Below are 144,179 nucleotides of genomic sequence, written 5' to 3'. Positions count from 1 at the left end.
TATTACATCATTTTATCTGCATTTTCGAAGTAGTTTTATCGTATGAAAAACTTTTTAAGTCGTTCAGAGAGCACATATACGGACCGAAATTTGGCTCAGGCTCGGGTGAGATTCAATTTCTCCTGTGAACATCTTTGAGTGGGCTTATGAGCGTTCTTTCAGCAGGGAGGAGCAAGAGAAAACGTCGCTAGTAATATGTGCATTTGTGCTGGTGGAAGATCAGCTCAAACACAAGTAAGACTCCGAGGGAAACCCGCGAACTGATCAGAACTGTAGGGCTGCAGCTCACAACTGAAGTAGTTAGCACGTGTGTCTTCAGTGTAACGGAGTGATTCTCTAATAATCCCTTCACAGTGCATTCAGTTACTTTTTGCCCTTCAGTGTTCTTATAGAAGTTGGAGTTTTCTTTTTTTTCAAAAAGAAAAGAAATTTCTCCGCATTAAGCGTGAGAGACAAGTTCGAAATCAAGATGCTTGGTAGGCCTATGGCTCAGCTCGAATTAAAATAAGCGCTTAGAAATCGAAGTAAGACATGTTGAACTTCTTTTAATGTAAACATATCTATAAAAACATGATAGAATTACCCATTGCATTTTTTAAAAATGATCTGTTTCGCTTCCCGTGCTTGCTGCTTCCTAAGGGTAAAAGATACAAGCTGGACATGTTCTGGTGCGTGTCAGATCTAAGTCATCTGAAACGGAATGTTAAGAGACACGAGGAATCTATTGGACTTACGAGTGCCTATTTAGATTTATCTCCCCTTGGAAAAAAGCCAGAAATAAGGCAACAGTCTAGCTCAGCTTTTAGACAGGCAATAGAAAATGACAGCGTGTGGTAAAATCGCTGTGTTCTCTCCAGAATAACTGACTGTTTTAAATTTTGGGAACTTACCTTATGTGAATTTGAAGAAAAAGCAGAATGTAACAATTCTGCAGTATTAAGAGGGCTTATAACTTTCATTTCAGCTTTTGGTGCAGTTGAAAAAAAAAGAAGGGCACATGAACGTGCTACAGTGTTTAAGGGTACATCGAAGATACACACAATTGTTTGCTAAGTTTATGCTGTATGTGTGTCATGAGGAGTTTAATACAGAAATAGCTAAGACAGATTTTGTGTCTGTGATAGCAGACGAATCGTTTTATATATCTTTTAAATTTAGTTGATTCTAATATTTCAATACCCATTAAACTGGAGAGCCGGCTGAAAAATTTTGGATATTTTTAGATCTATTTGGTAATGATGGTCCTCCTTAACGGTTTCCATTAAGAATTTCCTCGGCGTTGTTGTCCAAGAACAGAAAGAAAGTGTAACGTCTCAAAGTTATGACGATACTTGAGTCATTCGCGGCCAACTTGCGGGGTTACAAACAACTGTAAGAGAAGAGTATTATTTCGTGTATTATGTGCATTTTTATGAACACCAATTGAACTTAATTACTGTCCAAGATATAAGAAAAAATAAACAAGTAAACTGTTTTTCATTTCTGTAAACGTAGCAATATTCATTTCTTGTTCACCCCGAAGAGAGGTTGTTCAAGATGCAGCTGTGAAAAATAAATTTCTGAAAGAAATCTTTGTGTTGTTGTGTAGTCCTACCCATTTGTAAATAAAGCTAAGTTCAAAACAGAACTAGAAATCACATATTCCGGAGATGCTTTCGAAGAAACGAAAATTGTAAGAGCCCTAGTTTGGCTGTCTGCGCTTTCCATGTTACAGATTAGTAAATGATCCACAGACTTTCAGATTTCAACGAGAGAGTCATAGATTAGAGACGAAAAAAGGAAAGGAATGTGGACGTCTAAGAAATATATCTCTATAGGATATTCAACAGCATGAAAATCGTCAGGCTCGTTGTAAGGTAATTTTATAGATACGGAAATATTTTAAGTAATTTAGAAAATAAAATTATTGGGAATGGCAAATTGTGTAAAGCAGTAAAAGCATGAAGCTCTAGTCATTATAGACACCAGTTGCCACTGAGCACTTCCTTCTCTTGACGTGAATTCTCATGTGGACCAAGTGTCGCTTCCACTTCTGCCTACTGATCCGCTGACAACGGTAGCTCGCCTCGTGTGGTCGCTTTTGAATGACGGGCTAGCTTGCACTGAAGACGAATTGAGGCAGAGCAACACGTTTTAATAAAAATTATCGAAAAGGAAAGTTTCTTTTTCTGATGAAAAAGTTCCAAAGTTCTATAGTGTCTCGTGTCACGCGCACTCATTACCCACCCCTAATTAGAAGCTAACTCCAGCTTTCGCCTATTGCCACGCAGACGGCGGTTCAAACATGTTTGCCGGGTTGCGTGTGCGTGAGGCGCAGCGCGTGAATCTGCCAGCCCGAGGCTTACTGCGTCTCCTCTCGGGCGCGGGACCGCCTTGTTTTATGACGCTTATCGGAAACCAATTCATCGGCGGCCGTTGCTGCCCCATCAGCCTCGCCATCCGTCAAGCGATCGCGCAGCCTGCCAAGATACCGATCTGCCACCTGAGCGAGATTGTCAGTTCTCTGCGCAACGGACGCCACACACAAAAAAGAGAAACGTGATAAATAAACAAAAGAATGAGGTACAAATTAAAACGGAAAAAAATACTCTCTATAAACCGGGAATTTATTCCACTTGCCGAGCTCGCGTTATTGGATATCAGGCAACCGGAGGGTGTATATTATTTCTGTCCGCAAACGCTCGTTGTAATTGATGCTGCTTTCTGTTTTCTCCATTACCACAACGCAAACATTTGGGCGGAGGGGAGGGGAGGCGTAAAAAGACTATTGGCTCGCGGGGTTCTCTTCAGCATAAACGGAAATCTATTTCACAGGATTAACACCGCGTACTGATGAAAGCGGAAAATTAAAGGGTCGTGTGATGCGGAACGTCAGATTAGTCTTTTCGCTGTCCATTAGATAAAGTCGGTAAATACCGGTTCATCTATATTTTTCGCTGTGTGTAGAAATTCGTGTGAAGAGATCATAATGCAATGCTGTCGGTGCTAAAATTTTGTTCGTAAGTTACGAGGGCTGTTCGGAAACTAAGATTGGATCGATCTCGAAATGGAAAATAATTTATTCGCAAAATAATGAGCATTTATTCGCAACAGTTAGCTACACCTTTCAGCTACCTCTCTAAATAGTCGCTGCTCGGACTTAGATATTTTTCGTAGTGTTGCACAAACTTTCCAGTATCCTTGTCACAGAAAGCAGCCGCCTGTGCTTTGAAAGACACGATACAACATAATACAAAAATCGATCGCATTACATGATTTACTACAGCTCAGTTTTTTCGCCATTTCCGTGACGCATGCAGATGGATAAAACGAACGAGTGATCATCCGTGCTGCACTACTTTGTATATATTTAATATCTTAATCCAGTTTGATATGGGAACTACATACTTGAGCACCGTTTTAAGAGGTGCCGCACAGGTGTAATGTAAGCGACTTCCATTGTTGATGGATTGCGTTATCTCAGTGAATTGCCGATGAACCACAGTATGCTATCAGCTTTACCTGCTATTCAGCCTATGTGGCCATTCCATTTCATACTGCCACTAACTACTACACACAGGTATTTGCATGATTTCATTGCTTCCAATTATTAATTGTTGGCATCGTAGTCACAGGATACTACGTTTTAGCCTTTGTGATTCGCAGAGTTTTTCATTTCAGGCCATCTAAAGGAAGTTTCCAATTTCTTCACCACTTTGAAATTTTATTACGATCTGACTATATATTTCTGCAAGGTTCTTAAGATACTTTTCCCAGTAGGCCTACTTCATTAGAGACTTCCGTATCATTAACCAGAGACGGAGGTTTTACTGATTTATACTTTGTAAACTTATAAGGTCGACTTTGTCTAAGGAATTTTATCTATGTTTGATAAACTTCCTAGGACAGTAAAATATGTTTCGGTCAACAACGCAATAAATGTAAGAAAATATAAAAATGCCACAGATTTATTTTGTAATGATGCCAGCCGTGTGCATCCTGCTGTTGTGGCTAGCAGTATACTGTATTTTAATTTTTTTCGAGAGAGTTTAACGAGACATAAAACGAGGAAGAAGGCGTGACTGAGGAATTTTCAGTAATGTAGAACACAACAAACAGAGCGCATCCGCTGACCACTACCCACGTCCTTCCAACTGAGGGAGGGGAAGCTAGCCATTGTCTTGCGTAAGGTGTCAGTCGGGGGAGTTGCAACCCCTCTTGTCACTTTGGAAATGCAGTGCTACAAGTCCGTTGCGCAGAATGAGTAACAAACACTTGCTCGAACCTAGGGGTATAGTATTCTTAACACCATATCCAGGAAAGGAAGAATCAGAGTAAACAGACGTCGAAAAACTATTTGTTTGCGCTTTATTACGGAAAGAATATTTAACGAAGTTCACGAGTCACAAACTCGTATCAGTTGTTCGCAGTGTCCTTAACTACAGGCGAAATCATAGACTGCCACAGCCTATCGAACAGCCCTGACTGTGTCGAATGATTTTTCAGTTTTTCGAGACATGATGATCGGGTCTATACTAAGAATATCTGCTGTACAAAGATGATTCTTTATGTGGTCACATAGACATTATCCAGTGGACTGATGTCGGGGGAATGTATAGGTCGCGGAACTAGTCCTTAGCCCCGCATTCATCTGTTATTGGGGGTCTCGAACAACAAGATTGTAGTGTGCTGGAAATATGTCATGTGTACACCACATGCTTCCTCTTATTTGCGGGAGTACATCTTTAATCTGAAAGACTGTTCAGAATAAATTCGTGGTTGACAGCTTCGGTAACTACTAGAAACTACCGATATGTCATACATTTGCCTACAAGCCTTCTGTTGGTGCTGGTGTCTAGCCTCAATTGTAGCGCGAAGACTTTTATTCGCCTAGTAAATTTTGTAATTCACTCTCTTCGAAATGCTGTCTGCTTTGTAAACATGACAAAAGATAGAAACACGGATTGACAGTTTATAAAAAAAAATTATCAGCATACTTCCTATTCCGTGACAGTCAAACGAAAGATGCTGCACGCTTGTTGGTAACAGGATTGAATGTAGGCGTACTGCCCATGAAATATCTTCCGTGTGGTGTCATTATTTTATGGTGATGTATCGTATGTTGAAATGTGACTCTTCCTCGGCAACTAACAAAATTCCTTCTTCATGGCCAGTGGTACAAGAGGATACAGGGCTACGGGATCCACCGTTTTTGGTGCTCGACAAGGCATTGATAAACGTAGGGAAAGGTTGAAAAAAATTAGTCTGCATATGTTCTCTGATACAGCAGCGCTTGATCGTGACCATTACGACCATTATTATACTGCCTACACACCAACTGGATATCCTGAGAGTGTTGAATGGCACACGTATTAGTTAACTCACCATTATTGCAGACATGAAATCTTCAAGACAGACTAAACTAAAATGTAAATAATGTCAACGGGTCTTCATTTCGACGTATTTCCGCCAAGTGTGTGATGAGTGCATAAAAACTCTGACTTATACCGATAAAGTCTTTCGTTTAGGCCTAACAAATAATGCATTGTAATCTGACATGTCTGGCCGCTGGTTGCGTGTGTTTGTGACGTGCTGCAGTTCGACAGTGGAGTGTGCAAACTGCCTACCACACGTACCAACACTGAAACGTTATACAAGGTAGTGCACACCTTGTATAATATTGAACGATCAGATTGCTAGTTACAGCAATTGAAATTCTCTGTGATCTCAACGCTGTATTAAACATAAATGAGACTTCTGCTCATTAATCATTTGTAATGCAAATGGAGGACATTTCCTACAGCATATGTAAAATGTTCCAGGAAGGGGCGCCTGTCTCTACAGCGAAAGGCCACCACAGTGGGTTCACAGTTCAGTTTGGAAAAGAAATCGGGCATATTTATACTGTAATTAAATTTGCTTAACCTGGACTGTTGCAGGATAAAAAAGAGTAAACGCCTGAGATTTTAATCTATTAATTATTTTCTCAAATTACTATCACAATTCAACAATGTGCAATTAATTGTTTGTACTAACAGCGAATATCTATTCGTGTATTTATCTCAAATGATTGCTTACTTGACACACAAAGTAAATTATATGACCTCAAAATGAATTTTACAAATTTAATTCCACAACACATACACGTTGTTCTTTGCAAAAGTACAATGCATGATTGCTTGAGTGAAGCTCATTAGGGAAAGACTGTACTGTTAGTGACTGGTAAATACCTCAAACAATCTGGATGATTGTCACGGAACCACAATTGGCTTTTCAAGTATGTGCGGCTCGAAAATGCAAGTCAAAACTCATCGAGTATCCAAATAAGAGATATCTCTCAATAAGCAACACATATTATAGAATAGACTTTGAAGAGGCGTTAACGCTAAAAAGACCGCTTGCTCAATGAACTGTGCAAAACTGCACCATGGTGCAACCAGGCATCTCTCTCTCTCTCTCTCTCTCTCTCTCTCTCTCTCTAGATATGACGTCCCGGTCACATGTCTCCACGTCATCGCTTGTATTCTCTGCATTCCTCTTCACTCCAAAAAAACCGGTTGCTTGAAGCGGAGGATTCACAGCTCCCACCGTAGTCACGAGCTAGAACTTTTCTGAGTGTACCAAAATGCATGGTAAGTCTGTTAAAACTTCTCCACCACTGCTTACTGTACATCCATTAACTGACGAGAGGTTGGTACACTGTATATTTTGCGTGCTCACTCACTGATTCGGACATTCACGCCACAGTGCCTATGTTATTGACCCTTATGACTGACCCACAACATCCGAAATATAAGACTGTGAAATTTTTCCATGCTGGAGATGGAAAAGTTGGTGTTCTGTGTCACAAATTGTTGATTAAGAGAGCTCTTCGTCGAAAGAAATTTAACGTAAATATTCACTGATAAGGATTTGTGACTATTATCGGTCTTATACTTGAACGGGTTCCTTTTTTTTTTAATTTTATAATGGATCCGACCAAGCAAGTATTTTTGATGCACCCTGTAGTCTGACGCCTAGAGAATCCGAATGGGATATGTCTTGTCAGTACCTACAACTTGACTACAGAAGGTGTAACTAAATTAGCTTTCCCAAGTACCTGTAACATGACAGTGAAGCAATATTTTCAACAAAACGAGCTCTGCTTTCTTACATAGCACCTCATTTGAGTATAACAATACGTGCTCTTCAAACAACTAATTCATAAGCAACGCAGGTAGTTTGCAGAAATTATATTACTTTGCATTCTACGATTTAAAGATGCACATTATCACATACGCCGTAACCCAGAGATCTTTACATTGTTAAGTATGAATGTGAAAATGTTGCATTGATTTGTTGTCAAAATGTGTCGAACATTCCACCCAAAACCGTTTTAATACAAATTACTCCCAAATAAAATCTAAGGCGGTAATTTATGAAGGAAAACAGCAGTTGCTGATTACACAAAAATACTGCGATGGGGAACTGGATTACCACAACAGTGGTGATACATCTCACAGCCAACTTGACAAGAATTTGTCGAAGAAAGCAACGAAGGAGATTGGCACGACACAAAAAGCGGCATTTTTCAGACTTCGTTTGGTCAGTGTTACATAAGCGAATTTAATGACATGGAGAAACGAATCCCTCATAAACGAAAAATCTTCGAATGCCCACTTGACACATTTCAAAAAATCAGTATAGCTAAGGAATCTGGGAACATACGTTACTGCCCCGTCCTACATGACGCTTTCATAGGGAACAGAAGAGACGTTTAGACTAATTGCACTCTACACATGGGGTTCAAGCACTTATATTTCGTTCACGCCATACACGAAAGGAACGGAAATAAATCGTTCTCTAATGTAAATATTTCAAAGTGGTCCCAGAGTGTGGATGTCTATGTACAAATGCGCACTCGAAAATCGGAAGCCCGGTGTTGCTCTTTCGGAGTATACTGAAAGAGTAAAATGTTACGTTATACAGTCTCCGAAATGCTCCTCTTCTGCACACAATACACAGTGCTGTAAAATATGTTTATACCTTTCCGTATTTAGCGTTTCCTCAAGTTCAATGAGGAAAATCTAACCACGAATGACACTCCCATACAGTAACGCCAGTTCTCCCATACTCCACTGTTGGAGCTATAAATGATGGCAGGTACCATTCACCAGGATTTTGCCAGACCCAAACCCTTCCATTACGTTGCCACAGGTTACAGCGAGATTGATCACTCCAAATCAGTCGATTCCAGTCATCCAGCGTCCAATGGCGTTGCTCTTTGCACCACTTCAAGCGTCGCTTAGCACTGCCTACACAAACTGTGATTTTCCTGGCGGTGGCGGCCAGTATTTCATTTGCTAGAAGCTCGCCTTGATGTAGCTTAATACACGCGAAGTAGCATATAGTACAAAAGTGGAGTGAGGTACAAGCGACAGATGGTCAGGTATGTATAATTCCCGTGGGACAGCCCGCTAACTGTACTGAATTTGCTTCTGATTGGTCGGCACATTCGGGTGCTAGGCGCCAAAACGCCTAACTTCTCTTATTAATTGTCTATATACGGTTCATTGTATTTAATCCAGTTTTCTGTATGACAAACTCTCAGGGTTACCGTACGGGTCTACCGTTTTTGTTTATTAAATTTCACTAGTTTTGAGAAACACGAGAGTAACGATATTGCAACCGAAGTGCTTCGGACACCTTCGGGTTGCTTTGGCGCGCCCGGAAGACGAAGCACTTCGGCTGCACTAGTCGGACTGCTTCGGGAATTCTGAAGGTCCGGTCACGAAACTGTGTTTCGGGTGTTCTTCAGCCGGACGTGTATCTCTATTTCGGACGGACATGCAGTACTCTGTATCGGAAGTTGTCAGAGAAGTTGCCGTACTATTAAAAAAGCTATGTCGAGTATTGTAGAAGACGGTGTAACAGTGTAAAAAGTGGTATTTTAGAACATAAACAAACAGGATACATTAACTACAGGTGTCGCCTACCATCATTGTCAGTACTACAGATCTTGCCCTCTGTAGATACAGAGACTAACTTGGGCAGGTGGCATTCCACAAAAAAAGGCACCAACACAGGTTCAAGTTCGAGATGACAGCATAGCAGCCTCTGGCGAAGAAAATCCCACGACCGACGAGCTGTCTTTTGCGCTGGGGACACAACTTTAGAAGACTACAGTTTGGTGTAAAGAACGGTTATCGACTCTTATTCAATCTCTACAGATCTCTCCAGCTACCAGATCTGACTTCCAACACGACAACATGTAATGTTATAAAATGTGTGGCTGTGAGAAGCTGCTCGACCGTTGTACACCATTTCTCTTAACTCGCTACTCCCACTCATTGTTCTAGCTGGACTGCTGGTAGGACTTCGGACTTTCATGCGATTTTACACTACCATTCGCAATAGTCGACACTCCATGGTCGTTAGCTCACGAAGTCCAGCTGAGTGGCTCGATTGAAGAATTTTTAGCAAACAGAACACAGCATGTTGTTCTCAATGGAGAGACGTCTACTGACGTTAAAGTAACCTCTGGCGTGCCACAGGGGAGTGTTATGGGACCATTGCTTTTCACAATATATATAAATTATGTAGTAGATAGTGTCGGAAGTTCCATGCGGCTTTTCGCGGATGATGCTGTAGTATACAGAGAAGTTGCAGCATTAGAAAATTGCAGCGAAATGCAGGAAGATCTGCAGCGGATAGGCACTAGGTGCAGGGAGGGGCAACTGACCCTTAACATACACAAATGTAATGTATTGCGAATACATAAAAAGAAGGATCCTTTATTGTATGACTATATGATAGCGGAACATACACTGGTATCAGTAAAATATCTGGGAGTATGCGTACGGAATGATTTGAGGTGGAATGATCATATAAAATTAATTGTTGGTAAGGCGGGTGCCAGGTTGAGATTCATTGGGAGTGTCCGTAGAAAATGTAGTCCATCAACAAAGAAGGTGGCTTACAAAACACTCGTTCGACCTATACTTGAGTATTGCTCATCAGTGTGGGATCCGTACCAGGTCGGATTGACAGAGGAGATAGAGAATATCCAAAGAAGAGCGGCGCGTTTCGTCACAGGGTTGTCTGGTAAGCGTGATAGCGTTATGGAGACGTTTAGCACACTCAAGTGGCAGACTCTGCAAGAGAGACGCTCTGCATCGCGGTGTAGCTTGCTGTCCAGGTTTCGAGAAGGTGCGTTTCTGGATGAGGTATCGAATATGTTGCTTCCCCCTACTTATACCTCCCGAAGAGATCACGAATGTAAAATTAGAGGGATTCGAGTGCGCACGGAGTCTTTGCGGCAATCGTTCTTCCCGCGACCCATACGCGACTGGAACAGGAAATGGAGATAATGACAGTGGCTCGTAAAGTGCCCTCCGCCACACACCGTTGGGTGGCTTGCGGAGTATAAATGTAGATGTAGAAGTCTCCCGGGTCTGTGAATGTTCATCCGCGTTTCCACTTCACAATCACATCACCAATAGTCGATATGAGCAACTGTAGAAGATGATGATGATGGTGATGATGATGATGATGATGTTTGGTTCGTGGGGCGCTCAACTGCGCGGTTATTAGCACCCGTACAAATTCCCAACCTTTGCTTAGTCCAATCGCGCCACTTTCATTCATGAAACAATGAGGACAACACAAACACCCAGACATCTCGAGGCAGGTGAAAATACACCCCTGGAAATTGAAATAAGAACACCGTGAATTCATTGTTCCAGGAAGGGGAAACTTTATTGACACATTCCTGGGGTCAGATACATCACATGATCACAATGACAGAACCAGAGGCACATAGACACAGGCAACAGAGCATGCACAATGTCGGCACTAGTACAGTGTATATCCACCTTTCGCAGCAATGCAGGCTGCTATTCTCCCATGGAGACGATCGTAGAGATGCTGGATGTAGTCCTGTGGAACGGCTTGCCATGCCATTTCCACCTGGCGCCTCAGTTGGACCAGCGTTCGTGCTGGACGTGCAGACCGCGTGAAACGACGCTTCATCCAGTCCCAAACATGCTCAATGGGGGACAGATCCGGAGATCTTGCTGGCCGGGGCAGTTGACTTACACCTTCTAGAGCACGTTGGGTGGCACGGGATACATGCGGACGTGCATTGTCCTGTTGGAACAGCAAGTTCCCTTGCCGGTCTAGGAATGTTAGAACGATGGGTTCGATGACGGTTTGGATGTACCGTGCACTATTCAGTGTCCCCTCGACGATCACCAGTGGTGTACGGCCAGTGTAGGAGATCGCTCCCCACACCATGATGCCGGGTGTTGGCCCTGTGTGCCTCGGTCGTATGCAGTCCTGATTGTGGCGCTCACCTGCACGGCGCCAAACACGCATACGACCATCATTGGCACCAAGGCAGAAGCGACTCTCATCGCTGAAGACGACACGTCTCCATTCGTCCCTCCATTCACGCCTGTCGCGACACCACTGGAGGCGGCCTGCACGATGTTGGGGCGTGAGCGGAAGACGGCCTAACGGTGTGCGGGACTGTAGCCCAGCTTCATGGAGACGGTTGCGAATGGTCCTCGCCGATACCCCAGGAGCAACAGTGTCCCTAATTTGCTGGGAAGTGGCGGTGCGGTCCCCTACGGCACTGCGTAGGATCCTACGGTCTTGGCGTGCATCCGTGCGTCGCTGCGGTCCGGTCCCAGGTCGACGGGCACGTGCACCTTCCGCCGACCACTGGCGACAACATCGATGTACTGTGGAGACCTCACGCCCCACGTGTTGAGCAATTCGGCGGTACGTCCACCCGGCCTCCCGCATGCCCACTATACGCCCTCGCTCAAAGTCCGTCAACTGCACATACGGTTCACGTCCACGCTGTCGCGGCATGCTACCAGTGTTAAAGACTGCGATGGAGCTCCGTATGCCACGGCAAACTGGCTGACACTGACGGCGGCGGTGCACAAATGCTGCGCAGCTAGCGCCATTCGACGGCCAACACCGCGGTTCCTGGTGTGTCCGCTGTGCTGTGCGTGTGATCATTGCTTGTACAGCCCTCTCGCAGTGTCCGGAGCAAGTATGGTGGGTCTGACACACCGGTGTCAATGTGTTCTTTTTTCCATTTCCAGGAGTGTATGTGACCCCGTTGGTAATCGAACCCGGGACCGTGTGCTCGGGAACTTTAGAAGAGCTGAAATGTCCCTGATGCCTTAGTTACTCAGGGGCATCCAATGACTAGTCGACATTCGAAGTCACTGAGCCGTTCTGCTGTTGCTGTCTATCCACTGACAACACAATTCTCTCCGCCAACTTTTAAACTTGGGTGTCCGCCTATAGAGACATGTAATGGTCAGCTCCGCATTACATAGTGGTATACGAATACATTTTATATAGTGCTTTGCGTGACACAATGGCAAATACTGTCTGTCAAAGGCCTGAGTGCAGCTGTCCGCATACAGTGAGGTCATGAAAGTCATGGAATACCGATACGGACGTATAGAGATAGCGGTAGTATCGTGTACTTTGCATTCAGGAGAACCATGTGAAAATGTTTCCGACGTGATTATCGCTGCACAACGGGAATGAACAGAAACTGTTTCTGGTGTTGCCCAGCAGCAGCCACGAGCCGTGGCGGGACCGGTGCCAGTAGTATCTCTGACATGAGTACGATCGAATTCCTAGTACAGAGGTTTGTCTTGGGGCTTGGACCGGCTCGGGATATAAGCGAGTGCCGACCGCGAGTAAGAAGAACAACGCTTTGAGAACGGAAGGCGGCGGTGCGCGAGTCGGCGATTGGCTGGCGGGCAGAAGCGAAGACGGCGTGCCTGAGGCCGGGCGTCGGTTATCACGTGGCTATACTGGAGGCGGCGGGCGTTGGCCGGGGCTGAGCATTCTCCGGCAACCTCGTAAGCTGTGGATGTGCCCGCTTCCTTGGAAGGACACGCTGTTACGGTGTCGCGAATGATGGTCTGACATCTTCGCAAAATCACCCCAGTATCAAGACACCCAGTTAAGTACTCTAATTACTAAGAGCGCTTAGTTAACTGTGATTGTGGTCGCTCTTGGTATAGTAAGACGTTGCTGGACGAGTGATGTTATGTGTGTTCGATTTCATTTGATGCCTCTTACTAAGCGTGTGTTCTGCTTCCGCTTAATATTGATGTATTTGCAGGATGTTAGTTCATTAGCTATTATTAGCATGATTAGATGGGTAGATCACATAACTAATGAGGAGGTACTGAATAGAATTGGGGAGAAGAGGAGTTTGTGGCACAACTTGACAAGAAGAAGGGACCGGTTGGTTCAGAAGGATGAAGGTTGCGGTAAGTACTGGGAGATGAAGTAGCTTGCACAGGATAGAGTAGCATGGAGAGCTGCATCAAACCAGTCTCAGGACTGAAGACCACAACAACAACGTCGGTTAATCCATGTCAATATGTCCTCTGTGGGCAATGTGAGTTTTTATTTCGAAAGGTCACCGTGTTGAGCTTTGCAGGCCCACTTAAGATGGCCAATATGTGTGTCATTAAGTTTTAGTGAGTGTCGGTTCTCGTGAGCCAGTTCATTTCCCACTCTTAGCGTTTGTTTATTAGGTACTGTATCACTTAAAGTACTTGCTAGTGAAATTACTTGTTGTTTAGCCTTTGTTTTACAGTGTTAATTTACAGGTCAATATTGAATGTTAAAGTTAAGAAAAGTTTTTTGGCCTCCTGTTGTCGGGTGGTGGTCTGTGTTTCAGTGATCTGCGACAGCGGGCAACCGAAGCGCAGAGCTTCCCTTTAGGTTACAAGTTTGGCTTACGGGCCGTGGACTTCGCCTGAGCTCGTGAGTTCCTCTTCGGTAGCGTTTGCTGCGTTCACATTTCGGTGGCCTACTCCATGTGGGGTTGCAAACGGAGCCACGTCTTGGTTGAAAGTTAAGTATTACTTCTCTCAGTCGGCTCCACTGTTCATGGTTAAACTTGGACCTTACAAGCTTGGGCCTTGCTCGTGTTGTTACACATTTATGATGGTAAGAGTTGTAACTTTCTATGGCCTAAAAGCCCATCTTACCAGCCAATGGGCATTTGAATAATTTCGTGGTTCGCTCTACAAGTTTCTCTAGTCCAGTAATTTGCAAGATTCCCCAAGTTACGTTTTAATAAATATGTTCTAAGTATTGGTGTTAAAATTGAGGCTGTGTGCCCATTGTTACTTTACATGTAATTTAAAGTATTGGAATTAAAAGGGTCTTCAATAACGTGTCTTAACTAGAGTTGTTTTGTTAAAGTTATGGTCAAATTGAACCTTAGTGGCGTATGTCAATTTTCATGTGAGATTGTTATTGGTAGTTAACAAACACACTGGAATTGAAATGTTCACTTTATTGGGTCAGACCTTCCACTCCCTTTAGATTTAAAGGTTAAATAAAGCAGGTGTTAAGTAAAAACGTTCCAAGCTGTACAACATTTTTCAAAGGAACACGCCGACATTTGACTTTTTTATTGTTTATTTAAGTACAATCCAAGTTTAGGCCTTTTATGCCATTTTCAAGCATTTGATTTTAGGTCTTTAACATTTATTACTGTACACTTAACATGTTGTCATGTCCGACTCTGCCCAATGTTTTTCTTGATTTATGGCCAACTTTGAGCTTGACAACATGTTAAGTGTCCTGCAATATAAGTTACAAATATAGAATCAAATCCACGAAAATGACAGAAAAGGCCGAAACCAGTGTTGCACTTAAGTAAACTATAAAACAGTCAAATAATGGTGTGTTCCTTTAACAACAAGAAGGAATTAACAGACTTTGAATGCAGAATGGTAGCTGGCACTAGACACGTGGGACATTCCATTTCAGAAATCGTTAGGGAATTCAATATTCAGAGATGCACAGTGCCAAGAGTGTGCTGAGAACACCATATTTCAAGCATTACCTCTCACCATAGAAAACGCAGTGACCGATGGCCTTCACTTATCGACCGAGAGCAGCGGCGTTTGCGTAGAGTTGTCAGTACTAACAGACAAGCAACACTGCGTGTAATAGCCGCAGAACTCAACGTGGGAGTATGACGAACGTATCCGTTCGTGACAGTGCGACGAAATTTGGCGTTAATGGGCCGTGGGCGGAGAAGACAGAAGCTAGTGTCTTTGCTAACAGCACGACATAGCCTGCAGCGCCTCTCCTGGGCCCGTGACCATACCGGTTGGACCCTAGACGACAGGAAAATCGTGGCCTGATCAGACAAGTTCCGATTTCAGTTGGTAAGAGCTGGTGGCAGAGTGCGTATGTGACGCAAATCCCTCGAAGTCATTGACCCAAGTAGTCAACAAGGCATTGTGCAAGCTGGTGGTAGGTCGTGTTATCATGCAGTGGATTGAGTCCTCTCGCCCAGCAGAAACGATCATTGGCTGTAAATGTTTATGGTCGGCTACTTGGGAGACCATTCGCAGCCATTCATGGGCTTCATGTTCCCAAACAACGATTGAATTTCTATGGATGATACAGATGTTGAACAGCAGTCTGGGCAGTTCCAGCGAACGATCTGGCCAACCAGATCGCCCGACATGAATCCCATCGAGTATTTATGGGGCATAAGTGAGAGGTCAGTTCTACATCTACATCTACATCCACACTCCGCAAGCCACCTGACGGTGTGTGGCGGTGGGTGCTTTGAGTACCTCTATCGGTTCTCTTTTCTATTCCAGTCTCGTATTGTTCGTGGAAAGAAAGATTGTCAGTATTCCTCTGTGTGGGCTCTAATCTCTCTCATTTTATCCTCATGGTCTCTTCGCGAGATATACGTAGGTGGGAGCAATATACTGCTTGACTCCTCAGAGAAGACATGTTCTCGAAACTTCAACTAAAGCCCGTACCGAGCTACTGAGTGTCTCTCCTGCAGAGTCTTCCACTGGAGTTTATCTATCATCTCCGTAACGCTTTCGCGATTACTAAATGATCCTGTAATGAAGCGCGCTGCTCTCCGTTGGATCTTCTCTATCTCTTCTATCAACCCTATCTGGTGCGAATCCCACACTGGTGAGCAGTATTCAAGCAGTGGGCGAACAAGTGTACTGTAACCTACTTCCTTTGTTTTCGGATTACGATTGCTTAGGATTCTTCCAATGAATCTCAGTCTGGCATCTGCTTTACCGAAGATTTATTTTATATGGTCATTCCATTTTAAATCACTCCTAATGCCTACTCCCAGATAACTTGTGGAATTAACTGCTTCCAGTTGCTGACCTGCTATATTGTAGCTAAATGATGAAGTATCTTTCTTTCTATGTATTCGCAGCACATTACACTTGTCTACATTGAGATTCAATTGCCATTCCCTGCACCATGCGTCAATTCGTTGCAGCTCCTCCTGCATTTCAGTACAATTTTTCATTGTTACAACCCCTCGATATACTGCAGCATCATCCGCAAAAAGCCTCAGTGAACTTCTGATGCTATCCACAAGGTCATTTATGTATATTGTGGACACCAACGGTCCTACGACACTCCCCTGCGGCACACCTGAAATCACTCTTACTTTGGAAGACTTCTCTCCATTGAGACTGACATGCTGCGGTCTGTTATCTAGGAACTCTTCAATCCATTCAGACAATTAGTCTGATAGTCCATATGCTCTGAAACGTCCCCTTAGAAAAATTATTGAATTACTATGCTGGTAAACCCCTTACGTTATTTGATTTTCAAATAGCTGAACGGAACTGAACGTACTCAGACATTTCTCTCTTTATATATATATCAGTTCATGACATCTGATGGACACACGTCCAGATCATCCACTCTCAAAACTCCGTCATCTCACTCGCCCACATCCACCACTGCTGGCGGCTCACCTCCAAATGCGAAACGCTATGCGCTGTTAACAGCCAAATGCCCAACACTACAATAGCAAATTCCAACAACGCAAACCAGCCACAGACTACACACAGCACAGTCAGTGATTTTCATATAGAGCGCTACATGACGTTACCAACATAAAAATCCAAACAGCCTACTTACAGCTCTTACTTTGTTCATTAAACGACTGTGGGGAACTGTATCAAACGCCTTGCGGAAGTCAAGAAACACGGCACCTGCCTGGGAACCCGTGTCTATGCCCCTCTGAGTCTCGTGGACGAATAGTGCACAAAATCCTAGGAGGTCCCACGCTATATACACCTTGAAATTGTGTCACCTGTTCAAGAATACCAACATAACGACAGGGAGAGCGGTGTGATGACCTGAAGTCCCTCCTATCCGCATCCTCCTCTGAGGACGACACGGCGGTTGGATGGTCCCGGTAGGCCACTCGTGGCCTGAAGACGGAGTGCAGTGTAGATGTGAGAACATGCACTTGATAATTAAAGTCCTGGTGTTGTCCTTATTGACGAACTTCAAAGAGTGGGCCTTCAAAAATTGTCATCGTTTGTAGCTTTTGGATCAGATGACCGCAGGTCAGGCTACTGGCGTATAAGCCCCACTAAAAACGCTGTTATAATTTGAGATACTGCAAGAACGAGACATATTAAATGCCCAGCGACTTCCCATTGCGTATCACGTGCTGTACGTCATGCTCCATCATATTTTTGAGGTAGTCATAGTGGTGTCATCCGGGACCGTATCTCCCATTGTAGCGAACCAGAGCGTGCCTGGCCCAGCCCAGCCCACGTGGTGCCGTGCCGCTGAAGCCACCGCAGCCGGCGTCGCGTGGTAGGGCGACCGGCTGGCTGGCGTGGTGGAGACGGCGCGGCACGGAGCGGTCGAGAGCCCTCCAGTTGCAGCGGTCGATACTGCCAACCTTGAAATATTCAGCAGCAGCAGCCGACGTTGCGTGCCAGCCGTGTGCACCCGCCGCAGCGCCATCTACCGGCCGACGGCCAAACTACGCGCCACCATCGCGACCTATTATAAGCTTTAGAATTTTCTGGGAAAAAATTAACCTCCAGCACCAAATTATTAATGCTTGTATGTTGATGACTTAGGTTTAGCAGCCTTCCTTTTGTTCATTTCAAATCAGCAGCTAAGTAAGCACATCGGGCAGAAATTACTCGCCCACAGGACACATCGTCCTAATACCTACATCTACACCTACATTTATACTCCGCAAGCCACCCAACGGTGTGTGGCGGAGGGCACTTTACGTGCCACTGTCATTACCTCCCGTTCCTTTTCCAGTCGCGTATGGTTCGCGGTAAGAACGACTGCCGGAAAGCCTCCGTGCTCGCTCGAAATCTCTCCAATTTTACATTCGTTATCTCCTCGGGAGGTATAAGTAGGGGGAAGCAATATATTCGACACCTCATCCAGAAACGCACCGCCGGCGGAAGTGGCCGTGCGGTTAAAGGCGCTGCAGTCTGGAACCGCAAGACCGCTACGGTCGCAGGTTCGAATCCTGCCTCGGGCATGGATGTTTGTGATGTCCTTAGGTTAGTTAGGTTTAACTAGTTCTAAGTTCTAGGGGACTAATGACCTCAGCAGTTGAGTCCCATAGTGCTCAGAGCCATTTGAACCAGAAACGCACCCTCTAGAAACCTGGACAGCAAGCTACACCGCGATGCAAAGCGCCTCTCTTGCAGAGTCTGTCACTTGAGTTTGCTAAACATCTCCGTAACGCTATCGCGCTTACCAAATAGCCTTGTGACGAAACGCCGCTCTTCTTTGGATCTTCTCTATCTCCTCTGTCTACCCGACCTGGTACGGATCCCACACTGATGAGCAATACTCAAGTATAGTACCATACGACATCGCCTCCAATCTTGAAAGTGAGATTCAGTTCGGCGAGGCAAAGAGTATCGAGACTTGGGACTCACTCTGAGGATGGACGGAAGATAGGCGGCCGAAATATCTGTTGAAGGCGTAGTATATGCACGGCTGCATGCCCGAAATTAAATGGAGAGTACATCTACATCTACATCTACATGGATACTCTGCAAATCACATTTAAGTGCCTTGCAAAGGGTTCATAGAACCACCTTCACAATTCTCTATTATTCCAATCTCGAATAGCACGCGGAAAGAACGAACACATATATCTTTCCGTACGAGCTCTGGTTTTTCTTTTTCGTGGTGATCGTTTCAACCTATGTAGATCAGTGTCAGCAAAATGTTTTCGCATTTGGACGACAAATTTGGTGATTGGAATTTCGTGAGAAGATTCCGTCGCAAACGAAAAACACCATTCTCTTACTGATATCCAGCCCAAATCCTGTATCATTTCAGCGACACTCTCTCCCATATTTCGCGATAATACAAAATGTTCTTCCCTTCTTTGCACTTTTTCGATGTTCTCTGTCAGTCCTATCTGGTGAGGATCCCACACCGTGTAGCAGCATTCTAAAAGAGGACGGACAGGATTAGTGTAGGCAGTCTCCTTAGCAGATCTGTTACATTTTCTAAGTGTCCTGCCATTAATACGCATTCTTTGGTTAGACTTCCCCACAACATATTCTGTGTGTTCCTTCCAATTTAAGTTGTTCGTAATTGTAATTTCTAGGTATTTAGTTGAATTTACGGCCTTTATTTTTGACGGATTTATCGTGTAACAGAAGTTAAACTGATTCCTTTTAGCACTCATGTAGGTGACCTCACACTTTTCGTTATTTAGGGTCAACTGCGAACTTTCGTGCCATTCAGATACCTTTTCTAAATCGTTTTGCAATTTGTTTTGTTCTTTTGATGATTATTAGTCGATAAACGACTGCGTCATCTACAAACAACCTAAGACGGCTGCTCAGATTGTGTCCCAAATCGTTTATATAGATAAGGAACAGCAAAAGGCCTATAACACTACTTTGGGGAACGCCAGAAATCACTTCTGGTTTACTCGATGACTTTCCTCCAATTACCACGAACTGTGACCTCACTGACAGGAAGTCGCAATCCAGTCACGTAACTGAGACGATATTCCATAAGCACGCAATTCCACTTTAAGCCGCTTGTATGGTACAGTGTGAAAAGCCTTCTGGAAATCCAGAAATACGGAATCGATCTGAAATCCCTTGTCAATAGCAACCAACATTTCATGCGAATAAAGAGCTAGTTGTGTTTCATAAGAATGATGTTTTCTAAACCCATGTTGACTGTGTGTCAATAGACCGTTTTCTTCGAAGTAATTTATAATCTTCGAACACAATATTTGTTCCAGAGTCCTGCTGCTTATCGACGTTAATGATATGGGCCTGTAATGAAGTCGATTACTCCTACTACTTTTCTTGAATTGTGGTGTGTCCTGTGCAACTTTCCATTCTTTGGGTACGCATCTTTCGTCGAGCATATGGTTGTATATGACTGTCAAGTATGGAGCTAATGCATCAGCATACTCTTTTGATTCGTATACAAACTGGACCAGAAGACTTGCATTTATTAAGGGATTTAAGTTGCTTCACTACTCTGAGGATATTTACTTCTACGTTACTCATGTTGGCAACTGTTCTAGATTCGAATTCTGGAATATTTACTTCGTCTTCTTTTGTGAAGGCATTTCGGAAGTCTTTGTTTATTAACTCTGCTTTGGCAGCACTGTCTTCGATAGCATCTCCTTTGCTATCGCGCAGAGAAGGCATTGATTGTTTCTTTCCGCTAACATACTTCACATACCACCAGAATCTCTTTGGATTTTCTGCCAGGTTTCGAGACAAAGTTTCTTTGTAGACACTGTTATAAGCATCTCGCATTGAATTCCGCACTAAATTTCGAGCTTCTGCAAAAAAGCGCCAATCTTGGCGATTTACCTTCTGTTTGAATTTGACATGTTTGTTTCGTTGTTTCTGCAACAGTGTTCTGACCCGTTTTTTGTACCAAGGAGGATCAGCTCCGTCGTTTGTTAATTTATTTGGTATAAATCTCTAAATTGCTGCCGATACTATTTCTTTGAACTCAAGCCACATCCAGTCCACACTTATATTATTAATTTGAAGTGAGTGGAGATTCTCTCAGGAAGGCGTCCAGTGAATTTTTATCTGCTTTTTTCAGTAGGTATATTTTTCACTTATGATGACTGGGTGTTGTGTGATGTCCTTAGGTTAGTCAGGTTTAAGTAGTTCTAAGTTCTAGGGGACTGATGACCATAGATGTTAAGTCCCATAGTGCTCAGAGCCATTTTTTTTTCACTTATTTTTGGAGGATTTGGGGATTACAATATTCAGTCTCGCTACGACAACCCTGTGTTCACTAATCCCTGAATCCGTTTTCATACTCGTTATTAGCTCAGGAGTGTTTGTTGCTAAGAGGTCAAGCGTGTTTTCACAACCTTTTACTATTCGCTTGTGCTCATGAACTAAGTGCTGGAAATAATTTTCAGAGAATGCGTTTAGCACAATTTCGGATGATGTTTTATGTGTGAGCCGGTGGGTTTCTAGCGCCAGGCGAAATCGATTCTTACTTCCATGTTTGATCGTTGCCCCTGTGCCTTGTTCTCTTTTCGTCTTTGAGGCAGGCTATTTATGGTGGCGCGCGTGCGCAAGTCGAGGAGAGTTGGTCCGCGCATGAGCCGAGCCAGTCTGTGACGTGACGTGACGTGACTTGCTTTCGATGTTGTCGTTGCAGGGAGTTGGCGACACCATGTCACGTGTATGCCGTGAGGACCAGTTGAGTTGGAGCAACGAAGAAGCATAGGCTGCTGCCGGAAAGTATTAAAGTTGTATTGATTAACACGGTTGGCCAGTGGCGACCAGGATTTGCTAATACCTCGAGAGCTATGTGGGTGGATGGCTTGTGAATTTCACACGAAGAAGAAAAATTAATCGCCAAGCTTTCGTGTGGGTTCCTCCTTCTATATATAGTGAATATTATTGTGTACTTAAGGACTGTTGACTGTTGCAGTTGCTCGCGCTAGTGGCCAGCAAACATTCACTGCAGTGGTGGCGAGGCGAGTTATGTTCTGGAACAGCCATGAAATTATGTTACTAAAGTGGATGGAAATAGCGCCTCGCATTTCTAAGATTGGATTTGGTGCTTAGTGGCACGCTGAAGGTAGCTGCTTCACTTGAACGTCATTTCTTAATTCAGTTATAGATTTATAATTTTTTGGTTTTACGAATAAGTGGTAGTTGCTGTTTCTAAATAATTTCTTGTGTGTGTGGAAGGTACAAGTGGCCATGATAAATATAGGTCACATTATGTTTTATGGTTGGGTAGAGACCGTGTGTATTTTGGTCCGTGGCCATAGGGACCGTGCTTATTGCATTAGCGACCTATTAAAGTGACATTAGTTTTATACCTACCTTAAGGTTGATTGTCACGTTAGATACTGCACGTTTGATTTATGGGGTGTCAGCCATCCAAACGTATATAGCCTATCCTTTCGGGACACCATTAAGTTCTTCGAAAAAATTTCTGCTGAGCTTATCTCCGGCTTCAGCCAGCTTTCAGTCCCCGTAACGATTTCAGCATCAGTGCTTTCTATTAGGTTGGGGCGCCATCCTCCTGGATAGGTCAGCGTGTGAACTGACACATCTTTTCACGTAGTATCTAGATTTTTTTTTTTTTTTTTTTTTTGTCAGGGGAAGCTAAGCTCCTTAATTTTGTTCATTGGTTAACCTGTGATATGTTTATATTAAGGTATCGCCATTCTCTATATATATTTGTGTAGCTTGTATATACTACAGTATCTGCCGCTCATGTTTTCCTGTTTTCAGAAACGCGTATAGTGGTCCACCCGAGCAAACCTCGCCCCGCGAGCTTGCAGTGTGACGGAAATCTCAGGATTTGAACTCAGTTCCGTCCGGTTCCCGTTAACGCCGCGCGATTTCTCTATTCCATTCAACGAGAGGCTTGCTTTAGGTAGAAGATTTCCCACTGCCCAATGTTCAATCGTGTGTTTGTGAAATTGTAATAGATTAACGTTTGCTCGCGTCCATCACATGTTCATCAAATTGAAGTTTTGCCTAAGGCTTGCATAAAGTCTAGAATCTTCTGGACGTTGAGTGTAGCAGAATGCTAAGTGTAAACAGAACAATTAATAGTACCCTTCAGGTCAGATAACATCAAATTAATTTTACCTTTTCAGTAAGTTTAAAACTGAGTGAGAAAGGCGATAGCCGACATTGTAAACATTTCATCTATTATTTTGGTTGTTGTTACCGGCACGTAAAGGGTCCATTGTCACAAGTGTGACGGATAGTATTATAAATACTAATTGTGGATAGGGCCTTGATATGCAAATGTTGTTAATTGATCATTACTGCCGATGAATTCATGTGTATGTGTAATCAATAAAGAAATGTTGGAACTACAAACTGGTTGTGTTACTGGTATACAAGATTATAGTGTGCAATCGCCACACCAACGCGTACCTTCGGAGTTAAGCATGTATGTTCGCCAACATGTCGAGGGTAAATTAAAGTCACCACCAACTTTAATCATATGAGTCGGATACGTGTTTAAAATCAAACTCAAGTTTCCTTTGAACCTTTCAGCAACTGAATCATCTGAATTGGGAGGTCGGTAAAAGGATCCATTTATTATTTTATTCCGGTTGCGAACAACGACCTCTGCCCATACTGACTCACAGGAAGTATCTACTTCAATTTCGCGACAAGATAAACTACTTCTAACGGCGACAAACACATCACCGCCAACCATATATAGCCTATCCTTTCGGGACACCATTAAGGTCTTCGAAAAATTTCTGCTGAGCTTATCTCCGGCTTCAGCCAGCTTTCAGTCCCCGTAACGATTTGAGCATCAGTGCTTTCTATTAGGTTGGGGTGCCATCCTCCTGGATAGGTGAGCGTGTTAACAACAGCGCAACGTCCTTTAATTTAGTCTTGGTGTACAATATTATTTTGTTTAAATGTTCCTTCGAAGGAGGTACATCGTAACGTAAAAAAGAACTAATTCTATACTGCTCACTCATTTCTTCACACAGACCGCTCTGCACTATGCATTCATTTTCAGCAGATGTCACAACGAAGACTATAATTTTCGTTCCATTTTATGTATCAGAACTTTCCTTCTTGCCAGCCTGAAAAAGTGACTGAGTGCCCCTCCATAATTATATAGATGCTACGCCTCGTATTCCTAATTATTACATTTCAATTGCTGAAATCTTACACTTAACAATATCAGAAGTCACTCTGCACTTCCATTTGGATTTCCCTATGGTTGACCTCCACGAGGTAGCGGGAATATTTTAATTAAGTCGAATGGACGGTGACTTCTACGGGAAATCTAGAATGTGACACAACTAACACACCCACAAATTGTCGACCAGGATGCAGTGTCACGACTCCATCAAATGACTACACTTACTGGCTATCTAAGAGTTTTACTTTTATGAAACTAACATAAATTTTTCGCCTGTGTCTAAAAGATCAAGAGCAGAAAAGAAAACCAGAACATATGATGCTGGACACACAAGAACTGCTGGAGCCACAGTCTAGAGGGCTAAGCCATTATAGAAGAATGGAGACAAGAGTTCCCCCTGATAAGACCTCAATCCTTTTGTTATAATGTTTAGTGTTTTGGGCTTAGAGCTGAAATTACGTGAACCTACAACCGACACACATATCTAAGATCGGCAAACGATCCAACACCATAAAATCCCTTTAATGTAACGCTAAACCTACTGCCTCCAAATCTAAATTTATCATCTCTATTCACTCCACTGGTACAACAGTCCAATAAATCCCTAAGTACTTTCCCACGAATGAAGAAATAATACATGTCGTTACAAACATTCTTAGAGCTACTTCACAGAATCACACTCGCTACCTGCTACCTCTGCAACAAAAATGTCACTGACACATAGTCTGATGGCAATTTCCATTTCATTTTCTCCTACCTAGAAATCCCCTTCCATCCCCCTACTCCTACATGGGGCAGCACCTGCAAACGTAATACATCTGATCCCCACCACAAGAACAGCCAGGTATTGTTCAGTTACCCCGAAGTCAAATCTTCCAGCGTCGGACAACTGGACAATTTCTTGCTCCTACCCATTCCTCCTCATCAGCTTCCCATCAATATCTCAGCTCCACTTTTCTTCCAGAAGTACCATTACAGTTGTTTACCAATAGACTGTCTCCAATAGAACCTCAGCTGATCGAGCACCAACGTCCTCAAGTTACTGACACCTCGATATTCTATCGCCATTGTAGTTATTCGTTCTCACTTCAAGAAACCTGTTTTTGTTATAGAAATCTACATGTTTCAATGTTTCGAAGTTCGTTTTGTTCAAACAGGAGAATAAAAAATAATGGAGGAAAATATGTAATAATAGATGCATAATTTAAGTGCTCAACGATCCAGTTCTCAATATATTTGACCATTGTAACTAACTCATTCCAGTCTGGTCTCACTATCTTCAGTATATTCCATCCTTACGACCCTCTTCTTCTTCCGTGACTACACAGTACCGTATCACTTCCTAGTTCGAGTTGTTCTTGTCTGCCTATCATTGCTCATGATGCTGAGACGAACTCCCGCACGTTCTGTTAACAAGTTTACATATCAGCCATTGTTCAGGTACAGATACATTTAGATTCAGAAAACCATATTTACTAGTGGTTGTAAGACGTGCGACTGTCCACAGCGCGACTGAATATTGCGTGGTGGCATTGTGGGGACGTGACTCAATAAGCAAAGTACGAGGCAAAGACAAAACTTTTGTATGAATTTCATCCATAGTGGATGCTGTCGAACTCCGTGACTGTTCCTTTATGGGGTTGTAGAAAAATATCCGCTACCAGTCACAATAAAAGGTTATTTTGCACGGAGAAATGGATACAACCCAGATGTAATTGATAAACTTACCAACAAAATCAAAAAGAAACAATGCACACTTACTAAATCAGATTCACAAGAAGGAAAAAACACATTCTCCTGCATACCATTTATAGGTAAAATTTCATACCAAATTGCCAACCTCTAACAGAAAACTGGTATTCAAATTTCTTTCAGCACTAACAACAAGCTACAACAGCACATCATCCACAACAGTAAGACAAACAACCAATGCCACCAAAAATCAGATATTTACAAACATTTATGTTACAATTGCCCACAGTTCTACATAGGCCAAACTGTAAGGAGTTTCACTATAAGATACCATGGGCATACGGATTCCTTCCGGCTAAATAATTTTGATAAATCCACCTTTGCAATGCACCTAAAAGACCATGGTCACTCAGCCACAGCCATTACAGAAAACCTACAAATACTACACACTGTGAACAAAGGAAAGAAAATCAATCTGCTTGAAAAGCTTGAAATTTATATACACAGCTCCAACTCACCAGACCATGTTCTGAACGAACAAGTGGAACTTGAACACAAATCCTACCTTCACATATTTCATGAAATATTCAAAAACAGAAAATAATTATCCTCTGAGATAATAACAAAGTAATATTCTATGGAAATTCGATGTAACAGACATACAACAGTCCAAGGGTCATTACCATATTTTGAAATAGTCATATTGTAAACACAAGCTGTAACTGGCATTCTATAATGTGTAATAGCTTTCAAAAATTTCATATGTGGAACATTATTGTACCTCCTAGCTCTAAGTTCTCTGACAACAGGGTGGCTCAAAGTTCTAGCTGTCATTTTTTTTAGTTTCTAATAGCTTTGAGTAATTTCATATATATAACAACATTGTACTTCCTAGATCTAAGTTTTCCATCAAAAATGTGAATCAAAAAAATTTCATAATGTGTGTCAAGAAACGTCGCAGTTTATAGTAGCTTTTTAAATTTCTATATATGCAACATCTTTGCACTTCCTGTGGCTAAGTTCTTTGACTAGAACCTACACGTTTCTGTGTGAGCAACATCTTTACATCTGCTACATCTAAGTTCTTTGACCACAGCCCACATGGGTGTATGTAAACATAGTGTATTTCACGAGTGCACGAGTGTAATATGAAGCTATACTTTAAAACTGATATATGGAAGTGAAAATGACCATAAGTGTGTAACTAAGTGGCAAAACTATCACCACAGCATAACTGTAATAATGGTGCTTCATCTTTTTGTAAATACAGATATATTTTCGTCAAATGCTGCATTACCACTTACAATTGTCCCACTTGTATTTGCGTAGTCACCAGCAAATAATTTTTTTGTATTTATACAGTGATCTCCAACAGTACAAACATGAACATGAATGTATAAACACCTGAAGATGGGCGCAAGCCCGAAACCGGTCGTGTGACGAATAAACAACCTTTTATTGTGACTGGTAGCGGATATTTTTCTACAACCTCAAAACTTTTGTAATTTCTCGCCGTAGGGCTTGGTAACACTGCTATAATTCTACACAATTCTACATAGCGTTAGTAGGTGTTTTGTAGCAGACCTCAAAACATGCAGCTCCATTGTCGATCTGCACCAAGGAGGAAATGAGGGAAGTGATTCGCTTTTTGTTTGCGGCAGGTATTAAACCTGAGGAAATTATTCGTCGAATGCAAGCGCAGTATGGTGACAGCTGTTTATCACGAAGCAAGATCTTTGAATGGATAGAGCGCTTCAAACAGGGAAGAAATCTATGAGACGATGCAAGATAGGGCAGACCATCAGCCTGCCGGAGTGGCCGTGCGGTTCTAGGAACTACAGTCTGGAACCGCGTGACCGCTACGGTCGCAGGTTCTAATCCTGCCTCGGGCATGGATGTGTGTGATGTCCTAAGGTTAGTTAGGTTTAAGTAGTTCTAAGTTCTAGGGGATGATGACCACAGCAGTTAAGTCCCATAGTGATCAGAGCCATTTGAACCATTTTTGAGCAGACCATCGACGTCAACAACTGAGGATAATTTGGAAGTCGTCGTGGGTAAGGTGATGGAAAACAGACGAATCAGCGTAGACGAAATCGCCAATACTTCACACATCAGTCATGGTTCAGCGTATTTCACCTCGCACGACAGGCGAAATTTTCGAAAAGCGTGTGCAGAGTGGGTACCGAAAGAACTGTCAGCGCAGCATAAGGTGGAATGGATGCATATCCCTTGTAATCATTTGGCCCATTATCATCGCGAGGGAGTTGGATTTTTACAGCAAATCGTTACTGTAGACGAAACGTGTGTATATTATCACGAAGCAGAAAATAAGGCGGGAGCATGTCTTGGAAACACCCATCATCGCCAGAAGTTAAGAAATTTAGACGTCAGTCATCAGCTATTAAGTTTGTGCTAATACTGGTCTGGGACATGGAAGGTGTGGCAGCCCTTCATTTCAAGAGACGAAACTGTGAACAGTGAGAACTATTGTGATATATTGCAAACTAAACTGAAACTTGCAATCAGGTCCACACATAGCAGACAACTACGAAAAGGTGTCATCCTGCAGCACGATAACGCTCGACCATATTCTGCCAAACGGAAGGCCGAAACAATGAAAGAGTTCGGACTCGAACTGCTCGAACATCCGCCGTACAGCCCTGACCGGCTCCAAGCGATTTCCATACGCTTGGACCATTGAAGGAAGCGCTCAGGGGAAGAAGACTTGCAACCGATGCAGAAGTCATTGATGTGGTGCGAAACTGGTAACAGGTCCAATGAAAAAGCTTTTTTTTTAAGACAGATTAAAAAACTTGCGAAACGTTGGACGAAGTGGGTTGAAGTGTTTCAGTTTCCTGTCATTAGAGTAAATATTCCTTTTTTGAAAAGTCACTTTACGTTTTGGCTTCCCATCGTCTATAAGCGAACCGAAAGTAAATGGAGAAACATTTAGTGACTATATGGGCCACATAAGAGGAAATGCACTGCCATAAATGAATTTGACAAAGGGAAAATTTGTCGGGCCCGACAACCGCAAATGAGAAGCCCGGAAACTGCCGACAGCTCTATGCCTTTCCCGAGGCCGATGGCACTTTCCAGTATGACGACTGTCCATATCGCAAGGGCGGAATCATGGTATAGTGGTTTACGCAGCACGACTTCGACTTGACGTTGATGTCTTGAACACCAAATTCGCCTGATCTGTATCCGACGGATCACATTTGGGTAGCAATCGAGAGCCCGATCAGCACTCAGAAACTACAGGCCCTCAGTTTACAGGAAATGTGTCACCTAGAACGTAGGTGTTGTGTGGTGTCTAAGCTACTATCGCTGCAAGACATGAATTCCTTGCAACTAGATTCAGTAGAAATATCCCGTAGAAAATTTTACGGTGCAAACAGAAATGGATGAGTTGGGCAAGAGAGACCACTACTGACTAATTCTTAAAACGTTGTCACCCCAGAGGACCTTGGTCAGAAAATAAGGTATACGACCAGAAGAAGAATGATTCTACCAGCCTGTGAACTGTACTTAAAGTCATACATCTCGTAGATTTTAGGATGCCTCAGGAGAGGAGTATTTGCGATGAAGGACAGCAATTGGCAGACATCCAGTAATATTCTGCAGTTGTTTTCGCATTGAAAATTCATCCAGGTGGAAGATAACGAAGGTTTTCCGAGTGTTCTCCATGTCAGCGTAGAGATTATGTTTTAGTACCAGATTCCAAAATGACAGTTTCCAGCTTTTATAGCCCGAACCTCCTGTTCATGGATAATATTTGTATTCAGAAGGCATCCTACGATTATTCTAACTCACAAAATTCCGCAAAGTGATTCAACACCCTTGAACTGTAGGTGAATTACTATAAGAGACTTTGGTGTAGGTTGACCGGTCTGTACTTTTTTTGACATACTGTTTTCTGAAGCAATGATGAGGAGTATGATACAAGTATCAGCTTGCTAAGAAGCCTTGCTTATTTACTGACTAGTCGTCAATTCCTTTATTCACAATTATTTATTGCGCATTTCACGCACCATTAAGAGAAAGGCGATTCTGCGTAAATTGCATTGTTGATGAGCAGTTTCAAAACTTTTATTACGCGTGGGACACTTTCTGTGTTTCAAACGAGAAATTTATTTGTCGTCTGACGTTATGACAATAGGTTGCCTACTTCAACAATGCGGCTCAGCCGAATCTTGACTAACGTAAGTCTCTATGCTGATGGACAAGCGAAAGTTTACTAAGGATGCAGCTTAATACCGTAAAATATATTCTCAGTTGCACCATTGTTAAGGGAAGTGATTGCACAATGATTACAACTATGGTATAATATCTAGGCAAAAAAACTTCAAATCCATCTCAGATCACCCATCGTCTTATTTTCATACTTCATTTCCTGTTTCATTTCAAGTCATTCTTTAACTATCTGAGGAAAACGAACTTCATATCCTTCTCGGGTAAAGCGTTCATTTGTTTCTAGACTGAATCAATTCTTTTATTATCATTATTTTCTTTCTCTCTGCTTGTACATAGTTCTAATATTATACATAAAAAAATTATCGACACGACACCACCTGAAATTAATATTTTTGGTCATAAATTTCTATTAATTGCACATAATTTTAGCTTACGGATCACCGATCTTAATCTGTTGTTAATAACGTTTTTGATACGCCTGACTATAAGAAGAAAAGTTTGATTGAGCGATACAGAATACTGCAGTGTAAATTTATGAGCGAACGCTTGTTGCCGGCCGCGGTGGCCGTGCGGTTCTAGGCGCTCCAGTCCGGAGCCGCGCTGCTGCTGCGGCCGCAGGTTCGAATCCTGCCTCGGGCATGGGTGTGTGTGATGCCCTTAGGTTAGTTAGGTTTAAGTAGTTCTAAGTTCTAGGGGACTGATGACCACAGCAGTTGAGTCCCATAGTGCTCAGAGCCATTTGAACCATTTTTTTGGAACGCTTGTTAACGGTATAAGCATAACGTTCCCATCAGACTTTGACGCAGCATGGCAATTGTGCTGAACATCTAAGCCGAATGAGATGCTCCTGACATGGGATTAGTATGTGGGATGTGAGAGACTATCAACTTGTCTTGTTTGTTGTTGAATGGAGGAAGCTTGTGTAATTTCCTCCAGCGGAGATGACACCTGGAGCAACTTACGCTACTCTGAAGATGCCAATTAAAACTGTGAAACACCACGTACCGAAGAAAATTTCCTGTGAGTAGGAAGGCAATTACTGGATTTGGTAGCGAAGTTAGCTGAGTTGCCCTTTGTGGGTGTTATAAGGCGAAGAGCATTGGGAACTTCGTGTACAATACGTTTTTGTATGCTTTGATAAAATGAACATCTCATGAATATTTACGTCAGTTCTTCTCTGAGGTCATTAAGTAGTTGACCAGGTGGACCATCAGAAACTGAAGCTCAGTGTTTGGTTTTATACAAATAGTCTAGTCAAATACCAGATATACCTTGCAAAAGGTGGGGTAGAAGAGTTTATTTTTTCAACTCGTTCATATGACGGAAAGATTAGAAAACCGAGTTTTGCCAACAAAATTTAGCGTGGGAAAACTTTCTGCAGTCAAAAAACTTGGAAAATTTCGGCCTTTTTTCAGTTTTTTCAAAATATCTCAGTTTTTTGCTCCTATCGCTTTAACGTCTATTTTTTTTATAAAGAGCACAAAATTCTCTACAAATTTGACTCTTGCCATTTTTTTCTACTCCCAATATCTAAGGCGCTACAGCGCCTCAAAAAACATCAATTTTTCAAATTTTGAGCATAGTGGCAAGATACCTTATTTTTGAACACTATTTTTTCAGTTTCTGTTTGTGTAGTATAAACACATTATACATTATGTTATATGTTGGAATTTACCACCTCACTTTCAGGTATTCAATTTCTCTGTATGCAACATGAGGATTGCTGGGCACCCAACTATTGTGATTCTTACATCACTACCTGAAGTTCACTATGGGCCACCTCAGCCCTGGTATTTGTAAAACTGTAAATATAAAAATACATCATTAAGAGACATAAACACACACACACACACACACACACACACACACACACACACACACATGCACACAAAATAAATTGTCTCAGGAAACTGAACTATTATTAGCTGCAATAGGCAACCTAACTAGGTAGGTAATTATTCTTGTGTATAAAAGCCACACAGTTGACATTTAAAATAAGTAGCTTTATTACAATAAAAATGCATTGTCAGTTACTAAAAAATGTTGACAGTTCTGGGTGTGTAATACTTGTAATATCGCACTCTACCGCACTTGAGACAGATATAAGCATCACTTCCAACGTTTTGATGGGCCAACTTCCTCAGTGTCACCAGAAATACCTTGAGTTACGGATTCAGGGTCTGTACATAAAGTTGATCCCAGATCGACCTCTTCTTTAAACAGCGAGTCAGCCTCAGCAAATTTGTTGCTTCCTTCAGCGGTTTCCTCAACATCCTCCTTAACGTCTTTTTCACTGTCTTCATATAAAAATTGACCCCATTACATTTCATGCAAATTGAAGAACATTTCAAACCCGCTTTTCTACAGGAGAACGCTCCGCCACAGTTCAGCTTGCATGAGCATGAAACAATGTGAAGAAGTGCTTCAGGTGCTGTATCTTGGCTCATTATAACGGGTATTGGACCGTGGTCACTGTGATTCCAGCCCCATTTCTCAGGAGGTTTCCAGTTTCCCATCCAACTTTGGACTTGTTGGTAAGTCCGCAACGAATGATGTTGTGCAGCATCTTGTGTAAATGGCAACCGTGCAATATTCAGTTTGCTTTTTGTGGCAGACTTGGCGAATAGCTGGTACCGCAAATGGTCTAGTGTGTGGGAACTGCTGACACTCCACTATACAATGCGATAGTAACCTGTTCGCCTGCTGTTATTATTTCTTCATGGGTAGCATGTGGTTTATTGAACGTGCAAAGCGCTGAGGTTAGGTGTTCATTTTTCGCAACAATATTGCAGCACTTAATTTTTCCTTGACCAAAAAAAGCGGATGTTGTATCACATCTGTGAGTGAACAGAATACAATCTTACAGATTCTGGTATGACAGACTCTACATCACATAAAAAATTATCAGAGGGTTGGTACTGTTTTACATCGTACACTACTGATCTTATATTTATCTAATATGATATTTGCAGCTGCTTTGACGATTTGTAATCTTTCTTGCTGAGGATCTGAATTTCTTTTGGTGTACCAATTTTCACTGAGTAGTTGGTGCCCAACATTCTTGAAACATACGACTGCTGGCTTTGAAGCTGTTTCAGCTATCACCACATCGCCACCATATTTCTGGAAATGGCGAGCCTTGACACTTCGAATATCAGGACGAGGTGATGTGGGTATTTGCTCTAACAGATCGTCCATAGAAAACTGATATTCTTCCGTATTGGTTTCCAGGTAGGCAAATATAGCCTCCATGCCTTCATCTACTTGTTTTGCAGGTCGGGAACCTCGTTTCTGCCCAGTAGCTGAAACACGGTGAAAAAACTTTCTGTCGCAAAATCTGTGGTAACACCCATCTGCAGCAACCAAATCATTTGCATTTTGAATCCGCTCTATCACTTGTTGACCAAATTCATCACCACGTCGTTTAGCCTGTTCTAATACTGTCGGTTGCACTTTCAATTTCATTACTTTGTAAACAAAATTTCGTTTGGCATATGGCAATCTTAACTGCTTGGTTAAAAAGTCATCAGAATTCCCTTTTGGACATAAGAAGCATTTGTCTTTGAAATTGAACTGACCTTTTTCCTGCGACCGACGTAGCACGCCTGTTGGTTCCTGAGGATGTCGAAGGCTAGCTGCTATCATTCTCTCATTAATGTACTTCTTGTAGCATGCTTCATGCACCATCACTTCACTGAGCGTTTTCAAAAAACGGGTGTGAGCAGACTCCCTGCGTTTAGCACTACAATCGATAAGTGTGCTCAGTCCTTTCTTTTTCACATTGCGTCCACTACTCACCACAGTTTTTTCGCAAATAAAACACAAATTCATGTCAGACATACTCATTTTCAGCACCACAACATATAATGAATGGAAGCGACTCCAAACTGTAGGACCTTTATTGTTGTGTGCTAATAGCTGTCAGTGCGCTGTGAACAATCACCAGAGATAATCGCCTTCCGCCCGCCAACGCTATTGTCCGCTAAAGAACAATTTCTACATACTTTTTCTTATAACTGATCATTAACGTAGAAAATGTACGGCACCTGTATGTAATCGTATTACATATTGTAACACAAATAAACTTCACGCAGTCCGACGTGAATGTGTTCGTAGTTACTGAATATGATGCTGTTTGTCCTGGCCCTGCAGCAAAGTGAGATGTTAAATTCCAATGAATAACATGATGAGTAATTTGTTTATACTACACAAATAGAATCTGAAATAACAGTGTTCAAAAATTAGGTAATTTGCCACTTTGCTCTAAATTTGAAAAATTGGTATTTTTTGGCGTGCTGTAGCGCCTCAGATCCTGGGAGTAGAAAAAAATGGTAAGAATCAAGTTTGTCGAGAATTTTGTGCTCTTTAAAAATAAAAATAGACGTCAAAGCGATAGGAGCAAATGAAACTGAGATATTTTGAAGAAACTGAAAAAAGTCCGAAATTTTCGAAGTTTTTTGACTGCAGAGAGTATTCCCAAGAGAAATTTTGTTGGCAAAACATGGTTTTCTAACCATTCCAACAATATGAGCGAGTTAAAAAAATAAAACCTTCTACCCCACCTTTTGCAAGGTACAGGCTTTTTTCTGACAGTTTCACTGGACTAAAAGGCGATATAGTAATAACTTATTTGAATATATTAAAATTTAAAATCGTGACACTACCATATTTTCATGTATTGAATACTTCCGTTAAATACATCTATGTAGATCTAAGTGTTCGTTAGAGAAACGATTCAGCTGTTATTTCATATCAGCCACATGTTGATGTAATCTTCTGTCTGAAGACCGGTTTGATACAACTCCCTCGCTAGTCTATCACGTGTAACACTCTTAATGTCTGGAGATTACTGGAATCTAAGCCGATTTGAATAAGCTTACTATTCCCCAATCTTCAGAACCCTCTTTAATTTTAACCCCTCAAATTTCACTATACATCAACATGACGATCCCTCAGTGACTCGAGATGTGTCCTAATAACCAGTTCCTTGTTTTCATCACGTTGTGTTCTAAATTTCTTTGGCCTCCAATTCGAAGAAGAGGCTGGAGGAGATTATTGTTTAATGTCCCGTTGACAACGAGGTCGTTAGAGACGAAGAATAAGCTCGGATTAGGGAATATGGAGAAGGAAATCGGCCGTGACCTTCCAAATTTTCTGTTGAAAAGCCTTTCTGAAAACCAAACTGACATATTGTCAGTACTACATTTTCAAAAATATGCGCTGCTAATCTTGAATACATTACGTTTCAAGAATTTTGGATCAATTTGTCAGAAGTGAGACTGGTTGGTAGTTGTTAGCGTCAGACCTTTCCCATTTTTTATGCACTGGTTTAACAATAACGTATTTCAGTCTACATGGAAAAGTGAGCTACTACGTATGTGGCAGAGAACCCTATTTATCTGGTGAGAACAAGTTTTTAGTACTCCGATGGAAATGCCATCATGTCCATGTGAGTCTTTACTTTTGACTGAATTTATTATTTTGCTTATTTCAGCAGTAGAGGCGGATTGAATGTCAGTTTTATCAAATTGCAAAGGTATTGTCTCTTCCATATACTGCCTTGCACTTTCTAATGAATAGCTGGATACTATTTTCTCTGCAGCACCTGAAAATTATTATTAAACATGTTTTCTACTTCTGACTTTTTGTTACCAAATTTTCATTGAGATAGGAACCAGTCTTCCTGTGCTCTCGGTTGCCCTGTTTCCCTTTTAATAATATTTCAAATTGTTTTAATTTTATTATCAGATGTGCTAATTTCAGACGTAATGCACATACATCTGGACTTCTTAATAACCTTTCTTAATCCAGTACGGTAGTTTTTATTATTTTAAATTACTCATTCTAGCTATCAGATACATTTACCTTTCCTGTTTACAGGACTTTTTATCCCTATAATAAGCCATGGCGTTTTAGATGGTTTCTTGCAATTAAATTTCATTGTGTTCTTAGGGAAACTGCTCTCAAATATACTCATGAAGGTATCATAAAATACGTTAAATCTGAAATTAGCATCTGGTTCCCTGTACACTTCATCCAAATATAAATGCTGCAAGTTTTTCCTAAAATTTTCAATTGTTAGATCGTTAACTGAATGCACAATTTTAGACTACTGTTTTGCATTACTGTATGGAGCTATGTCAGATACCGTAACTAGCTGTGCATCACGATCAGACAGGACATTCTTAACAGGTAAAGTGTTTGATTGATTAAATTTATCTTGTTTTGTAAAACCATTATCTGTTAAAATGCTCCTTTGCTGTACCACCTGAATAGGAAAGTGAATAACTGACGTCAAATTGAAAGCACCAAGCAATATTCGTGATCAAGCTTTTTATCAGACTCTTTCAGATAATCTACATTGAAATACCCACAAACAATAATTTGCTTCCCTCTGCCTGAGAAATAGCACAACAAAGAATCCAAGTTTTTCGAAAATAGCTGAAAATTTCCCAATGGGGACCCATACACAGGAACAATTATAAAACTACCATGATTTAGTTTGAGCTGACATGCACATACGTCTGTATGTTGCTCTGCACAAGGTTTCTTAGTTTCTGAATTTTTCACACTAAGACAGATTTTGACATATATGGCAACTCCTCCTCTCTCCATAGTGTCTCTACTTACACGTACTTAAAGCTTTTATCCACGTACAATTACATTTTCCATGTCTTTGACTACGTGATGTTCAGAGAGGCATAGTACATCTATTCCAACCTCAGTTTCTAAATCTTCTAAACAGACAAGAAGGTCATCTAAACACACGTATGTCATCTACTTTCTTTTAATCTCCTGATATTCTGATGCAGTATACTAACATTATTTTTCACTATTCTTTTACGGGAATCTAGTGGTATTGTAACATCTCCAGTGCCATCGTCTCTGAGCTTCTCATTAAGGTTAATTTCATTTAATGTTGAATCACTGGGCACTAAGCCTAAAACAGAGGTACTCCCATGAGTTTCAGAATCCCCCCTTAAAGATATTGCTGACAGAGCTGTTCAAATGGGGTTGATCATACCGCCTGAAAACAGGAACCAAGGCAACGTTTGTATGGCTCATTGAAGATGCTATTTTTACCTGGTCACACTCAAAATTGTAGCCCTGATCCCTATGAATACATTTTCCCGCTCCACCCGCTACAACAACATGATACTGCTTTGTAAAACCCATGCACAATGATCCTACATCCTCTATCACGTGGTAAGATATGCGCTGGGCTTGACAAAATTTGTGACCTGGTACCTGTACCCTATTTTTTTCTGCGAGATCTGGCCCACGTCTCTTCCATTGATACTATCTAACAACACAACTTTCCTCCTACTTTCTACTTATTTTGAAACAGTAGGTTTCCTGGTGAAAGTCTGTTGAGTGCTGAGTACACATACGTCCACCTGAGCCTCTTCCTTATGTAGTCCAATCTGTTGCATTCAGCAAGAAACTTATCATCGAGGTATTTTCGTACCATATGACGAAAGTACTTCACAAAAATGTTTGATCAACTCCTCAGTATTTTGTACAATTTTAGCACTAATACCTCTGATCTTCTCTTCAGTACTGCTCTGTTTATGCAAGTGCTTAGTATGTTCCTTTAAAACTCTTCTTGTTATAATGGAATTAATTGAATACTCTTCATATGAGACGAGGCCATTATTTAAATAATGACAGATGTATTGTTGTAACCCTAAAGTGTTTGAACCCTGTAAGTATTCATGTATTGTTTTGCACTTCATTGGAAAAGATTTTGTAACATTTTTGTACACTACATGTATTTTCTGAATCTTTGGACAAAATCCGTGAAGATGGTCTGTGAATGAATCGGGTCGATTTTCTCGTATTAATAAAAAGCAGGTGATGGTCAAAGATTACTTGATGGCTGTTAGTAGTTACCTTCCGAAAATATTCGAAAATAATATAGTTTCAATGTAGCAGACGTCAAGTAATCGTGTTGAATGAGGATCCGCAACTGAACATCGCAGTAAATATGAAGATAAATCATTTTAGTAGTAAAAGGCTCTCATTTTTTCCAATATTAGGACAGCTTTCGAGCTAACAAATAACTATCATCAACTGTAATGTTAATGACGTTTTGCGCCGCCGAGCACCGCGAGGTAGGGTAGACCGATGGCTTCCACCAAAAGAAAGAGCGGGCACGGTAGACGTCTCGAAGTCAGGGTTCTTAGATCGTAAAAACGCAGCAAAAGATCTAACTTCACACCCAACATCACATTTGACGATGGGACTTTGTCACCACGAAACCGGTCCTGATATCGAAAAAGAGAAAGCTTTTTACAGCTAAAGCGATTTATCCCTATGTCTGCTGGTTGACGATAGCAATGATAAGGAGCTTTGTTAACCATACTGTAGTAAAATTACTGATAGGGTAGCGTAAGTTTGTAGAAAACAAAAAGTAACTGTGGCTGTTTCCACGACCGGCGACCTGGGTAGTATTTTAAAGACTAATATTGGAAAAAGAAATCTTTTTCCACATGTCAGGTGTCCATAGAACTACATGCCCGGACAGCGATGCTTGCCTTGTGAGACAAACTGATAGGCGGCTTGTAACCAGGTTTAGCGAATATGTCGCTTTATATCGTTAAAATGCGGCAGAAAGCTCTAGCTTCGCTGGCTATCTTCTTGAAAGTGTATACAGTGCACTTTTTTTGTCCTGACAGACGAGCATGCTCTATCCACGCGAGAGGGTAGACATATGGACCTGTTGGAGGAGTATGAAATTTCTTACCTCAAGCGTCGTCCCGTAGGACACTGTTTTATGAGGAGATGGCCACGAGAAGCTCCCAATTTGGGGAACTGAAAATCATTGGGATTCGGCTATTGTGGGCCAGTTGCAACAAATGCTCTGATCCGATAATAACGACATATTTACGGTTACAATCCTTCTAGGTCGCTTGTGAGTTTCTGGGGACAAATATGATATTTCCTACATTATTACATTACACAGTTTAATAGTTTTAACTCCAAACTGTGTAAATAATAAGGTATTAGCAAATTAATTGGGAAATGAGAAGACGTTGTATAGCCCAATGATTTCAGATGCTTCTGACATACTGCTGTGCGTACCATAAGTTATAACACCATTGTTGTCTTTCTTAATTCCTTCAAATATACACAGAATGTACCACAGCTTTATAGAATTTTAGTAACTTCGGTATCTGAACATGATCTTTTGCATTTTTTAAACTCTGTTGAGTTGTAAAGTGCGCTGGAGTGCAACTGGTTAGTTCTCACAATTATCACTTTAAAACGTTAGCCACTGTTTTTAGTTACGACCACCTTATTCACATCTTGTACATAAGATGTGAAAGTAGAAAAAAAAAAAATAAAAAAAAAAAGATGAAACATACGAACTGTAAAAGAGTGTTATCAAAAGCTGTCAACTCATCGCCACATGTAAGCAGGAGTTGATATGACGGACACCAGCCAGATCGGTTGTAACTGTAAACAGGGGTCTCAATTGTGAACTCAGATTTTGTGACGAGTAGTCCATTTGGGACTACGTGTATATATATAAGCGATTGTAATGTTTTAAATTACGCTCGTATGTATGTATGAATGTATGTATTGAACTGGAGACCGAGAAACGACGGACAGGCTTCGTCCCCGCCGGATCCCTCAGTGGTTCACAACCCCGCAACAGGCTACAGCAGTCCACTCACCCCACCGCAGCCCCACACCGACCCCAGGATTATTGTGCGGTTCCGCCCCAAGTGGACGCCCCCCTCGGAAACGTCTCATTCCAGACGAGTGTAACCCGATTGTTTGCGTGGTAGAGTAATTCTGGTGGACGCGTACGTAGAGACAGAGTTTGCACAGTAATCGCCGGAATAGTGTAACTAAGGCGGAATACAAGGAACAAGCCTGCATTCGCCAAGGCAGATGGAAAACCGCTGTAAAAACCATCGACAGACTGGCCGGCACACCGAACCTCGACACTAATCCGCCGGGTGTATTCGTGCCGGGGGACCGGCACGCCTTCCCGCCCGGAAAGCAGTGCGTTAGACCGAACGGCTAGCCGGGCCGGCAAATTACGTTTACTTGTGTGTACTTTTTCATTTACTCACGTTCAAAAATTATACGATTTTGTACATAACAAACTTTGCATGTTATCTTTTGTAACTGGTTATTTATATGTCTTTTAACACCGAAGACGGCCTCACAGTGACCTGAATCTTGATTTTTTTAAAAAATATTACTCATAACAGATGGTTGTTGTCTTCACGACTTGCAATAAAAGCAGTCGCTAGGCACATTTGCTTCCGCATGGAATCGAAGCTGATAAGGAGAAGAATATATCACGGACAGGCGATTTGCCAAAGCGTTTTATTTATATGCTTTGTAGTGCGCCACTGATGTGATCAATTTGCGTGTAAGGGACTGATTATCTGGAAGAAGGACATGGATGCGGCGACATCCACCGAAGAGACAAACAAGTGAGCGCATAAAGTGAGCCTGATGATGACACGAAATAAATGAATCAACCGATTTGTAGCAATTTATTCGATTCCTTTTACGATCAAAGTTTACGTCTACGTTTCATAGATGTTCAACAGCGTATTCCCTCCACCGGACGCTCGGGAAACAGGCAGGCGGTATTCAAACTCCCATACCATACTTTTGCGAACATGTCTGAAATTACTGCATTCACTTCTATTGTCATGAGGCGCCACAGGTTACCCAGAATTCTTGGAAGGTGGAGGCACATAGTCTGTTTCACAATCTAAAAAAAAAAAAAAAAAGTCAGTTACCCAGAGATCGGCGATCTCTGCGTCCAGTGGTACACTAGTAATTCCGAAGGCCCCTTACGGCCGATGCATGGCAGCGTTAGCTCACTATGAAGAAGTGTGAAACTCAGCTTACCATTTTCTCACAAGATATACTGTGAAAAGTAGGCAAACTCCATATTTTCAGATTTCCAAAAAGCGTTTGACACGGTGCCCCAATGCCGACTTCAGCGAAGATATGAGTGTACGGAACAGGTTCCGGGTATGGAAGTGGCTCGAAGACTTAGTAAGTAATAGGACCCAGTGCATTGTCCATCAGAGAAATGGGTATCGTCTGGAGTGCCCCAGGGAAGTATGACAGGACAGCTGCTACTCTCTACAAACATAACTGATCTGGCGAACAGGGCGGGCAATAATCTGCGGTTGTTTGTTGATGATGCTGCGGTGACGGGAGGGTGTCTTCGTTGACTGGCTGTAGGAAGAGACAAGATGATTTAGACAAAATATCTGATCCGTGTGGTGAATGTTAGGCAGCCCTAAATGTCGAAAAATGTAATGTAGATGAGCAGGAAAAACAATTCCATAATGTTCGAATACAGCATTAATAGTGTGTTACTTGACACCATAAGGTCTGTTAAACACGTAGCTTAACGTTGCAAAAGGATATCAAATGGAACGAGCATGTGGGGATTGTTGTAGAGAAGGCGAATGGTCGACATCGGTTTATTGGGAAAGTTTTAGGAGAGTGTTGCTCATTTGTAAAGAAGACCGCACATGGAACACTAATGTGGCTAATTCGTGAATACTGTTCGAGAGTTTCGAGCGACCAAGTCGGATTAAAGACCGACAGATTCGCACTTGAGAGCCGAGCTGATGTATTTGTTGCCGGTCGGTTCGATCAACACGCAAATGTTACGGGATGCTTCGGGAACTGAAATGGGAACCCTGGAGGGAGGGCGATGTTTTTTTCAAGGAATGCTGTTGAGAAATTTATCTTTCGCTCAATCTGCAAGTGGAACAGGAAAGGAAATGACTGCTGTTGGGTCATCGTACCCTCTGATGTGCACCGTACGCTGGCTTGCGGAGTACGTACTTAGATGTAAAAGAAGATATGGCTGGAGATGCCAATGCAGTGGTACTCCATACCTTAGAAAAAATGGAATTTCCCGTATTATCTCGCAACTGTGGCAAAAGCCAAATTACAATGTTTCCAGGTGAATGATTGCTGTGACCACCTTCTTCGCATAAGACCGTAAGTCTACTCTTGGAAAACGGGGAAAGACGCATGAAGCACTGGAGAGTCTCTCTGATGGTCGACGGTAGTATGTGGCTACTGTGTTCCCCACATTCATTCGTTGTACCGGCTCACCATCCCACGTACATGGAACGTAGCCGCACCACTAAACACTACACGTGAGTGGAAATTATCTTCCACCTTCCGGCCCAGAATTATTTCACAAAGCTCTAGACATTCTTATTTGTCACAGCATGAATCGCGTATTATTAGAAACATAAACGTCGCCGTGTAATGCACCTGAGAGAAAATCGGGAATTGGTTAACTCTTAACTGGTACCAAGATTTGGCTTATGCGGACTAAATACAAGACGTTATTGAACACGCTCAACGTCTTGCCTGAGAACAGGGGGCTGACGTATGAGTACCCAGCCCTCAACTACCACCACCCACCGGCCCGTCCACATACACACACACACACACACGCACGCAGGCACTTACACAAACAACCATTGTCTTCAAACTGCTGTTGCTATAGTCGAATACTTTGAACTGTGGGAGGCGCATACCAGCACTCGCGACGAAAATCAGGCTGGACAGTTGTAAGTGAATTGCGCCTGTTGGAAGGGAGATCGCAGAACGTCGTTTGTTGCTGTCTTATCGCGGTTTCGACTTGAGTTGACAATGGGGAATGATCGAGTGATAGAGACAGATAGCTGCACAAGGAAGACCCTAACGCAACCGTTGAACCGGAGACTTACGAGTGGTACCGAAGTAAACTTTTAATTTCGATGCGTAAGATAAAATTCCTCTAAACTAATTATCTTCGTGTAGAAGATATAGTTCTCTGTAATGATTTGGATCTTCTTGAAACACCTTGTGCGACGGGAAAGAAGCTATGTGGTGTTGACACCGATTGGTGTCCGGATGGCTCCACGTATTTGTCAGTGGCAGTGTGACGATTGCCGTCTGTAGGAATGACATTCTGTACGGATACGTGTTCCTTTTTCTTTCTTCATATGTCGCTGGGATCTCTAGATACGGAACCTAATGACAGCTCACACATCCCTGGCCGAATGGGGAGGTCCCTGAAACAGGAATACCTCGCACGTGTATTGTCGGCAGCTGAATTTGAACACGTTTTTATTAGGTCAATCTCTTCTCTGTCTGTTCGGTGCTAATTTTGCTATTGATTTTAAGATAATGTCCTGATGAGCAAGAGATGCGAAACTTTCAATATAGGTGAGAATTGGATGATAATACAGTATTAGCTCGCTTTTGTATGTGGCTTGGGATGGTGGGTACTTTGTTTTTCTGTATGTTTGTCTGTTAGGTATGTATTTTGCATTGATTTAAAATTTGCATCCCGATGAGCTAGAGGCTTGAAACTTTCAACATAGCTCAGATCAGGATGACAATGCAATATTAATGCAATATTAATTTTTCTTCTCCAGTGAGGTGCGGATGGTACCGATGGTACATCCGACTTTTCCTGTTTCAGTCGCGAATGTTTCACGGTAAGACCGATTGCTGGTAACCCTCCGTGTGAGCTCGGTTCTCTCTAATTTTTAGGTCCACTGACCTTTCGGAAAAATATACGTAAGAAGAAGCAACATACTGGTTGATTCCAGTGAAGAGAATCTTATATAAACCTGAAATTTACCATGTGTGTCCGTTGCAGTCTCACAAAAATGTTTGAAATCGGTTGAAGAATTTCACCCAACCAAGACTAAAAAGCAGAATATCGTTACAGCGCGGATATTCCTGACTCTTCCCAGGATATATTCACCGTTTTTGTGGTATGATAGGAGCTTTTTTCATTCTGGTAATTATTTAAATAAAAATACTTTTTAATATAACATGTTTTTAAAACGAACTACAAACTATAAAATTGTCTTGTAGTGTTATACAGAGTCCTAACCCCATACAGATACTCCCGAAATTTCATGCATCGCTGGTCTATTGCATGCGCCTCACGTTTTCCGTTTAAAATTTTAGAAGTATTGTCTAATTACCGAAAATTCTGTACTACAGATTTTCGGGACTATCTATATGGGGTTAGGAATCAGTGTGTGGGGCTAGGAAAACTTCTTTATATGTCATAGTTCGTTGTAAAACGTTTTGGATTAAGAAAAATATTTAATTTCTTTTTCATTTTTCACGGCTTCCCCTAATGTTCAAGTTGTGCTGCTTCAAATCTCGTTGAATTTTACAACTCATACGATTTCAATCAAACGGCAGTGAATAGCAATTTGAAGACAATGGTACTAAATTGGGAATATTGGGAAGGGAAATTAATTGTACAATATTTACAATACGATCAAGGAACAAGAACATCGTCCGGAGAGGCTTTGAAGGCCCAACGGTTCTGACCGGTCGTCGCGCCTTCCTCAGCCCTTAGGCGTCACCGGATGCGGATACGGAGGCGCGTATGGTCAACACACCGCTCTCCCGGCCGTTGTAATTTTTCACGACCGGTGATACAATCGACGATAAAACACCAAAAACTTCGAAAAAAATGAGAACCCCTTTTTAAGTTGTTCATGGAATCACTAGTCAACTTCTATGTTAGTTTAGCTTTTAGTGTGCGACATAATGGGAATAGAACGCTTACAGAGAAGACAGCATGTGTTAACGACAGGTACTGCGGACCTTCTAAAAGAATCTCTGGTTCAGAATTTAAAGTGTAGGCCAGGCGTAGGATCTGGGGCCAGAGTCCAGAGTCGCTGTTTGCGAGCTACGCGGCTAGGTGGAATGTATAGCGGCTTGTGCCAGAGATGGTGGTCTCGACTATTGCCCGGACTTGAGGTACTGGACAAGCGTTCAGTAGACCCTGAGCGCCTAAAAAACACCGGGTTCAGAAAAAAAATGAGTCTGCCACTCCCAGCATTCCAACTTTTGTGTAAGCTCTACAGTAACTAGCTGAGTACCATACGTTGCCCTGGTACGTATTCATTTCAGTCCTATTAGTCCATTTCCTACTTCCCATTCTCTGTATCTGCCCTACCCCCTCTCTGACTACCTCCTACTCTCTCCTGTCTGTCCATCTCTCCACCCGACCCCACTGTCCCCTTCTCTCCACCTCCTCCAGCCCTCTCTGTCCATCTGCTGCTCCCACCTCTCTCTGCCCATTTCCTCCTCTATTTCCTATGACAATCTCTTCTTTCTCTCTCTCTCTACCTGGCCATGTTCTCCTCTTTCCTTTCTCTGTTCATCTTCTACCCCCCCCCCCCCCCCTCTCTCCATCCATCTCTCCTTCCCACGTATCTCTGAACTATGTGTAGTGGTACACACAGCAGCTTATGTGAATACTGCCTGCTTAAACAGCGTGACGTTATGCATGCTGCGACAGTTTTATTACACGAACGGCGAAAATTTAGTAAGCGATAAACTTTTTTCCTTTCATCATTTTGTGTTGTTTGTCAGCGATAAAAAATTCGTAAGGATCTGAAATTATGTGTAAAGTTCGTTTAAATTCACTAAGTTCTCTGGCTTTCAAATAAAGGACAGTACACTTAGTAGCTTTATAGTATGCAATGTGTACATTCTGCAACAAACAGTGTGATGGTACGGGGTACACACACTATAGGTTGTATAAGCGTTATATTCAATACTTTGAATCGTATCAAACAAGAAAATCATTTTCACATGTATGATAAAGTCCAAAAGTCAAAGGCAAAATAACTTTTTAAAAGAGTAAGTACTTGTCTTCAGTTCGCGTAATATTCTTCAACTCAAGACGTATGTTATGTTACATATTTTCGAAAGTAGTCTATGTTCTTCCTCAGATCCCGTAGCGCATATCAAACAAGAAAAGCATTTTCACATATATGATAAAGTCCAAAAGTCAAAGGCTAAATAACTTTTTAAGAGAATAAGTACTTGTGTCCATTTCTTTTGTGTCACACATTTTCTAAAGTGGACTATGTTCTTCCTCAGGGTCGAAGCTATATCCTTACCAAATTTTGAAATTACAGTGGAACCCAGACCTTTAACTGCTTACGGGCGTTGATAAATATCAACGGGGACAGTTGAAAATGTGTGCCCCGACCGGGACTCGAAGCCAGAATCTCCTACTTACATGGCAGGCGTTATATCCCTCTGAGCCACCGAGGTCACAGAGGATAGTGCGACTGCAGGGGCATATCTCTGTCACGGTCCCCGTAAGGCCCACATTCTCAACTTACTGTCCACACACTACATTTGTAGTGCCCCTGCACACTATACTCATTACTCGCGGCTGTCAATCTACCGATTCCCGTAAGAGTTCGGGCAATGTGAGGGCATCCGCAATGAAGAAGATCATTGGCTGGTTAGTTTTACCTATATGAATATGGTATCTATTCTCGTAGCAGGAATGATAGATTATATATTTCTAAAAATCTTGAAACTTCCGTGACAAAAGTAGAAACCATTCCTACGTACTTTTCAGATCATTAAAGTGTCTTAGCATGCATAAATCTAAGAAGACAGCTAGTTCGTCGATTCAAGAATCAGTGGAATTTGAGCATTTCATTGTTAGTAAATTATGATTTGGAATACCTGATTAAAGAAGCATGAGCAATATGCATGCGTGCTCGTAGTAGATATGCCACTGCTATCGATTAGTGGGTTAAAATGCCGAAGCCAAAGTTGAGAAACGTTGTTATTCAATACAGTGTCCAGAGCGCAAGAGAAACGAAATGCACTATAGAATATTACTACTCCGTTTTCAGAGATCTATATGATCAGGTATCATCAGGTTCCTCATTTCGGATGGCAGACATGAAAAAAGTCAAAGCAAAGCTACTTAATATCAGGAGAAATCAAACGGAAGGGTTGAAAATAAAATCGAAGGCAAATTCGGTGTCAGGAGACGAAACTCCTTCCCTGTATGATTTAGTGAAACATACGAAAAACGGAAGAAGTACTTTTATTGATGAAATTCGAATAAAAAAGGTACGATACTCAGAACCCAGCAGGATATCATAGAGGAGATTTATCGTTATTATTGCTAGTTATATTCTGTAATTCTAAGTAGTGATGCTTCCTTGGAACAATTCCTTGACATCCAACCCCACAGCTGACAGAAGATGACAAGGAAAATTTTCTCGTGGTAGTCAGCGAGGAGGACGTGTATGAGACACTTTGTGCCTCACCATCAAGAATATTCCCAGGACCGGATGCTCTACCAGCAGAGTTTTATACCCGTTACTGGCCAATAGTAGGTGCGAAAATCACGGACATTGTAAATGAGGTTATTCAGGGTAAAATGATTCCGGCTGAGTGTAAGGAGAGTAAAATTGTCTTGTGCCAAAAAGTAATGGAAAAAAAGATCAAAATAATTTTCGTCCAATTTCAGTGTTGAATTATTACAATAAATATATAAATATATAAAATATAAATTAACAGCTAGAATAATAAACAAGAGAATTTCATGCCTTACAGATAAAATTATTATTCAACATCAGAACTGCGCTCAAGGCAGAACCATTTTTCAAAATCTATTATTGCAATAATTTCTGAAACAAACATAAAGTGTGCTTTATTCTTCTTAGATTTTTATGAAGACTTCGATGTAGTTAATCATGACTATCTTCTACAGACGTTGAAGAAAACAGGTTTCAACGATGGGGTCATACAGTTGATAAAGAACGTAGCAACTGGAATAAATGCAAAAATGGCGGTGAAATGTCAACAGTTCAGGCCGATACAAGTAAAACGAGGTGTTTCTCAACTCATGCATCCTTGCTAAAGCTTATTTTACTGCCCAGCTGTTTCCAGTACCGAGAATAATAGCGAGGAGAATAATGTCTAACATCACAAACTTTTTGTGGAGAGGTAAAGTGGACAGAATACCTGCTAAAATAGCCACTTTAGATCCTAAAAATGGTGGAATAGGAGTATCTGATATAGCGGGTAAAGCCTCTGCACTTTTTATCGAAAGGCAAGTTAATTTAATAAGAAACTCGCGAGAAAGCATAACCAGCCAACTTTTCGAGATCATTAAACCTCGAAGCCTGCTTCCACTGATTGACGTCCAGAATATCAACAGTTGTTTACAGCATGTGAGGGTTTTCTACGAGTTCAGTTATGTAAGTGCCGAAATCAGGCAATCATGACACTTAACATCAAGAACCATAATGCGGGAACGAAAGAAAAGCGAAGGAAGGAACAAAACAGAACGACAGTTTCCAAACATTGATTGGACAGAGATTTGGAAAAAACATTAGTTCTAATGTGCTCACCTTGAATATAAAAACACCATGGTACAAGACAGTTAACAACATAGTTAGCACTAATGAAAGACTGCACGCAGTCGGACTATATGGAACAAATGTATGTCAACAATGCCATCTAAATTACACAACAATTCATAGATACACTTGCAGCGGTCACATGAATTGTTGGAAGTGGATCCGAGAGCAAATAGCTCTGATTACAAGGATATCTCTTGAGGATATACCGTTCTCATTGATACACAGGCCTGACGCACGGTATTTCCAAAAACAAAAAATAGCGCTGTGTACTGGCTGCTGGGAAATTTTGTTAATTACCTCCTCAACAAACTAGGATTCGAAAGCACTATAGAGTTCAAGGTACACATTCTGTCTGAATATCACAAAATTAGAAGGTATTCGAATCACAAGAAACAGTTCGGTAATATGTTAAAAATTATATTTGAAAGAATGGGCATTGGTTAATATATAAAAAAGACTGTTTTTACAGCGCTGTATTGTAGTTACCTTGAGGATATTATTTGCATTTTTACTGTACATTTTTTGTTTGATTTTTCTACTTCAGAAAGTACTTTTGAAATTTTATTAGCTAATGTACAGGACGTATCTGACAGTCTGTGTGTCTAATAGTGTCAAAACACATTATTGGTTTACAGTATAAATATGAGAATTGACAGTTTTTGTGGAAATGTCTGTATCGATTGGTTAAAATATAAGGCTGTATCTGATTTAATGTAATATTAAATGGCTGGCAAATTGCCCTGTTAGTTTTTGCAGTGTGATGTGTAAGTCAGTCTTCCAGTGAAAGATTTATTAAATAGATCCGATCACTGCAGATAATTAACATTCCATTAATGTCCAGAAAGTGTAGTTGGAAGGCTAGACAACTTTATAACATCTCTTTTCCACCATTCTCAAGTATTTAAGACATTGTCTAATATGATTATTAAATTGTTTTTATGTGTGATGGGCATTAATCTTCCATATTCTGTAAAAGTTTTGGTGACTTCCATACAATTGTGTGAAATGCTCATAGCTAGTCTGACCGAGCTGAGAAGGTTAACGAACAGCTTCTTTGCATAGCCTGTCTCTCACGGAGACAATTTCCTTGTGTACCTTCGTATATTTAAATCATCCCAAAAACTTGCTGATGTCCTTCATAAATTGCTATTTATGCTTCTGTAAAGATTGGAGTACATATAATTCAAAGTGCAGTTTTATATTCATTCATGTTTGAAGAAGTTTGAATGTCTTTAAAAAACTTCTCTTGGTGTTCAAATTAATTCTTTTTGGTAATTTAGTCAGTAACACAATCTTGTTGGTATTTCTTTACATCAGAATAATTGCAATGATAAAACTGTTTTTGTTTAAATCATTTCATGTGTTGCATCTGTGCATGGTTAGTACATGTACTCAGTATTTGGAATGTGTAACATTGTTCCTTAAATAAATGTTTTTTTTTAAAAAAAAAGCGGATAGAGCGTCTTATATGTAAGCAGGAGATCCCGGGTTTAAGTCCTGGTCGGGGCACACATTTTCAACTGATCCCGTTGATATTCATCAATGCCTGTAAGCAGCTAAAGGTCGGGATTCCATTGCAATTTCATTCTTAGAGAGTTACAAGATTACCAATGGTATCTGTTCTTTCGGTCATAATTTCGGATATAATTTTGCAAATACATTCAGTGGTACTTGAGAACACTGCGAAACATTCTGCGATTACAGTTTGTAATAAAGTAGTAAGAAATTAAAAGTGCATTCCTGATATGAGGCTGAACAGCGAAAATGTAGTAAGGGACAAACTTTTTCCCTTTCACTATTATGTGTAGAGTGACTGCGAGAAAATTTCGTAAAACGTTTGAAATTATGTGTAAATATTCTTGAGCCACTGATTGCTCTCGTTATCATATGCTCGATGACTAAAATCTAGATATCCGCGCGTCGTGGACTACACTTCTTTTTCAACCTCATCCTCACTCTTTTCACAGGCAGATGGTTCTTACCTCTCCTGTCATTCTTTCCGGCCAGTTAGTGGTACGTGTACCGAGTTTGGCTGAAATAGGTGGTTTAGGAGGTATGGAACATACACAAATGCATATATTTGTATAATGTATATGAATATCTTTTCTTTCGTGATTCAATTTTGATGACCTATACGGTGCCTCATAATACGCTCCAGTTATCTCGTGAAATCTCATGTTGTTGTTGTTGTGGTCTTCAGTCCTGAGTCTGGTTTAATGCAGCTCTCCATGCTACTTTATCCTCTGCAAGCTTCTTCATCTCCCAGTACCTACTGCAGCCTACATCCTTCTGAATCTGCTTAGTGTATTCATCTCTTGGTCTCCCTCTACAATTTTTACCCGCCAATCTGCCCTACAATACTAAATTGGTGATCCCTTGATGCCTCAGAACATGTCCTACCAACCGATCCTTTCTTCTAGTCAAGTTGTGCCACAAACTCCTCCCAATCCTATTCAATACCTCCTCATTATTTATGTGATCTACCCATCTAATCTTCAGCATTCTTCTGTAGCACCACATTTCGAAAGCTTCTATAATGTTCTTGTCCAAACTATTTATCGTCATTGTTTCACTTCCATACATGGCTACACTTCATACAAATACTTTCAGAAACGACTTCGTGACACTTAAATCTATACTCGATGTTAACAAATTTCGCTTCTTCAGAAAAGCTTCCCTTGTCATTGCCAGTCTACATTTTATGTCCTCTCTACTTCGACCATCATCAGTTATTTTGCTCCCCAAATAGCAAAACTCCTTTACTACTTTAATTGTCTCATTTCCTAATCTAATTCTCTCAGCATCACCCGAATTAATTCGACCACAATCCATTATCCTCGTTTTGCTTCTGTTGATGTTCATCTTATATCCTCCTTTCAAGATACTGTCCATTCCGTTCAACTGCTCTTCCAAGTCCTTTGCTGTCTCTGACAGAATTACAATATCATCGGCGAACCTCAAAGTTTTTATTTCTTCTCCATGGATTTTAATATCTACTACGAATTTTTCTTTTGTTTCCTTTACTGCTTGCTCAATATACAGATTGAATAACATCGGGGAGATGCTACAACCCTGTATCAATCCCTTCCCTACCACTGCTTCCCTTTCATGTCCCTCGACTCTTATATCTGCCATCTGTACAAACTGTAAATAGCGTTTCCCTCCCTGCATTTTACCCCTGCCATCTTCAGAATTTGAAAGAGAGTTTTCCAGACAACATTGTCTAAAGCTTTCTCTAAGTCTACAAATGCTACAAACGTAGGTTTGCCTTTTCTCAATCTAGCTTCGAAGATAAGTCGTAGGGTCAGTATTTCCTCACGTGTTCCATTGTTTCTACGGAATCCAAACTGATCTTCCCCGATGTCGGCTTCTACCAGTTTTTCCCTTCGTCTGTAAAGAATTCGCTTTAGTATTTTGCAGCCGTGACTTATTAAACTGATAGTTCGGTAATTTTCACATTTGACAACCCCTGCTTTCTTTGGAATTGGAATTATTATATTGTTCTTGAAGTCTGAGGGTATTTCGCCTGTCTCATACATTTTTCTCACCAGATGGCAGAGTTTTGTCAGGACTGGCTCTCCCAAGGCTGTCAGTAGTTCTAATGGAATGTTGTCTACTCCCGGGGCCTTGTTTCGACTCAGGTCTTTCAGTGCTCTGTCAAACTCTTCACGCAGTATCATATCTCCTATTTCATCTTCATCTTCATCTACATCCTCTTCCATTTCCATAATATTGTCCTCAAGTACATCGCCCTTGTATAGACCCTCTATATACTCCTTCCACCTTTCTGCTTTCCCTTCTTTGCTTAGAACTGGGTTTCCATCTGAGCTCTTGATGTTCATACAAGTGGTTCTCTTCTCTCCAAAGGTCTCTTTAATTTTCCTGTAGGCAGTATCTATCTTACCCCTAGTGAGATGAGTCTCTACATTCTTGCATTTGTCCTCTAACCATGCCTGCTTAGCCATTTTGCTCTTCCTGTTCATCTCATTTTTGAGACGTTTGTATTACTTTTTGCCTGCTTCATTTACTGCATTTTTATATTTTCCCCTTTCATCAATTAAATTCAATATTTCTTCTGTCGCCCAAGGATTTCTACTAGCCCTCGTTTTTTTACCTACTTGATCCTCTGCTGCCTTCACTACTTCATCCCTCAAAGATACCCTTCGTTTAATAGTTTTGGAGATTTGCGTGTTCAAAGACAGACTTCACGATTTTACAGAATGATTTTTTTTTTCAGATATCACAGTAAAATGTAAAATGTATTGAGAGAAAACCGACGTGGAGGAAGTTACCAGCCGGTCACTCGGTGGCAGAAAAACCGCTGTGCTAACTGGTCGGGAGATGACGCTGTACTGCTCCCGCAAGGCACTCCTATTCACGAGGACTTGCGGCCGAAGGCCGCTGCATACGGGTAGATATGTCTCTGTCAGATCGTCCCGCAACATTTCGTAAAGTGTTGCACTTCATTTGCTTCAGTCCTGTTGCGTTGGTCGTTCCAACAAGTAAACTATTCGTGGCGTAACAGTTTTCAAATGTTTCAAATGGCTCTGAGCACTATGGGACTTAACTTCTGAAGTCATCAGTCCCCTAGAAGCCAGAACTACATAAACCTGACTAACCAAAGAACATGATACACATCCATGCCCGATGTAGGATTCGAACCTGCGACCGTAGAGGTCGCGCGGTTACAAACTGAAACGCATAGAAGCTCTCGGCCACACCGGCCGGCCGTAACCGTTTTACTGAATGTAATGTTAGAGTACAAAATAAACGGTGTTAAAGTGAAGTTATGTGTGCAAATATACTTTAAATTCACTGATATAGAATTTAAAAAATTATTATTCAGTTTCCAGTCCAGAGAGAACTTTAATTCTGGGTTGGGAGCTCCTGGTGATCACGGCCTTTCCATAGTCCTTGCTAATGTATCTTCACATGCTGTTCATGGAGGTGCGACACAGATCTGAAAGTAAAGGCGGCTGCTGATTGTGGTCGTGCAGTGTACAGCTGATCCCAGCCCACTGGTTACAGCAGGTCGCAGATTCCACACGCACAATAACGGGTAAAATGCGATACTTTCCTGTCGCAGTGCAAAAGTGCAAAGTGAGACTGACCACCCAAATTCAGGTTCTGTGCGGTCTCCATGAGTCTCAGGCTAATTCCTACATGGTTTATCTGATATAAGTATGGTCCCTTTCCTTCATCACCCAACCCCAATTCGTCGTCCATCAGACATTAAATCCTAATATTCGTTCCTACTTTCACTTATAGATTGACGCCAAGATACGTATGAATAATATTCCTCTCGTCTGAACCGAGAACAAAAGACATTTCTGTATGCTACTTGAGGTGAGTACGTTTGCATTATTTTGAAAGACTGGACATTTCCTATTAATGAAATATTTTGGAAGAAAGTGCTCATGTTTGCAACGCTTGTTAACAGCCCCACAACTTATAAACAGGGAAGTAACAGTCTGACTGCGATCGAAAATAAAACTAAACATTGGAGAAAGAGCTGATCACTCGTAAGGCAGATGGTGAACTGTGATTAATTACAAGAAACCACAAAGGAATTAGCTTACCAAGTCCAATAATTGAATATTGATCATCAGTTTGGGTTCCGTACCAGATAAGACCAGTGCGTTTTGTTATAAATTCTTTTAGTAAACACGACAGCATCGCTCAGGAAACTCCAGTGGCAGACGCTGAGAAAGACGTCCTTTGCATCACGATGTAGTTAGTTACAGGTTCCACACATCATGTGAACGATTCTTTTATCGGAAGGATGTGCAAAGGATCAGTTTACCCGATATGTATCTGACATTACAGTTAACATTAATGAACACATTATTTTTGGTCCTACTAATGACACAACACTTTAAAACCTGTGTTTATTTTTACCTTTCTTAGGCTAAAATTTTTAAATAGATATTCGTGCGTGGAACAAAGGGGATAGTCCAGCAGAAATGATTTTAGATTATATTTGTAGCTTTCTTTGCTTTGTTTCCTGTCAGACATTTTACGTTACGCTCCCTTCTGAACCACTCACTGCTTTAATGATCTGTAATAAAGATCGTTTTTCCCTTTAGTGATGGAAATATCGATATCAGTGCCCTTATCAAACTGTGCTGCATTATTTATGATGAGTTCCATTAACGGATATCTGTATTGTGATAATGAAGTTAAAATACCCAACTACTTGAACAACTATCTACGTGACGACTGTGCGTGAACACGATATGTTATTCTTACTGTTTGCTCTTGCGCAATCAATAATATGTTTCAAAGCGATTAGTTACGCCAGAAAACTATACTATAAGAGAATAGCCAGTGAAAATATGCAAAGTATGTCAGGCAGTTGATGCTTTCGTTTAGAAGACTAGCAATTATTCTAAGAGCAAAAGTAGGTGTATTTATAGGTATGAGAAACTCAGTAATATGTTTCTTCCAGACTAGATTTCATCAGTATATAAACCCAAAAATTTGGAGCACAGTACCCTATTTATCGACTCATGTTCCAGCACTATATCAATTGTTGCTATGACTTTATTGTACAGAACTAAATATATCTTGACTTATCAAAATTTAAATTTAGTCCTTAACAGAGGATCTCTTAACAGATTTTTCTAAAACAGCATTACATACGTAATTATCAGATTCTTTTACGTTACACAAACAAAACATAAGTGAATCTGAAAAAAATTTTATCCACCACGAGGTCTAGCCGTGCCGGCACGGTAGTTCAGCGTGTTCGGCCAGAGGGTTAGCTACCCTCTGCAGCAAAAAACTGAGTGAACTGATCAACGACGAACTTCAACGGGCGTCATCGGACGTTGGCCCTGAAAAAAATGCAACGAACAATGCTGAACAAAATGAGACTAAAAAAAAGTGGAGCGTCTTTGTTTAGTGATTAAGACGTCTTCGGTCCCGGGTTCAAAACTCTCCAACGCTTACGTTTTGATTAATAATCAGCATTGGCGGCCGAAGCCGTCCGGCATACAAAGTCACGCTCATCGTGCCAATGACCTCGTGACCGAGGGTGGAGGAGCGGACAGAGGTTCAGGTCACTATCTGTTTTCCTTCGGTGGGAATCTGCTCCTAAAGGCGGAAGAAACAGCAATGATCACGGCACGAGGGTTTACTCGCATTCCATATTATGTACTCATCAGACTGTTCATTCCTTCAGCAGATCATATAATTCTTCCTCAGTTTCCCTCAGGACAGGAATGTCATCAAGCGAATCGTATCTTAGATATCCCTTCACCTTGAATTTTAATTCCACTCCTGAAACTTTCTTTTAATACCATCATTGTTTCTTCAATGTACAGATTGAACAGTCGGCGCGGAAGACTATATCCCTGGATTAAATGCACGTAACGAGTATCCACTGGACATGTGGCCTGTAACTGAAAAAAAATGTCATGATGACCTTTCCATTGGCAAAACATTCCGGTTTAGTCCCTCATTAGCATCTCCGGGATGGGACCATGAAAATAGCATGAATAACCAATGAAAGGATAACGTTCTGCGACTCGGGGCGTGGAATGACAGAAACTTGAACGTGGTAGGGAAGCTAAAAAACCTGAAAAGGGAAATGCAAAGGCTGAATCTAGATATAGTAGGGGTCAGTGAAGTGAAATGGAAAGAAGACAAGGATTTCTGGTCAGATGAGTATGGGATATTATCCCATTATTACAGCAGCGGAAAGTTGTATAATGGGAGTAGGATTCATTATGAATAGGAAGGTAGGGCAAAGAGTGTGTTACCGTGAACAGGTCAGTGATACGGTTGTTCTTATCAGAATAGACAGGAAGCCAACACCGACAACGATAGTTCAGGTATACATGGCGACGTCGCAAGCTGAAAATGAACTGATAGAGATTCTATATGAGGATATTGAAAGGGCAACATAGTACGTAAAGGGAGATGAAATTCTAATAGTCATGGGTGAGTCGAATACAGTCGTAGGGGAAGGAGTAGAACAAAAAGTTACAGGAGAATATGGGCTTGGGATAAGAAATGAGAGAGGAGAAACACTAATTGAGTTCTGTAATGAATTTCAGCTAGTGATAGTGAACACTCTGTTCAGGAATCACAAGAGGAGGAGATATACTTGGAAAAGACCGAATGATACGGAAAGATTTCAGTTCATGGTCTGACAGAGATTCCGAAATCAGATACTCGGTTGTAAGGCGTAAGGAGTAGATATAGATTCAAATCACAATATAGTAGTTGCGAAGAGTAGGCTGAAGTTTAAGAGATTAGTCATCAAGAATCAATACGCAAAGAAGTGGGATACTGAAGTACTAAGGAATGAAGAGATATGCTTGAAGTTCTCTAAGGCTGTAGTAGTAGCAGTTAAGAATAACCCCGTAGGCAGCACAGTTGTAGAGGAGTGGACCACTCTGAAAAGAGCAATCACAGAAAGAAAAACATAGGTACAAAGAAGGTAACTGCAAAGAAACCATGAGTAACAAGAGAAACAAGAGTCTATTTAGAACAAAAAGGGGATTCCAGAATCAGAATTTAAGAGAGCGTTGGAGGACTTAAAATCAAATAGGCAGGAGTGATGGATGACATTCGATCAGAATTTCTAAAATCATTGGGGGAAGTGGCAACAAAACGACTATTCATGTTGGAGTGTATAATGTATGAGTCTGGCGACATATCATCTGACCTTCGGAAACATATTATCCAAAAATTCCGAAGACTTCAAGAGCTGACAACTGGAGAATTGTCGCACAATCAGCTTAACAACTCATGCATACAGGTTGCTAACAAGGATAATATATAGAAGAATGAAAAAGAAAATTTTGGAGGTGTTAAATGACGTACAGTTTGGCTTTAGGAAAGGTAAATGCGCCAGAGAGGCAATTCTGACGTTGCGATTGATGATGGATGCAAGACGAAACAAAAATCAAACACGTGGTTAGGATTTAGGGTCCTTGGAAAAGCGTTCGACAATGTAAAATGTTGCAAGATGTTCGAAATTCTGAGAGAAATAGGGGTAAGTCGTAAGGAGAGACGGATATTATGTAATAAGTACAAGAGCCAGGAGGGAATAACAAGAGTGGACGACCAAGTTCGAAGTGCTCTGATTAAAAACAATGTAAGACAGGGATGTAGTCTTTCGCACCTACTGTTCAATCTGTACATCGCAGAAGTAATGATGGAATTAAAAGATATGTTCAGGGGTGGAATTAAAATTCAAGGTGAAGGGATATCTACAACACGATTAGTTGATGACATTGCTATCCTTAGCGAAATCGAAGAAGAATTACATGATCTGCTGAATGGAATGAACAATCTAATGAGTACAGAGTATGGATTGAGAGTAAATCAAAGAAAGACGAAAGTAATGAGGGGTAGCACAAATGAGATCAGCGAGAAACGTATCGTGAGGATTGATTGTCACGAGGTAGATGAAGTTAAGGAATTCTGCTACCTAGGCAGGGAAATTACCAGTGACGAACGGAGCAAGGAGGACATCAAAATCAGACTAGCAGTGGCAAAAAGTGCATTTCTGATTAAGAGACGTCTACTAGTATCAAACATAGGCCTTAATTTGAGGAAGAAATTTCTTAGAATGTAAGGTAGTGAAACATGGAATGTGGGAAAACCGGAACTGAAGAGAATCGAAACATTTGAGATGCGGTACTATAGCCGAATATTGAAAATTAGGTGGATTGATAAGGTGAGGAATGAGAAAACCTTCTAATTCCTCACCTTATCAATCCAATGTGCAGAATCGGAGAGGAGAGTAATAAGTGGAAAACACTGACAAGAAGAAGGGACAGGATGATAGGACATCTATTAATGCGTCAGGGTATGATTTCCTTACTACTAGAGGGAGACGTACAGGGTAATTCTGTAGAAGAAGAAAGAGATTAGAATACATCCAGCAAACAACTGAGGACGTAGGTTGTAAGTGGTGCTGCCGGCCGAAGTGGCCACGGCTCTAGGCGCTACAGTCTGGAGCCGCGTGACCGCTACGGTCGCAGGTTCGAATCCTGCCTCGGGCATTGATGTGTGTGTTGTCTTTAGGTTAGTTGTTCCATAGTGGTCAGAGCCATTTGGTCCATTTGTAAGTGGTGCTCTGAGATGAAGAGGTTGACCGAGTACGTGTTAAATAACGACTGGACCATATTTGCTTTCATAAAATATTTAGAGGCTTGGGGTCTTCATGGAAACAAAGTTTCAATGGGTTGCTTGCTCCTACATATGTCTCGCGAAAAGACCACGAAGGTGAAATCAGAGATATTCGAACTCATTCTCCACTGGAAATCGTTAATTCCCGCAAACCATTCCCGACTGGGACAGGAAAGATTGGAAATGATGGTGGTATACAACGTATCCTCCACCATAGGCAGTAAAGTGGCTAGCGGAGTAGGTGTACAAGTATAGGTTTGCAGCGAGTGGGTAGCACACGAGTTACAGAGCAAATATTCAGTTTTTTGTGCTCATCGTATTCACAAGGAGGAGCAGAATACGAATAACGAGGCAGTACTGGCTCTACGACTTACGTTAGAAAATTTCTGAAAAAAAGGCAAATCTAGGTTAACAGACTTTGTAGATTTATGGAAAACTTTTGACAGCGTTGGCTGGAGTAAAATATTTGAAATTTTATATGAAATAGGAAGAAAACATAAGGAGCGAAACGCTAAGTACAACTTGTACAGAAATGAGACTGCAATTAAAATAGTCGAAGGACATGAAAGGCGAGCCGAAGCTGAGAAGCTAATGAGAAAGGGCTGTGGTCTATCAATGACATTATTCAATATGTCCGTTGAGAAAACAGAAAAGGAAAACAAAGAGAAGTTTAAAAATGGAACTAGAGTTCAGGGAGACGAAATACGAATTTTGATGTGAGCCAATGAGTTTGTAATTCCGTCAGAGACGGGAAAGCCCTTGGAAGATCGATAGTGCGGAAGGCTTAGTGTCTAGAAAACAGGTTATAAAGTGAATATAAAAAAAACTAAAATAAAGGTATGTTGTCGAATGAAGGCGAGATAGTGCCGGCCGCGGTGGTCTAGCGGTTCTAGGCGCCCAGTCCGGAACCGCGCGACTGCTACGGTCGCAGGTTCGAATCCTGCCTCGGGCATGGATGTGTGTGATGCCCTTAGGTTTGTTAGGTTTAAGTAGTTCTAAATTCTAGGGGACTGATGACCACAGCTGTTAAGTCCCATAGTGCTCAGAGCCACTTTTTTGAAGGCGAGATAGAGGGAATTAAATTGGGAAATGAGGCACTAAAAGTAATAGCTGAGTTTATCTTTTCGGGGAGAAAAATAACTGACGACGTACGACATAAGGAGGATATAAAACGAAGACTGGCAATAACCATTAATGCAATTCTGAAAGGCTGGTAGCTTATGATATGAGCTTTAAGATGGCCATCGGTTGAAACTGTCTAATTAAACGGATAATTAAAAGAATACAGCCTACTTTGACCATGTTTTCATTCTCAAAACACGTTACGGCTGTGGATTCCCAAAAATATAAAATTTTAAAATGCGATATGTATTACCAGCGATGTATTAGAATGTGAAATGAAGCTGGTAGCATAAGATATGTCTTTGAAAATGACCATCGGTTGAAATCAGCCAGTTGCACGGATAATAAGAGTAATGTATTGTATTTGGGCCATGTTTTCATTCTCAAATTCTGAAAAACATAAATTTGTTGACGTAAAATGCATATTTAAATGTCAGGAAGTCTTTTCGAAGGTATTTGTCTGAAGTGTAGTCTCACACGAATGGGGAATTTCCACGTTAAACTTTACAGGCAACAGAAGAACAGAAACTTTTGAAAAATGCCTCAGAAGAAAGCGGAAGATAAAACGGACTGATGGCATAACTGATGGAAAGTTACTGAATGTGAGGAGAAGCGAAATTTGATTATAATTGTATTACAAAGATTGTTCAGATGAAAATCTACGAAACGTCGTAACAACCAGACCTTACTTTTCAATAAAGACTTCAGCAATCCACAGTGTTGTTCCGTACCTTTTCTTTTGAACAGCCGCATAAAAGAAGTGAGAAGTCGATAGGACACATCGTGAGGCATCATGGAGGGGGCCGGTGGAGGGTAAACTTTATACAGAGAATAAAATTTGACTACAGTAAGCAGGTTCAAATTAATGTCGGTTGCAAAAGTTACGCGATGTTGAAGGGCCTTGCGCCCGATATATTAGCGTGGGTATCTGCATCGAAACAATCTTTGAACTAAAGCCCAAAACACCACCAATACGGTGCTCAACTACAAGCGTAGTTTTTATTATCTAAGGCTTGTGTTTTAAGATATTAAAAGCTGCTCACTTCTAAAGAAAGCCGATTTGCCATGTGCATTACTTGCTACATGCTTTCCTATTTTAACTATCTCCTTTCGATACTGCAAAAATCGTTACTTCTTCTAGGGTCTCTTGTCCAAGTTTAAAATTCAGGCCAGTCAGCATGTTCACTTATTGTCCACAACATGGCCTTACTTTTACCCTTTTATGCACATGTTAAACATTACTTTGCTCACCTGCAACACTGCAGTGTCGTCATCTAATAGTATTTTCCATCTGTGAGAAAGTTACTTAGCTAGTTAGTTACTTAGTTACAAGTTCCTTGGATCATTTTACGGAATAGATTGTGACTCTGTGGAACGAGTTATTTTACATTCACATCGCAAATTAAATGTTAGGTAAAGTCTGACAATTATTGCACTCTGAAGAAAACGTAAATTAGTTACAAACTACGGCGTGCACACACTTTATTGAACACATAAACATCACAATAGATGTTAGGTTATGACATGTACGATATGTCTGCCACCATCGGCGATGATGTGGTGCAAACGAATAGCGAAGTTCCGCATGTCCAGCTGAAGTGGCGGAACATCGATGCTGTCGAGGAACTCCTGAATGGACGTTTCCGACTCAGCGATAGTTTTGGGGTTAAAGCTGAACACATTGTCTTTAATAAACCTCACATAAGGAGTCGCATATGAAAGATCCTGAGAAAATGACGGCCAATCGAGGCCCATGCCAGTGGCCTCTGGGTACCCCAGAGCCAGAATGTGTTCCCGAAAGTGCTCCTCCAGGTCATCAAACACTCTCCTGCTTCGATGGGGCACAGTTTCGACATCTTCTCGAAATCAGGGTCACGTTGGATCATTAGGACGAAATCATCTTCCAAAATCTTCAAGTAGTCACCGTGCCATCAACGAATATCGCACCTATTATTCCGTGACGACACTGCACACCACATAGTCACTTCTTGAGGGTGAAGAGTTTCTCGATCGTGAAATGCGGATTCTCGGTCCGCCAAATTTGCAAATTTTGCTTATTGACGAAGCTATGCAAATGAAAGTAGGCTTTGTCCCTAAACCAAACCATACCACGCATCCGATCATTCCCCGCGGCCAGCTGTGCATTTTGAACGTCCTAACGCAAACCGTTCAGAAGTTATGACGATTTAATTTCACATAGTTCTATAATCGTCACCCTGTATGTTTTCACATATCCGTTTATTTCCAAAGTTTATTTTGCTATCACTGGCTAAGTGATCAAAACTTTTTGTTGCAGCAGTTTGCATCCGTTTTTGTGCTAAAGAAAACCTCATTTTTACGTCTGGTATTATAATTATAGGCATCATAGTTCCTACTGAACTGTAGTGGATTATTTACAAGAAACTTGATGAGGGAATAAATATGCTGTGAAGCCGTATTCAGAACGCCAAACTCCTTAAAAGATTTCTGCAAGATGGTCGTAGGCAATCACCAAATATTCTCACAACACGTTTTTGCGCAATGAAGACTTTCTTTCTTTAAGATGAGTTACCCCAGTACATTAATTTATACGACATTACTGAATGAAATTACGCTAAATACGCCAACTTACTGATTTGTCTCTACCCAAGATTTAGAATGATTCTAAGTGCAAATGTGGCTGAACTAAGTTGTTTTAAAAGTTCCAAAATATGTCTTTTTCAATTTAAATTCCCATCAATATGTACACGTAATAATTTTTAAATTTCCTAGTTGTTTATTATTTTCTCACAATGTGTTACATTTATTACTGATGTAGTACACCTAGATGTGCAGAAGTGAATAAGTCGTGCCTTTTTAAAATTGAGGGTGAGAACTTTTACAGAAGACCTGTCAATGATGCTTTTAAGAACTTTGTTTTCCATTTCTTCTGTTTCTGTATGTACGCTTGGATTGATTGTGATACTAGTGTAAACAATAAGAGAAACTAATTCGTTTTTTGTATAGTAGACGGAAGTTTATTAACGTATATGACAAACTCCAATGTCAACATGGTTTTGAGCAAGCGCCATGCGTTTTCTTGTCTCTCTCGTGATATTCTGTCATTCCTGATTACTCTAGTCAACTTCGTATGAAGAGAATGGAATATGAAACTTCCTGGCAGATTAAAACTGTGTGCGGGTCCGAGACTCGAACTCGGCACCTTTGCCTTTCGCGGACAAGTGCACTACCAACTTTTTTTCATTTTTTTTCTGTACCAACTTTTTTTAAGGTGGTTTGAAGCTGAGAAAGAATTCAACGCTACTCATTTTTTTTTCACTGTCAGATTTATAACCTTTACTGACATACATTTTGTTGTACTACCGCTCAAATAGTGTCTACAATGTCCAAATGTTGAAAAATAGTGGCTAATTAGAAAATTAATTAAGTAAGGAAACGAGTAAAAATGAAAATGTCCAAATGAAAGACATGAAGACATCGCGTATAGTACAAATACAAAACAAACATGCTCCTGTAGCAATGAAATGAAATTCGTGTCGGGGGCGACACTGCTCACGACCCAACGTTCGATAGAGCAAGAGAGCCATCTATCGACTCGTTCTCCAGACGTTGGTGTAAGACTGGGTCGTATTCTCGAAATTAACTAAGGGTCCGTAAGTGTGATCAATGTCTATCTCGGCTTCTTCGTCTATCTCATCTCTCACCCGTCACACCCCATCTGGCCGGTGGGTCGCTAAATGTAAGTCGCAAGTAATTAGCGAAGTCTTGCCTATATTTCTTATGCTGTTGCAGCTTCGTGTGTCCATCCAGGAGAAAATGCCAAAAAACATTTTGTCCTTACCAACTGAGCTACCCAAGCACGACTCTCGTCCCGTACTCACAGCTTTACTTCTGCCAGTACCTCGCCAATGGAATATCCTTCCAGTAATGAACTTGACTGCGCATTGTTTAACAACGTGAAAGGTATGTGCTGAAATTCGATCAGGATAGAGCCAGTGAAAAATGTCGATAGTTCCCAACCGCAAGGTTGGACGAGTAGTACATCTTCGAGTAGTAAGATCTTTGACAGCTAACAGAGCTAGGTGCACGCGGGAAAAGTTTGAGTGGTGGTGAGGAGATGCGCAGAGACAGCAGACGTGTTTCGAGTCGGAGCTAGATGCCTGCAGGATGCAGCCGGGTCGTGACAGCATCAAAGTAAGAATTGGCGCTACGCACATAATAAGCTATATATTGAGCGAAACTCGGCACATACCTGGGGAAACTAGAAAGGATAATTAATAAAATAGGTTTTCTTTGGTTAAATAATGTCTAAAAGCTAGATAGAAATCCCATTGTTGATGCAAATAATCGTTTTGTGAAACTTTCTTGTAAACCCATGCTATAGAAGTTTTTTTAGTTTTTCACATGTGCCTTAAAAGTTTGAACAATAAATATTTTTTTAGATAAAATTAGAGTTTCATTTCACACCTTATGTCGTTCTCCGCATCCTGTGCTTGCACTGAACCAAAAGGTACATTAAAGTAAAGTTCTCATGAGTAATGCTAATAATTTCATGCATCAGAGTAAAATAATCTATATGCCATTGCACAGTTGGCAAATTATTCAGATCAGGACGGAATTTTTATTAAGTAACAAACAGGGCCAAAATGAGTAAAGTTATCTAGAATGACAATTTTATGCCATTGCACTACGGCTGAGTTGAATATATGTTTTATTATCGGCTAAACGGGAAGGAGTGCACGAGATAAGTCCACAGACGCAGTCACATGCAGGTTGGTGACTTTCATTTATTTTTACCACTAATCTTTCATGCAGTCAAATGTGTATTTTGAGTATTAATTTTCCAACAATACTTTCATGCAGTCAGATAAAGTTCAGTTCAGTTAAATACGCAGTCAAGTTTTATTAAAGACTGAAGCAGTCACATGCAGTTCAGTCAAGTTTAAATAGAGAATTTTTATTAACAACACTTTCAAACGGCCATCATTTTACTGCATTGTACATATTGAAAAGCCTTCAGGCGATCTGCAAACGGCGAAGGATGAGACAAATAAAGAAATGAGGCAACTCTTTAGAGTCGATGGCAGCCAGACTACGTTTCCAAGACGTACGAGATTGGTGATTTCGACGAAAAACGCTGATTGCTGCTAAAAAAGTCGGAAGAAACAAGAAAAATAGATACCACGGAACATTACGGCCCCTTCTCTGCTCCGCCGAGATATACACGCGCACAGAAAAACTCATTCTCGGCGCACTGGACCAGTCGTAAGCCACAATGAGTGCGCCCTTTGCTTTGGACTGGGTGCAGTGCTGACCGGACACAGTAATTCGAGCGGGTTGCAGAACAGCGCTACCATAACGCCGGTTGTGAAATATACGGGCGGGGGTCGGGAAGTACAACGAGGCGGCGGCCGAGGCGGACCGCTTAGCGAGGCCTGGGGAGTGGGGGTGGGGAGTGGGGGCGGTCGTAAATTGGAGGGACATTTATTCAGATGGCTATCTCGGGCAAGCGTTAAATTAAGTTCCATTGTTCCGGACCGGAACGCCAGCGCGGCGGCGAGGACCTCGCGGGCGCGGAGAGGCTCGGTGGGGATTTTTAATGCGCCCATCGACAGATACCGATCGTCTGAATTGAATGGGATCGATGAAGTAATTGGTTTACGCGGGATTAGGGAAGAGCGGCCGCGTCTCGGACCCGCTCAGCTACTTACGGCCTGTCGCGTCCCGGGGACATTCAAGGCAACAGCGAGTGACGGCAAGGAGGTCCCTCCTGCAGCTTCATTCACGTTTATATCCCTGAATTAGCTGCAGGACGTACCTAGGAGGAGTATCGACGTTTAGTTGTAAGCGATGCCGATATTTTATTTAGATTTAACAACATTAACGTACGAAAATTTCCAGATATTACAATTCCGTAAACGAGGAAAACACAAAATTTCTGTTTCAACTTCGTGACGATACTGTTACGTAGTTTCTTTCACTTCCTCAATAAAATATTAATTTCCGGCACCGGACAAGAAACGATCAATTTGGAATTTTTGCACCACGCTGGAGGAAGGATGACAAGTGGAGCAAAATTGTTTTACAATGAAATGAACACCCTTAGCTGCTTACAGGCGTTGACATACGTAAACAGGGACAGATGAAAATGTGTGCCCCAACCGGGACTCGAACCTGGGATCTCCTGCTTACATGGCAGACGCTCTATCCATCTTTTTTTTTTTTTTAAATTCATTTTGTTCGATATAGTTCGTTGCGTTTGTTCTGGCGGGCGTCACAAGACATCTGTTCAAGTTGTTCGTTGATTCCTTGACTCAGTTTTTTTATTACAGAGAGCGCTCAGCTCTCTGATCGAACACGCTGAGCTACCGTGCCGGCGTGAGCCACCGAGGACACAGAGGATAGCACGACTGCAGGGATTTATCTCTGGCACACCTCCCGCGAAACCCACATTCTCAACGTATCGTCCCGCACTACAGTTGTAGTGCCCCCGCCCATTATACTCATTACTCGCGGCGCGTTGCCGATTCCCGTAAGAGTTCCGGCAATGTTTGTGCATTCGCACAGACGAAGAAGATGGTCAAGAGGCCGGTGAACCTGAACTATATATATACTAAGATGGTATCTGTTCTTTCGGACATGTCAGAAAGAACAGATACTTTCTTAGTATATATAAAATTTTTGTAGTAATGCGATATGTAAAATTTTGGCACATGTAATCGACATAAAAATTCTCTACCACTGCAGATACCATGTATACGCTGACGACATTCAGTTATATATAAGTGCAAAGCCAACAATGCTCTGCACAGGCGTTCCCCAAGGTAGTGTTATAGGCCCATTGCTGTTCCTTATCTATATAAACGATTTGGGAGACAATCTGAGCAGCCGTCTTCGGTTGTTCGCAGATGATGCTGCCGTTTATCGACTAATAAAGTCATCAGAAGATCAAAACAAACTGCAAAACGATTTAGAAAATATTTCTGAATGGTGCGAAAAGTGGCAGTTGACGCTAAATAACGAAAAGTGTGAGGTCATCCACATGAGTGCTAAAAGGAATCCCTTAAACTGCGGCTACACAATAAATCAGTCTACTCTAAAAGTCGTAACTTCAAGTAAATACCTAGGTATTACAATTACGAACAACTTAAATTGGAAGGAACACGTAGAAAACGTTGTGGGGAAGGCTAACCAAAGACTGCGTTTTATTGGCAGTACACTTAGAAAATGTAACAGACCTACTAAGGAGACTGCCTACACTACGCTTCTTCGTCCTCTTTTAGAATACTGCTGCGCGGTGTGGGAACCTTACCAGATAGGACTGACGGAGTACATTGAAAAATTTCAAAGAAAGGCAGCACGTTTGTATTGTCGCGAAATATGGGAAAGAGTGTCACAGAAATGATACAGGATTTGGGCTGTAAATGTTACAAGAAAGGCGTTTTCCGTTGCGACGGAATCTTCTCACGAAATTCCAATCACCAACTTTCTTCTCAGAATGCGAAAATATTTTGTTGACACCGACCTACATAGGGAGGAACGATCACCAAGATAGAATAAGGGAAATCAGAGCTCGTACGAAAAGATATAGGTGTTCATTCTTTCCGCGCGCTATACGAGATTGGAATAATAGAGAATTGTGAAGGTGGTTCGATGAAACCCCAGCCAGGCACTTAAATGTGATTTGCAGAGAATCGATGTAGATGTAGATGTAGACGTCCAGCATGTAAATGCCGATTTACTTGCTCTGTCAGTGTTGGCGCAGAGCGTAGGTTTCATACTTAGGGGAAGCTGGATGACTGCGAACTAATGAGGGAGTACTGAATGAAACAAAACCATGTAACGTTACGAATACTGTTCATTACTGAAAGTTGCGTTAAGCGAATCAATCGTAAGTTAGCATAATCAAAGTAGATAAACTTTCAATACAAAGTCAAATATTAACAAAATATAAAAACCCTTGGCGTCCGGAATTAGCCCACAGAGCGTGGGGTAATTACGGATGGTGTGTGTCACGTTACCACGGACATAGTTCAATCATCACGTAAGCCATAGGTTAACTCTCTTCGTACTTTCACGGTTCTTGCAGCTTTCGTCGGCCGATAAATGACATTTGTAGCATTTCATCCGCTCTTCAGAGAGAAGATCTTCAAACCTTTGTTCACAAATTAGCCAATAACGCTCACTCTCAGTCGGAGCTCCTTGACTGAAAATTTTCTTTTGCGTGGTGTGTCCTTTTATTGAACCTTCATCTTAATGTTATCATCCGCAAATTATTGAAGGTTCGTCACGCCTTACTTACTTTTTGAGCCACGTACAGTATTTTCACTTTCTTTCATTTGATCGTTATTCTTTTTTTATCCGCAAATTATTGATGGTTCGTCACGCCTTACTTACTTTTTGAGCCACGTACAGTATTTTCACTTTCTTTCATTTGATCGTTATTGTTTTTTTTCTTTCTTCTTGTCCTCAAATACACTGAAGCGCCAAAGAAACTGGTATAAGCATGCGTAATCACATAGAGAGATATGTAAACTGGCAGAATTAGGTGCTGTGGTCGGCAACACCTATATAAGACAACAAGTGTCTGGCACAGTTGTTAGATCGGCTACTGCTGCTACAATGGCAGGTTGTCAAGACTTAAGTGAGTCTGAAAGTGTTGTTATAGTCGGCGATGGGAGACAGCATCTCCGAGGTAGCGATGAGGTGGTGATTTTTCCGGTACGGCATTCTCACGAATGGACCGTGAATATCAGGAATCGCGTAAAACATCAAATCTCCGACATCGCTGCCGCCGAAAAAACATCCTGCAAGAACGAGACCAACGACAACTAAAGAGAATCACCGTTCCACATGACAGAAGTGCAGACCTTTGGCAAATTGCTGCAGATTTCAATGTTGGGCCATAAACAAGTATCAGCGTGCGAACCAGCAAACGAAACATCATCGATATGGGCTTTTGGAGCCGAAGGCCCACTCGCGTACTCTTGATGACTGCAAGACACGAAGCTTTACGCCTCGTCTGGCACAGTCAACGCCGACACTGGACTGTTGATGACTGGAAACATGCTTCCTGGTAGGACGAGCCTTGTTTTAAATTGTAACTAGCGGATGGACGTGTAAGGGTATGGAGACAACCTCATGAACCCATGGACCATGCATGTCAGCAGGGGACTGTTCAAGCTGGTGGAAGCTCTGTAAGGGTGTGGGGTGTGTGCAGTTGGAGTGGTATTGGACCCCTGATACGTCTAGGTTCGACTCTGAAAGGTGACACGTAGGTAAGCATCTTGTCTGATCACCTCTGTTCATTCGTGTCAGCCGGCCGGTGTGGCCGAGCGGTTCTAGGCGCCACAGCGTGGAACCGTGCGATCGCTACGGTCGCAGGTTCGAATCCTGCTTCGGGCATGGATGTGTGTGATGTCCTTAGGTTAGTTAGGTTTAAGTAATTCTAAGTTCTAGGCGACTGATGACCACAGCAGTTAAGTCCCATAGTGCTCAGAGCCATTTGAAGCATTCGTGTTAACTATGTATTCCGACGGACTTGTGCAATTCCACCATGACAATGCGACAACCCATACGGAAAGAATTGCTACAGAGTGGTTCCAGGAACACCCTTCTGAGTTTAAACACTTGCGCTGGCCACCAAACTATCCAGGCATGTACATTATTGAGCGTTTTCTGACATTTTCTCTACATTCAGATATGGAAGTTTGCGAACTTTAGAACGAACAGTATCTTGAAGTGAAACTGATTTGTCCAAAACAGCTGCAGCAGTTACTGGCCTCTGCTGCACATTTAGTGTCGGTACTAGGCATATCTGCGTATGAAGTGTCACTGCTCTTAGCAGATTTTATGTCAATGCTACCTGTGCATCTGGTGTCACTGATGTCACACCTACGAAATATTCATCAAATTTAGAAGTGGTTATTGGTCAAATATCAGCTGTCCGGAAACCGTTATTGCTTTCTCTATACCCTTGACGCGACTGAAGATTTTCGTAATCCGTCAGCCTATATTTGAAGCCATGTTCAAGTCACATTCCCTGTATTCTAAAGCCTTGAGAAGTCAAAAAATGCCAGACCCAGGTGCTGCATACGATATCTGTATTTGGTGGAGGGAATAACAATATTCTCTTATTCTGCCAACAAAGCAGATAACAGGCAGGACTAATGTGACCTTAAGTGCCTGTCTAAAGCAAGTAGAATTGGTTCCGCAACAGATGGCTTAGCATAGGAGATGAAGCGGTTGCAGCCCGATTCGCTATCTGCTGCCGTCATATCAGGACTGCCTCCACACAATAACTGAGCATTCATTCATATGCTCTTAAAAACAAAACAAAAAATGGTGGAACGTACTTTCTGAAGCACTAAATGCAAAAACGACTTTTGTTGTAGTGCCTCTTTCACCACTTGTTGCCATGTCCACATGTCTCTAGCCCTTTGGTGCTGAAATCCTTGAATTTCTCTGGACATTCGAAATGCCTCTCTCGTCAACATCGTTAATACAGTTAGCATCAAAGTGGTATTTTGTTCGCAAATCTTGCAAGTAGTTGAAGTACATTTTCACTTCCGGTTCATTAAAAGTTGTAATTCTATCGACAGAAATAGAATCAAGTTCCCATTCCTAAATATTAGGAAGCTTCTTTCTAAATCCGTAGAACTAGTCGTTCCATGTCATTAGGCACGTTTTTTTTAAATTATGCTTAAATTATTTTCTACACAAATTTAAAAGCTATGTTCCGCACCGTCTCTATGGTTAACTCATAAACTAGTTTACTGCATTTCAAGGTGTATTCTGCCAATTCCCATTTTTTGTTCTTCGGAAAATATAGCCTTACATTCAGGTTTTGGTTGCTGTATAACTTCTTTCTTGAGATGATAGTGTGTGAAGGCAAAGGTCCCGAGTTCGAGTCTCGGTCGGGCACACAGTTTTAATCCGCCAGGAAGTTTCATATCAGCGCACACTCCGCTGCAGAGTGAAAATCTCATTCTGGAAACATCCCCCAGGCTGTGGCTAAGCCATGCCTCCGCAGTATCCTTTCTTTCAGGAGTGCTAGTTCTGCAAGGTTCGCAGGAGAGCTTCTGTAAAGTTTGGAAGGTAGGAGACGAGATACTAGCAGAAGTAAAGCTGTGAGTACCGGGCGTGAGTCGTGCTTCGGTAGCTCAGATGGTAGAGCACTTGCCCGCGAAAGGCAAAGGTCCCGAGTTCGAGTCTCGGTTGGGCACACAGTTTTAATCTGCCAGGAAGTTTCAGCAAAACAACTGATGATGGCCGAAGTAGGGAGGGTATAAAATGTAGACTGGCAATTGCAAGACGTTTCTGAAGAAGAGAAACTTGCTAAGATTGAATTTGGATGTAAGTCTTAGGAAGTCTTTTCTGAAGAAATGTGGAGTGCAGTCATGTATGGAAGTGAACCATGGACTATAAACAGTTTAGACAAGAAGAGAATAGAGACAACTGAATACAACTGAGACAAGAAATCTGTGGCACACCTCGTCTAAAAGTTGCGTTTGTGGATAGGACGTAGTGTGAGACATCAAGATATCACCAATTTAGTACTGGAGGAACTGTGTAGGTTAAAAATTATGAAGGGAGAGCAAGACATGAATACAGTAAGCAGATTCAGAAGAAAGTAGGTTGTCTTAGTTATTTGGAGACGAAGAGGGATGCACAGATGAAGTAGCATGTAGAGCTGCATAAAAAAAGCCTTTGCACTGAAGACTATAACGACGAACAACAACAATAACGTCGATGATCGTGTGTATTGCACGATACAGTTTGAAATTCGCTCCCTATATGCCAGAATAGCACCCCTCATGTAGTTAGTTCATTATCGCATACAACCATAGACTCACAAAATTGTACACCACAAGAGACGATTTTACTTATTTTTTTAAGCAAATTTATATAATTTTAAGTATAAAACGTACTTGAACTTTTTGACTGACCAGTGAATGGCGCCTGTTCGTCATTGGAATTACAACGCTCAACTTCATCACTGTCAATTACACAGTAAACTCAAAATGTTCAGATTTGTAGTCGTTTCACTCTAGCACAAGAACCCACCAATTCATTTTTCTAGGGATTTTTATTTTAGGCAGATTATAACGGTTGTTCGACCGATAGAGAGCCTATAATAACTCAAAATATACAAACGTTTGGTCTTGGGATTCAATCCTCATTATCCTGAGATAGGTAGCTGCCCAATGTTTTTCTTTCATTCTTAATGGGCGTCAATCTTGTGTCTCGTTTGATGCGGTCCATTGCGATTCCCTCTAGTGTGGCGATCTCTCGATCTCAGCCTAAAGCCAACGCAGAATATCATCAGTTATTTGCTGTAAGAACAGTAATCGGAAAGTTTTAATTTTGTAACCGAAACAATCAAGCTGAGACCACTCTTCAATCCACCACATTTTTTTTTTTCACCGTTGTGTGACTTGATAATTACCTTAATATCAGAACTCTGCAGTTTGGCTTTTAAGGATACGTTCTGCTTCGGAACACTCGTCGTCATCATTCAGCAATTTTTTGTTAGGTGATACTTTCTCCTTACGAGTCAATGTGTGTCGTTTCGGGAGAATACAGTGGGTAAAGCCAAATTTCGTAGTGAAAAGAAGCAGAATGGGAGACTACATCTTGCAATAACACACTCTTGGAGAGCATCCGGCAAAGCTTCGTCTTAATGTCTCGTAACCTCGTCAGGAGTTTTCAGTACTATGTTCCAGAGCCTCTTTGGCCTCTGTGGCGCTCAATGTGATTAAGATTATTTCCATATGTAGCTGTACGATGTGAAGTGCTCAAGAAGTTCACCACTAACTGAAAGCCCTACAGATGTCCTTTATCCAAAAATGCATATCAGTTGGTTGATAATGATGATAATTTCGTCTAGTTCAATGGACTGGTGAAGGCCTTTGAATAAGATTACACTTTGGCAAATGGCGTGTCCCAAAATTTATGATTAATCCTACCAGGAAAAGGGGACCCTTAGTGTAAGACGGAATCCGGATTGCTTGCCTTTGCTGGTGAGTATTCACAGCGTCGCGAAGTGAGAGGCTGGCTAAAGACAGGCTGAAAAAATCCAGAGTTCGACTGGATTTAGATCCCTGTCGATTTCCAGGCGCATGTTTTACCGCTAGGCCACTAGTACCTACAAATGGCTGCTGGATCCAAACGAAATGATAGCAATACATACTATTTTGAAAATAATTTAGGGTCTTCATTAAACCATAATCGGACCCTCCTCCCCCGGGAGTAGTTTCTCCCGTTTTGGGAACGACTGGCAGATACAACGGGACCCGTACTGGAGCAGTTGGCGCGGGGTACCGACGGCTGGCGCAGAGTCTGCAGTCTGAGCACGTGGCAGCGGCCTATTGTCTGCTCGTTAGCACCACGTGCCCAGTCTGGGCTGACGCGCCAGCCACTCTGGCCACCAACGCGCTGGAGTGCTGTCGCCCGACTGTCTGTTCCTCTGACGTGTTTACCACCGACCTCACTGAGGCGACTCAAATGTGAGCCATAGGTTCCGCCTACAGCCACTTACCAAATTGCAGATATATAGCCTAGGGATAGCTCGTTCAATAACCAGAGCACTCATAAACGCGGCCAAAAGAAGGAGTGACATCACAACTCTTGAACACAGGAGTGCTTTGTCATCTAACGACTTACCTGTAACGAGGCATAGAAAACGAACGTTTTCGACGGGAACAAGGCATCGGGCCGGGATGTGATCCCTACTAGATCTGACATTGATTGCACCATGAATTAGCGCCTTCCCTAACTTGTGCTTACGTTAAAAAAAAGAGATGGAAAATCTACGACAAATGAATGCTTGAACGTACATGCAGATCCTATGCATTCCCTCAGGCTGCATTGTTGTGTTTAACCACTAACGGCACTTGTGCAATGTCGTCAACACGTTGCAAGTGTCATTAGTGGTCAGGACAGTATTCTGTGTGGTTGTGAGTGCATCGTGTCAGAGACTTTTGAATTGGAGCGGGGCAGATTATTGTTGCTCGGATGGTATGGGCCTGCGTAACTACAGTAGCCCAAATCTGTGCTGTTTCAAGAGACACCGTATCGAAGATTTATACTGTATACAGGGAAAGCGAAAAACATCTACTAAGTTAAAATGTGGACAAACGATTGTGTTGAATGGTGGTGGCAGACGGTCATTGAAGAGGACTGTGACGAAAAATTAGATGGCGACAGCCGTAAAAGTCCATGAACCACAGAATGTCGCAATCCCCAAACCTGTCTTCATCAAAACAATACGAAAGGAACTACATAAGCAGAGGGTTTCAAGACGTGCTGTAATTCCAAAACTACTTGTGTCTGCAGCTCGTGGTCCAGTGGCTAGCGTTGCTGCCTCAGGATCCCAGGATCCCGGGTTCGATTCCCGGCTGGGTTGGGGATTTTCTTTGACAGGGGACTGGGTATTTGTGTTGTCCTTATCATTTCATCATCATCATCATTCGTGACAGCGGTTCGATTGGACTGCGTGAAAAACTGGACTCGGTAAAAATTCTGACTTTGTACAGGCGCTGATGACCGCTCGGTTGAGCACCCCACAAACCAAATATCATCATCATCAAAACAACTTGTGAATGAAGAAAATGCCCCTAAGAAGGGGCCGTGGTGCTGAAACCGTACAATTCGTTCTGTGGAGCAATGGAAGAATGTCATTTTGTAGGATGAGTGTTGTTCACACTGTTTCCAACTTCTGACCGAGAATACGTGACAAGTGTCAAACATTGCAGGGGTTCGGTGATGATTTGGGCTGCCATATCATGGTATTCCGTGGGCCCCACGGATCCTTGGCAAGGTCACATTGCTGCCAAGAATTATGTGACTATTTTGGCTGGTGCAATGTTTGTTCCCCGGTGGTGACGCTGTGTTCGAAGACGACAGAGCCACAGTTATTACCGATCGTATCATGCAGGACTAGTTTTGTGAGCACAGGCATGAATTATCGAATCTCCACAGCCATCAAAGTCGCCATATAACAACATTGTAGTCTGGTTTAGAAAGAGTGATCCCTTATTGTTATTCACTTCCATATTCGTTAGCTAAACTTGCTATTATTTTGAAGGAAGTATGGTATCAGATTCCCTTGAAAACCATATAATACTCGTGCTTATCCAATCCGAGACGACTGGAAGGCCGGCCGAGGTGGCCGAGCGGTTCTAGGCGCTACAGTCTGGAACCGCGCGACGGCTACGGTCGCAGGTTCGAATCCTGCCTCGGGTTTGGATGTGTGTGATGTCCTTAGGTTAGTTAGGTTTAAGTAGTTCTAAGTTCTAGGGGACTGATGACGTCAGAAGTTAAGTCCCATAGTGCTCAGAGCCCTTTGAGCCTTCTGAATGACTGGAAGCTGTTTTGAATACTTGTCGGATACTTAAACCGTGTGAGGCATGGTAAGGTGTTGCGTTCTTGCTGTTTCGATAACTTTGTGCACCCTGCAGACCGGTGTAAACAGTACGGTAAAGGGTCCTTTCCATTGTGCCTCGTATTAGCGTTTGTAACCGTTCTGTTCACGTAAGGAGAGCGTGAAAAATGACTGCTTTAGTGCCCCCGTACGTCCTGTAATCAGTCTATTCCCGTCAGCGTGGCCCCTGCAGGACCTATGAACTGATATTTTGAGTCGTTAGTGTTTAAATGGTTTGATGCGCCCCCTCCCAGACGCACACACACGAATTTCTTTCCTGCGCCAACCTCTTAATCTCCGAGTAGCACTTCCAACCTACGTCCTCACTTAATTGCTAGGTGAATTTCAGTCTCTGTCTTCCTCTACACCTTTCGCCCTCTACAGCTCCCTCTAGTATCATTGGAAGTCATTCCCTTATGCTTTAACAGATGTGCTATCATCCTGTCCCTTCTCCTTATCAGTGTTTTCCACATATTCCTATCCTCTCCGATTCTGCACAGGACCTCCTCATTCCTTACCTTACCAGTCCACCTAATTTTCAACGTTCATCTGTAGGACCACATCTCAAATGCTTCGATTCTCTTCTCTTCCGGTTTTCCCACAGTCCATGTTTCACTACCATACAACGCTGTACTCCAGACGTACATCCTCAGAAATTTCTTCCTCCAATTAAGGCCGCTATTTGATATTAGTAGGCTTCTCTTAGCTAGGAATACCTCTTTTGCCATAGCTAGGCTGCTTCTGATGTCCTCCTTGCTACCTCCGTCATTGGTTATTTTACTGCCTAGGTAGGAGAATTTCTTAACTTCATCTACTTCGTGACTATCAATCCTGATGTTAAGTTTCTCTCTGTTCTCGTTTCTACTGCTTCTAATTACTTCCGACTTCCTTCGATTTACTCTCAGTTCATGTTCTATACTCATTAGATTGTTCATTCTATTCAGCAGATCATATAATGCTTTTTCACTTTCATTGAGGATAACAATGTCGTCAGCTAATAGTATCACTGATAACTTTTCACCTTGAATTTTTATTCCACTTCTGAACCTTTCATTGATTTCCATCGTTGCATCTTCCATGTAAATATTGAACAGTGGGGGCGAAAGACTAAGTCCGCGTCCTACGCCCTTTTTAATCAGAGCTCCCGTTGATGTATATTACGTCTCTCTCAACAGTTTACCCTTATTTTTCTAAAAATTTCAACAATTTGCAACATTTTACATTGTCGAACGCTTTTTTCAGGTTGACAGACCCAACGAAAGTGTCTTGATTTTTCTTTAGTTTTTAGATTATCAAGCGCAAACTCAGAATTGCATTTCTGGTACCTTTACCTTTCCTGAAGCCAAACTGACCGTCAGTTAACACATCCTCAATTTTCTTTTCCATTATTCTGTATGTTATTCTTGTAACTTGGATGTATGCGCTGTTAAGCTGATTGTGCGATAATTCTCGAAGTTTTCAGCTCTTGCAGTCATCGGAATTGTGTAGATGATTTTTTTTCCGAAAGTGAGATTTTATGTCGCTAGGCTCATGCACTCTCCACACTAACGTGAATAGTCGTTTTGTTTCCGCTTTTCCCAATGATATTGGGAATTCTGATGGAATATTATGCATCCCTTCTGCCTTATTTGATCTTAGACCTCCAAAGCTTTCTTAAATCCTGATTCTAATACTGTATCCCTTATCTCTTCTAAATCGACCCCTATTTCTTCTTCTATCATATGAGACAAATCTGCCCCTCGTAGAGGCCTTCAATGTACACTTTCAACCTGTCCGCTATGTCTTCTGCATTTAATAGTGTAATTTCCGTTGCTCTTTTAATGTTACCAACCTTGCTTTTAATTTTACCGAAGGTTGCTTTTACTTTTCTCTATGCTGAGTCAGTCGTTCCGACAATCATTTTTTTTTCTATTTCTTCACATTTTTCATGCAGCCATTTTGTCTTATCATCCTGAATTTAGTATTCATTTTATTACTCAGCGACTTTTATGTCTGTATTCCTGAATTTCTCTGAACAATTCCATACTTCCTTCCTTCATCGATCAACTGAAGTATTTCTTTTTGTTACCTACGGTTTCTTCGCAGTTACCTTCTCTGTGTATATGTTTTCCTTTACAACTTCCTTGATTGCCCTTTTTACTGATGACCATTCCTCTTCAACTGTACTGCCTATAGAGCTATCCTTCATTGTCCTGTTTATAGCCTTTAAGGATTTCAAGCTTATCACGTCATTCTTTAGTACTTAGGTAGCCCACTTCTTTGTGTATTGATTCTTCCTGGCTAATTTCTTAAACTTCAGCCTACTCTTCATCACTAAGGCATTTTGATCTGAGTCTGTATCTGCTGCTGGGCACGTCTACAATCCTGTATCTGACCATGATGTAATCTAACTGAAGTCTCCCCGTACCACCCGGTCTTTTCCAAGTATATCTCCTCCTGTTGTGATTCTTGAACAGAGGTTTCGCTATTACTATCTGAAATTTATTACAGAACTCAATTAGTCTTCCTCCTCCCCCATTCCTTGTCCAAGGCCTATATTCTCCTTAACATTTCCCTCTACTCCTTCCATGACTATTAGACTTTCATCTCCCTTTAGGTAATGTATTACCCTTTCAATATTCTCGTATACTTTCTCTTTCTCTTCATCTACACCTTGCGCTGTCGGCATGTATACATGAACTGTCGCCGGTGTTGTTTTGCTGTCGATTGCGGTGTTAACAACCCTATCACTGAACTGTTCACAGTAATACACACTGTGCTCTACCTTCCTATTCATAACGAATCTTACTCCCGTTATACCAATTCCCACTGCTGTTGATATTACCCTATACTCATCTGACCAGAAATCCTTGTCTTCTTTCCATTTCATGTTACTGACTCCTGCTATACCTAGATTGCTATTCCTAGATTTTCACGTTTTATAGCTTCCCTACCACATTAAAACTTCTGACGTTCGAAGACTGGTCTCGCAGGACCTTATACTTTCGTTGGTTAGTCAATCGTTTTCTCGTGGTCATCTCCCGCTTGGCAGTCCCCTCCTGGGGGTCCGAATGGGGAACTATTCTGGAACCTTTTGCCAATGGAGAGATCGTTATGACACTTTTCCAGTTACAGGCCACATGTGCTGTTGCTACACGCTATACTTCTGTAATGGAGTGATTTCCATTGCTTTCAGGATTGTCATCCTGTTGGTCATTGCTGATTCTTCCGCCTTCAGCGGCAGTTTGCCACGCCAAGGACAAGAGAGCTTCGGCAACTGGGGTGATGCAACACTTTTTTTGATTTGTATATTTGTATTGTTTTGCGTTTGTGGTGATAATTTACCCTTTTTCTTTTACAACGTAAATAAAATTTTCCAGGCATTTTTTTATGTTTAAAATCTGTTTCTTCATTAAGGATGTCAACTGTATATGAATGTAAATTTCCATTTCCTCGAAAATGTTCATTATATGTCCCTTGGGTAATTTGTGAAGCATTTTTAGGGCATTTTCAGTATTTTCTGCCTTACGTTTTGGGCTCTTAAATGCAAATAAAATGTAGACTGATTGCTTTCGCAGTTTCGTTTATTTTCTTTAAATCTGATTCCAGAACTCCTCTCCGTTGGTCCTGTGCAGTGTTTGTTACAGTTGTCAGAAGAAAGTATTTGTTACAGTTATCAGAGTAAAGTTTGTAAAGTGGAGAAGTGGAAATATTTTTTTAATTCGGCCCCCATAAAGTAACACCTGCAGTTTTTCACGTCCAGGCGCTTACTAACTTCCTTGTTACACTTGTAGCAAAAATAAAATATGTCAAAATTTTTCTTGTTCATGAAATTTTCTAGGAATTATCTGCCGAGTCGTAACGTTGCGTTGTCACAAAGTTTCAACGACTTCCCTACTCGTCATCTTCCGACGAAGTATCGGTTTTAATTTCCGGTTCGCTACTATACAACCGCTGGGCTGTGGACGCTTCCGCCGAGGCCACAACGGGTGGCTTAGTCATGTGTCTCGGAAGAGATTTCGAAGTGGGTGCTGGTTGCGGTGGACGGTGGACTGGAGAGTGCGTGATCCAGCTGGGAGGGGGTGGAGGCGGGGTGGGGTGGGGGGGGGGGGGGGCGAGGTCCGAGTTCGGCGCCTGGTGCTGCATGTCTATTCCAACAGCCACTTTCACATCAGAGCGCCCTTAACGTATTTTTACGAACGCCACATTCCCGCTGGATGCCGTTGTCCTGGTTGACAAGATCGTTATCTATTCTTGTTTCCACCGTCTCTTGATGACCGAATCCGAGAATCTGTTGGCACAGCCCAGCACCTCTGTCTGTTCAGAAATAAACCTGTGTCATTCAATAATGCTGTGCTCTGTCACTGTAGGTTTATCGCTTTCGCCGAAACGAACGTTTCCCGTATGTTCTGAACAGCGCTGCAAGACGCATCGCTGAGTCTGACTAATGTACCGTTCACTCGCAACTGATGTTGTATACTCCAGTCACCCGTAGCTGTACTTCATCTCTCACTGACAAAGAACATTCTTAATTTTAACACTTCAGCGGAAAATGGTTTTTATGTTGTGCTTTCTCGTTATCTGTGCTGTTAGTGACCCTGCGTACGGAATAAATGTATGGTGCTTTGTGTTTTTTCTTTTTTTGGATTGTTTTGTTTATTATTATTCTTCTTGCTTCTACATCTACATCATACTCCACAAGCCACCTAATGGTGTGTGGCGGAGGGTACTTTCGGTACCACTTACTGATCCCTCCAACCCTGTTCCACTCGCGAATAGTGCGTGGGAAGAATGATTGTCGGTAAGCCTCTGTACTGGCTCTAATTTCTCGAATTTTCTCCTCGTGGTCAATACGTGAGATATATGAGAAAGGAAGTATTACGTTGTCCGTCTCTTCCTGAAAAGTTTCAATGGGTAATCTCTCCGTGGTGCACAACGCCTCTCTTGTAGCGTCTGCCAGTGGAATTTGATTAGCATTTCCGAAACGCTCTCTCGACAGGTAAGCGATTCCGTGACGAAACGCCCCGCTCTTCGTTGGATCTTCGCAATCTCCTCTATCAGTCCTATTTGATAGGGACGCCAGATAGACGAACAATACTCAAAAATCGGGCGAATAAGCGCCTTATAAACCATTTCTTTCGTGGATGAGTTACATTTCATTAAGATTCTTCCGATGAATCTGAGCCGGTATCTACTTTTCCCACTGTTGCTTGATTGGGAAGCACGAATTACCTATCTTTCTGAGTCGCCGCCATTGAAAATGTTTCCAGCCCCTTTCCCATAATTGTGGAAAAAGCTAGATGAATGAACGATTTAGAGTAGTAACTGCCGACCCGTGTCATCAGCCACATAAACTGCCAACTTACAAATGGTGCCTAAGTAAACTTGGCAGTTCTGTGTGCAAATTAAAATCCATCCCAAGATTCTCTCCCATTGGTGTAGAACACAGGTAGACAACCGGCAGCCCGCGGGCCGTATCTCAACCGCTGTTGCTTTCAGTCTGTCCTGCAGGAGAAATTCGCGAAGTTACTCGTAACTGTTTGTCAACTGGGATTGCCTATCTCATTGCAGTATTTTATTTGTCTAGTTTCTTTCACGACAGCTGTTGTAAAACGTCGAAAGCCAGGACATAATGTTCGCGACGAGTAAATATAAATACCTGAAATGGGATCAACACAATGTGGTGTCGTTTCAAGCGATACCACCAGAGGCGGCCGTCGCCGGTAGTTGGTAACACATCACAAGATTTTGGCGGATGCCGACAGCGGTCACGCTGGAAAACTCAGCAGTCGATGATGCATGCTGCATGGTCCGGCCTCCACCGGCTGCCGACAATGGCGACAGCTGTGGACTGGATACAAGACAGCCAAACAGCCCCAGTCGTTGGCCGTGGGTTTGGGGTCAGACACCACGTCCCCGGCCTAGAGAGACTGTATAGGGAGAGAGTGGCTAATCGGACGATGCGGCTGCCATTTTTCTGCCAAACTGCGGGCGGGACTTTTGAATGACCAGTAGTGGAGTACACACTCACCGAATCAAAAGCACAAGACAATATGGCGAATTCATTCGTTAAATGCCTTTGTTTATAAGAATAATGTGTTATAATAATTTTCACACAGCCAATTTCCAGGTCTGTTTTCAAATTTAGCTATGTATATTGCAAGTTGTTTTGTATGCAGTAAAAAGCAAAAACGACTTACTTCGCATAGATAAGAGTACTTGGTTGGTTTCCACAAGGCTCCTGTTTGATTTACGTCAGCCCTGTTGACTGCGATTGCCCACTGCTTTCGTCTTTCTTCATTGCGTGGAAATGCTATCATGCGAAATCCACCTTGAAACAACCAAATGAGCACAACCTGGCATCGTTTATGAACGTCTGCAGAACGAAATACAAATGTCAAAAAGAATACTGTATAATTACTAACGTGTTTACTTCAAACATGTAGGCCTACCGACTTCATCACAAAATGCTTCATTATTTCAACTCGTATTTATGATCGCAAACGCCAATTACGAACTAAAATCGATATACAACTAAATCGAACATGCATGCACAACGCATAACACGTCTCTCAATATTTCAAATACCATTTAATCGTTTCCAAAAGTCCTCTGAACACCAATTCAACTCAAAAGCACCGTGAACACAGGAAGCGCGAGAGACGTTTGGCGCCATTTTTCTGCCAAAGCTAATCAACCAATCACGGACAACTTCACCTATGGCCACTCTCTCTGTATACAGGCTCTCTACCCTGGCCCGGTTGTTGGCCGGGGGTCCTGCTTCCTGCGTCCTGCTTCCTCTACTGGTTGTTTAGTGTTGATGTACGTCTCCGTGAGCATTCGACTACGGCAACGGATTGTACTTTGGGAGCCGTCTAACTTAGGTATGTATAAGTTTTGGCCGTGCGGTCTATTGCACTGCTTTCCGGGCGGGAAGGCGTGCCGGTCTCCGGCACGAATCCACCCGGCGGATTAGTGTCGAGTTCTGGTTTGGCGGCCAGTCTGTGGATGGTTTTTAAGGCTGTTTCACATCTGCGTCGGGGAATGCGGGCTGGTTCCCATTATTCCGCCTAAGTTACACTATGTCGGCGATTGCTGCACAAACACTGTCTCCCCGTACGCTTACACCATAATTACTCTACCACGCAAACATTTGGGGTTACACTCGTCTGGTGTGAGACGTTCCCTGGGGGTGCGCTGGGGACCGAACCGCACAATAATCCTGATTTCGGTGTGGGTCGGCGGTGGGGTGAGTGGGCAGCTGTAGACTGTTGTTTGTTTGTGAACCACTGAAGGCTACGGCAGGGACGAAGCCTCTCCTTCGTTTCTACCTCCCCATTTCAATACAATACAATACCACACAATGCAACATATTCGTTTACAGATGTGCGGATTAGTTATTTACTCTTGTGCAGATCTCTGATGGTAACAGGTCGCTGCTCCGCTATCCCTGTACACATATCATCCTTTTTTGATAACCCATGGAGAGGTACAACACATAAACTGAATGTACTCTCAAAAACGCGTATTTTGAAGTAAACTTTGTTGGCGAGGAGTGTACCATTCATATTTGTCAGTTATCTAATAAACATTAACCTTATGAACGCTGTAGTGTCGACTTCATCCGCTAGGAGCGGTCCTCTCGAGTCACGTGACGAGAAGGCCCATGAGATTGAGTAATCAAGTGAATCAGGACGACGGATCACCAAAGGTTTACCATGCCTGGTGCAGAAGATATAGTATTGTGAAATAAGATGAATCTTTTTGAAACATCTAGTAGTATGTAAGGACGATCTCAGTTGGGAAACACTCTAAAATTGTTGCAATTGAGGCTGAAGCTAACAGCCCCAAAGGTAATATTCTCTACTGATACAAACGCAAATTACTTGCTGAGAGGCAGATATTTTGAACAGTTTTTGAGGCTTCTATGGGCCAGGCGAGCCAATGAGCCGAGTACAAAGTTCCGCTAAGCTACACTGTGACCGATTGGTGTCAATAATTAACAGCTCTCCGTTTTAAAGATACGACAACGGATTCGTCTTGCAGGTAATTCATTCTTCTGTGTGGCCACTAGTCAGTCATTTTTCAGGTTTCATCCATAATTCAAGATGTTGGCTTTTAGGACGACATGTTTGCAGACTTCTTTGCTGTGAACGTCTCGTTTATTTAAAGGTGTCCAATGAAATTAACCGCATTTCAGCACTGTAATGAATCACTGGTAACAGATGAAAATTTATGCCGCGACGTGGCTCGTACCCAAATCTCCCACTTTACACAAACTGACAGCTCCACTTCTTTTTTTGGGGGGTGCGGGGCGGTGGAGGGGGGGGGGGGGGGTGTTGACCTATCTCCTCATCCAACTAAGTGTGTCTACAAAAATAGTCTGCCCCGTAAAAGTTCGCGAATGTGGCCCAGTAATGTCAATGTCGGCGCAGGGTGTGGTACTGTAGCCGGCCGGAGTGGCCAAGCGGTTCTAGGCGCTGCAGTCTGGAACCGCGCGACCGCTACGGTCGCAGGTTCGAATCCTGCCTCGGGCATGGGTGTGTGTGATGTCCTTAGGTTAGTTAGGTTTAAGTAGTTCTAAGTTCTAGGGGACTGATGGCCTCAGAAGTTAAGTCCCATAGTGCTCGGAGCCATTTGAACCATTTTTTGTGGTACTGTACTTGAGACGTGTCCACAAGTCACCCAGTTCGACAGCATCGTCCGGAAGAGGTTGTTGATAGCCATGCCACTGATCATGTAATGGCGTGCCACTTACTTGATGGAAAGTAGGTCGCGTCAGGATGTATCAGCATGGTAGGAGAGGGGTTGTTTGGGGATACTGGGAGGCAGAAAGCCACGATCTTCTGTTTGAGGGTCCAGACAGCTGCTGCTGCCACACACTCGAAACGCTGTAAATCCGTATATTCGACATTGCATTTGAGACACAGGGGTGAGTTCACCAGCGCAATGGGATGCAGTTTCTCTAATGTAGTACGTTTGCCGTTGACGATAAGGTACCACGTCGCGGTGGTGTCAGTGGTGTGGTATGGTTGATATATCGCTTTCAAACTGTAGGACCCTAAAGGCGAAGATTCAGCCATGATCAACGGCATGAGGATGCAGAAGGCAATGGAAACCTCTGCATTAAAGACACATGTGTCCTGTAATTAAAAAGTATCGTGACGATCTCTGCATCGGCAAAAATTTCGGAATAGACCTCCATTCTGATCTTCAGGGGTACTGCCAAGGGGAAAGTGTCCATGAGAAAATGATTGAACAACCAATGAAAGAGTCTCGTTCTAAGAGACGGTGCGTGGAAAGTCAAAAGCTTGAACTTGGTAGGGAAGCTACAAAAACTGAAAAGGCAAATGCAAAGGTTCAATCTAGGTATAGTAGGGATCAGTGAAGTGAAATTGAAAGAAGACAGGAATTTCTGGTCAAATGAGTATACGGTAACAGCAGCAGCAACAGGAAATGGTACAATGGCAGCAGAATTCGTTATGAATAAGAATGTAGAGCAAAGAGTGTGTTACTGCAAACAGTTCGGTGATACTGTTGTTCTTATCAGAATCGACAGCAAACCAACACAGACAACGGTAGTTCAAGTATTCCGACTTCCCAAACTGAAGATGAAGAGATAGTGAAACGTAAAGGGACATGAAATTCTAATAATCATGGGGAATGGAATGCAGTTGTAGGGGAAGGGGTAGAAGAAATGGTTACAGGAGAATATGGGCTTAGGACAAGGAGTGAGGGAGGATAAAGACTAATTAAGTTCTGTAATAAATTTCAGCTAGTAATACCGAATACTTTGTTCAAGAATCACAAGAGGAGGAGGTTTACTTGGAAAAGACCTGGCGATACGGGAAGATTTCAGTTAGATATCGTTATGGTCAGACAGAATTCCCAAATCAGATACTGGACAGTTTGGCGTACCAAGGAGCAGATGTAGATTTAGATCAAAATGTAGTAATGAAGAAGAGTAGGCTGAAGTTTAAGAGACTAGGCAGGAAGAATGAATACACAGAAGTATGGGATACGGAAGAACTGTGGAATGACGAGATACGCTTGAAGTTCTCTATGGCTACAGATAAAGCAATAAGGAATAGCAGTAGGCAGTACAATGGAAGAGAAATCCACATCTCCAAAAAGGGAAATTACAGAAGTAGGAAAGAAAAACGTAGGTATAAAGAAGGTAACTTCGAAGAAACCATGGGTAGCAGAAGAAATACGGAGTGACAATTATTGAACTATATGATATAAAATCGCCATAGCTTCTGAACGGTTTGCTTTAGGACGTTCAAACGCACGGTCGGCCGCGAGACATTATGGGAATTTGTATGGTCATTTGGATGTGTTGGTCAATAAGCAAAACTGGCGCATTTGGCAGACTGAGAATTCGCATTTCGCTATCGAGAAGTTTCTTCACCCTCAACCGATGACTGTGTGTTGCGCAATGTTCAATCTAGGAACAATCGGTGCGATATTCCTTGAAGGCACAGCGACTACGGAACGGTACGTGAAGAATTTGGAAGGTGTTTTTATCCGCGTTATCCATAGTGGTCCTGATTTCGACAGGCTGTGGTTCGTGCAAGATGGAGCTCGACCTCATCCAAGCAGGAGACTGTTTAATGACCTGGAGGAGCACTTTGGTGATGGCATTCTTTCTCTAGGGTACCCAGAGGCCACTGGCGTGGGCCTCGATTGGCCGACGTATTCTCCGTTTCTGTGGGCTGTAGTAAAGACTAGGTGTATAGCAGTAATCATAAAACCATTGCTGAGCTGAAATTAGGCATTCAGGAGGTCATCGACAGCATCGATGTTCCGAAACTTCAGCGGATCATGCAGAATTTCGTTATTCGTCTGCGTCACATGACCGCCAGTGATGGCAGGCATATCGAACATGTCATAACCTAAACCGGAATATCTGTAGTGACGTTTACATGTTGAATAAAGTGGGTGCACGCCGTAGTTTGTAATTAATTAACGTTTCTTTCGTATAGTTCAATAATTGTCACCCTATACTTCAGTTGATCGATGAAAATCGGAAGTACAGAAACGTTCAGAGATATTCAGGAATAAGAACTAGAAGTCTCTAAGGAATTAAAGAAATTGGAAATGCAGAGAAGCTAAGTCGAAATGGCTGCATGAAAAATCTGAAGAAATCGAAAAAGAAATGAATGTTGGAAGGATTGGCTCAGCATTTAGGAAAGTCAAAACAAGCAGTTCTGTCGTTCCGGTTGATAATGGAAGCAAGACTTAAGAAATCCCAAGACACCCTCACACTATTTGTCGACCTAGTAAAAGCGTTCGACTGTGTAAAATGATGCAAGATTTTGGATAATTTGAGAAAAAAGTGTAAGCTATAGGGAGAAACGGTAATACACGATATTATGCACAAGAGCCAAGACGGAATAATAAGAATGGACGACGAAGAATGAAGTTCTCGGATTAAAAAGGGTATAAGACAAGGATGCAGTCTTTCGCCCCTACTGTTCAATCTCTACACCGAAGAAGCAAATTTTGGAAATTTGAGGTATGGTCTTATGGGACCAAACTGCTGAGGTCATCGGTCACTAAGCCTACAAACTACTTAATCTAACTTAAACTAACCTACGCTAGGTACAACACACACACCCATGCCCGAGGGAGGACTCGAACCTTGATGGGTGGAGCCGCAATTATCGTGACAAGGTGCCCAGCGCGGCGAAGAAGCAATGATGGAAATAAAAGAAAGATTCAGGAGGAGTTAAAATTGAAGGTGAAATGATATCAATGACACGATTCGCGGATAACACTGCTATCCTGAGTGAAAGTTGAGCAGTGCTACATGATCTGCTGAATAGAATGTACACTCTGATGGGTATGGATAGAGAGAAAATCGAAGAAAGACGAAAGTAACGAGAAGCAGCGGAAATGAGAACAGCGAGTAACATAACATCAGGCTTGATGGTAATGAAACAGATTAAGTTAAGGAATTCTGCTTCCTAGGCAGCAAAACAAACAATGAAGGACAAGAAAGGAGTACATCAAAAGCAGACTAGCAGTGGCCACGAGGGTATTCCTGACCAGGAATAGTGTACTAGTATCAAACACAGGCCTTAATTTGAAGAGGAAATTTCTGAGAATGTACGTTTAGAGCACAGTATTGTATGGCAATGAAACATGGAGCCGGCCGGTGTGGCCGAGCAGTTCTAGGCGCTACAGTCTGGAACAGCGCGACTGCTACGGTCGCAGGTTCGAATCCTGCCTCGGGCATGGATGTGTGTGATATCTTTAGGTTAGTTAGGTTTAAGTAGTTCTAAGTTCTAGGGGACTGATGACCTCAGATGTTAAGTCCCATAGTGCTCAGAGCCATTTTGAAACATGGAATGTAGGAAAATCGGAACAGAAGAGAATCGAAGCGTTTGAGAAATGGTGCCACAGACGAATGTTGAAAATTAGGTGGACTGATAAGGTGAAGAAAGAGGAGATTCTGCGTAGAACTGGACAGGAAAGTAATATATGGGAAACACTGAGAAGGATAAGGGACAGGATTATAGGACATCTGTTACGACATCTGTAAGACATCAGGGAATGACTTCCATGGTACTAGATGGAGAGGAAAGTAATATATGGGAAACATTGAGAAGGATAAGGGACAGGATGATAGGACATCAGTTACGACACCTGTAAGACGTCAGGGAATGACTTTCATGGTACTAGAAGGAGCTGTATAGGGCAAATATTGTAGAGAAAGACAAAGATTGGAATAAATTCAGCAAATAATTGAGGACGTAGATCGAAAGTGCTGTTCTGAGAAGGTTGGCACAAGAGAGAAATTAGTAGCGGGCCGCATCAAACCAGTCAGAAGACTGATGATTTAAAAACAAAACAAAAAAGGCAAGGTGGGCACCATCGAAGAAGGCGGTAGATGTCGCACATGGTCATTTTCCTGGTCCTTGGGAGCTCAGTGCATATGTAGCTGTATTCCAAATTGAACCGGCCGAGCCGGCCGCGGTGGGCGTGCGGTTCTAGGCGCTGCAGTCCGGAACCGCGGGACTGCTACGGTCGCAGGTTCGAATCCTACCTGGGGCATGGATGTGTGTGATGTCCTTAGGTTGGTAAGGTTTAAGTAGTTCTAAGTTCTAGGGGACTGATGACCTAAGATGTGGCTCAGAGCCATTTGAACCGCTTATTTGAACCGGCCGATGTGTGACTGTGTGATCTATTAGGGAGAATATATGCCAACGACGTCGGCGGGCGTCTCGAAATAGGTGCCAACTCGGTGATCAACATTCCAGTGAAACTAATATCCTGGCTTTTCCATAACCGGAGAATTGTATTGGTGTAATGTGCAGTGGTTCCAGCTATCATATTAGCCATAGCTAGGCCGCCAGCCCGCTTCGGTAAGTTGATGTCATCATACCGGAATACCTCTTATCTCCAGATGAGTGGTTCCACAGCAGTGGCATAAAGCACGGTTGACAGTGGCAGCCCTGCCGTACTGAGTGTTCGATCCGTGGAGGTTCTGTAAGTCTTCCGTCGATGAGAAACTTGGACGTTGCGCCTCGATAGAGCCGCGTGAACGTCGGGGAAATTGTCACCGGTCCATCGCTGCGTTGAGGAGTAGATGACTGGCATGGTCAAATGCTTGTTTGAAGTCGATGAAGATTAAAACGCCCGGCAGCCGGAAGTGTGTTACCGCAGCGACACAGAGAACACATCACGGCATTCACTGGATGTTATTATCGCCACCAAAGGATGTTTGTTCATGAACACAAATTATGGTAACGTATGTTTGTATCGCATTGCTATAAGGTATGTGAAAATCTTGAAATCTGAATTTAGTAACTTGTTCGACCGGTAACTATCCAGCCGTTTTCCTTCACTGGTATAAGAAAGCCTTCCATGAACATTAGTGGCTGGAATGCCGCGACGGACAAAATTTGCCAGCACGTGTCTCTCCATCGTGGCAGCAGCCGATCTTGAAAGATTCTGTATAAAATTGAGCGGTAAACCATCTGGGCCGGGAGACCCGGTATGTGATCCTTTATCCACAGCTACAAGGATATCGTCGGTGGTCACTTCCACACTGACGAGGACTGTTGCGTAGTATACGATGGATCTCCTAGGGAACCTCTGCAGTAGCCTTTGCACCAGCCGGTAGTGTCTGATTCAGACGTCCTTAATGCGCTATGAAGGCAATGGTAACTTGCGGTGTCAGGCATCGTCCATCAGGTAGTCTACGATTGACATCAAGGCCTGTCGATGTCGTCGAACATTTCGAAAGATATGATGCATAGAATGTTCTTCAGCGCTAACCCTGCCTTGGTTGCGTGCTCGTAGAAAGGCTCCTTCCAGAAGGCATCTGGTGAAGGTCAAATTTTTTTGCCTTGATGCGCTGCGCTCCTTTTTGACGGTCCGGGTTGGGGGCGAAGGTCCATGAGGTCGCGTAGAGCGCGACAGCAGAATTCTGCTGTGTGGTGGTTCCACCGGACTACCGTGTTGTGTCAAGCTGCGGCGGATGGTCAATTGGACGCACAGTATCCACCACTGTAATGTGGTCTCGTAGCGCATGATGTGTTTCACACAAGTATACCACATGTCCGTGAAGTGTTGCCGACATTCAGGGTCTCACAATAGCGCGGCATTGAATTTCCAAGGTCTTGCACTGCGCCATGTAGATTGTCTACGTAGGTTCTTAGTACAGATGTAGATATCATGATCCGAAAAGGCAGACGGCTAACGTTCCAAGTCAAGAAGTTCGGTTTTAGAGCGTCAGCGATATATACACTCCTGGAAATTGAAATAAGAACACCGTGAATTCATTGTCCCAGGAAGGGGAAACTTTATTGACACATTCCTGGGGTCAGATACATCACATGATCACACTGACAGAACCACAGGCACATAGACGCAGGCAACAGAGCATGCACAATGTCGGCACTAGTACAGTGTATATCCACCTTTCGCAGCAATGCAGGCTGCTATTCTCCCATGGAGACGATCGTAGAGATGCTGGATGTAGTCCTGTGGAACGGCTTGCCATGCCATTTCCACCTGGCGCCTCAGTTGGACCAGCGTTCGTGCTGGACGTGCAGACCGCGTGAGACGACGCTTCATCCAGTCCCAAACATGCTCAAGGGGGACAGATCCGGAGATCTTGCTGGCCAGGGTAGTTGACTTACACCTTCTAGAGCACGTTGGGTGGCACGGGATACATGCGGACGTGCATTGTCCTGTTGGAACAGCAAGTTCCCTTGCCGGTCTAGGAATGGTAGAACGATGGGTTCGATGACGGTTTGGATGTACCGTGCACTATTCAATGTCCCCTCGACGATCACCAGTGGTGTACGGCCAGTGTAGGAGATCGCTCCCCACACCATGATGCCGGGTGTTGGCCCTGTGTGCCTCGGTCATATGCAGTCCTGATTGTGGCGCTCACCTGCACTGCGCCAAACACGCATACGACCATCATTGGCACCAAGGCAGAAGCGACTCTCATCGCTGAAGACGACACGTCTCCATTCGTCCCTCCATTCACGCCTGTCGCGACACCACTGGAGGCGGGCTGCACGATGTTGGGGCGTGAGCGGAAGACGGCCTAACGGTGTGCGGGACCGTAGCCCAGCTTCATGGAGATGGTTGCGAATGGTCCTCAGGAGCAACAGTGTCCCTAATTTGCTGGGAAGTGGCGGTGCGGTCCCCTACGGCACTGCGTAGGATCCTACGGTCTTGGCATGCATCCGTGCGTCGCTGCGGTCCGGTCCCAGGTCGACGGGCACGTGCACCTTCCGCCGACCACTGGCGACAACATCGATGTACTGTGGAGACCTCACGCCCCACGTGTTGAGCAATTCGGCGGTACGTCCACCCGGCCTCCCGCATGCCCACTATACGCCCTCGCTCAAAGTCCGTTAACTGCACATACGGTTCACGTCCACGCTGTCGCGGCATGCTACCAGTGTTAAAGACTGCGATGGAGCTCCGTATGCCACGGCAAACTGGCTGACACTGACGGCGGCGGTGCACAAATGCTGCGCAGCTAGCGCCATTCGACGGTTCCTGGTGTGTCCGCTGTGCCGTGCGTGTGATCATTGCTTGTACAGCCCTCTCGCAGTGTCCGGAGCAAGTATGGTGGGTCTGACACACCGGTGTCAATGTGTTCTTTTTTCCATTTCCAGGAGTGTATATTCTATCGAGTCGGCTGGCGGAGTGGCTGTGAGGTGTGTGTGTCCCGTGCGGTCACCGTGTACCACTCTCCAAGTGTCGACGAGACAAAGGCAGCGGACGAGGAAGTGAAGTTCCGAGCATGTGGTGAAATGTGGCTATCGGTCTGTACGCCCGAAAACACGGGGGAAATCTCCGTCTACGGCGCGTAGTATGTGACGAGAAGTAAAGGTTTTATGTCTTCTGCGTACAACTGGGAGCTACCCCTGCGTTTATCTGTGTCGTATTGGGCATAGAGATTTATGATACGGATTCCCTCAACTGTCAGGGCCACCCCTCGCGCTGCTGGTAGATACATGACATCTAAAACTGTAATCCCGCGCCTGTGTGTTCCATATCCGTCAGGGCAGCGTACGTCTCGTATCCATAAGACCCGGACGAAACTGCTGTCCTCAGTTCTTGTAGCAGGGCGATGTCGATGTCCGCTGCTCTTAGCGTATCGCGAAGCAGATGAAGTTTAACGTGGGGGGGGGGGGGGGTCGATATTATTGGTGTTGATGGTAGCTACTCCGTACGCCTGGTGGTTCGGTATGCTGTCAACATGCTCGTAGCTGATGAAAGTTGTCGTGGGAGTCCACAGAGGTTGGAGGGGTCGCCGTGGGAATATCCCCCATTTTAGTATTGATGTAACGGAGGAACAGATCTCATTTCCAAGTAGAGTGGAGGTGGCATCTGCCCATGAAAACATTGGCGAGAGGTGGCGCCGCTGGCGGAGTCGGCTCAATCGCTTCGGCCTGCTTTCTTCAATGGTTTCTGGGCCCGATTCTTGCTTACAATCTCTGTTGGACGGCTCACCGTCTTGCGAAGGACGCGTCTCTGAGGCAGCGATAAGAGATGTATCGTTTAAACTGTCAGATTTATGCGCCACCTCTGCGTCCGGCGAAGGTGACACAGTTGCTCATTCTGACGTCTTGCGACGTTTCATGCGGCGTTTACGCGACTTCTGCTTCCGGCAATGTGCATCGGTGTCTGAGGAAGGAAGAGATTCGCGTCGTTGCGGCTGCTATGATGCGGTCTTCAATCTCCGTAACACTCTAGCGGGTATTCTTGTGAACGACGAGCGTAGGTGTGTCCGGTTGTAAATCATGTTAGCATGCGGCGCTGCTGGTGGCAAGATGCTGTGACGCCCGCGGCTGTGTTGGTCCTGAGAGATGGTCAAGAACTGCGACTAGTTAGGGTTGGACGTGCAGTGCCGCCGCCTAGGTGTGTGAAAAGGCGGTTGTTGTTTGGTCGGTGTTCGTGTCATCGTGCCGTAGTTGTGTGATGCGACGCTGCAGGCATTCATTATGGACGTGGCCTTCTTTGTGGCCTTCTTTGCCACAACCGGAATATATTGGAGGTTATCTGTCGTAAATAATCACTGGTCCGCAGCCGCCTACAGAAATATATTATGGGACGTGCTGTTTAAAGTCTGTTCGGTCTTGTATCACATACTTAAGTACCAGACACGTCATAAATTGTGCCCATGTTTCGACTTTTCCATGTGGGCTTAGCACCGCGATGACTTCGTTTTCCTGCCCTCGACAGGATCGTTCGAAGACCAAGTACTGCGTGGTCATCTCCAGGCCCGATATTGCCGTCGGAGCGACGAAATTTTTTGCCGTTTCGCTTCCGATGGATATCTTGTTGCAGGCAGAATCTGAAGTCATCTAAACGACGCTGCTAACAATCGATGGGTGAATGTTAATGAGATCGTCACGGGGTATCTTCACATCATCACCTAAGGAGTGCTCGACGACCAGTGCTTTGGATCGTGCGAATTCATTCAAAAAAGTGAACTTAACAGTGTTCTTCCTGTAAGAGTTAGCCGTGATAGGTTGTTCGACTTTCAAGCGCAGTGACGCAGAAGTAAAGAAACACTTTGCGCGAGAAGCGGCAGGGACGGCCGAGCGCGGCCCGCGCTGTCGCCCTGCCAAAGGCAGACAGAACAACCTCGACCCCCCCACCCCCCCCCCACCCCCACCCCCCCAAAAAAAAGTTCCCAGTCTCTTACATACACACATCAAAAATGTTTTGCGTCACTCCGGTTCCAAGAACTCCTGAAGATATACATTGACTAAGGATATTGTATTACAGATACAGACTGTCCAGAGATGTCACTAAACCCGACCAGAGATGTTAACAACCTTGCATGAGAAGCGCCTATTAGATGGAGGGTCCGACAACCGACAGTTCCAGTCATTCCACCAGGAAGGAGGTACACGGCTCGTGTTGTCTGTAGTTCAACCATGTCTACACGGTCAATACCGCGGTTCGATCGCCTCCGCATTGTTACTTTGGGCCAGGAAGGGCTCTCAACAAGGGAATTGTCCAGGGCGTATCGGAGTGAACAAAAGAGATGTTGTTCGGGAATGGAGATAAAGAGCGACAGCAACTGTCGATGACATGCCTCGCTCAGGCCGCCCAGGGGCTACTACTGTAGTGGGTGACCGCTACCTACGGATTATGGCTCGGAGGAACCCTGACAGCAAAGCCACGATGTTGAATAATACTTTTCGTGCAGCCGCAGGACGTCGCGTGCAATAGGCTGCATGATGCGCACCTTCACTCCCGACGTCCATGGCGAGGTCCATCTTTGTAACGACGATACCATGGAGCGCGGTACATATGGGCCCAACAACATGCCGAATGGACCGCCAAGGATTGGCATCACGTTCTCTTCATCAATGAGTGTCGCATATGCCTTCAGCCAGTCGTCGGAGACGTGTATGGAGGCAACCCGGTCAAGCTGAACGCCATAGAAACACTATCCACCGAGTGCAGCAAGATGGAGGTTCCCTGCTGTTTTGGGGTGGCATTATGTGGGGTCGGCGTAGCCGCTGGTGATCATGGGAGGCGCCGTGACGGCTGTACCATACGTGAATGCCAACTTCCGACTGAGAGTAGAACCATATCGGCAGCATACTGGCGAGCCATCCGTGTTCATGGAGGACAATTCGCACCCCCATCGTGCATCGTTATGCTCCAGGATAACGACACTGCTCGACTACAGTGGCTATCATGTTCTCCAGACATGAACATTACCAAAAATGCCTGGGATAGATTGAAAAGAGCTGTTTATGGACAACGTGACCCACGAACCACTCTGAGGTATCTACGCCGAATCGCCGTTGAGGGGTGGGTCAATCTGGACGACGAATACAGGCATGCATCGATGCAAAAGGACGTGCTACTGGGTATCAGCAAACTAGGCCACAAACTCTGAAGGCCTCGCTCTATGGTGGTACCGCATGCAATGTATGGTTTTCATGAGCAATAAAAATGGCGGAAATTATGTTTTACGTTGATCTCTATTCCAAGCGTAGCTTCACCTACACACGTACCTTGCACGCCAATTCAGATTTCCGCATAGATCTATTCTTTCAGTGCGGATGCACATCAAGCATGATCTCTTGCGGACATCCTAAATGGTCGGTGAGGAGTTCATCGGTAGGTGACGCTACTCTAGTAGTATGTAGCACGCTCTAATTCATCAAGTTACCTTCCATTACGAATGTTGAATGCACTGAACGACTGCGATATGACTTTCAAAATGATTGAGCACAACAATCAGTCGTCCTTCCTTTCAGGCTTTATTAAAACAAATCTAGATTTCGGCTAACACCTAGGCACTAGAAATGCACCATTTCAGAGTCTCACTACATGTTCTAGTACGACATTCCCCTCTTGTTCCAGCTTCTGTCACAGTTAAAGCAAGAGTAGTCTAGAATTAGCCGTGGCAGAGCCAGAACAACGGCAACTGGTGAACTAGGACGTGCTGAAACTCTGAAATAATGCAAAATTGTTAAGGCTTTCGTGGCCACTTGTTGACAAACTGCCTATTGGCTTCTGTCTCGGGTTCTTCGGCCCACCTTCTATATGCTGGCTCAGATTGATTATTTGAATGTCCAGTTACGTGCCATGCTAAAGCACGTTTGTTCTGATATCAGGAACGGAACAGTTTTTCCCATCGATCTTTGCAGTAAAGATCTTACAAGTAGCTCTCGAGAGAAAACTAATTAACACCGTTAATAGACTCTAGTTACGACTGGTAATTCTTATTACAACAATTTGGCAGATGCAGAAGTACAAAAGTCTGATTTTTTTTCTATCTATAAATGGTCCCTGAGTAATTACTTCTCGAGACACATATGTGCATCTTGCACATAATCGTGATCACTTCGAGACGGCCCATAACGCTCTTCAGCTACATTGTTTAGTACCACTTCAGCTTGGTTTGCCATTATTTTGTGCACCTAAGGAACATCTCTCTAACAGAAGTGTGCGTGCACAGCCTGAGTGTTGTCACATTATTTATTTAATTTATCAGTTGTCATAAAACGCTGATATAGGCGTTGTAACTGAAATGTTATTCTTCTCAATATGGAAAAAATCACATTCACATACACATGAAGTCTTCAAAAAATTGGATCCAAACAGTAGTACAAGAGACTGATGTAGAATTAACTTCTCTAGAGAACTGTACTCGTGAGAGAACAAGAATTGTGTTTTTGCGTCACCATGCTTTCTATTTTATTTTCCATACTACACTCTGCTGTAGTACAATTGTGTTATAGTTCTGCTAACCTTAGGACATCACACACATCAATGCCCGAGGCAGGATTCGAACCTGCGACCGCAGCGGTCGCGCGGTTCCAGACTGTAGCGCCTAGAACCGCTCGGCCACCCGCGGCCGGCTGCGATGGAGAAATAAAATTCTGCCACTTGCTGATTACCAGTTTATAAGCCCATTACAGCTTTCCGATTTTTGTATGTGTCATGAACGCTGAAAGGCACGTCATATTTCGTCACAGCATTTTTGACGATGGAATGGCAAAGGCTGATTCGTCCGCGCCTGGCGTAATCAACTGTCTAAGCGGGTAGCCGAGGATGCATTCTGGGGCTGAACGCTCGACATGGAACAGTCTGGAACAGAGCTGGAGATAACAACAGTGCGGTCGAGTGTCAGTTGCTCCGAAAATTAATTGACAGAAATGCCACTCACCAGTAAATAGCTATGTAACAATTTAGAGAAGTTAAAATTCGAAAGCACGTGCGCTTTCTGTCAGCGAGAATGAGTGGCGGAGTGTGCTTAATGCATGAACTGTCTGTGGCGGTGACAGCACGAGGATAAGTGTATAACAACATACACTTAGGGAGTTAAAGGCATAAGTGCAATATAGTGTGCTCCTCTTATATCTGACGTCCTAACCTATGACACTATTTTGAGTTTACCACAACAAGAACCGATAACAGCGCGGCACTAGTTACTAAAATAATTTTTAGTTGTGACAGTACTTTTATGTATTATGTTTTTCGTAATGTGCGGAAATAAGTATGTGGAAAAAAAGTCTCTATACTGCAGTTGAATAAGTTTTTTTTCCTACATAGTTGGTGCCACAGTTACTAATTTACAGCAAACAATTCCATTTTCTACCTTGGCTGTATTACAGTCACAGTCGTTTTCATCACATTATTAGCTGATTACGGTGATGTGCCACTTTCAAGTGCTTACTCGTAACTGTTTTACTTTTCCTTGTATGCAGACGACCCATAAACGTCGTCTGGAGACGATAATTCCGAACACACTGCGCTGCGTCTTTTCCTGTGTCACTTTCCAACTCCTGTCTTCATTGTTGGTTAACATTTCGTGCATGTGGAAATTTTCTGTTACACATTGGTGCTCTTCGTTTTTGGTGTTTACTTGCTGTACTGCCATAGCTTATACAATGCTGGCCATTAATATTGCTACGCCACGAAGATGACGTGCTACAGACGCGAAATTTAACCGACAGGTAGAAGATGCTGTGATATGGAAATTATTAGATTTTCAGAGCATTCACACAAGGTTGGCGCCGGTGGCGACACCTACAACGTGCTGACATGAGCAAAGTTTCCAACCGATTTCTCTTACACAAACAGCAGTTGACCGGCGTTGCCTGGTGAAACGTTGTTGTGATGCCTCGCTTTGGTCGAGATCCAATGACTGTCAGCAGAATATGAAATCAGTGGGTTCAGGAGGGTAATACAGAACGCCGTGCTGGATCTCAACGGCCTCATTAGCAGTCGAGATGACAGGCATCTTATCCGCATGGCTGTAACGGATCGTGCAGCCACGTCTCGATCCCTGAGTCAACAGATGGGGACGTTTTCAAGACAACAATCATCTGCACGAACAGTTCGATGACGTTTGCAGCAGCGTGGACTATCAGCTCGGAGACCATGGCTGCGGTTACCCTTGACGCTGCATCACAGACAGGAGCACCTGCGATGGTGTACTCAACGAACCTGGGTGCACGAATGGCAAAACCTCATTTTTTCTGATGAATCCAGGTTCTGTTTACAGCATCACCATGGTCGCATACGTGTTTGGCGACATCGCGGTGAACGCACATTGAAAGCGTGTATTCGTCAGCGCCATACTGGCGTATCACCCGGCGTGATGGTACAGGGTGCCACTGGTTACATGTCTCGGTCACCTCTTGTTCGCATTGACGGCACTTTGAACAGTGGACGTTACATTTCAGATGTGTTACGACCCGTGGCTCTACCCTTCATTCGATCCCTGCAAAACCCTACATTTCAGCAGGATAATGCACGACCGCATGTTGCAGGTCCTGTACGGGCCTATCTGGATACAGAAAAAGTTCGACTGATGCCCTGGCCAGCACATTCTCCAGATCTCTCACCAATTGAAAACGCCTGGTCAATGGTGGCCGAGCAACTGGCTCGTCACAATACGCCAGTCACTACTCTTGATGAAAAGTGGTAACGTGTTGCAGCTGCATGGGCAGCTGTACCTGTACACGCAATCCAAGCTCTATTTGACTCAATGCCCAGTCGTATCAAGGCCGTTATAACGGCCAGAGGTGGCTGTTCTGGGTACTGAGTTCTCAGGATCTATGCACCCAAATTGCCTGAAAATGGAAACACATGTCAGTTCTAGTATAATGTATTTGTCCGATGAATACCCGTTTATCATCTGCATTTCTTCCTGGTGTAGCAGTTTTAATGGCTAGTAGTGTAGGACTAATAACAGTAAGATTCCATAATAGCGGTTTCCAGTAGAAGATTCAGTTTTCGTTTGTAGCGACACGCCTAGTTACAAGCTAACAGGTGTAGAAACGTAGTTTGTCAGCTGATTTGAGCGAGCGAGCGAGCGCAGGACTAACTTCGTGACGTACGCGCCGCGGCCTGTCTTTCTCGTAGGCCTCGCGCAGGGAGACAAGGAGCTCGGTTAGTCGTTATTGGGCCATTATGAGATGCCGGGCTTTGTCTTACTTCGTTCTGCTGAAGTTTATATGGGTAGATCGGTTTACTGATGAGGAGGTACTGAAGAAAGAAGAAATTAATGAAACAAATTTAAAAAGGTATCCGTTGATATGACACATACTGAGGCATCAATGAAGTGACAGCATATTAACGCACATGGGTGTAAGAGAAAGGGGGAGGATGTAGTTAGACTCATAGCGTCAGACAACAGCTTGACCGTAGTAAACAGGTTCAGTGGATGTACCGGGTGGTTGTAATTAAAGTGCAGCTGCTCACAGAGTTCTAGTGCTGGCTATAATCGTCGTATGCAACGAAACTTGTTAGATATGCTTATGTGCTACTGCAGAATCGATTTGAGCTGTAAAGAATTAGTTGCAGTTTAGGTCACCAGGGGCAAATCCGGCGCTGTCCTCTATCTGTATGACAGTGTGACATTCACGCCTCACAACGTGAGTAAACAGTATGGCTATCGTGAAGAGAGACCGTGCGCTGTCAGTGAAACTGTTTCATGTGAACTGCAGCAATTACTCCCCGCTGTCTCACCAACTGCGACGTAATCGCATGTACAAACAGTGATCCAATACCATAAAATGCTTTTTTATTCCAGTCTCTGATCACAAATGAATTCTTTAGACAATGACCGGTTTCAGTCTGTAACGACCATCTTCAGATCTTTTTTACGCCATGTCCTAAACTGGTACGGCTATAATGGCTTCGTCTAAACATATAAATATAATCAGCATAGCATCGTCACAAAGATTTAAAATATGGTGTATGTGACGATGCTATGCTGATTATATTTATATGTTTTGACGATGCCATTATGGCCGTACCACTTTAGGACATGGTGTAAAAAAGATCTGAAAATGGTCGTTACAGACTGAAACCGGTCATCGTCTAAAGAATTCATTTGTGATCAGAGACTGGAATAAAAAAGCAATTTACTCCCTGCTGCACTCAGGAAGTATCGCCGACTGAAAGGTCTAGGAAGAGACCCTATGTCATTAAATGGTTTAAAGGAGATCATAATGCAGTTCGAAAACACGATTGAGCTTTCTGTGGCACATGCAAGAGCGACCTATTGACAACGTTCTGTTGCTGTAACTGACCATGCAGCACGTAACCCGTATAGTATTGCAGTGTCACGAGAACTGTCAATCCACTGGTCAACAGCACGGAAGGTTTTGTGGTCTATTATACACTGGTATCCGTACAAGATGCAGACGGTGCAGCAACTGAAACCTCATGACCCGCAGCAAAGTTATGAATTTGCTCTTCGTTTTCTGACACGGATCGAAGTTGATGACATGAGACCGTGAGATATTGTATGGAGTGACGAGGCACAGTTTACACCACGGAGTGCAGTACATACACAGAACTTCCGAATTTGGGAACCGTTAAATCACGTATTGTGCATGACGAGCAATTGCACTCGCTGTACTCGTATGTGAGTGTGTGTTGTGGATTCACGAGCATCTTTATTTTCGGTCTGTTCTTATTTAAAGAGAATATACCAAGGGAGTGTGTCAAGTGCACCGTGACGTCTGCATGTTACCGAGACTTCCTTGTACAGAACGTCGTTCCTACTTTGGAAGAACGTAGCTGTGTGAAAACCACTGTTTCCATGCAAGATGGGGCAACAACTCATGTAGCTCGCCCAGCAAAAGATCAGCGTAATGGAACCTTCCGCGAACGTGTCGTCTCCATACGTTTTCCACATGCGTGGCCTGCAGGATAACCTGAGCTATATACATGTGACTTCTGGCACTAGGCATACCCAAAATAAAGCCACGGACAAGTTCAGTCTCTAGCTGATCTGAAGGCCAGTATACAGAAGCATATTGCTCAGGTACCACCGGACCTGGTGTGGCCAACAGTTGATCATGTTATTCTACTGATGCTGCACCTCCTCGACGTCTACATCTACATCTACATCCATACTGCGCAAGCCACCTAACGGTGTGTGGCGGAGGGTATCTTGGGTACCTCTATCGGTTCTCCCTTCTATTCCAGTCTCGTATTGTTCGTGGAGAGAAAGATCGTCGGTAAGCCTCTGTGTGGACTCTAATCTCTCTGATTTTATCCTCATGGTCTCTTCGCGAGATATACGTAGGAGGGAGGAATATATTACTTCTCGGTGAAGGTATGTTCTCGAAACTTCAACAAAAGCCCGTACCGAACTACTGAGCGTCTCTCTTGCAGAGTCTTCCACAGGAGTTTATCTGCCATCTCCGTAACGCTTTCGCGATGACTGAATGATCCTGTAATGAAGCGCGCTGCTCTCCTTTGGATCTTCTCTATCTCCTCTATCAACCCCACCTGTTACGGATCCCACATCGGTGAGCAGCATTCACGCAATGGACGAACAAGTGTACTGTAACCAACTTCCTTTGTTTTCCGACTGCATTTCCTTAAGATTCTTCCAGTGAATATGTCTGGCATCTGCTTTACCGACGATCAACTTTATATGATCATTCCATTTTAAATCACTCCTAATGCGTACTCCCAGATAATTTATGGAATTAATTGCTTCCAGTTGCTGACCTGCTATATTGTAGCTAAATGATAAGGGATCTTTCTTTCTATGTATTCGCAACACATTACACTTGTCTACAATGAGATTCAATTGCCATTTCCTGCACCATGCGTCAATTCGTTGCAGATCCTCCTGCATTTCAGTAGAATTTTCCATTGTTACAACCTCTCGATATACTACAGCATCATCCGCAAAAAGCCTCAGTGAACTTCCGATGTTATCCACAAGGTCATTTATAAATATTGTCAATCGAAACGGTCCTACGACACTCCCGTGGACATACCTGAAATCACTCTTACTTCGGAAGACTTCACTCCACTGTGAATGACATGCTGCGTTCTATTATCTAGGAACTCTTCAATTCAATCACACAATTGGTCTGATAGTCCAGTCCATATGCTCTTACTTTGTTCATTAAAAGACTGTGGGGAACCGCACCAAACGCCTTGCGGAAGTCAAGGAACATGACATCTACCTGGGATCCCGTGTCTATGGCTCTCTGAGTCTCGTAGACGAATAGCGCGAGCTGGGTTTCACACACGATCGTCTTTTTCGAGAACCGTGCTAATTCCTACTCTTACTGAACAAATTGTGTACGCGGCGGTTAATAATGAATATTATTTTTTCCTCACTTGTTTCGCATTCTTGCCCCACGTCCCGTTCCTAATCTATTAAACACAGAAACATTTCTAGACGTGTTTATTGCATTCACAGTGCTAGATTTGCACCTGGCGTCCAAAATTGGAAGTAACGTTTTTCCAGCGTAAATCGGTTCCGTATTAACGCATTAGACTGTCTAACCAGTTTTGCTGCCTTACGGTAATTACCGCCCACATTGGTCCTCTATGAGCATAGTTATGGCGTATAGCCAAGCGACGGCACGCCAGTCGGGAACGATGGCGAAGAGACGGCTGTGAGAAGACGTCAGACAACTGGACGCTGACCGACCGCTCTCCAGGATGACAACGCGACGGCAACGGTCCCTATGTGGAGAGGACATACACTACTGGCCATTAAAATTGCTGCACCACGAAGATGACGTGCTACAGGCGCGAAATTTAACCGACATGAAGTAGATGTTGTGATATGCAAATGATTACCTTTCCAGAGCATTCACACGAGGATGGCGCCGGTAGCGACACCTACAACGTGCTGACATGAGGAAAGTTTCCAACCGATTTCTCATACACAAACAGCAGTTGACCGGCGTTGCCTGGAGAAACGTTGTTGTGATGCCTCGTGTAAGGAGGAGAAATGCGTACCATCACGTTTCCGACTTTGATAAAGGTCGGATTGTAGCGTATCACGATTGTGGTTTATCGTATCGCGACATTGCTGCTCGCGTTGGTTCCTCCTGCAGATCCTCGCGTTGGTCGAGATACAATGACTGTTCGCAGAATATGGAATCGGTGGGTTCAGGAGGGTAATACGAAACGCCGTGCTGGATCCCAACGGCCTCGTATCACTAGCAGTCGAGATGACAAGCATCTTATCCGCGTGGCTGTAACGGATCGTGCAGCCACGTCTCGATCCCTGAGTCAACAGATGGGGACGTTTGCAAGACAACAACCATCTGCACGAACAGTTCGACGGCGTCTGTAGCAGCATGTACTATCAGCTCGGAGACCATGGCTGCGGTTACCGTTGACGCTGCATCACAGACACGAGCGCTTCCGATGGTGTACTCAACGAACCTTGGTGCACGAATGGCAAAACGTCATTTTATCGGATGAATCCAGGTTGTGTTTACAGCATCCATGTTTGGCGACACCGCGGTGAACGCACGTTGGAAGCGTGTATTCGTCATCGCCATACTGGCGTATCACCCTGCGTGATGATATGGGGTGCCATTGGTTACAGGTCTCGGTCACCTCTTGTTAGCACTGACGGCACTTTGAACAGTGGACGTTACATTTCAGATGTGTTATGACCCGTGGCTCTACCCTTCATTCGATCCCTGCGAAACCCTACATTTCAGCAGGATAACGCACGATTGCATGTTGCAGGTCCTGTACGGGCCTTTCTGGATACAGAAAATGTTTGACTGCTGCCCTGGCCAGCACATTCTCCAGATCTCTCACCAATTGAAAACGTCCGATCGATGATGGCCGAGCAACGCCAGTCACTACTCTTGATGAACTGTAGTATCGTGTTGAGGCTGCATGGGCAGCTGTACCTGTACACGCCATCCAAGCTTTGTTTGACTCAATGCCCAAGCATATCAAGGCCGTTATTACGCCCAGAGGTGGTTGTTCTGGGTACTGTTTTCTCAGGATCTATGCAGCCAAACTGCGTGAAAATGTAATCACATGTCAGTTCTAGTATAATATATTTGTCCAATGAATACTCGTTTATCATCTGCATTTCTTCTTGGTGTAGCAATTTTAATGGCCGGTAGTGTAAGATCCGCGACCGACTGGTGACGGCACAGCTCAACAGCAGCTTCAAGACTTGTGACGGATAGCAGCGCCAACACCAGATCACTTCGCTCGAACTCTGTATGTTGCACAAGACTTGAAATTGTCTATACTGAAGAAGGTTGATTATTTCGTATGTTACATTTGTTTGCGACACACCTGCGTAATTTCAAAATTTAAGTACTGTTCTTTTGTAATAAAACTCATTGATACGATTTGTTTGATTTTTTGTCTAGCGAATCGAGTATGTAGGCTTCCTAGACACCACAAGTTGCTGCGCTCGGTATGTTAAAGTAGTTATGCAGGCCTGAAGAAGCTTGTATGGGGGAAACTAACTCTTCAGTTCAATTATTTTTTTAACGAAGCGCTGACCAACGGAATTTTCCCAGACAAAGATAATTCAAACTTCACCTATTCAGTTATTACGCACAATTCACACGCTCAACGCAATCTGACTGCTATACATTGACAACATGATTTTTTAATAATTAACACAAAAGAATAGCTCTGAATTGCAGTAAAGAATAATACCAATCCAAAAATTGCCTAAACTCATTTCGATCACGAATCCCGATAGTGCAAACCCCATTACTTTTCGTAAGTCGCTCACACCATAAAAAATCTTCGTAACACGAAGTACAGCAATTACAGCAAGTAGCAACAACAGCCAGTTAAATAAAAAGATTCTAACTGCTATAGACTCTAACAACTAGGAGTCATATGATAAGCAAAAGAAAGATTTTGTTTGAAAACAAGAAATATATTTAGAAAATTGTATGTTATTCATGTGACATTCAGTTCCAAAAGTTTTATAGTTGTCAGCAATTCCACTAAGCAAACATTATCAACCATACATCCATTATCATATATTTCCTTGCATATTTTCCTATAAGAAATTTCATCTCACTTTAGATTGCTTTTCCTACCAACACAGTCTCCACTAAGAAAAACAAGTCCGTACACTTCCCTAGCCACTCGCTAACTGCTAGTCCGTCCAACCACAGAATCTCTTGCCGAGGGTGCACAGTGCTGACAGCGATATTAACACAGTCTATAGCGCTGCCGACATACAAACAAGCTACTTACATGGGATAGAACAGAGCTGGGGGAGCTGCATCAATAAACCAATGACTGGCGGCAAGGTTAAAAACTGTTACTTTCGATGTGCTTGTGAAAATTCACGCCATGTTTCTATCGTCATTCGTGAAAACTATATAGACTTTGCGAAATGGTAAAATCGTATGAGTCTTTCTTCAACACCGTTTATTTCGAATATCAACTAGAATAGGTAGGTATTATTAATTGCTGAGTATTACTAATTTCGTTATTAACTACTGAATTTCTGATTTATGTAATCTTCTTCATAAGGTACATACGTAGGTGTTTCATGAGGGTGAGTAAGGAAACGACCGTGATGATTAGGCTCAGAATCCGTGTTGTAGAGAGTAGGCGGTTTCGGAAAGTAACGAGGAGTAGACACCGATCAGGGACCTGGCAGAAGTGATGCTTGCCTCTAAGCTGTTCTGACATCAATGTTGCAGCTGATAACACATTACAGTTTATGTCATTTTGACTCCTCGCAACGTGCGATGACAGTGTAGCGAGTGCACTGTGTTGCCTTTAGAACTCACAACAGCAGAGCCGAGCCACCGTCAAATGCAGGACACGTGGTTTAATGCCGCTCGTGGCTGGCGTTAATGCCTCACCACGCGGTGCAGTGCTGTCCATGCCTCGACCTGAACTCAGCGCGGCCGGCGGTTTAACGCGTCTGCTATGGACAGAAATTACGTAGGCGTACAGCTCACGCCAGGCGTCCGATTCTAACCGACTCTGGCGAGTATAGTTTGCCACTGCCAGTGCCACTGCCACTGCCACTACGAATTACATCCTGTTGTAACTTTCCACCTACAATGTGCAGCACAATCAATCTATTGATGTTAATGGTGGTTAAACTCTGTGGTTGTGTTTAAAAATGAACGGTCGAGATCGCAATAATATTTCTTTAATAACCGGTTTCGGTTTATCTACAAGCCATGTTGAGAATTTTTTGGCCCCCTATGAATCACGAAAAATCCGAGGAGCAGCCGGAACCAGCCATTTTTTTTTTTTTTTTTTTTTTTTTTTTTTTGTGTTGGTCTCCAGTCCTGAGACTGATTTGATGCAGCTCTCCATGCTACTCTACCCTGTGCAAGCTTCTTCATCTCCCAGTACCTACTGCAACCTACATCCTCCTGAATCTGCTTACTGTATTCATCTCTTGGTCTCGCTCTACGACATTTACCCTCCACGCTGCCCTCCAATACTAAATTGGTGATCCCATGATGCCTCAGAACATGTACTACCAAGAGATCACTTCTTCTAGTCAAGTTGTGCCACAAACTTCTCTTCTCACCGATCCTATTCAATACCTCCTCATTAGTTATATGATCTACCCATCTAATCTTCAGCATTCTTCTATAGCACCACATTTCGAAAGATTCTATTCTCATCTTATCTAAAATATTTATCGCCCATGTTTCACTTCCATACATGGCTACACTCCATACAAATACTTTCAGAAACGACTTCCTGACACTTAAATCAATACTCGATGTTAGCAAATTTCTCTTCTTCAGAAACACTTTCCGTGCCATTGCCAGTCTACATTTGATATCCTCTCTACTTCGACCATCATCAGTTATTTTGCTCCCCAAATAGCAAAATTCCTTTACTACTTTAAGTGTCTCATTTCCTAATCTAATTCCCTCAGCATCACCCGACTTAATTTGACTACATTCCATTATCCTCGTTTTGCTTTTGTTAATGTCCTTCTTATATCCTCCTTTCAAGACACTGTCCATTCCATTCAACTGCTCTTCCAAGTCCTTTGCTGTCTGACAGAATTACAATGTCATCGGCGAACCTCAACGTTTTTATTTCTGCTCCACGGATTTTAATACCCATTCCGAATTTTTCTTTTGTTTCCTTTACTGCTTGCTCAATATACAGATCGAATAACATCGGGGAGAGGCTACAACGCTGTCTCATTCCCTTCCCAACCACTGCTTCCCTTTCGTGTCCCTTGACTCTTACAAACTGCCATCTGGTTTCTGTATGAACTGTAAATAGCCTTTCGCTCCCTGTATTTTACTCGTGGCACCTTCAGAATTTGAAAGAGAGTATTCCAGTCAACATTGTCAAACGCTTTCTCTAAGTCTATAAATGCTATAAACGTAGATTTGCCTTTCCTTGATCTAGCTTCTAAGTTAAGTCGTAGAGTCAGTATTGCCTCACGTGAACCAGCCATACAGGGCCAAAAAAATTCTGGAATGGCTTGTAGATAAACCGAAACCGGTTAATAAAGAAATATTATTGCGATCTCGACTGTTCATTTTTAAATACAGAATCAGGTCGCTGTTCCCTGTGTACTACGTTGTCAAAATTTATGATCTGCGGCTGTGGACTGAATTACTTGAAGAAATACAAAAGTCAGCTATTTATACATGGTGATTCAATAGCCTCAACCTATGTGTTTTAAACAACGCACAATGCGTTCAAAAATTACACACGAGATTTTCGTATTGTCTCACTCGCTACGTGCAACCTATTAGTCCTTCAGAAATAGTGAACAGGACCTTTGTCTAGGAATACGATATTGAAGTGCCTTTGTTATTGCATGTATGCATGTCTGAAGGAACATTGCACCGTAATTCGGAATAGCACAGACACTGCAATGTCGAATTTGTCTGCCGAACCCGGGTAAGCGACTTTCGTGTAAAACGTCTCGCTTGTAAGGGAACATACATAACGGATGCACGAGTACGGGTTGTAGATAAATGGTTGACGACATATGGAAGTTTGGGCCTTTCCTTGCGTCGTGCTCGCATATCCAAATGGTGTTCGGATCGAGTCTACGTCACACGCGGCCTGCGATCGACAGTTGTCGACGCTGAGATGTGGCCAGCAGCGTTTACGGACCACCTATAATTCAATTCTTTTATCTTGGCGGTTCGCGCACGCCCGCCCAGAAGCGGGAGACTGCTGCGTTGCCAGTTGCACGCGCCAACAGAAGCAGCTCCATAGTATAGTACAGTTCGCAAACTTACCTTCCGGGGGGAGCGCGCAGTTTATGAAGTAAAGCCACCACGGCCGCATTAACCCTTTCGCTGCTACAGAGACGTGCTCCCCGCATTCCGGGCTGTACCCGATTTTGTCATCACTGCACTGCTCGTCTGTGCAGACACATGGTGTTTCGACTGCTTTGACACAATTTATCATTCGATTTCACAAAAACTATTCGGCCAAAAAATTTGATTTTTGCACATCTTCTTGACTGATACCTTCCCCCCATAAATGACGTAATTTTGTTTGGATATTCAACGTATTTATTGTGCAGCATTAGATGTAGTAAACCATTGCACGAAATTTTGAAGAGTTTGCAGAGGTAAAAATCCATAGCGTATACTTTCCATATGGTCGATTTTAGTTGCCACTATAAATTTCAAAAAATTACATTCAAACGAATAAAATTCATGAAGCAAGACACTTCGATATTGTTTTTAAATAAAGAAAATATTAAGCATCGAACAAGATTTGAACTCACAACCTTTCGCTTGGCAACCAAAAACTATAACCACCACGCTAACGCAGCTCTTCTATCTATAAATCTCCGGCAGCACTTAAAAATGGTACGCAAAATACCGACAAACACTGCTGGTATGACTATGAATTGCTCACGTTTCGTCGAAGCACAATAGGAAATAAACAATTACCGCTGTTCTTTATTGCGAAAAAGCGGTTAGTGAGAATGATACGAACACCTTTCCTCGTTATCGCCTGAATTGGAGGCTTATTGCATGTTTGTTTTAATTAATTAATAGAATATGAAGCAATTGGTATAAAGAATGCTTTTTCCAAACTTTCTATAAAAGAAAGTCTGCTATCAAGACATTGCTTTTCTTCAATTATTTTATTTATGACTGAACGTTTCTGAAACTGAAGACACTCGTCCGTGATCTGCACTGCAGTCGAGCTCTGGCAACGTCGTTCTCTGTTCATTGGTTCACTGTGTTTTGTGACGTCAGATGCGCAGAACGAACCTATACTCGGCCGCCGTCGTAAATGACGCGCACTTTAGTATGTGTGTACTTTCGCCCTCCCCCACCAAGGCGTTAGACGAAGTAGAGGACCGTAGCGCCTCTATGTGGCCCTTACCGATGAGGTAAGTTGCAGACGCGAAGTTGAGTCCACATGGAGCAGATGCCACCGTCGATTACCCGCCTACGGTTCCGTACTTCAGTGGTGATTACGGTGTGACAAACCCGTCTTGTGCCGCACATTAGACAGCTATGGACGAGATAGAGCGCGCTCACGTACCGCGACCAGTGATTTCTACTACACTGCACTCCGCGAACTGGCTGTGCAACTGCTGTCGCCGGAATGACAATCGGCAGAGCACCACGTCAACGCACAGTTACTACGTATCACCGCCGAACGTCTCGCGGGTGTGGGCGAGGACAACTGACGATGTTAGTGGAGAACGACCTTCCCTCAACCATATCATTCAAGATAGGACAAGACGCAAGAGGCAGCTCATTAAGGAAGATGGACGAGGAGCTGAAACGCAAATGGACATCGTGCGAGCGTTTACACATTCATATACACTTCTACACGAACGAGAGTACAGCATGGACGTAGGAGTCAGGGAAATCCTATCTGACCTACCTGTCTCTCGGAACCCAGAAGATGATGCTACGCTCTTGCCGGAGGTGATTTTGGAAGAACTACCAGACGCTATGTTGCGCGGTGCACCCAACAAAAGGCCAGGCCCAGACGGACACTCTTTTGAATTTTACAAAAGGTTTTTTGATCGTATGGGCCCAATATTTTGCCAGGATCCACAGAGAACTCCTGAAACCCGATTTTAAAGTACAATCTGCATTTACTGATGGTCTCTTGATTCCGGTGCCCTAAACCGGAGTTGGCTGTCGCCCACTTGATTTACGACCATTGACACTGTTAAACACCGGTGGTCACGAGAATGTACTGTCGTAAGAGGACACATGGAACTACTCATGGGCGGGGCCATCGTGTGTGCTGTGTCACAGCGCACGGGGTACGCTCGCCCTTATTGGTGCTGAGCGTCCTGCGTGATAAATCAATGGTAACACCTGGTGGTCACGATAATATACGTGTATGATGTGGTAAAACCAAAATCAAATTGTGTTCTAGAGGATATGAGAGCGTCTTCGGAATAGCCGGTGGCGAACATGCGCGACTGCAGCGATATACCATATCGCCCTCGCTGATTCCAGAGATGTTGCCTGAGCGACGCGCAGCAGCCGGCCGCTATTGCGAAGAATCGACAGCATCGATGATTATTACATTAATTGCTAAACGTTGGCGTGGCGTTGCGTGTTTGTTCGTTTTAAATGGTTCCTGTTGTACAACGAAAAGGGTTAGTTAGTTCCCGGATAGACCTCTCACCGGCCAAGTGGTGGTTGTTGTTGTTGTTGTTGTGGTCTTCAGTCCTGAGACTGGTTTGATGCAGCTCTCCATGCTACTCTATCCTGTGCAAGCTTCTTCATCTCCCAGTACCTACTGCAACCTACATCCTTCTGAATCTGCTTAGTGTATTCATCTCTTGGTCTCCCCCTACGATTTTTACCCTCCACGCTGCCCTCCAATACTAAATTGGTGATCCCTTGATGCCTCAGAACATGTCCTATCAACCGATCCCTTCTTCTGGTCAAGTTGTGCCACAAACTCCTCTTCTCCCCAATCCTATTCAGTACCTCCTCACTAGTTATGTGATCTACCCATCTCATCTTCAGCATTCTTCTGTAGCACCACATTTCGAAAGCTTCTATTCTCTTCTTGTCCAAACTACTTACCGTCCATGTTTCACTTCTATACATGGCTACACTCCATACAAATACTTTAAGAAATGACTTCCTGACACTTAAATCTATACTCGATGTTAACAAATTTCTCTTCTTGAGAAACGCTTTCCTTGCCACTGCCAGCCGGCCGCGGTGGTCTCGCGGTTCTAGGCGCGCAGTCCGGAACCGTGCGACTGCTACGGTCGCAGGTTCGAATCCTGCCTCGGGCATGGATGTGTGTGTTGTCCTTAGGTTAGTTAGGTTTAAGTAGTTCTAAGTTCTAGGGGACTGATGACCACAGCAGTTGAGTCCCATAGTGCTCAGAGCCATTTGAACCATTTGCCACTGCCAGTCTACATTTTATATCCTCTCTACTTCGACCATCATCAGTTATTTTGCTCCCCAAATAGCAAAACTCCTTTACTACTTTAAGCGTCTCATTTCCTAATCTAATACCCTCAACATCACCCGACTTAATTCGGCTACATTCCATTATCCTCGTTTTGCTTTTGTTGATGTTCATCTTATATCCTCCCTTCAAGACACCATCCATTCCGTTCAACTACTCTTCCAAGTCCTTTGCTGTCTATGACATAATTACAATGTCATCGGCGAACCTCAAAGTTTTTATTTCTTCTCCATGGATTTTAATACCTACTCCGAATTTTTCTTTTGTTTCCTTTACTGCTTGCTCAATATACAGATTGAATAACATCTGTCTTACTCCCTTCCCAACCACTGCTTCCCTTTCATGTCCCTCGACTCTTATAACTGCCATCTGGTTTCTGTACAAATTGTAAATAGCCTTTCGCTCCCTGTATTTTACCCCTGCCACCTTTAGAATTTGAAAGAGAGTATTCCAGTCAACATTGTCAAAAGCTTTCTCTAAGTCTACAAATGCTAGAAACGTAGGTTTGCCTTTCCTTAATCTTTCTTCTAAGATAAGTCGTAAGGTCAGTATTGCCTAACGTGTTCCAGTGTTTCTACGGAATCCAAACTGATCTTCCCCGAGGTCGGCTTCTACTAGTTTTTCCATTCGTCTGTAAAGAATTTGTGTTAGTATTTTGCAGCTGTGGCTTATTAAACTGATTGTTCGGTAATTCTCACATCTGTCAACACCTGCTTTCTTTGGGATTGGAATTATTATATTCTTCTTGAAGTCTGAGGGTATTTCGCCTGTTTCATACATCTTGCTCACCAGATGGTAGAGTTTTGTCAGGACTGGCTCTCCCAAGGCCGTGGTGGTAGTGGTGTATATCAAGTCTGAGCGTAAAGCGTTTCACTGCGTGGTGTAGTGAGACTACTCAGTTGACACCTAAGTCTTGGGAGAGAGCACGGAACTTTGTTGATTATAATTGTGGAAACAGTTTCGTTCGTAAAATTTGCTGGGGTGAGTCCCGCGTGAGCCTTATTTAACTGAGAGATTGATTTCTTCGGTGCTGAGTTTTGTGGTATCGGTCTGACCGATATACCGTCTGCACTGTATGTTGAGTGATCGCGACGCTCCGAGAGGTAATTGGGTTGCTTGTCGCTTTCATTGAAGTGGTTTGGGTATTGTGCGTGTGTGTATCGAGAAGGGAAAGCCACGAACACGTGTTGGTAGCTGTATTTTCAAGACCACTAGCTTGCAGCAGACAGCGAATTGGGTCATAGAACGACGAACTGTTTCACTATACGGTGATGGTGTGCACGTATCACTGAGTAGACAAGCGATAGTAAATTGAAGGAACCATTTAACGAGCTACACGTAGGTAAACCAAAACTTGATTCATCATGGTGACGGGTGGCCGATTTAAATGTTAAGGAACTTAGCGGGTCGCATGTGGTCAACGCCTAAAGAGGTCAAGATTTGCTTTTAAATTGTAACTTAAGGTTAGTTGAAAAGTGGCGGTGACATTTAGGATTTTTGTTTTATTTTTTTATTACTTGTTTCCGTATTGTGGGGAATGATAATATATTTGCTGGCACTCGTTCACTGGTGATAACCAACGTCTATTGAGATGCCTAGAAGGAAAATAAATCCAATTTTATTGGGGTTAAAAGAAACCTTCCAGTCTATTTCATTGGTATCTAGTGTGAATATATCTATATAATTTTCGGAAGTATAAACGAGTGTAATTCAGAGATATTGATACAGTGGAGTCGATATCATATGTAATGTGGTATTTTTAAATGTACTTCGTAAAAGGTTCTTGAAAGAATGAAATTATAAATAATCTACTGAAAGTAGATCTTCTCAGTATTAAAGAAAAGATTTCAATCAAGGAAATAAGTTTTCTAAATGATGAATAAGTTTAATTGAAGTAATTGAAGTATTTATGGAAAGGGCAAAGATTTTGCTACTAACAAAGATTCGTTATTCAGTGACGCATACGAAGTCTCATCACTTGCATATTATCGCTGCGTCGAGTTGGAAAAACATTTAAGGCAGAATTAAAAATGTTTTATTTCCTAACAGTAGTGATGGAAGTGTCGATAAACAAAATAATCATTTCAAGACAGTAGACAGATTGGTATTTTAGTACAAGTAATAAAATAGTTCCGAGTTTATGTCGGAGAGTACGCACTGCGTTGTGAAAAGCTCGTTGCGAAAGATAACAATTGCTAGTTGGATGTCGCATTTATCATCACGCAAGATAATCAGGTACTGAAATTAAAGTAATTTGTTGCTCTGACGAGGTCAGTATCGTAGACAACGAGAGTGGTTCATTAAATAGGCCCATTTATTCACTACTGCTTAACTTCAATAACCATTGGTGTGTGAATATTATTAAGTGATTATTCGTAGTTCTATCGTGGCTTGGTACGATTTCGAGGTCGTGTCTAGGCAGGCTGTCGTTCCTATTATTTGGCAGACAGGCTGTTTGCATGGTCAACGGTTGAGGTGGCTGCAATATTAATTGTACTAACAAGGGAACCTTCCCATCGCACCCCCCTCAGATTTAGTTATAAGTTGCCACAGTGGATAGGCCTTGAAAAACTGAACACAGATCAATCGAGAAAACAGGAAGAAGTTGTGTGGAACTATGAAAAAAATAAGCAAAACATACAAACTGAGTAGTCCATGCGCACATGCAACATCTAGGATAGTGTGAGCTCAGGAGCGCCGTGGTCCCGTGGTTAGCGCGAGGAGCTGCGGAAAGACAGGTCATTGGTTCAAGTCTTCCCTCGAGTGAAAACTTTAATTTTTTTTTTTCAGATAGTTATTATCTGTCCGTCCGTCCAACGCGAGCTAACTGCGCCGTAGTATGGGGACGTTACACCTAAACGGAAAAATTTGAAAACGTTAAAAACATATTTTGACAGAGCACAGGGAAAACTGTGCGACTGTGAAACTGTTGCATTCATTTGTTGCAGTTTATGTGACAAACTCTTATGTGTTCATCTCTTTTTTGGGAGTGATTACCACATCCACAAGAGAACCTAAATCGGGCAAGGTAGAAGAATCTTTTTACCCATTCGCCAAGAGTACAAGTTAGGTGGGTCGACAACATATTCCTGTCATGTGACGCACATGCCGTCACCAGTGTTGTATAGAATATATCAGACGTGTTTTCCTGTGGAGGAATCGGTTGACCTAGGACCTTGCGATTAAATGTTTTCGGTTCCCATTGGAGAGGCACGTCCTTTCGCCTACTAATCGCACGGTTTTGCGGTGCGGTCGCAAAACACAGACACTAAACTTATTATAGTGAACAGAGACGTCAATGAACGAACGGACAGATCATAACTTTGCGAAAATAAAAAAAGTAAACTTTTCACTCGAGGGAAGACTTGAACCAAGGAACTCTCATTCCGCAGCTGCTCACGCAAACCACGGCGCTGCTGAACTCGCATTATCCTAGATGTTGCCCATGTTGCGCAAGGACTACTCAGTTTGTATATTTTGCTTATTTTTTTTCATAGTTCCACACAACTTCTTCCTGTTTTGTCTGATCTGTGTTCAGTTTTTCAAGGCCTATCCACTGTGGCAACTTATAACTAAATCTGAGAGGGGTGCGATGCGGAGGTTCCCTTGTAAGGCTGATTTCGTGTCCGATTAGTTCATTGCCAGTGTGACTGCGGCGCGGGCTAGATTCTTGTCGTCGTTAGAGGCTCCTCTCCAACTGGAATCTTCTGCAATCGGGTAGCTTTCCGCAGTCTTAACATCTATTTAAAAATAAGAAACTGTACATAATTAAAGGTGTGGTGGTCGACTGGTGGCTTAAGTACTTTGCGCAACAGAATACTCTGCAATAACACAATAGAGACGTTGGTACAGTACGATTCCTTGTCATTGTCAATCGATCTTGGGTACTGCCGGTCACGGACCAGTATACGTGTTCGGCGTATAGCTGTGACGCATCTTACCGCAACTTCAGCAGCGATTTCAGCAGCAATTTGCACCACAGTGACACAACGAGTTGTTACAAGTCGGTTAAACCAAGGACAGCTTCGAGCTAGAAGCCCTGTGCATTCCACTAACCCCAAAACACCCCCACCCCTGACTGCAAATTTGTACGTCCATCTGGTTATTCGACCTGTTGTGCTACTATTCATGAACAGCATTCCAGGGGTACTTTCCTACAGGATTATGTCCGTCCACACACCGCTGTTGTAAGGCGAAATTCTGTACAGTGTATCGACATGTTGCCTTGTCCTCGTTCACCAGATCCGTGTCTAACAGAGCACATATGGGATATCATCGGACGACAGGTGGTGTGTCATCCACAAACAGTGTTAACCGTCTCTGTACTGACTGCCCAAGTCCAACTGGGGTGGAACTCCATCCCACAAACCGACATCCAGCACCTGTACAACACAATGTATGCACGTTTGCATGCCCGTATTCAACATTCTGGAGGTTAAACAGCATTTCACATCTGTAACAGTGTATCTCGCACTTACATTAGCCTTTGATCTTGCAATGTTTTCGTTTATATTAATTTCCGAAATTTCATTACCCTACGTTAATTATTTTAAGGTGTTGCGATTTTTTTCCGCCAGTGTATTACACACACAAACATTTACACGATTTCCTCCTCTCCCCTCCCCACTCACCCCCCCCCCCCCCCCTCCACCCATGTTGATTAACTAACGACCGTTACGGCAATAAGGGCATCCGACGCAAAGGTAAATTAAATAAATTTGCAGAATTATGGGAGCAGTTTAGCCGTACAGTGGGTTAAAGGCTGCATGACGATGGAAGATAACCAATAACTAGAGGTCTATGTCGTCAAGAGAGGTGCCAGAAGTATGCGTGCTTCATCCTCGAGGGTTTGACCTTCACGCTCATTCGCAGGCACTAAAGACTTGTGTACGATGCGAGAATACACATATTTTCCGTATATCTTGTATTTTCTTGCTGCTAGAAAAAAGGTGACCGGGTTTCTGGTAAATCGATTATTTTAATATGATTTCACTCATTAAATGTGTAGCCAACGTCCTTCACTTTACACAGAATATAGCAAAAATATGAAATAGAAAAACACTTGTTAAGGTTCGGGAAAATGATATTTCTTTTGTTACGAACTGGCTTCTGGATTCTTAGGCCTTCCATAGTAAACTACGAAAAAAGATTGGCTCTGAGCACTATGGGAATTAACATCTGCGGTCATCAGTCCCCTAGAACTTAAAACTACTTAAACCTAACTAACCTAAGGACATCACACACATCCATGCCCAAGGCAGGATTCGAACCTGCAACCGTAGCAGTTGCGCGGTTCCGGACTGAGCGCCTAGAACCGCGAGACCACCGCGGCCGGCTCTACGAAAAAAGAAAACGCGTAAAATCATACCACTTTTGAACGATGGTCAGCGACAACCAGTCAATAGTTACAAAAAATTGTGCATCGCCCCGTATCTCGGCCAAGTAAGTCTGCGATAAAGTGGCAAAAAAGTTAAAGTCTCGTAACTACAGAATTTCGTTTCATGATACTAACAACATATCAAAATTCTCTATATGTCCATCTTTATAGCGATGGTCGCGGGACCTGGCTGTTCGATAGAGTATTCAAATTAAACGCCTTTCAGCCGTCAATTTCCAACCTTATTTTACTGGGCAACAACTTTCAGCGTTCTACTACATCATCTTCAGGGCCTGACCGACGTGTAGGAATAATCTCCCTGGCTGGAAACAGTTAGCGAGTGATGTTTGAAGTGGTTACTGTAGCAAATATCTACCAATGCTAGTATTGCTGGCCTCTGTTTCGATCACAAGCGAGGTAGATTATTCTTACACGTAGGTCAAGGGCCTGAAGATGTCGTAGTAGAACGCTGAAACTGGTTGCATAATTAAATAAGGCTGAAAATTGACGGCTGAAAGGTGTTTAATTTGATATCTATCAAAATTGTTGTTGAATAACAAAAACTAACTGGAGCCCTTAGCATGGAGTGGTGTGTATAAAAGCACTTGCAGTCACTATGGAAACGTAATGCTGTTCAGTCAGGCAGAGCTGTGGCACCTACGATATATAAGCACAAGAGAAGCTGGAAATTACGGAAGGAAGGTTCAACTTTAACCCATCAGTTTTTTAACAGAGAACCACTCATATGATGTTTTACACTCTTTCAAGAAAAGCAGAGACATGACCCTATTGGAATACTGAAAATCAAGAAACATATGACACAGATACAGTATTAAATCACCAGACTCAGTTTCCTTTTCTCCTCTGTTAAATTACGAATGCTATATTAAAACTGAATATTTAACTGTACTTTTTATCTGATGTTAAATCAATCTCCACAAAAATAATGTTGTTTCATTTTTCTAGTTAATACACGAGGGCGCTGTAAAATGTAATACCTCTGAAATTTTCATGTCAACACTCTTGAACCTTTTTAAATAAAACAGACTTTATTAACATTCTACATCTTTATTCTTCATATTTTCTTCTCAACACCGTCATCCAGGCGACGAACTTATTTCTTCCAAGAAGAGACCAGTTTGTTGATACCGTCACCGAACAGTGTTACGAATTATTGACGGAGCTACAACCTCACATATGCTTGCAGCGCTCAATCACTATCAAAGTGAAGTCCTCGATGTTCTCTACGTTTTGAAAAGAGATCAAAATCGGATGGGCCAAGTCAACGTTGTATAAGGCTGATCGATGACAATGAACCCAAGACGTCGTATTGTTGCAGATTTAGCATCGCTCGTGAGCGGTCTGGCATTGTTATGCTGAAGGAGAGAATACTCCATGTGTGGGCGAACTTTTCGAATTCGTGGTTTCAGTTGTCTTAGTGTCTCGTAGTATCACGTAGAGCTTATAGTGGTGGCTATATTTTACTTTTATTTCATTATTTACCTGATCTGATTAAGGCCATCAATCCTTTCTTACACCGGACCGGGGTTTCGCAGGTACAGTACATTTCTTGCATCATAGTTGCCTAAGAGGCAACAGTTTTAATATGACAGATAGTATTAAAACGATATGAATTTCTGTAGTCGCACTGTGAATAAATAGGCATGAATTCCAATGCTCAGCACCTTCAACATACCGCAACACTGTGAGCACGACTTTTCCTGCTGATGACAAGGCCTTCATCTTTTCAGGCGCAGGTGATCCCATATACTATAAGGGATATCCGGGCTGATAGAGTAACTCCATTGATGCTCTCTTGTTTTCGGGTTCAAAATGGTGAACCCAGCTTTCATCTCCTGTTATAATGTTGTTCAGGACCCCATCACCACCCGCCGTTGTGGCCGAACGGTTCTAGGTGCTTCAGTCCGGAACGGCGCCGCTGCTACGGTCGCAGGTTCGACTCCTGCCTCGGGCATGGATGTGTGTGATGTCCTTAGGTTAGTTAGGTTTAAGTAGTTCTAAGTCTAGGGGACTGATGACTTCAGATGTTAAGTCCCATGGCGCTTAGAGTCATTTGAACCATTTTTTGAACCCATCACCCTCGAGCTCAAAACGCAGAAGAAATTGTTTATATATGTCCAGTCTCGTCAGTTTGATGTCAAGAGAGAGCATTCGAGGCACCCACCGTGTTTACAGTTTTCTGTACCGCAGGCCTGCACTAATGGGCTGTAGGTACTCTTGCAATGTCCCACACTTACCTTAGAGCTTCGTTATCCGATGACTTTCTCTCATGAGTCCACCAACTGGATTCCTATGAGTATCGTCGGTTGGCACACGAGCTTTGTCACACACGTTGCGGTGAACACCATGGTTTCCTGTATTACGGGCACGATGAATACAACGACGCACATTACTGACGTCGGGTCAATTATCTCCGTACAAAGCTTTCATTCTTCTAGGGAATTTCATTGGCGGCACGGTGTCCGCGGTTAGAAACTCCATTACAGCATGTCCTTTCTCACCCCCTGACGGAGTTACGTTACACAGCTCCAAGTTACAAGCTACAATTCGGATCCCTGTGGCAACAGAGGCTTGCAAATTGCGTCTGCAAAGCGGGAAAGTCGACCGAGTAATATGACTTTTAACCTCGAAGCTATTTCGACATGCCATGAAAAATTAATCGATTTCAATATAAAAACTCTGCATATCATCAGTTTTGTGTATTGTGTACAAATAATATCCGTGTAAGTCACATGTCATTTTAATTTTGTTTTCAACATTTAGTTATCACTTGGAGATGGCCTAAGAGACTTAAAACCGGTTCGTGATCAAATAAATACAATTCTCCGGAGTATTAGGAAGTGCATCCAATTTAATATTATTCATATTCGTGCTGTTTCCTTTGCTGACTCTCAGAGTCATGCATATTTCGATGCACTCTGTAACTCGTCACTCACGCACAACGAAACGTTAACCTAGGGCGTCAGAAACTTTATGTCTTGAACGTCCTTTCAGTTGCACTGAAGTGGGCTGACTGCACTAAAGTTACGGTCACGGCGAAAACATTTTAAGTGCTTGTATAGGGCGTACAGAACGGAACAGAGCTAAACCGAAATAGGACCTTGTAATCTGCAGGAATTCTTCGAATCCATACAAATTTTCAACACTCCTTAGAACGTTTCATGCAAACGCGTGATTTCACCACACAACATTTTGACGAAAACCGGTAACACCATTTAACTTGTAAGCTCGAATTGACAATTACTGGATGAATTTCCTAGTGTTGACAAATCAGAAGCTGTGATCTGTTTTCCTTAGTAAAAATATTCTAAAGCTAAAATCTCGTAAACATTTCTTTAGTTACAACAGCCGGTTTCGACAGGCATTGCTGTCATCTTCAGGTCTCCAAAATTTTTTTTTATAAAACGTGTCCACTTTGAGTTGCAACTGATGCCAAGTTGTGGTGTTAGTGGATAAAATGTAGCACGTTATACAAAGGTTTGTCCTAATAAAACATTCAAAATAAAAAAGGTGACAATCCTTTGTGTAAAGTCGTACATGTTATTCACCAACATGACAACTTGACCTGGGATTCCAACTAGAAATGAGTACGTTTTCTAACGAAAATCCGCGCGGGGGATTAGCCGAGCGGTCTAAGGCGCTGCAGTCATGGACTGTGCGGCTGATCCCGATGGAGGTTCGAGTCCTCCCTCGGGCATGGGTGTGTGTGTTTGTCCTTAGGATAATTTAGGTTAAGTAGTGTGTAAGCTTAGGGACTGATGACCTTAGCAGTTAAGTCCCATAAGATTTCACACACATTTGAACATATTTTTTTGTAGTGAAAACTTTTGAAGACCTGAAGATGACCTCAATGTCTGCCGAAACAGCTTGTTGTGAATGAAGAAATATTTACGCGATTTTTGGTGCAGAAAGTTTTACCTAGATAAATATTGAGAATACACACAAATATTTCCGTAGATATCCGTATCCGTGCAAGCTTTTATCCGGAAAGCATATATCAGTGCGAATATCCGCAGAGGTCTTCATCCTCGCAGTCCTGTACCAGTAAGAACGCCTGGTATTTAATCTGACATCGAGAAGAAATACCAAGCGTGTCACGGTGGAACACAAATGACAGCGAAGGAACTGGGACCGTCTGCAGGGGACAGAACGGCGGATGTCGGGTCAGCGAGGCGCAGCTCCGACATATCCCATCCTATCCCGGCGTATCCGGAAGCCATCGGGCCGCGGTGATGGATGCCTGCGGGATCGGGACAAAGATCCGCCTCCAAAGTGGCCGGCGCGGCGGCAGGGGGCGCTCAATTGACTGGAATTCATGGAATATCGATGCGCGCTCCAGCCGGCTGGAGGCTGCGCTGGGGAGGGGGTGGGAATAAATGTTTGCGCAGCGGGTGGGAAATATTGTGACGGCGGCGCACGCCCCGGCGCAGAACACTCGCCGCCGGCAGATAAAGACGTCACGGGCGCGCGAGAACAAGATGTCTGGCCGTGACCGCGCCACCGCCGCCCGCCTGGGGGCAGATCGGGGGCGGAGCGGCTGCTTCCCGAGGCAGCGCCGTCTCTTTCTGCGAGGAACACAAATCTGTTCTCTGCGCAGGCTAGCCTCCCAAGTTTGTACGAGGACGCATCAGTTATTGTGACAGTACGATTTTTTTTCTGTGTTGGAACTTCTAAGTTTTTTAACTTTATTTATCTGTAATGTGACGAAAATTTAATAGTCATGGGTGATTGGAATTCGGTAGTAGGAAAAGGAAGAGAAGGATACGTAGTAGGTGTATGTGGATTGCGGCTAAGAAATGAAAGAGGAAGCCGCCTGGTAGAATTTTGCACAGAGCACAACATAATCATAGCTAACACTTGGTTCAAGAATCATAAAAGAAGGTTGTATACATGGAAGAAGCCTGGAGATACTGCAAGGTATCAGAAAGATTATATAATGGTAACACAGACATTCAGGAACCATGTTTTAAATTGTAAGACATTTCCAGGGGCAGATGTGGACTCTGGCCACAATCTATTGGTTATGAACTGTAGATTAAAACTGAAGAAACTGCATAAAGGTGGGAATTTAAGGAGATGGGATCTGGATAATCTGACTAAACCAGACGTTGTACAGAGTTTCAGAGAGAGCGTAAGGGAACAAATGGCAGGAGTGGGGGAAAGAAATACAGTAGAAGAGAAATGGGTAGCTTTCAGAGATGAAGTAGTGAAGGCAGCAGAGGATCAAGTAGGTAAAAAGACGAGGGCTATTAGAAATCCGTGGGTAACAGAAGAAATACTGAATTTAATTGATGAAAGGAGAAAATATAAAAATGCAGTAAATGAAGCAGGCAAAAAGGAATACAAACGTCTCAAAAATGATATCGACAGGAAGTGCAAAATGGCTAAGCAGGCATGGCTAGAGGACAAATGTAAGGATGTAGAGGCTTATCTCACTAGGGGTAAGATAGATACAGCCTACAGGAAAATTAAAGAGACCTTTGGAGAAAAGAGAACCACTTGTATGAATATCAAGAGCTCAGATGAAAACCCAGTTCTAAGCAAAGAAGGGAAAGCAGAAAGGTGGAAGGAGTATATAGACGGTCTATACAAGGGCGATGTACTTGAGGACAATATTATGGAAATGGAAGAGGATGTAGATGAAGATGAAATGGGAGATATGATACTGCGTGAAGAGTTTTTCAGAGCACTGAAAGACATGAGTCGAAACAAGGCCCCGGGAATAGACAACATTCCATTAGAACTACTGACAGCCTTGGGAGAGCCAGTCCTGACAAAACTCTATCATCTGGTGAGCAAGATGTATGAGACAGGCGAAATACCCTCAGACTTCAAGAAGAATATAATAATTCCAATCCCAAAGAAAGCAGGTGTTGACAGATGTGAAAATTACCGAACAATCAGTTTAATAAGTCACAGCTGCAAAATACTAACGCGAATTCTTTACAGACGAATGGAAAAACTGGTAGAAGCCGATCTTGGGGAAGATCAGTTTGGATTCCGTAGAAATGTTGGAACACGTGAGGCAATACTGACCCTACGACGTATCTTAGAAGAAAGATTAAGGAAAGGCAAACCTACGTTTCTAGCATTTGTAGACTTAGAGAAAGCTTTTGACAATGTTGACTGGAATACTCTCTTTCAAATTCTGAAGGTGGCAGGGTTAAAATATAGGGAGCAAAAGGCTATTTACAATTTGTACAGAAAGCAGATTACAGTTATAAGAGTCGAGGGACATGAAAGGGAAGCAGTGGTTGGGAAGGGAGTGAGACAGGTTTTTAGCCTCTCCCCAATGTTATTAAATCTGTATATTGAGCAAGCAGTGAAGGAAACAAAAGAAAAATTCGGAGTAGGTATTAAAATCCATGGAGAAGAAATAAAAACGTTGAGGTTCGCCGATGACATTGTAATTCTGTCAGAGACAGCAAAGGACTTGGAAGAGCAGTTGAATGGAATGGATAGTGAACTGAAAGTAGAATTAAGTCGGGTGATGCTGAGGGTATTAGATTAGGAAATGAGACACTTAAAGTAGTAAAGCAGGTTTGCTATTTGGGGAGCAAAATAACTGATGATGGACGAAGTAGAGTGGATATAAAATGTAGACTGGCAATGGCAAGGAAATCGTTTCTGAAGAAGAGAAATTTGTTAACATCAAGTATAGATTTAAGTGTCAGGAAGTCGCTTCTGAAAGCATTTGTACGGAGTGTAGCCATGTATGGAAGTGAAACATGGACAATAAATAGTTTAGACAAGAAGAGAATAGAAGCTTTCGAAATGTGGTGCTACAGAAGAATGCTGAAGATTAGATGGGTAGATCACATAACTAATGAGGAGGTGTTGAATAGGATTGGGGAGAAGAGAAGTTTGTGGCACAACTTGACTCGAAGAAGGGATCGGTTGGTAGGACATGTTCTGAGGCATCAAGGGATCGCCAATTTAGTACTGGAGGGCAGCGTGGAGGGTAAAAATCGTAGAAGGAGACCAAGAGATGAATACACTAAGCAGATTCAGAAGGATGTAGGCTGCAGTAGGTACTGGGAGATGAAGAAGCTTGCACAGGATAGAATAACATGGAGAGCTGCATCAAACCAGTCTCTGGACTGAAGACGCCAACAGCAACAATGTGAATGGTCCAACGAAGCCCTGTGGGATTTCATATGTTGTCTCAATGTCTTCATCTCGGAGCAGCACTTATAATATCATCAATATTTGCTGGCTGTTTTCGAGTTTCTCTCTTCCACTAAAATTTTCTTCCTCATCCACTACGGATACATACCATAAAGCCTTAACTAAAAAAAATGTCGTGTGAATAGTGCCCCCGTCCGGTAGACAGTTCGCCGGTTGCAAGTCTTTCGATTTGACGCCGCTTCGGCGGCTTGGGGCTCTATGGGGATGAAATAATGAGGATCAGGACAACACAACACCGAGTCCCTGAGAGGAGAAAATCTCCGACCCAGCCAGGAATCGAACCCGGGCACTTAGGATTGACGGTATGCCGCGCAGACCACTCAGCTACCTGGGGCGGACAAGCCTTAGCTCATGTTTCATTATCCTGTCACTTTTACCAAATATTTCTTACCTTCCATATCGTGAAAAGAATATCATTTAGTGAACAAACTTTGACCTTACCATGCACTGGACTAGATTTACCTTGCAGGTAAAACCCACCGTTGTATTGTCAATAGGGCGAAATCGAAAACGTAAAGGCAATTTTGGCAATATGTCAGTAGACTGTGCCACAACTGGTTTTCCTTTTTATTAAAAAAAAAAAAATCTGTATTCAACCAGTGATATTCATACATAATAACCCACCAGCTTATACATTAGTGGGTCTTAATTACTACAGTACAGTTATTTACATTGCAACATCATTACAATTACAAATTTTCTACCTTCTACCTTGCTACAGGATGTGAGAGTGTTTGTTTCCTGTTTACATTATCTGTAAATATGTCCGCGCGGGATTAGCCTAGCGGTCTAAGGCGCTGTAGTCATGGACTGTGTGGCTGGTTCCGTCGGAGGTTCGAGTCCTCCCTCGGGCATGGGTGTGTGTGTGTGTTTGTCCTTAGGATAATTTAGGTTAAGTAGTGTGTAAGCTTCGGGACTGATGACCTTAGCAGATAAGTCCCATAAGATTTCACACACATTTGAATTTTGTAAATGATGAAACTTCCTGGTAGATTAAATCTGTGTGCCTAACAGAGACTCGAACTCGAGCCTTTGCCGTTCTCGAGGAAGTGCTCTACCAACTGAGCTACCCAAGCACAACTCAGCTGGTAGAGGACTTGCCTGCTAAAGGCCAAGGTTCCGAGTTCGATTATGAGTCCGCCTCACAATTTTAATCTGCCAGGAAGTTTCCTATTAGCGCATACACCACTGAAGAGTAAAAATTTCATTATGCGTAAATGATGTCTACAAGGTGGTCATAAACAGCTTGAAGTGCTTGTAACGGAGTTTCAAAAAATGGCTCTGAGCACTATGGGACTCAACTGCTGTGGTCATAAGTCCCCTAGAACTTAGAACTACTTAAACCTAACTAACCTAAGGACATCACACACATCCATGCCCGAGGCAGGATTCAAACCTGCGACCGTAGCGGTCGTGCGGTTCCAGACTGTGCACCTTTAACCGCTCGGCCACTTCGGCCGGCACGGAGTTTCTGGAAAGGTTGTGATAAGAAATAACTTTTAAGAAAAAAATTCGATACGTTACGTCGAGTTAATTGGAATTTGAAGTTAGCCAATCAAGCCGTTGCGCTAATGGCAATGCTAAATAAATGGGAGACGGCGCAATGTACCGAATTTTTTTTCCTTAACATGAAACCTTTACAGCCTTTTCATATTGTTTCTCATCGCTTTGCTTTAATGGCAAGTAACTCAGGCACGGCGAACCGTACCGAAATTTTTTCCTTAGCGTAACTCCTTTACAGCCTCTTTTTTTTCTTTTTTCTTTTTTGAGCCCTCAGTTTTCTCACTGGTTTGATGCGGCCCGCTACGAATTACTCATCTGTGCCATCCCCTTCATCTCAGAGTGTTACTTGCAACCTGTGTCCTCCGTTGTTTGCTGGGTGTATTCCAATCTCCGTTTCCCACTGCAGTTTTTGCACTCTACAATTCCCTATAGTACCATGGAAGCTATTCCCTGCTTGTCTGTGTTTTCCATGCATTCCTTTCCTCTCCGATTCTGCGCAGAACCTCCTGATTCCTTACCTTATCAGTTCACCCAGTTTTTAACATTCGCCTGTAGCAACAGACATCAAACGCTTCCATTCTCTTCTGTTGAGGTATTCCCACATTTCCCTACCATGCACTGCTATGCTCCAAACGTACATTCTCAGAAATTTCTTCCCCAAACTAAGGTCTGTATTTGATACTACTTGGCTACTCTTGACCAGGAATGCCCTTTTTGCCAGAGCTAGACCACCAATTACTATGTTTTTAAGTTTCTCGCTGTTCTGGTTTCTGCTACTTCTTGTTACTTTCGTTTTTCTTCGATGTAATCTCAATCCATATTCTGGACTCATCAGACAGTTCATGACATTCAGCAGATCATGTAATTGTTCTTCATTTTCACTAAGGATAGCAATGTCGACAGCGAATTTCATTGATACCCTTTCATCTTGAATTTTAATTCCACTCTTGAACGTTTCTTTTATTTCCGTCATTGCTTCTTCATTGTGTAGATTGAACAGTAGGGGTGAAAAACTGCATCCCTTCCTTACACCCATTGTAATCCGAGCATTTCGTTCTTCGTTTCCCACTCTTATTGCTCCCTTCTTGATTCTTATACACATTATATATTACCCGTCTTTCCCTATAGCGTATTCCTATTTTCCTCAATATTCTAACGTCTTGCACCACTTGGCATTTTTGAACGCTTTTCCCAGGAACATAAAACATTTGAACGTGTCTTTAGTCTTGCCTCCATTACCAACCGCAACGTCAAATGATTCAAATGGCTCTGAGCACTATGGGACTTAACATCTGAGGTCATCAGTCCCCTAGACTTAGAACTACTTAAATCTAACTCACCTAAGGACATCACACACACCCATGCTCGAGGCAGGATTCGAACCTGCGACCGTAGAAGTCGTGCGGTTCCGGACTGAAGCGCCTAGAACCGCTCGGCCACAACGGCCGGCCAACCTCAACGTCAGTGTTGCCTCTCTGGTGTCTTTTCCTTTTCAAAGCCAGACAGATCATCATATAAGACATCCTCAATTTTCTTTTGCATTCTTCTGTATATTATTCTTGTCACAACTTGGATGCATGAGCTGTCAAGATGACTGTGCGATAATTTGCGAACATGTCGGCTCTTACTGTCTTTAGAATCATGTTGATGATATATTTCCGAAAGTTAGATGGTGTGTCTCCAGACTCATACATTCGACGCACCAACGTGAAAAGTCCTTTTTTTGCCACTTCCCTCAATGATTTTGGGAATTCTGATTGAATGTTATTTATTCCTTTTGTCTTGTTCGATTTTAAGTTTTCAAAAGCTCTTTTAAATTCGGATTTTAATACTAGATCGCCTATCTCTTCTATATCGACTCCTGTTCCTTTTCTTGTCATGTCGTGAGAAAGTCTTCCCCCTCATAGAGATCTTCAATGTACTCTTTCAACCTGTCCGCTATTTCCTCTGCATGTAATGTGGAACTGCCATGGCACTCGTGACGTTACCATCCTTGCTTTTATTTTGACGTCTCAATATGGTGAGGCAGTGCTTCCGGCAATCACTTCTTTTTGATTTGTTCACATTTTTCTTGCAGCCATTTCGCATTAGCTTCCCTGTATTTTCTATTTTTTCATTCCTATGTCATTGTATTTCTGTATTCCTGAACTTGCCAGAACATTTTTGTAATTACTTCTTTCATCTATCAGTTGAAGTATTTCTCCTGTTACCTACGGCTGCTTCGGAACTACCTTCTTTGTACTTATGCCTTTCTTTCCAATTTCCGCTATTGCCCTTTTTAGAGATCTCCATTCCTCTTCATCTGAACAGCCTGCTGAGCTATACTTTATGGCACTATCTATAACCTCCGAGTACTTCAAGCGTGCCTCCTCATTCCTTAGCACTTCCGTATCACACTTCTTTGCACACTGAATCTTCCTGACTAGTAGCCGGCCGGAGTGGCCGTGCGGTTCTAGGCGTTACATTCTGAAGCCGAGCCATCGCTACGTCAATACATTAGGACTACCGGACGATTGAGGTGCTTGGACTCTAATGTCTGATGCCAAAATATCTGAAAAACATCCGGTAAATAACTCAACCTCTACGCCGGAAATGCCGGACGAAATGGCGTGGCTTGGTCCTAAGTTCCACGACAGAACACACAACCACGAAACTTCTAGCGCGGTGCAGGCCGCGGTGGCCGAGCGTTTCTAGGCGCTACAGTCCGCAACCGCGCAACTGCTACGGTCGCCGGTTTGAATCTGGCCTCGGGCATGGATGTGTGTGATGTCCTTAGGTTAGTTAGGTTTAATTAGTTCTAAGTCCTAGGCGACTGATGACCTCAGAAGTTAAGTCTGTGATCTGAGTCTGTTTCTGTTCCTGGGTACGCTTTACAATCCGATATCTGATTTCGGAATCTCTGCCTGACCATGATGTATTTTACCTGTAATCTTCCCGTATATCCTGGCTTTTTCCAAGTATACCTCCTTCATTATACTTCTTGGACATAGTATTCGCTATTACTTGCTGAAATTTATTGCGGAAAAATTTACTAGTCTCTTAATCTTCAGCCTACTCTTCATCACTACTAAATTGTGATCTGAGTCTGTTTCTGTTCCTGGGTACGCTTTACAATCCGATATCTGATTTCGGAATCTCTGCCTGACCATGATGTATTTTACCTGCAATCTTCCCGTATATCCTGGCTTTTTCCAAGTATACCTCCTTCATTATACTTCTTGGACATAGTATTCGCTATTACTTGCTGAAATTTATTGCGGAAATCTTTTAATGTTTCTCCTCTCAAATTCCTAGTATCAAGCCAATATTCTCCCGTAACCCTTTCTTTTACTTCTTCACCTACAACCCCATTCCAGTCCCCCATGACTATTAGATTTTCAATTCCCTTTACGTACTGAATTACCTGTTCAATATCCTCCTATATTTTCTCTATCTCTTCATCTTTGGCTTGTGACGTAGGCATGAATACCTGAACTATTGTTGTAGCTTGTTTGCTGTCGATTGTGATGAGAGCAGCACTATCACAGAACTGTTCACAGTAACTCACTTTCTGCCGTAGCTTCCTATTCATAATGAACCCAACTCCCATGATGATAGTACCATAAACTCACCTAACCAAAAATACTTGTCTTCTTTCCATTTCTTTTCACTGACCTTCACCGTATCTAGATTGACTCTTAGCACTTCCCACTTCAGATTTTCTACTTTCCCTACCACGTTCAATCTTCCGAAACTCCACGCCCTGACTCGTAGACCGTTATCCTTTCGTTGGTGATTCAATCTTTTTCGCTTGATCACCTCCCCCTTGGCAGTCCCCTTGCGGAAATCCTAATGGGGGTTGAGTCCAGAATCTTTTGCCAGTAGAGAGATCATCATGACACTTTCTCAACTACACAGTATGTGTCTTTAATGTCTTTGTATACTACTAAATGAGTAAAATGTCCACTCCGTCAGCTAATAGTAATTGCAGGCTGCCTAACAGATTCCAAGGGCATCTCAAACATGACCGTATGTCATTTAATTATTGACAAAATTTGAGAAATTAGAACTGAATCAAAACCTGCTCCTTATGAGGTGTAACCTTACATGAAATACTGAACACAGTAGGTTAAGTATTAAAGTTAGAAAATGCGTATATGAGATGAGACAGTGTAACTCATAGCTTGCAAACTACGTAGGGTATATTCATGTATCATTTGAGAATGTGAGCTCTTGGCGACTTCCAAAAACTTTGTACGTAATATGAAACTTTTTCTCATTAATACCCCACACAAAGGAATGGAAGGAAAAAAGCTGGTCACTGTTCATGCAGTAAAACTTCTGCAACATTCATGACAGTTTAGTTATTTACCTATTTACTATCAAATCTATTTGAATACATTTTGCAGGCGTGTACTACTCAATGTACCTGCAAAATTATACCATCGTGCAACACATAGTTCAGGATATATAGCGCTTTGACAAAAACATGGAGAAACCAAAAACACAACTCATTACCATGTCTAACACAGTTTACGAAAAGTGTTAGCTTTCAAAATAGCTTCCAGTCGCTCGGAATGCATTAACACAAGTCCTTTACGATTTTCAAGAGAACCTTAAACCACTCTTTCTGCAAAATAATGGAAACTTCAGGTAACGATGGTGGAGGTGGATAGGGATCAAGTACCCTTCTCACCGAGGTAGATCACTAAGCCTGAATAATATTGAGATCAGATGGCTGTAATGCCTAGGGGATACTCTAAAATTCCTCCTCGTGCACGCAAAATCAGTCCTTGATTATGCGAGCTGTATGAACAGGAACCGTATTATCTTTTCCGAAAAAAGTATCATCGTTAGGGAACAAACATTGTACAATGGAATGGAACTTAACAGCCAGAATGGTGACATAATCCTTGGCAGTAATGTGACCTCGTCGAGAAACAACGGGGCTGATGGAATACCACGATATGGCAGTCCAAATCATCACCGAAAACCCACCATGTCTCACTCTTGGGACGTTATTCAGCCACTAGTTGGAAACAGTTTGAAATACCACTCACCAGACCAAATGACATCCTTGCATTGCTCCACAGTACAGGTTTTTTTGGCTACGTCACAACGTTTCACTGTCACTGACACTTGCAACACTGATGAATAGCTCTGGCATCCCAGCTCAGCAACCGTTCCCTGATTCTGATGCTGACATGGTCAGCGAGTGCGACATTCAGTTCTAAAGTGACTTTTGCAGCTGTCGTCCGTATATTTTTTGCCACAACCCCTCTTCAGTGACCGTCCGTCACGATCACTCAACGCACAATTTCGTCCACGTTTATCTGCTTTCCCTGTAAGCAATATGATTCTTCGATGAACTGCCTTCTGAAATACCAAATACTTCGGCCGCCCCGGTTACGGAATCACACGAACACCAGCTATCTGTCCAGATACGAACGCACTTAGCTCCAACACAATGTTCTCTCAACTACACAAAGCACTGTATGGACCACGGTTAACACTTGAAACCTATTGAGAACGTTGAACAGGGGGTTCGTGGCCAAATGCCCTGAAGAGCCAAAGAAACTGGTACACCTGCCTAATATCATGTAGGGCCTCGCGAGTACACAGAAGTGCCGCAACACGACGTGGCATGGACTGGACTAATGTCTGAAGTAGTGGTGGAGGGAACTGACACCATGAATCCAGCAGGGCTGTCCATAAATCCGTAATACTACCAGTGGATGCAGACCTCTTCGGAACAGTGCGTTGCAAGGCATCCCAGATAAGCTTTATAATGTTCATGTATGGGGAGTTTGGTGGTCATCGCAAGTGTTTAAACGGAGAAAAGTGTTCCTAGAGTCACTCTGTAGAAAATATAGACGTGTGCGGTGTTGCATTGTTCTGCTGAAAATGCGCATGTCCGTCGGAATGTACGATGGACATGAATGGATGCAGGTCATCAGACAGGATGCTTACATACGTGTCACCTGTCACAGTCACATCTAGACGTATCAGGGGCGCCATACCAGTCCAACTGGACGCGCCGCACCGCACTACAGAGACTCCACCAGCTTGAACAGTCCCCTGCTGACATGCAGCGTCCATGGATTCACGACGCTGTCTCCATACCCGTACACATCTATCCGCTCAATGTAATTTGAAACGAGACTCTCCGACCAGGCAACACGTTTCCAGTCACCAACAGTCCAATGCCAGTGTTGACGACCCCAGGCGAGTCGTAAAGTTTTGTGTCGTGCAGTCATCAAGGGTACGCGAGTGGGCCTTCGGCTCAGAAAGCCTATATCGATGACGTTTCGTTGAAAGTTTCGCACGCCGACACTTGTTGATGGTCCAGCACTGATATCTGCAGCAATTTGCGTAAGAGTTGCACTTCTGCCAGGCTGAACGATTCTCTTCAGTCGTCGTTGGTCCCGATCTTTTAGGATCTTTCTCCGACCGTAACGATGTCGGAGATGTGATGTTTTGCCAGATTCCTGATGTTCACGGTAGAATCGCGAACTGGTCGTACGGGAAAATCCCCACTTCATTGCCACCTCGGAGATGCTTGTCTCCCATGTTCGTGCATCGACTATAACACGACGTTCGAACTCACTTAAACCTTGATAACCTGCCATTTAAGGGGCTCCGGAAAGGCTCAAAATCATGAAAAGTTCAATTTTTACTTTTTTGCGTTTTCTGAATCTGCAGACTACTACCTTTTAATAGATATATAATTTATTCAATTCCGAAGACTGCAACTATTTTAAAAAATTTTTTGAAATGTGTTCTACATGGGCGTGACCCACTGTGGCGCTGTTAAACTGCTGTCAAATGGTGTTATTATTAACGTCCGTGTTCATCAGGTACATTTTAGTGATGTGAGATAAAGTATGTGTTGTGGCTAACCTGTGATGGTTCAATATATATCGCTGGTGTGATTGTCGATTGTTTCATGTTTATTTACTCTGTCGTTATCTCGAAAATATTCGTAATTAATTCTGTTTCTTGAGTCTCTGTTTTGTTGAAGTATAATAATGAGTAAAAGTAAAGTTATTAGAAATCCTCTGAAGGCTTTTAAGAAAAGGAGAAATGTTGGAAAGCCAAAGGTATGTGTTATTACTGTAAACAATAAAGACGATAACCAAGTGAGTGAACCTAACCTCTCAAGTACACCTGCCCATAGCACTCAAAGTGGGAAAGAAAATACTTCACAGAAGAAGCTTGGTTCAATGAGTGAAAAGTATGAATGTTTTATGGGCGAATCGGATGTGAATGAAATATTTGATATGTCGGTTCTCAAAGGAATTTTTTCAAACTGTGTAAGATGTATTCATTGTAGTGAAGTTGGTCAGGAACTCTCCATAATAATGCACGTAGGACTTGCTAGTGAAATACAACTGAAATGTGATAAGTGTTCATACATGACCACCTTTTGGAACAGTGTTGCAGTAACTGCAACTGAAGAAAATGGTAGCAAAATCTACGAACACAACAACGAGCGATGCTTGCTTTAGACAAGGAACGCCTTCGGGCTGCAGACAGGGCTGTAAAGAGTCTAGAAATACAAGCAAGAGTAAACAGGAGGAGGAACAAGAGGAAGCTGGAGGAGGAGTTTGCAGAGGATGACGATAATCCATCCTATGGACCTGGAATGCACTAAAAAGTTAATCCAATCTTTGTAGCTCGATTCCCAAAACTTTTATTTTCTCATACTAATTACATGTTTTCTAAGGATCTTCCAAACATATTTGTTTCAAACTTTCAGTAAATGTTACACAGTACCTTCTGCATAATTTAACACAGCCTTTTTCCAAAAAACTGTATATTTTTTAATATATAAATAAAAATTGCAAAAAAATGTTGTGAGTTTTCATTACAATTGAAAAAAATCATCTTTAATAACTGAACTAAAATTTTTTTAAATCCCTGTGTTAAGTTGTAGCCCATATTCCAATAAATAATCTGTAAAAAGTTCAACTTCCTACCTCAAATACTTTGTGAGGAAAGATGTAATTTATAAGCCTTATTTTAACATTGCAAGTATAGGGCGTTCCGGAGCCCCGCAGCAGTAACCGATCTAACATCTGCGGCAGACACTTTTTGTCTTATATAAGCGTTGGCTCTTTACATATCTGTGTATTTGAATACGCATGCCTATACCAGTTTCTTTGGAGATTCAGTCTACTACAGTGCAACCTGGGCTAGCATTTGCATTTCTAGCGGTGTTTCCACATTTTATTTCTATCCTCTGTATACCGTCATAGCCGGCCGAAGTGGCCGTGCGGTTCCAGGCGCTGCAGTCTGGAACCGGGAGACCGCTACGGTTGCAGGTTCGAATCCTGCCTCGGGCATGGATGTGGGTGATGTCCTTAGGTTAGTTAGGTTTAACTAGTTCTAAGTTCTAGGGGACTAATGACCTCAGAAGTTGAGTCCCATAGTGCTCAGAGCCATTTGAACCATTTTTATACCGTCATAAACAATTACGAGTGTGAAAAAGCAGCTTTACTGAAAACAGAACGATAGTTATCTTGACCATACTATTCAAGTGTTTGATAATGGGAGAAATTAGGCACTTCCTGAAACTTTAAAGATTTGTTGAAGCGTTTTCCTCCATTCATGAATCGGAGGTGGGTGGCTACTGGTGGTTCATAACAACGTGAGATGTAACAGATAAAACTTGCATCGTCGTGATTTAGAACTCGCAAGACGGTATCAACACACATAAAGATGCGATATTGCAGGGCCTGTGTGATTCCATGTACCATTCAAAGTTCCTTTGGACATGTGTGCGTGATAGTTTGGGTCCGGCGTTGAGTCGTGCACAGATAGCCAAATGGAGAACGACCTTCCCTCCACCATAGCATTCAAGACAGGAGAAGACGCAAGAGGCAGCTCATTACGGAGGTCGAGACGGAGGATGGACGACGAGCTGAAACGTAAATGGACGTCCTAGCGTTCACAGTCATATAAACTTCTCTACGAGCGGTGGTACAACATGGATGTAGGAGTCAGGGAAGTCCTATCTGACCTACCCGTCTCTCGGAATACACACAATGATGCTAAGCTCTTATTGGATGTGTCTTTGGATGACATACGAGAGGCTGTGTTGCGCAGTGATCCCAACAAAACGCCAGGCCCTGACGGACACCCTGTTGAACTTTATTTTTATTTTTTGATCTTATGGGCCCATTTTGGGTCAGGATGCATAGAGAACTCCTCAACCCCGATTTTCAAGTACCATCTGTATTCATTGAGTGTCTCTTAATTCCGCTGCCCAAACCTGGAGGACGCTTTTGCCCACTGATTTTCGCCCATTGACAATGCTGAACACCGACTACAAACTGTTGACACGCATCCTCCGTGAGAGGCTCAAATCTACGGTAATGGCTGCCACTCACTCTGATCAAACCTGCCTCGGAAGTGACACTAATGTGATTACGACTTTGAGCACCTATAGAAACGTGTTGGTGCTGATACAAACATGCCGCCTCCACGGCGCTCTTCTTGCGCTGGAGTTTGACCATGCTTTCGATCGCGTCGAACATGGTTTCCTGCGTGCAGTTATGGAACACATCTGTGTCCCTCGCATGACGACATCCGTTGTGCTTCGTTTGATCCATGGGGTGGTCACGACGATTATGGTAAACGGCTATCGGTCCACCTCCGTCCGTGTCAACAAGTCCTCAGAAAGGGTTGTCCTCTTCCTGCCATGTTATTCGCCAGTGCCTTCCTGACTCCAACAGTATGGGGCGGTGGCAGGCAGTGTGATCAACCTCTGCAAAATCACGCTACGTAGAGGTGGGACGAGGCATGCTCGCAGAACTGGATGTGCCCCTAATAAAGGTCCCAGTTCTCACATGTTTAGGGATATCGCTCCACCGACAAATACAACGTACGGCGGCCTTTACGTATCGTATGGTCTTACGACGACTCCGCATTGAGGCCCGCCTCAACAAATTCACATAGTTGACATTTGCCAACGCGCTCAATACGCTAATGTGTATATAGCTTCTCACCTTAACGTTTATGCCCACGTTTTACCGATGACAGACACGATGGCTTCCAGGATACAGGCAGTGTTTCGACACGTGGTGAACGCTGGTACCGTTTTTAAGATTCATTTTGTTACTCTTACATTACGCTTCCATAATGGAAAAAATGGTAGAAGCCGACCTCGGGGAAGATCAGTTTGGATTCCGTAGAAACGTTGGAACACTTGAGGCAATACTGACCCTACGACTTGTCTTAGAAGAAAGATTAAGGAAAGGCAAACCTACGTTTCTAGCACTTGTAGACTTAGAGAAAGCTTTTGACAGTGTTGGCTGGAATACTCTCTTTCAAATTCTGAAGGTGGCAGGGGTAAAATACAGGGGGCGAAAGGCTATTTACGATTTGTACAGAAACCAGATGGCAGTTATAAGAGTCGAGGAACATGAAAGGGAAGCAGTGGTTGGGAAGGGAGTGAGACAGGGTTGTAGCCTCTCCTCGATGTTATTCAATCTGTATATTGAGCAAGCAGTAAAGGAAACAAAAGAAAAATCGGAGTAGGAATTCAAATCCATTGAGAAGAATTAAAAACTTGAGGTTCGCCGATGACATTGTAATTCTGTCAGAGACAGCAAAGGACTTGGTAGAACAGTTGAACGGAATGGACAGTGTCTTGAAAGGAGGGTATAAGATGAACATCAACAAACGCAAAACGAGGATAATGGAATGTAGTCGAATTAAGTCGGGTGTTGCTGAGGGAATTAGATTAGAAAATAAAACACTTGAAGTAGTAAAGGAGTTTTGCTATTTGGGAAGCAAAATAACTGATGATGGTCGAAGTAGACAGGATATAAAATGTATACTGGCAATGGCAAGGAAAGCGTTTCTGAAGAAGAGAAATTTGTTAACATCGAGTATTGATTTAAGTGTCAGGAAGTCGTTTGTGAAAGCATTTGTACGGAGTGTAGCCATGTATGGAAGTGAAACATGGATGATAAATAGTTTAGACAAGAAGAGAATAGAAGCTTTAGAAATCTGGTGCTACAGAAGAATGCTGAAGATTAGATGGGTAGATCACATAACTAATGAGGAGGTATTGAATAGAATTGGGGAGAAGAGGAGTTTGTGGCACAACTTGACTAGAAGAAGGGATCGGTTGATAGGACATGTTCTGAGGCATCAAGGGATCGCCAATTTAGTACTGGAGGGCAGCGTGGAGGGTAAAAATCGTAGAAGGAGGCCGAGAGATGAGTACACTAAGCAGATTCAGAAGGATGTCGGCTGCAGTAGGTACTGGGAGATGAAGAAGCTTGCACAGGATAGAGTAGCATGGAGAGCTGCATCAAACCAGTCTCTGGACTGAAGACCACAACAACAACAAGGGGTGTGCTGGACTCATTCACGTCAAGCACAGAGCGTTGGTGCTGTACCTAAGCTCAACGCGGCGACTGGCTTTCACCAAAAGACAGTCTTCCTGGAACCTGATAGCAGATGTGTCGTTACACACGCTGTGCCCACCAGTGCCTGATGGACATTAACCGTCTTTGCTGTCACATATTAGGACGTTTTACGCGGAACTCAGCTATATGTTTGTGGTATGCCGGAGACACGGTATCCGACAGCAAAGATGTAATACAGTGTTTCATGGCTAACGACAGTGTACGACGCCACCTCGAGGTCGACTGGACGCGGGTTTGGCGAGCCATCCACGCGCCCTTCCTGTCAACTTCAGTGCGGTCGACGTGGTATGTGGTCACTATCGAAAAATTTCCGACCCGACGACCCAGTCACCTAACTGACGGCCCTACGTGCCCCTGTTGCGCAACGGTAGACACGAACACAGACTGAACTGTGGCCCCTCACGGGCGTGCTGTAAACTGATCCGCCAGATACTGGCTTTCCTGCTACGCCGCCCCTATGTTTCGATTGTGCACCTGGACCTCTTCCATCCCGACGCCGTCTATTTTCAATGACCCCAATGGACGCGGCCAGTTGGGTACAAGGAATAGCGATACACTACATTTATGGTGCGCGTAAGAGGTAGGAAGGAAGAGGCATCGTGGCTAGGCGTCGGAATTCGACATCTACCTGACAAGCATGGTCACAATCGACATAATTCTAACTAACACAAGAATCTTAAAAAAGACGAAGTAAATGCAAAGTGGTTAAAATCTTGTATTAAATACAATTGTGTGAGTGCAGAAGACTGACAACTTTTAAAAAGCCTCGGCCTTGCACCTACATTTAATGTAATTGATCTCCTTATAACCAAAGTTTCCATATTTTTGCACCGAGCACGCAGAAGTGCCTCAACACGACGTCCCATGGTCTCGGCTAATGTCTGAAGTAGTGCTGCAGGAAACTGACGCCATGAATCCTGCAGGGTTGAACATAAATCCGTAAGAGTACGAGGAGGTGGAAATCTTATCTGAATATCACGTTGCAAGTATTCCAGGTATGCTCAGTAATCTTCATGTCTGTGGAGCTTGGTTGCCAGTGGTGTTTAAACTCAGAAGAGTGTTCCTGGGACTACTCTGTAACAATTCTGGACATGCGGGGTGTCGCGTTGACCTGCTGGAATTGACAGAGTCCGTCGGAATGCACAATGGACATGACTGGACACAGGTGATCAGACAGAATGATTATGTGCGTGTCATCTGTCATAGTCGTATTTAGACGTATCAGGGGTCCCGTATCACTCCAACTTCATACGCCCCACAACATTACGCTATTTGATCATGGCCCAGTGCTGAAATATGCGCCAATTTGCGAAAGGGCTGCACTTCTGCCACGTTGAACGCTTCTCGTCAGTCATCGTTGGTCCAGCTCTTGCAGGACCTTTTCCCGGCCGCAGTGCTGTTGGATATTTGATGTTTTACAAGATTCCTGATATTCATGGTACACCCGTGAAATGGTCGTACTCATTTTATCGCTACCTCTGAGGTACTGAGTCCCATCTCTCGTGCGCCGACTATAGCACCACGTTCAAATTCAGTTAAATCTTGATAACCTGTTATCAGTAGTAACGGATCTAACAACGGCGCCATACTCTTGTTGTCTTATACAGGCGTTACCGCCCTCAGCGCCGTGTTCTGTCTGTTTACGTATCTCTGTATATGAATACGCATGCGTACGCTAGTTTCTTTGGGGCTTCAGTGTAGATCTCCCCGGATCCTAGGCATTCCAGCATATAGGGTTGGGAAGGAGGGGGTGGGGAGACTTGATGTACATACGTTTTATAGTTACGCTACTGACCATTAAAATTGCTGCACCACGAAGATGACGTGCTACAGACGCGATATTTAACCGACAGGAAGAATTTGCTGTGATATGCTAATGATTAACTTCTCAGAGCATTCACACAAGGTTGGCGCCGGTGGGGACACCTACAACGTGCTGAAATGAGGAAATTTTCCAACGTACGCAAACAGAAGTTGACCGGTGTGGCCTGGTGAAATGTTGTTGTGATGCCTCGTGTAAGGAGGAGAAATGCGTACCATCACATTTCCGACTTTGATAAAGCTCGGATTGTAGCATATCGCGATTGCGGTTTATCGTATCGCGACATTTCTGCCCGCGTTGGTCGAGATCCAATGACTGTTAGCAGAATATGGAATCGGTGGGTTCAGGAGGGTAATACGGAACGCCGCGCTGGATCCCAACAGTCTCGTATCACTAGCAGTCTAGATGACAGGCATCTTATCCGCATGGCTGTAACGGATCGTGCAGCCATGTCTCGATCCCTGACTCAACAGATGGGGACGTTTGCAATACAACAACCATCTGCACGAACAGCTCGACGACGTTTGTAGCAGCAGACACTATCAGCTCAGAGACAATGGCTGCGGTTATCCTTGACTCTGTATCACAGACAGGAGCGCCAGCGATGGTGTACTCAACGACGAACTTGGGTGCATGAATGGCAAATCGTCATTTTGTCGGATTAATCCAGGTACTATTTACAGCATCACGATGGTCGCATCCGTGTTTGGCGACATCGCGGTGAACGCACATTGTAAGCGTGTATTCGTCATCGCCATACTGGCGTATCACCCGGCGTGATGGTATGGGGTGCCATTGGTTACACGTCTCGGTCACCTCTTGTTCGCATTGACGGCACTCTGAACAGTGGACGTTATATTTCGGATGTTTTACGACCCGTGGCTCTACCCTTCATTCGCCGGCCGGCGTGGCCGAGTGGTTCTAGGCGCTACAGTCTCTTACAGCGGGACCTCTACGGTCGCAGGTTGGAATCCTGCCTCGGGTATGGATGTGTGTGATGTTCTTAGGTTAGTTTGGTTTAAGTAGTTCTAAGTTCGAGGGGACTGATGACCTCAGAAGTCAAGTCTCATAGTGCTCGGAGCCATTTGAACCATTTTTTCTACCCTTCATTGGATCCCTGCTAAACCCTACATTTCAGCAGGATAATGCACGACCGCATGTTGCAGGTCCTGTACGGGCCTTTCTGGATACAGAAGATGTTCCACTGCTGCCCTGGCCAGCACATTCTCCAGATCTCTCACCAACTGAAAACGTCTGGTCAATGGTGGCCGAGCAAATGGCTCGTCACAGTACGCCAGTCACTACTCTTGATGAATTGTGGTATCGTGTTGAAGCTGCATGGGCAGCTGATGATTTGTGGTATCGTGTTGAAGCTGGATGAGCAGCTGTACCTGTACACACCATCCAAGCTCTGTTTGACTCAATGCCCAGGCGTATCAAGTCCGTTTTGCGGCCCGAGGTGGTTGTTCTGGGTATTGATTCCGCAGGATTCTATGCAGCCAAACTGCATGAAAATGTAATCACATATCAGTTCTAGTATAATATGTTTGTCGAATGAATGCCCGTTTATCATCTGCATTTTTTCTTGGTGTAGCAATTTTAATGGCCAGTAGTGTATACGTGACTAACAACTATGATCGTAATTTTTTATTTTTAAGTAGTTTCTCTCTCCATTTTCTTTTTTGCATGATTTTAAAAGATGAAGCCTTTCAGTCTTTTATGGCACTTAGTTCCTCAAGCCATCTCATATTTACAAAAATTGTATCAAAATATTTGAATGCAGTATGACATTACTCTCACTTATAGCTAAGTGATAGCGTTTTATTTTGTGCCATTATTTGGTTGATGTTGTATTGAGAGTACTGGACATATGGGCTTGGTAGGAAGATGCACTCCCTGTGTGATCTCAGGTTTCTATTGTTGTCAGAAGGCAGTCAGTGAATCTCATTAGGAGAGACGAGTCTGGCCAGGGATATGGATTGCTTTCGTAGAAGCGAGGCTGTGGCGTGCTTTGTGCTTTTGTGGGCAAAGCTGCCACCTATTTTCGCTCAGGTCGGGTGATACTGTTGCGCGCCGCCGTCCGCAGAGAATAATTGTGAACGCTTTCTGAACGAACATCACAGGCCGAGACCATTCGGAGCCCCCGGCCACCGTAAGAAAGACAGGTGCTTTGCTTCGTGCGGAGAGGCTGACCACTCGATGAGATAATGTTGTATTGCAGTACCAACTCTTGTTTGTTAATGTGCGTTTTGTATACCAGGAGCAGGACGTTTACACTGCATTCCCCTGTTTTTCATGAAATAAATGGTATTCTCGTCCATCACATTTGGAACAGCATTTACGAGTAGTCATCCCCTGCATGTGGAGTGTTTTGAAGGTAGACAATTGGGGAGGGAGAAGTAGGTTTTGTGGTACTCGTGCTCTGACCACTGTGCGGTTTCATCTCCGGGCATCTATATGGTGCTCAATGCTGAATGGAAATTTGAAAATTTGTCGTAAGTTCCTACGAGACCAAACTGCTGAGGTCATCGGTCTCTAGGTTTACACATTTCTTAATCTAAATTAAAGTAACTTAGGCTACGGACAACACATACACCCAAAACCGAGAGAGGACTCGAACCTCCGACTGGGGAAGTCTTCCATATAATCTGCGTCATCTCATGCGAATTCAATCCATATTTTTGAAAAATGTCCCTTTGTAAACTAGTTCTGTATTGTAACCGACAACTACGGCGAATAAAGATCTATTATCCTCAGACGTGATTTTAAATGCAAGATCCGTTAAACTTTCCTACAGCTTTTCCTCGGTTGCGTGACCTGCTAAAAATAAATGTAACCTGTTGAAAATGTAAGCATATTGCTCTCAGTCTCGTGTTGTTGTCGTTGTGTGCAGCGGCCTAGCTCAATGTTCATTCTCTTGTTCAGTGCAGGTAATGAACATTGTATCTGATCGTCTTGTTTGATTGTTGTCTGTTTGTTGACAGGGGAGCTGTGTCGGATCACCATAGCATTTAAGTTCATTTTATAGCAAAGGCATAGCACATCGCAGGCCTAAATGACCACACAATCAGTGTAAACTGTCAGATCTAGGAAACATGAATAGGACATACCACATAAAACAGACGGAAGACATGTATGAGATCTGTTCACATAAAGCGTTAAGTTCAAATGGTTCAAATGTCTCTGAGCACTATGGGACTCAACGTCTGAGGTCATCAGTCCCCTATAACTTACAACTACTTAAACATAACTAACCTAAGGACATCACACACATCCATGCCCGAGGCAGGATTCGAACTTGCGACCGCAGCAGTCACGCGGTTCCGGACTGAAGTGCCTAGAACCGCACGGCCACCTCGGCCGGCTAAAGCGTTAAGTCCTCGCGTGATATGGACATTGATGTGACTGATGTCAACAGCAGTACTCCACAGTAGTACTGTTATGCGAAGTGCAGTCATGTATGACATTCTGATGTTCTGTAACGATTTGGAGTGGTCTCTTGTGTTATACCATCCGTCTCAGACAGCTGACACCAGTCGGCTACTGGGTACGCCGACCAGCTACCTGCATGATTTTCCAGTTGGAAACTGCAATAACACTGGGTAACGGTGAGACGGATTGCTGCATGATATCTCGTAAAGCAACATTACACAGCCAGCTAAGTGATGGGAATCGATCCCCTGTGACAATGCATCCAAACTAGGCAAATACACTCCTGGAAATGGAAAAAAGAACACATTGACACCGGTGTGTCAGACCCACCATACTTGCTCCGGACACTGCGAGAGGGCTGTACAAGCAATGATCACACGCACGGCACAGCGGACACACCAGGAACCGCGGTGTTGGCCGTCGAATGGCGCTAGCTGCGCAGCATTTGTGCACCGCCGCCGTCAGTGTCAGCCAGTTTGCCGTGGCATACGGAGCTCCATCGCAGTCTTTAACACTGGTAGCATGCCGCGACAGCGTGGACGTGAACCGTATGTGCAGTTGACGGACTTTGAGCGAGGGTGTATAGTGGGCATGCGGGAGGCCGGGTGGACGTACCGCCGAATTGCTCAACACGTGGGGCGTGAGGTCTCCACAGTACATCGATGTTGTCGCCAGTGGTCGGCGGAAGGTGCACGTGCCCGTCGACCTGGGACCAGACCGCAGCGACGCACGGATACACGCCAAGACCGTAGGATCCTACGCAGTGCCGTAGGGGACCGCACCGCCACTTCCCAGCAAATTAGGGACACTGTTGCTCCTGGGGTATCGGCGAGGACCATTCGCAACCGTCTCCATGAAGCTGGGCTACGGTCCCGCACACCGTTAGGCCGTCTTCCGCTCACGCCCCAACATCGTGCAGCCCGCCTCCAGTGGTGTCGCGACAGGCGTGAATGGAGGGACGAATGGAGACGTGTCGTCTTCAGCGATGAGAGTCGCTTCTGCCTTGGTGCCAATGATGGTCGTATGCGTGTTTGGCGCCGTGCAGGTGAACGCCACAATCAGGACTGCATACGACCGAGGCACAGAGGGCCAACACCCGGCATCATGGTGTGGGGAGCGATCTCCTACACTGGCCGTACACCACTGGTGATCTTCGAGGGGACACTGAATAGTGCACGGTACATCCAAACCGTCATCGAACCCATCGTTCTACCATTCCTAGACCGGCAAGGGAACTTGCTGTTCCAACAGGACAATGCACGTGCGCATGTATCCCGTGCCACCCAACGTGCTCTAGAAGGTGTAAGTCAACTACCCTGGCCAGCAAGATCTACGGATCTGTCCCCCATTGAGCATGTTTGGGACTGGATGAAGCGTCGTCTCAGGCGGTCTGCACGTCCAGCACGAACGCTGGTCCAACTGAGGCGCCAGGTGGAAATGGCATGGCAAGCCGTTCCACAGGACTACATCCAGCATCTCTACGATCGTCTCCATGGGAGAATAGCAGCCTGCATTGCTGCGAAAGGTGGATATACACTGTACTAGTGCCGACATTGTGCATGCTCTGTTGCCTGTGTCTATGTGCCTGTGGTTCTGTCAGTGTGATCATGTGATGTATCTGACCCCAGGAATGTGTCAATAAAGTTTCCCCTTCCTGGGACAATGAATTCACGGTGTTCTTATTTCAATTTCCAGGAGTGTATATACGTCCTCTGTGCAGCTGGTAGCTTCATTCCTTCAGCGCCGTGAACTCATCAGCCGCACTCTTGACCTTCACAGAGCAGCACCATCAGCTAGTCGAACTTGCTAGTCTACGAGTCGTCAGCTAGCACTGATTATTCCAGGTTCGAACTGATGCTGCCGAGGAGAGGCCTCTCACTGGGTGTCATCATCTGACGCTCAGTCCACCCTTGGAGAATCATCTGCAAGCCACTGCCTGTCACATTGGACTGAGGGCAGAGTACGCCAATCGAGATATAAGAAGCTCGCCGGACTGCAGAAACGACATCTCGTGTCAGAAAGACCGTCTTCACCGCCAGCCATTGTTAAACTGACTCAGTAATCTGTTGAGCAGTGGACTCACTTACTTACTCAATCACGATCAGTACCTGGGACACAGCTGTCGCCCTACTCTATGAGAACAATAAGAAATTTTTTTTGAGCCACTCTCTCCCTGCTAAGAGCCCATCCCCACACACTCCACACACGCGATTAGTGTCAACTTGGCGAACAACTCAAACACATCACCACTGCATTTGGTATAGGTATTGGGAGTTTGCTGGAAATGCCCTGACGAAAGATGTTACAATTGAAGGAAGTTACGTTAGAGAGTATTGTGAAAGTAGATTAGAAGAAATTTCTTAAGATGGATGTCTGAGGTTGGAGAAATAGACTAGACACTCCAATGTCTCACTCCATAATCCAATCTTGATAGAGATACTCTGACTTAGATTTTTCTTGTTCTCCCTACAATACACAAAGAGTGCAGAGCGTAACTTTAAAGAAGACTAAAATACATCTACCTGCTGTCTGAACATTAAAATGATTTGTTTTCATCCTAAATAAGCATTATGTTGATGATAGGAGACAGTCACAAAAAAGGTGTTGTGTGAAATTGCCGATTGAGTCAGACGCCTGGTAGGTTTCCTTCGAAGTCATTTCTTGTCTTTTTAAGCTAACGATGAATAAGTGTAGCATAGAAATTGTTACTGTCGCTTTGAATTAAAACATAAGTTTCAATTATCTTACAACAGCTCGACAGTATACAGTCATCGCCCGCACTGCGAAAAGTGCAGACACATTACCACAAACGCTAATGAATTGCATTATGAGCTCAAGTATGGAGGTCAGTGACAAAATAGTTCGTCGATAGGTGACGGGACTTGGTTTTTGAAGATCATTCCGAAGGCCACTCCTTGCAAGATCGAATGTGAGACGTTGATTAGAGGCGTCCAACGACGCCGTGATTGGAGAATTGGAAGTTCGTGATGATTAATAGGACATAATGTAACTTTCAGATGGGAGTGTGATACCGGTTTGTGGT

This window comes from Schistocerca americana, chromosome 1 (genome assembly GCF_021461395.2).
Source record: "Schistocerca americana isolate TAMUIC-IGC-003095 chromosome 1, iqSchAmer2.1, whole genome shotgun sequence".
NCBI classification, from domain to species: domain Eukaryota; kingdom Metazoa; phylum Arthropoda; class Insecta; order Orthoptera; family Acrididae; genus Schistocerca; species Schistocerca americana.
This window is presented reverse-complemented; position numbering follows the sequence as displayed.